Genomic DNA, 144,179 nt, shown 5'->3' on the forward strand with positions numbered 1-144,179 from the left:
TCTGGGGAAGTCTGAGGCAAGAGAAGCCAGTCTGCCCACTGTAGTCTTAGGGTGCCACCTCCCCATGGAGCGGTGCTACTGGGATCTTTCCTTTCCCCAGGAAAGTACCTGGAATTGGATCTTCTCACAAATAGGAGAATCTGAAGCAAGAAGAAATCCTGTTCAATGAAGAGAATTGGAAACAAAGGTCAGGATTTCATGTTCAACAAGGAGAAGCCAATTGGACCAGGAGACAAAAGGTTATCAGGAAGCAAAGGTATTTGAAATTCCTTAAATGTCATTGGAGTAGCTTTCAGTGAATCACTCACTGGGAGAGGATTCCGTCCTTGGAGGGAATTTTGAGAAAGAAGGCTATCTATCTCAGTAAGGAATCACTGGTTGAAGAGGAGTCAGCTAGAAACTCCTAAGAGTTACTACCTTTCAACTGAGTAAATTACACCCTTGGACTTGCTGAGTACAATATTTGCTGACAATGTTCTTCCGCATCCACAGGTGATTGCTATTGCTACCCTCATACCCCATTTCATAAAAGATGCATTTGTTTTAAAATAGAATTACAAATACTTGTTATTTATCAGGGCACACAAACTTTGCATCTTTGCAAACTATGAGGGTCATTTATCAAATCACATTAGGGCATTATTGCAGGCATTAGGGCCCTAATGCCCATGATAATTCAATAACGCCCATGATAAATAACACATCGAGAGATGTGTATGCAAATTTTTACATTTTTTCCAACTGGAGTAAATTAAAATGAGGGGTGCTTAGTGTTATGCATACTATTGTGGGTTTTAACATTGGAAATAAGTACACATTGTTCCTTGTATTGTGCCAGCAATAGCTAGGTGTTACTGCTAACATTTAATTTGTCATATTTACGAGAGATAGACATAATAATCTACTTTTAATACCACTGTAAAAGGGGCATTCAGAACTCGGTGTGAGTTTTGGGTAGTGTGCTAGGTTTTGGAGGGGCAATTTTACATGTTCAGTCATAGGTGCGAACAGAACTGTTACCATCAGTAAAGATTTATGTGATTTGGAGAGATGGAATGTATAAAAGATGAGATTTGTACAATGTACTCTCAACCTAGCTTGATGCACTCTCTACCAACCTGCTATCAAACTAGATTGAGAGTACAATTTACAAATTTCATCTTTGTATACCTTTTATCACTCCAAATCACATAAACTCTTCACAGATTGTAACACTTCTGCTCGTACCTCTGACTGTGCATTTAAAATTGCACCCCAGGTCCTAACACACCACCAAAACCTCACCCTGAGTTATTAGTTGTCTCTCTTACAGTGGTATATATAGTTAACTTATATGTGAGTCTTCTAAAGTCTCTCTCTCTCTTTCTCTCTCTCAGCCCCAAAGGCTGCATTTAATATGTGTTGCACATCCCGTCCGTGCTCAGCCCATGCACAGGCCTGCTCACCTTCCCAACTCCTCTGCAGGTCCCGGGTTGGCCTCTCCTGCTGCTGCAGCTAGCTCCTCGAGGCATTGGCGTCCCACAGTGGTGGTCTCCAGGCCTTCCTCAGTGCACCAGGCCTCACGACGGGGCTCGATGTCCTCCGTGGCATCGGCCCCGCCACTAGGCATGTACGTGTGGACCACCTGGCCCCTTAAAGGGCCAGGGCTGGGTCCAGGCTGCGCAGCATGCCCTGATTGAGCACAGTATATCAGGAGTTCCTGCCTGCACTTCCTTGCCTTGCAATCGGGTTAACACCATGTGTGTATTAGTTTGCCTCAGTGTTTCATCACTTGTTCCAGTCTTTTTCCAGCATCCTTCCATTCCAGTGTCTGTCTGTTCCTGCGCTCCCTCAAGTAGTACCTCTTGGACTGAATCTCTGGTACTGACCTCTGCCTGTTCTTGACTACGCTGATCGCTGCCCGGATACTGACTTCTGCCTGCTCTTGACAACGTTGATCGCTGCCCGGATTCAGACCTTTGCCTGCCTCCTTGACCATGTTTGATCCCTGGAACCTGACCCCTGCTTTGGCTTACTCTCGGACTGACCTTTGGAACTTGACCCCTGCTTTGGCTGACTACTCTCGGACTGACCTTTGGAACTTGACCCCTGCTATCACTGACCACACCTCCTTGAGCCTGGCCCTGCTCCTAGCCTTGTCATCACAGACACTGTTCTTGCCTCCCTTGACTCCCCAAGCCTCCAGTCTTGACATTGAACATGCACCCTTGATCCTGGTGGGCACACCTCTATACTTCCTTTCCGGGAGACCCTGCGAGGCCCACCTAAGTCCAAGTGGGCCGGGTTCCCAAGGGCTCCACCCAGGGGGACCTCAGGCTTCCAGTGGTGAAGCTCAAACTAGCCTCTTTCTCCTCCTGTGCTCCACCTCCTGGTGGCAGGTGCTTCCTGGGCCCGACCAGGGAGCCGCTCCTCACTGCGTCAGGACAAGGGTCCACCTTCAGGTGCAACAGGTTGCCAAGGCCATGGATTCGGCGGAGTTCCCCGCTTCCCGGGCCCTACCAGGTTTGGATGCAACTGTCCAAGAACATCGATGAGCCTTGGAATCATTAGTCTGTTTGGTTGAAGAGCTTCGCTCCCAGCTGTGAGATATAGCTTTGGCCAACCCTGTGGGCCTGTCTGCTTCTGTGCTACCCAGAGCATCATTGACTCTCCCAGGACCTTCTCGGTTTAACAGGGACCCATGCTTCTGTCAAGGCTTTCTCAATCAGTGCTTCATGCAATTTGCACTGCAACCCTCTTTGTTCCTGAAAGAAACCACGAAAGTAACCTTCATCCTTTCCCGCTTGGAGGGGAAAATTCTAGCATGGGCTTCTCCGTTGTAGGAATGCTCCAATCCCATACTCTCCCAGCTATCAGAGTTCATCACTGTCTTCAAGCAGACCTTCGGAGACCCGGGCCGTCAAGCCGTAGCCAGTCATAAACTCCTCCACCTCAGTCAAGGGTTGAAAACCCTCTGTACATGGTGGAATTCAGGACCTTGGCTACTGAGCTCGGAGGGCAAGAGGATTGTCTTCAAGCCATCTTACTAGATGGTCTCTCCAGTGCTCTCAAAGAGGAACTCGCCATCCATGAGACTCCCACATCTCTAGAGGACCTGATCTCTCTCACCGGGAGGATTGACCATCGACTCTGGAAAAAGTGCCTAGAAGTAAAGGCCTCTCGCTCTCCTACTCCATGCCCAGTGCATGCCGAAAGTCCTCCCTCTAAGGCTTCATTGGCACCACCACCTCCTGCTGAGGAATCTATGCAGGTTAACTGTGGGCGACTGTATCTGACTGAGCATCTTCGTCGGAGGAAGGAGGGTCTCTGCCTTTACTGTGATGCTCCTGGACATCTTCGGCAGTCTTTCCTGGTTCGACTGGGAAACTGCAACATCTGAGCCCGATGGGGTTCCTGAGCTTGGGTGCTACTGTCACCGGCCCCCAACTTCTACTTCCAGTCTCGCTTAACATTGAGTCTCATTCCTTCACCACCACTGCCCTTGTCAATACAGGGGCAAGTGGCAGCTTCATTATGGACAACATCATCAATCTCCTGAACATTCCTCTATAACCCCTAGAGGTAGCCCTTTTCATTTCATCCATCCAAGGGAAACACCTTCCCGGACTCATCACCCACTGAACGGTGGCAGTCCGCCTCACCGTGGGCACTCTCCACGAGGAGGAGATGTCCTTCTATATACTAATCATGTGCAAGAAACCTCTGTCTAATATGTAAATTGTACCTCTGGTGCTTCTACGTACTAAAGCATTCTACACATCCAGTCATCCTGGGGCTGCCCTGGCTCCAGATCCATGGACCTCAATTCGAATGGCATTCATTGCAGTTGGTGCAATGGGGTCCTAAATGCCAGAAGACCTACCTATGACAAGTATCTCCAGTGGTAACTGTCCTAAAGACCACCACCCTTACCGGGCTGCCGGCTCACTACTCCGAGTTTGAGGATGCCTTCTCAAAGCAAAAGGCCGACAATTACCTCCACTTCGCAAACTGAATTGCCCTATAGAGCTTCTGCCGGGCACAATGCCTCCCAAGGGCAGAACTTACTAGGGGTGTGCATTCAGATTGACCGCATTAGTAAAACGCAACTCATATTTTTTTTTTACTTAAAAAATTGATTCGACATAAACGATCGGATTTCCCACATATCGAACATAGATATGTTCGATATGTGGGAAATCGCGATTTTTGAGCCAAAATAAAAATATAAACCCCCTCACCCTCCTTAATCCCCCCCCCCCCCGACTTACCACAACTCCCTGGTGATGGAGCGAGGAGTGAGGACGCCATTTCTGCAATCCTTGGCGAGAAGCATGTGACGTCGGCGGCACGTCGAGTGACGCCGGCGTCACGTGATTCCCGGCTCGTTCGCGCCGGACGGCTCGTTCGGCCCAAAAAGAACTTATGGCCAGCTTGGGGGGGCCTCCTGACCCCCCCAAGCTGGCCAAAAGTTCTTTTTGGGCCGAACGAGCCGTCCGGCGCGAACGAGCCGGGAATCACGTGGCGCCGCGTCACTCAGACGCGACGTCACGTGATTCCCGGCAAGAACGAGCCGTCCGGCGCGAACTTGCCGGGAATCACGTGACGCCGACGTCACGTGATTCCCGGCAAGTTCGCGCCGGACGGCTCGTTCGGCCCAAAAAGAACTTTTGGCCAGCTTGAGGGGGTCAGGAGGCCCCCCCAAGCTGGCCAAAAGTTCTTTTTGGGCCGAACGAGCTGTCCGGCGCGAACTTGCCGGGAATCACGTGACGTCGCGTCTGAGTGACGCGGCGCCACGTGATTCCCGGCTCGTTCGCGCCGGACGGCTCGTTCGGCCCAAAAAGAACTTTTGGCCAGCTTGGGGGGGTCAGGAGGCCCCCCCAAGCTGGCCAAAAGTTCTTTTTGGGCCGAACGAGCCGTCCGGCGCGAACGAGCCGGGAATCACGTGACGCCGCGTCACTCGACGTGCCACCGACGTCACATGCTTCTCGCCAAGGATTGCAGAAATGACGTCCTCACTCCTCGCTCGATCACCAGGGAGTTGTGGTAAGTCTGGGGGGGGATTAAGGAGGGTGAGGGGGTTTAATTTTTTTTTTTGCACATATGTACATATACCCAACTCATTGGATTTTTTTTATGTCCATATTGGCCGCAAGTGGGACCCCCTTTTGGACATAAAAAATATGAACATAAAATTTTGCTCTGCACATCCCTAGAACTTACCCATTGTCTCGTCCAGGAACCCTAGCCATGTCCAAGTATATTAAAGAAAACCTAGAAAAAGGGTTCATTAGACCCTCTGACTCTCCCACCGGAGTGGGGTTTTTCTTTGTCAAGAAAAAGGATGGAGGGTTACGCCCTTGTATTGACTATAGAGGGCTTAACGCCATAACCCGCAAAGACCAATACCCGTTGCCCCTCATCAGCAAAGTGTTTGACTACCTCCAAGGGGCTCGAATATTTACCAAGTTGGATATGTGGGGTGCGTACAATCTTGTATGTATCCAACCGGAAGATATTTGGAAGACCGCATTCAACGCTAGGGTTGGTCACTACTAGTATATTGTGATGCCCTTCGGCCTATGTAACGCCCCCGCTGTCTTTCAACATCTCATGAATGAGATTCTCTGAGATCTCCTATACTTCTTTGTTGTCATATACCTGGAAGACATATTGATATTCTCTAAAGATCTGGAATCCAATCATGATCACGTCAAGACTGTACTTCAATGCCTGAGAGAGAACCATCTCTACGCCAAATTGGAGAACTGCATCTTCAAGCAAAACCGCTTACCCTTCCTAGGGTATATCATCTCCGATCGAGGATTTTCTATGGATCCAGAAAAACTTCAAGGCATTTGAGACTGGCCTCAGCCAGTTGTCCTCCATACATTGCAATGCTTCCTTGATTTCACGAATTATTATAGAAGCATTATTGCAAATTACCCTACCCTAGCCCCTCTGTTCACCGCCATGACAAAGAAAGGAACTAAGACCCGTTTTTGGATTCCCAAAGCCCAGGCTGCCTTTCAAACACTAAAAGAAACCTTCTGTTCTGGCCCATGCCTGCAACACCCAGACCCAAGATGCCAATTCATCATAGAAGTCGATGCATCCGCTATCAGAGCTGGGGTGGTCTTAAGCCAATTTTCTCCCAAGGGTACATTGGTACCATGTTCATTCTATTCACACAAGTTCTTGCCTACTGAACAGAACTATACAGACTGGGAACTCCTAGTGGTCAAGTTGGCTCTCCAAGACTGGTGCCCCTGGTTGGAAGGACCACAACACATTTACTATCTTCACTGACCACAAATATTTTCAGCATCTAAAAGAAGCACAACTCCTGAACCCGAGGCAAGCCCGATTGGCGCTGTTCTTCGAGAGATTCAATTTTGAATTGCGCTACCATCCGGCCTCAAAGAATCTTCCGCAGATGGGCTCTCCAGATCATTCAAACCAGAAGACATTCCTGATGTCCCAAGACATATCATTGGCTCTGCCTGTGTAGCTCTTGCAGTGACCACCATGATCCCTGCCGTAAAAAACATCATTCCACGGAGGTTACGTGAGCGGGTTCTTAAGTGGGCCCATGATTCTAAGTTGGCAGGTCATCCAGGCCGCACAAGAAACCTCGAGATGTTGTGGAGACATTATTGGTGGCCTAATATGGTACAAGATTCCCACAACTATGTTGATTCATGTCCCATCTGTGCCCAACAAAAAACCCCAACAGGGTGACCATGGTGTCTCCTCCATCTACTTCCATCTCCCACTGAACCTTGGTCAAGCATACCGATGGATTTCATCATGGATCTGCCATCATCACAGAATAATACAGTGATCTGGGTCATCATTGACCATTTTTCCAAAATGGGTCACTTCATTCCCCTGCATGGCCTTCCATAAGCTCCAGAGTTGACAAATTGCTCCTCAAGCACGTCTTTCGTCTCCATGGCCTTCCCAAAGAGATCAATTTGGACAGAGGACCACAATTCGCTGCAAGGTATTGGCCTTCCTTTTGTGAAAAGTTCAACATAACTTTGAATTTCATGTCGGCCTATCACCCTCAGGCCAACAACCAAGTGGAAAGAACCAATCGGACCCTGAAGACTTTCCTTCGCTCATATGTGAACGATCAGCATGACAACTGGTCCGAGCTACTACATTGGGCAGAGCTGTCACATAATACCCAAGTCGCTGCTAACACCGATGTATCACCATTTTCCATGGTGTTTGGTCAACAACCTCGTTTACCAGTACCAGTACCTCTCTCTGTCCCATCGCCAGCTGCTCAGTTTATGGCTCACACCATTCAACAGGTGTGGAACCAAGTCAAGGAACGCTTCAACCAAGCCACTGAACGTTCCAAACGTACTTCCAATGCCCACAGACGTCCCACTTCACTCTTCCATCCTGGCCAGAAGGTGTGGCTAAGCACTCGACATGTAAGATTGCAACTTCCCTCACATCACTTGGCTCCAAAATATATTGGTCCATTTCTGGTCCTCTGAAGAGTGGGAGCTGTTTCATACCAGCTACAATTACCTCATGCGATGGGTATCCGTCGAAAGGGGGTCCCATTTGCGGTCAATATGGACATATGGAGAATTCCATAAGTTGAGTCTATGTCCATATGTGCAAATAAAAATTTAAACCCCTCACCCTCCTTAAACCCCCCCCCCCCCCAAGACTTACCAAATCTCCCTGGTGGTCCAGCGGGGTCAGGATGCCATTTCTGAACTCCTTTGCAAGGAGCACGTGACGTCGGCGTCACGTCGGAGTGACGTGGCGTCACGTGATTCCCCACGGACGCCAACGTCACGTGCTCCTTGCAAAGGAGTTCAGAAATGGCGTCCTGACTCCTCGCTGGATCAACAGGGAGTTGTGGTAAGTCTTTGGGGGGGGGGAGATTAAGGAAGGTGAGGGGGTTTAAATTTTTATTTTGGATCAACAATCGCGATTTCCAACGTATTCAACATAGCTATGTTGAATAAGTTGGAAATCCGATCGTTTTCGCCTCATCACTTTTTTAAGTTAAAAAAAAAAAAGTTGCATTTTACCTATAAGTTCAAAACGAATGCACACCCCTAGGGGCTGAAGAAAAATCCTGGGAACCCTCGCACCACATCCTAGACAAGGAGCTCCTCAGGGCCTTCCATGTGGCTCACCCAGAGAAATTTTGCCCATGTAGAGGGAGACCAGAAGGGGGGTACTGTTGCATGCCCCATCCATGCTCAGCCCACACACGGGCCTGCTTACCTTCCCAATTACTCTGCAGCTAGCTCCTCGAGGCCTTGGCGTCCCACGGCAGCGGTCGCCGGGCCTTCCTCAGTGCACCAGGCTTCACGATGGGTTCAGCATCCTCTGTGGCATCAGCCCCGCCTCTAGGCGTGCATGCATGTGGACCGCCTGGCCACTTAAAGGGCCAGGGGTGGGTCCAGGCTCCATGGCACACCCTGATTGAGCACAGATTATCAGGAAGTTCCTGCCTGCACTTCCTTGCCTTGGCAATTGGATCAACACTGTGTGTGTACTAGTTTGCCTCAGTGTCTCTTTGCTTGTTCCAGTCTTGTTCCAGCATCCTTCTGTTCCAGCGACCTTCCTTTCCAGCGTCTTCCTGTTCTAGTGTCCTTCTGTTCCAGCATCTGACTGTTCCTGCATCTGTCTGTTCCTGCGTTCCCTCAGGTAGTACCTCTTGAACAGACACTCCGGTACTGACCTCTGCCTATTCTTGACTATGCTGATCGCTGCCCAGATACTGACCTCTTGACTACATTGATCGCAGCCTGGATTCAGACATAAGAACATAAGAAAATGCCATACTGGGTCAGACCAAGGGTCCCATCAAGCCCAGCATCCTGTTTCCAACAGTGGCCAATTCAGGCCATAAGAACCTGGCAAGTACCCAAAAACTAAGTCTATTCCATGTTACCATTACTAATGGCAGTGATTATTCTCTAAGTGAACTTAATAGCAGGTAATGGACTTCTCCTCCAAGAACTTATCCAATCCTTTTTTAAACACAGCTATACTAACTGCACTAACCACATCCTCTGGCAACAAATTCCAGAGTATAATTGTGCGTTGAGTAAAAAAGAACTTTCTCCGATTAGTTTTATATGTGCCCCATGCTAACTTCATGGAGTGCCCCCTAGTCTTTCTACTATCCGAAAGAGTAAATAACCGATTCACATCTACCCGTTCTAGACCTCTCATAATTTTAAACATCTCTATCATATCCCCCTTCAGCCGTCTCTTCTCCAAGCTGAAAAGTCCTAACCTCTTTAGTCTTTCCTCATAGGAGAGCTGTTCCATTCCCTTTATCATTTTGGTAGCCCTTCTCTGTACCTTATCCATCGCAATTATATCTTTTTTGAGATACGGCGACCAGAATTGTACACAGTATTCAAGGTGTGGTCTCACTGTGGAGCAATACAGAGGCATTATGACATTTTCCGTTTTATGCACCATTCCCTTTCTAATAATTCCCAACCTTCTGTTTGCTTTTTTGACTGCCGCAGCACACTGAACCGACGATTTCAATGTGTTATCCACTATGACGCCTAGATCTCTTTCTTGGGTTGTAGCACCTAATATGGAAACCAACATTGTGTAATTATAGCATGGGTTATTTTTCCCTATATGCATCACCTTGCACTTATCCACATTAAATTTCATCTGCCTTTTGGATGCCCAATTTTCCAGTCTCACAAGGTCTTCCTGCAATTTATCACAATCTGCTTGTGATTTAATTACTCTGAACAATTTTGTGTCATCTGCAAAGTTGATTATCTCACTCATCGTATTTCTTTCCAGATCATTTATAAATATATTGAAAAGTAAGGGTCCCAATACAGATCCCTGAAGCACTCCACTGTAGAGATGTGCAGACAAAACGTTTACGTTGAGTCGTTGATACGTTGTAGGTGAGGGTCGATTCCGTTCAATATGGACGTATGGAGAAATCCATAAGTTGTGGATCTGTCCATACGTTGCCCAGTTCCCTAAATAAAAATTTAAACCCCCCACCCTCCTTAATCCCCCCCCAAGACTTACCAAAACTCCCTGGTGGTCCAGCGGGGAGTCAGGAAGCCATCCCTGCACTCGTCTGCGATTTCCTCATGGCGCCGATAGCCTGTGTCACAGGGGCTGCTGTGCCATTGGGCAGCCCCTGTCACATGGTCACCGGCGCCATCTTGTGCTCCTACCACGTGACAGGTAGGCCATGTGGCAGGAGGTCGCTCCAGGACCCCCGTTGGACCCAACCGGAACTTTTGGCCAGCTTGGGGGGGCCTCCTGACCCCCACAAGACTTGCCAAAAGTCCAACGGGTGTCCGGGAGCGGAGGCGCAGAGGAGCATGTGACGCCGGCGTCACTCCGCTCCGGCGTCACGTGCTCCTCCGCTCCGGCGTCACGTGCTCCTCCGCTCCGGGACCCCCGTTGGACCCAACCGGAACTTTTGGCCAGCTTGGGGGTGTCAGGAGGCCCCCCCCAAGCTGGCCAAAAGTTCCGGTTGGGTCCAACGGGGGTCCCGGAGCGACCTCCTGCCACATGACCTACCTGTCACGTGGTAGGAGCACAAGATGGCGCCGTTGACCATGTGACAGGGGCTGACCAATGGCACGGCAGCCCCTGTGACACAGGGTATCGGCGCCATGAGGAAATCACAAAGGAGTGCAGGGATGGCTTCCTAACTCCCCGCTGGACCACCAGGGAGTTTTGGTAAGTCTTGGGGGGGTCAGGAGGGTTGGGGAGTTTAAGTGTTTATTTAGGTTTAACGTATTCAACAGAAATATTTTGAATACGTTGGAACTCGCGATGCGTTTCTGCTCAAACCTTTTTTTTCTCTTTTAAAAATATAAGTTGCGTTTTACATATGCGTTCAAAACGAATGCACACCCCTACTCCACTGTCCACTCCCTTCCACTGAGAAAATTGTCCATTTAATCCTACGCTCTGTTTCCTGTCTTTTAGCCAGTTTGCAATCCACAAAAGGACATCGCCACCTATCCCATGACTTTTACTTTTCCTAGAAGCCTCTCATGAGGAACTTTATCAAACGCCTTCTGAAAATCCAAGTATACTACATCTACCGGTTCACCTTTATCCACATGTTTATTAACTCCTTCAAAAAAGTGAAGCAGATTTGTGAGGCAAGACTTGCCCCGGGTAAAGCCATGCTGACTTTGTTCCATTAAACAATGTCTTTCTATATGTTCTGTGATTTTGATGTTTAGAACACTTTCCACTATTTTTCCTGGCACTGAAGTCAGGCTAACCGGTCTGTAGTTTACCGGATCGCCCCTGGAGCCCTTTTTAAATATTGGGGATACATTTGCTTTCCTCCAGTCTTCAGGTACAATGGATAATTTTAATGATAGGTTACAAATTTTTACTAATAGGTCTGAAATTTCATTTTTTAGTTCCTTCAGAGCTCTGGGGTGTATACCATCCGGTCCAGGTGATTTACTACTCTTCAATTTGTCAATCAGGCCTACCACATCTTCTAGGATCACCGTGATTTGATTCAGTCCATCTGAATCATTACCTATGAAAACCTTTGCCTGCTTCCTTGACCACATCTGATCTCTGGAACCTGACCCCTGCTTTGACTGACTACTCTCAGATTGACCTTTGGAACTTGACCCCTGCTATCACTGACCATGACTCCTTGAACCTGGCCCTGCTCCTAGCCTTGTCATTGCAGACACTATTCTGGCATCCCGTGATTCCCCAAACCTCCAGTCTTGACATCGACCGTGCACCCTTGATCCTGGTGGGCACACCTCTATACTTCCTTTCCAGGAGACCCTGTGAGGCCCACCTAAGTCCAAGCAGCCCGGGTCCCCAAGGGCTCCACCCAGGGGGACCTCGGGCTTCCAGTGGTGAAGCTCCAGCTAGCCTCTGTCTCTTCCTGTGCTCCGCCTCCTGGTGGCAGGTGCTTCCTGGGCCCGACCAGGGAGCGACTCCTCACTGCCTCAGGACAAGGGTCCACCTCCAGGTGCAACAATATGTGTGATAATAATATAGATATGCAGCATAAGGAAAATTGCCCTAACCATGCTCCTTTTTTTCATCACAGGCATTAGTCTTGCAAAATGTAAAACAAAATAATGAATCTAGGTCTATGCCAATTAAAAATATTCTTCAGTCTGGGTTTTATTTTTATAATTTTTTATTTATAGAAAATTGAACATGTATTCAAATATATGACATCTTGTGAAGCTACTAGCATTTTACAATGCTAAAATATTTTTGCTATATATAATAAAATCTGTACTTAAACTTGTTATTTTGACAATTTCTCTGCATTCTTTTTATAATTTTATTCTGAATTGCTTACACCATCTTAGGGAATTATTGATGAGAAGACTTTCTCACAGCTGTATTTGTAACTCTTGTGCTTAATGATAGACTACATCTGTGAATAGCATAAATCATACAAAATCATTATGCAATTATATAACATAGTGGAAAAACTTAAGTTCCCAATTTTTTCAAAAATTGAACTTGTTAAAAGATGCTGCATCTAAAACAAACATATGAAAAAAATAACTGCTATTCCACAGACATTTATTGGCTCTTTCACAAAAAATGTTTTAAAAGTACTTGAAGAATAGAACTGTCTCCAGACAGACCATTTTTATGTGTGAATCACTCAATAAAATAGAAAGAGTTGCAGTAATTCAATGTTTAGTGAAGCCATGTTAGAATAAACCAGTTCTGCTAATTAAAGCTATTTTGCCCCATTTTTCTTTTTATTCTTTGAGCCAGCAATCACATTCTACAGTACATAGTAGATGTTTGATAAAAACCAAATTTAGGCCAAGTAAGTTAAGATTTTGCTGCTTGGGATTTTGCTGCTTGGGAAATTCCCACATGTAGACAAACACCAGTTTCTTGTCTTTTACCTGATATCTCAGCCATTGACAATGGCTATCTATGTATCTATACACAGATTGATGTATTCCATATCTATATATCTAATCTATATATAGATATTTAGATAGATTGATAGATATAGATCTATGCATCTATATATTTATTTGGTTCAGTTTATTCTTGTCAAAGTTTTCCTTTTTTTTTTTTTCATTTGTTATACTGAAATGAAAAAAAGAAACATTAAATATCCTCCAAAAAAATCCTGCCCACTGCCCACCACTGTCCTCATCCTCAACATCTTCCTTTAGGTTAAGCTCAGAATTCTCTCCTGCCCCCTTCCCTCAGGTCAAAGCTCATAACTCTCCTCCTACTTTTCCTCCCTAGGTCCAAGCCCATCTCCCTCCTCCTGCTCCCTATCCACCCCAGGTCTGAGCCCATCTTGTGAAGATTTGATGTCCTTCGGAGTTAGGAAACTCACATAACGATGAGATTTGTACAACGTTCTCTCACCCTAGCTTGATGTTGCCCATGTAGAGAGTCCATCAAGTTAGGGTGAGAGAACGTTGTACAAATCTCATCGTTATATGAGTTTCCTCACTCCAAAAACATCGAATCTTCACAAGAGTGTACTGTTCTGTTCATACGTCTCACTCTGCATGTAAATGTGGCTCCTAACCCCTACACTAGGGATGTGCATTCATTTTGAAAGAATGCACAATCCGCAATGTATAGGTCCCTATTCATTGCATTCGTGGGTCCACGAAATGTATGGCGAACTCCCATGAATGCAACATATCATTAAAGAATAAAACCCCCACCCTCCTGACCCCCCCCCCCCCCCAAGACTTGCCAAAAGTCCCTGGTGGTCCAGCGGAGGTCCTGGAGCGATCTCCTGCACTTGGGCCATCAGCTGCTGGTATTCAAAATGGTGCCGATAGCCTTTGCCCTTACTATGTCACAGGGGCTACCGGTGCCATTGGTCGGCCCCTGTCACATGGTAGGAGCAATGGACGGCCGGCCCTAACCCCTATACTATACATGATGAAAAAGCTGACTGGCTAAACACAGCACTACGGGTACACATCCCACACAGAAACCTTCGATCAGCAAACAAAGCACTCTTAACTAGGGATGTGCAGACCAAAAGTTTAAGTTCATAAGTCCATAAGTCGAAAGGGGGTCCCATTTGCGGTCAATATGGACATATGGAGAATTCCATAAGTTGAGTCTATGTCCATATGTGCAAATAAAAATTTAAACCCCTCACCCGCCTTAATCCCGCCCCCCCCCCCCCAAGACTTACCAAAACTCCCTGGTGGTCCAGCGGGGTCAGGATGCCATTCCTGAACTCCTTTGCAAGGAGCACGTGACGTCGGCGTCACATCGGAGTGACGCGGCGTCACGTGATTCCCCTCGGATTCACTCCGGGACCCCTCGTTGGGCTCAAAAGGAACTTTTGGCCAGCTTGGAGGGGCCTCCTGACCCCCCCAAGCTGGCCAAAAGTGCCTTTTGGGCCCAACGAGGGTTCCGGGAGCAAACCCGAGGGGAATCACGTGACGTCGGAGTGACGCGGCGTCACGTGATTCCCCTTGGGTTCGCTCCGGGACCCCTCATTGGGCTCAAAAGGCCCTTTTGGCCAGCTTGGGGGAGCCTCCTGACCCCCCCAAGCTGGCCAAAAGTGCCTTTTGGGCCCAACGAGGGGTCCGGGAGCGAACCCGAGGGGAATCACGTGACGTCGGCGTGACGTCGGAGTGACGCGGAGTCAGGTGATTCCCCTCGGGTTCGCTCCCGGACCCCTCGTTGGGTCCAAAAGGCACTTTTGGCCAGCTTGGGGGGGTCAGGAGGCCCCCCCAAGCTGGCCAAAAGTGCCGTTTGGGTCCAACGAGGGGTCCGGGAGTGGAACCGCGATGGACCACGTGACGTCGGAGTGATGCGGACGTCACGTGATTCCCCATGCGTCCGCTCCCGGACCCTCATGGAACTTTTGGCCAGCTTGGGGAGTTTTGGTAAGTCTTGGGGAGGGGGATTAAGGAGGGTGAGGGGTTTAAATTTTTATTTAGATCAACAATCGCGATTTCCAACGTATTCAACATAGCTATGTTGAATAAGTTGGAAATCCGATCGTTCACGCCTCATCATTTTTTTAAGTTAAAAAAAAAAAAAAAAGTTGTGTTTTCCATTTAAGTTCAAAACGAATGCACACCCCTACTCTTAACCATTCCATTAGTTAAAACAGCAAGACTAACCCATGTGAGTGAAAGGGTCTTATCTTTGGCAGGACCTACTCTATGGAACACAATGCCTCTTGAGATCAGATTACAAAGGGATCTCAAAACCTTTAAGAAAAGTTTAAAAACATGGCTTTTTAAACAAGCCTTTTACAAAGAGACTGGAGAATAGAAAATATACAGGAATAGGCAGAAGAGCACCAGCAAACAGTACTATTCTCAAAATGTGCTGTAAAATATTTTAATAACTTTATTTCACAACTAACGTAGTAGTTAAACTTAAAGGATGTGAATTTTACCTGTGAATAGTACCTTACAGGTACACATGGTCAGGACCTACATCACTAAACAACTGAAGCCTTTTTTTATGATAAAATGTAACTGAACCTTTTTGGCACCTGTTAGAATGTACGATAGTATGCATTCACCCATCTTAATCTTTGTGCCCACATGTAAACCGTTGCGATGGTATATAACTTAGCGATGGTATAGAAAACATTTTAAATAAATAAGTAAATAAATAGATAAATAAATACATAAATATATGTGAGCATATAGGTATTACTGAAAAATATGAAAAATTAACATACTTTGCAGTAATACCTATGTATAGTGCACATTGTGATAATTCAGCTATTACCATAAAATATACCTCTTTTCCTATCACATTCAATATTTACAGCAGATTGATAAATCTAGGCCTTAGCTAACTCAGCTCCTCCCATTTATGTCATCAGAAAGCCTCTAACTAATCCAGCTAAATTCTAGCCACTTAACTTATTAACCAACTAAAATGTATCCCAATATATGCCCAAATATTCATTTAGTTGGCTAACTTTTGAGTTAGCCGGCTAAATGATTTTGAATATGGACCTTCTCATGTCTAAGAAAATTAATTTTCAAATGTCAGATGCCATGATGTATGATATTTAAACACGTTGATAAATGAAGTGAGAACAGCCAAGAAGAATATTCTACCACCCTACTTTTTTTCCTTTGTTTTTTTGCATAACTGATTTCTGTGTTAATTTGCTGATGCCCTATTGTTTTGGCTTTAAAAATCGGTTGGCTGTGACTCATGTTTTTTATTTGGCACCATTGCTTATTATAGCACAACAGCCAGGTAAAGCTTATGTGTAAGTATTTGTGAGCATTTGTAAGTATTTGAAATCCCCTTGTTATATCTTGGCTACTGTGTGTTTAATCCTTCCACCTGCCAACATAATCACTCAGAATACTCTGTTGAGCCAAATGAGAATGGGGAGAGCAATCAGATGTACTTCAGTAGCTAGAACAGAGCCTGAAAGCAAGGTTTAAAAGCAAGTCACAATGCAATGAAACAGTGGCATAGCCAGAACAGCTATTTTGACAGGACTCAGGGTTAACAGCAGTAGGCTCTAGGCATACAGATGTAAGCATGCTAGTTATACTTTAATGACAAACTCATCTCCCCCACAGTAGTCTCTCTCTCTCTCTCTTTCTCTCATCATGGGAAGAGAGGAGCTTTGAGAGACTAATGCTGTGGGTAAGATGAAACTCTCATCCCCTTTGCCCTACTGTCCTCAGTCTCTATCTCTCAAATCCCCCTCGTCCAAGGAGCAGCCTCTCAAGACTACTTCCCATAGCAATGTCTCCTCCATCTCATCTCCCTCTCCCAGTCCCTAAAGACCCACCCTATCCCAGGCAATCTCTTTAACAAATCATGTCCCTTTCTGCTTCCCTCTTAATTGAGCATACAACTGAGTCCTCCCAGAAGTGCTACTTGCTATTAATAGGCTCAGGACTTGGACAAATAAGGGCCCCTGTCCAAAATGTATTAGCAAAGAAACCAATAGTGATCCTCTCCAAACTCCCTCCCCACAAGATTGATCCTGTAAAAACACATAGTTATATATCATTCTTTTGAATATAGAACTTTAAATGAATATTCATATTCTGGTGTCACTTCAGTAACAGTACACTGCCGGGAACATTGTGAAGTAATACAAAACCCTACAAAAACTTTACTCAGAACTTATAGAAATCTACTTTACTATAAAGACCAGTCTTAGAACTCATGCAGCAAGGACCCAGGGCCAGTGAATCTCTTTTGCTTCCCTGTGACTACTTTTCATATGCTGTTCCTTCCCCTCTCCTCTCCTGTGATTTTAACTTTAAGTTCTGAACATTGCTTACAGTGGGGTCATAATAAATGGACCAGATTTATGATGGACAAATCTGGAAAATTTGTCTCCTGTATTGGCAGCAGTAAGAATTGGGGTTGGAAGGTTGTCTAGTGGACTTTTGCCATGGAAAATTGAAGTAATTAAGTTTCTAAAGATAATTAAAGGTGCATTCTTTAAATTTTGCTACCACAAGATAGTTCAAACCCAATACAAAAGCCTCAATACTGGCAGGTATGATCTATAAACTAGAGAAATAATTAACAGAAAAAGTAAATTCTACAAAACAATTCAGTTGTTATCAACATGACTTTGAACTGTACTCCAAGATATTTTACACTGATGCCTTATTAATATTCTCCATTCAAGCTCCAGGTGCCTCTCACTTCACTGGCAGGTTTAGTTGTGTGCTGCAGCCCCACAGAAATGCACAATTTTCATAGTGCAATGTGCAGGCCCTGAAAGGACTCTATTATACATTTTATTTATTTAAATTTTTATACTCCTTTCAAGCCCAAAGACTAATCAAATAAAATATATAAAAACACATATATGAATAATTACAAATAACACAGAAATAAAAAAATAAAAACAGAAATTGAAACAATAAAACAAAAACATTATCTGCCCCTAGTCCAAGCAGTATAGCCTGAACATTAAATTTCCTTATAGAAAAAGCCACATCCTATGTTTCTTGCAACACGTTAGCCAGCTTCCTGACAAATCTCTAAAGGCTGCTTATTCTACAAAATGGTAGAAATGTAGTCTTGTGTGACACCCTTGTATCACTTTAAAATAAAGGCACCACAAGAAGTGCCTCTTGACTTGATTGTACATTTCTAACAGGCTGATACCATTTCAAATTCTCTCACAAATAATCTGGTGCTAGACCTCTCAGCACCTCAAAAGTCATAGTGTTATGGTCCCGGGCCGTGCCCTGGTCCCTCCACCTACCTCGGGGCCGGCCCGGGCAGCTGGAACTGCTGTTCGGCCATCTAGGCCCAACCTGGCTCCTGCCGTGGCATTCCCTCCTCGAGGGAGATGCCACCGATCCTCCGTGGCTGACCCCGCCCCCTAGGCATGCGCGCGTGCAGGGGCTCCGGGTTTAAAGGGGCCAGCACGAGAAAACTAAGCACAGCCCTGGGAGTGACGTCAGATGCTGCAGGGTTATTTAAAACCTGCAGCCGGCTCTAGCCTTGCCTTGCAACAAGGTTCACTCGGCTTAAGAGGTTCTAGTTGCTGTTCCGGATCGCTGATCTTGTCTTCGGCTTCTGACTTCTGGTTCCTGACTCTGGCTTCTGTCCCTGGACTACGTCTCTGCTTCCTCCCTTGGATTTGTCTTCAGTTTCTGACTCCTGGCTTCCGACCTTGGCACAAACTTTCGGCTTCAGCTTTTGTTCCTGGATTCATCTTCGGCTTCTGACTCCTGGCTTCTGACCTTGGCTCGTCCACTGACTTCTGGCTTCTCGTCATCCACAGGTATATGGCTTTTCACCCTCCAGGGGGCCTCGCCTACATCCCAGGGGCTTGGGTCCTCATGGGCTCCTCCCGGGGGACCACGGGCTTCCAAGGGTGAAGTCTTCATCAAACCCCTGGTGCTGGCTGCTCTCCTCTGGTGCTCGGTCGCAGAGGACCTTGCCTAAGTCCCAACGGCTCGGGTCCTCAAGGGGCTCATCCGGGGGGATACCGTGGGCTTCCAAGGGTGAAGCCTTCGAAGGTTCCTCTTCAGCGCCGCCTCCCGGCGGTGATGTCCACTGTGGGCTCCCACAGTGCATCACCATCCGTCCCAGACGACTCAAGGGTCCATATCCCTAACAGATTGCAAGGCCATGGACCCGGCGGATGCCACGGGCCTGAAAGCCATTCCCAGTATTGCACAATGGTTGCAACAACAACAAATATGCATTGACTCCCTGATGACGTCTGTGCAGAGATTAGCCAATTGGATAGATGGAGCCGCCGTAGTCAGCCCCCCGGTACCTGTATCTGTGGCCGATATCAGACCGGTCACGCCCACACAACTGCCAGCGCCCTCACGGTACTCTGGGGATGCCAAGTTATGCCGAGGATTTCTTAATCAATGTTGCATCTGGTTCAACCTACTGTCAGCCCAGTTTCCCACGGATCGGATTAAAATCAACTACATTATTACCTTGTTGGACGGGAAACCTCTGGCATGGGCCTCCTCACTATGGGAGTGTCAGGACTCCCGTCTGGCTAGCCTGGAGCAATTTGTCACAGCCTTCCGGCAGATCTTCGATGAGCCCTCCCACAGGCCTATTGCCGCCTCATTGTTACTTCAGCTATGCCAGGGCAACCGGCCCCTGTCCGAGTATGCAGTGGAATTCCAGACACTAGCAGCCGAGCTGAACTGGGGAAATGACAGCCTTCACGGCGTATTCATGGAGGGTCTCTCCCCAAGACTCCAAGATGAGCTGGCGGCCAGGGACCTCCTGGACAACCTGAACAGCCTCATTGACTTGGCGAGTCGTGTGGACCTTCTTGTCCAATGTAGGTTCCAGGAGGGGAGGCCTGCTTGGAGACTTGGGAACTCTGGAACCCAATTTTCCTGACCTGTACCCTCTCCTTCTGCATCTCCAGGAAATCAGGACACAGAACCCATGCAGATGGGCCAGGGCCCAATCTCTCAGGAAGAGAGAAGAAGATGTCGTGTCCAGGTCCTGTGCCTATTTTGTGGTGGCAAGGGCTACTTCCTGACTCAGTGTGGTATGCGGCCAGGAAACGCCAGGACCTAGGCATAGTCAGGGAGCTAACCCTAGGTAACACCACTTCTGCTTCCCCGTGTACTGTTCCAGGGATTATCCTCCTCCCCGGAGGGAACTTCGATACACTAGCCCTGATTGACTCCGGAGCCGGAGGGAACTTTATCCTCTGGGATTTAGTCCAGCAACTACAGATCGGGGTCCAACCTCAAAAGCCTCCCATCGGAGTGTCTTCCATTCAAGGGACCACACTTCCAGGGACTATTTCTACTTGTACCAAGCCCCTAACACTTCGCACGGGTCTCCTGCATGTGGAGGAGATCTCATTCCTCATATTGGAAAAGTCCATGCACCCGGTCATCTTGGGTCTACCCTGGCTTCGGAAGCACTTTCCAGTTATCCGTTGGGATACTCTCCAGATTGCATCCTGGGGCTTGTCTTGCTTTGATACCTGCCTGACCGCTGTCCCTTGACCCTCAATACCTCTCCAGACCACCTCCCTGGTGCTGCCACTACAATATCAAGACTACATGGATGTCTTTTCGAAAGAAAAGGCCGAGCTCCTTCCGGAGCACCGACCCTTTGATTGTACTATCAACCTGATCCTGGGTACCATGCCCCCATTAGGATGGGTATATCCCTTGTCACTCCCAGAGACTCGGGCCATGTCCATGTATATCCAGGCAAAATTGGACGGAGGGTTCATTCAACCATCTAACTCCCTGGCCGGAGCCGGGTTCTTCTTTGTGGCAAAGAAGGATGGGTCTCTCCGGCCCTGTATAGATTATCGTGGTCTGAATAATATTACCCGACGTGACCGATACCCACTACCATTGATTCCAGAGCAACTAGATCGACTACAAGGAGCCAAGGTGTTCACAAATTTGGACCTCCATGGGGAGTACAACCTGGTCAGGATACAACCAGGTGACGAGTGGAAGACCGCATTCAATATGAGGGACCATCACTACGAATACCTGGTCATGCCCTTCGGCCTCTGCAACGCTCCCGCGGTTTTCCAGAATCTCAGGAATGAGGTATTGAGGGATTTGTTGCATACCTCGGTCATCGTTTACCTGGACGACATGCTGATATACTCGAAGGACCTGGACACGCACTGCAGAGATGTCCGCAAGGTGCTGCAGAAGCTTCGGGATAACCGGCTTTTTGCCAAAATGGAGAAGTGTCAATTTGAGCAAAAGTCCCTACCCTTTCTCGGGTACATTGTGTCCTCCACGGGTTTCCACATGGACCCTGAGAAGGTAATGGCCATCAAGGATTGGCCTCAACCTGTGGGAGTCAATGCACTTCAACACTTCCTTGGCTTTGCCAATTTCTACCGACAATTTATACCCCACTATTCCAAGATGGTGGCCCCGCTCACGGTCCTCACCAAAAAGGGGGCCAACGCTAGAAATTGGTCTGCAGCTGTGCTACGAGCGTTGCAAGAACTGAAGACAGCCTTCCTTCAGGACACTTGTCTCCATCATCCAGATCCCCAACGTCAGTTCATTGTGAAAGCTGATGCCTCCGACATGGCGGTCGGAGCCGTCCTGAGTCAAATATCCGGGAACGGTAGATCCCTGCCTTGTTCTTACTTTTCCCGGAAGTTCTCACCTGCAGAAAAAAACTATGGCATAGGAGACAAGGAACTTCTGGTCATCAAATTGGCCTTCGAGGAATGGCGCCTGTGGTTGGAGGGAGCCCAGCACCCAGTGATCATCTATACGGATCACAAGAATCTGGAATGCTTATGTCGTGCCCAGCGTCTCAACCCACGACAGGCTCGGTGGTCCCTCTTTTTTAGCCGTTTCAACTTTTTTCTCCGCTATAGGCCTGCGTCCAAGAACATCCGGGTAGATGCCCTCTCCCGTACGGCAGAGACAGAAGATACCCCTAATCTGCCTCAATACTAGGTGTGTGCATTCGTTTCCTACGTATTGGTAATCCACCACGTATAGGGCCATATTCGTTGTATTCGTGGGGAAGGGAAACATAGCGTGATTCCCCACGAATACAACAAATCTTCGCCAAATTATTTGGCCGTCTAAAGGAGCAAATTTAAACAAACCCCCCACCCTCCTGAACCCCCAAGACTTACCAAAACTCCCTGGTGGTCCAGGGGGAGTCCGGGAGCCATCTCTTGCACTCACCCCTTGGCTGCCGGTATTCAAAATGGCGCCGATAGCCTTTGACCTTACTATGTCACAGGGGCTACCGGTGCCATTGGTCAGCCCCTGTCACATTGTAGGAGCAATGGATAGCAGGAGCTATCTTGTGCTTCTACCATGTGACAGGGGCTGACCAATGGCACAGGTAGCCCATGTGACATGGTAAGGGAAAAGGCTATCGGCGCCATTTTGATTACTAGCAGCCGATGGCCTGAGTGCAGGAGGTCGCTCCCGGACCCCTGCTGGACAACCAGGGACTTTTGGAAAGTCTTGTTGGAGTCAGTAGGGTCCCCCAAGACTTGCCAAAATTCCCTGGTGATCCAGCAGGGGTCCAGGAGCGACCTCCTGCACTCGGGCCATCAGCTGCCAGTAATCAAAATGGCGCCGATAGCCTTTGCCCTTGCTACTGGTGCCATTGGTAAGCTCCTGTCACGTGGTAGGAGCAAAAGATGGCGCCGGCCATCCATTGCTCCTACCATGTGACAGGGGCCGACCAATGGCACTGGTAGCCCCTCTGACATAGTAAGATAAAAGGCTATTGGCGCCATTTTGAATACCAGCAGCCGAGGGTGTGAGTGTATGAGATGGCTCCCGGACCCCCGCTGGACCACCAGGGAGTTTTGGTAAGTCTTGGGGGTTTTGATTACTGGTAGCTGATGGCCCGAGTGCAGGAGATCGCTCCCAGACCCCCGCTGGACCACCAGGGGCTTTTGGCAAGTCTTGGGGGACCCTCCTGACCCCCACAAGACTTGCCAAAAGTCCAGCGGGGGTCCGGGAACGACCTCCTGCACTCGGACCGTCGGCTGCCAGTACTCAAAATGGCGCCAATAGCCTTTGCCCTTACTATGTCACAGGGGCTACAGGTGCCATTGGTCAGCCCCTGTCACATGGTAGGAGCACAAGATGGCGCCGGCCATCCAGTGCTCCTACTATGTGACAGGGTCCTGCCAATGTCAGAAAATATCTTAATATTTTGTGCTTTATTGATAATTACTTATATTTAGTGAAGTCAGTAATCAATTAGCCATAAAGAAACATGTTAGCATTTAATACCCATAAGCCTTTACTTTTAAAAGCCATGACATCAGTCATGGCCGTGCTGAAAAAAGCTCCAGCACATAGCATTCACCTTTACCCTACTTAAGACCTCAAGCATTCACCTTTACCCCACTTTCAGACCTTGAGAGAAAGTTGTTTACCACTTTCTCTTATCTCAAGTAAGAAAACACCTGCATTTTATGACATTGAGCATCCTAAAAACAGGTGGCATGATTGAGCATCCTAAAAACAGATGGACGGTCAATCTTGTGACAGAAGGGAGTGAAAAAGATTTTCTCTTAGAACTACAAAAGAAATCCAATTAAAAATCAAATATGGGCGAAGCTATAAACAGAATGAGAATAAATCCTAAATTTTAATGTTCTGATATGAAAAATTGATTGAACCCTATTCAAGGTCTCTAGAAAAGAAGTTCTTCAAAGACTAAAAGATAGATGTGTTGATAGAAAAGTAACAGCTACCCTGGATCAAAGGGTCTTAAGTGTATAAAACAGTGGCAGTCTGAGGGAAAGTAGGAGTGCTACTTTGACTTTCTTTGCACGTGATTGAGAGAGACATAGAGCGGGGTGCTTCAGATAATTGGTAAATATAATCTTTTATTCAAGTATATGAGAACCTTTAAATTGCTATTGTTTCTAGATTGGCAGATGTATTAGAAATGTATTAATTTCTAAAAAGATGACATTGATAGACATTTATCTGATATTAATAATTTCAATTACTTTTTTTAATGGCTCTTACATTGATTGTAGGATATACTCTGGTAAAGTTAAGATTTGAACATAAAAGTGTTTCTTAGTCATTTAGAGATATTTATTCATGCCTTTCTTTATCTGAAATAAAGAAAATATTTTTACAATAAACTGACTGGTTTATTTTGCAAGAAGTGCTGCATGAATTAATGGTTAATAAATTTCTGTGGTAGATTCGAACACACCTCTGAAAGTAAACTTTTTGTCTCAAGGCAGAAAGGGTAGGGAAATAGAAGTGGAAGTGGGATATTTTATCAAGGCAGGATTCCCTGGTTTTAAATTCTGCTAAGGGTAGAAGCCTCAATACTTCCATTCAAAATTTACCACACCAATGGCACGGATACCCTGTCACATGGTAAGGGCAAAGGGCCATCGGCGCCATTTTGATTAGTGACAGCCGACGGCCCGGGAGCGGGAGATCACTCCAGGGACCCCCACTGGACCACCAGGTACCTGTAAAAAGTTTTTGGGAGGGTGGGGAGGGTGGGGGAAGCTAAGGGATTAGTTTTAAAGGGTCGGGGTGGGTTTAGGGGTTATTTTTGTGTGCTGTTTTTCCCGCCCTCCCCCAAAACGATAAGAGAACCCCCACAATCAATATCATGGGGTTTTACTATCATTTTGGGGGAGCCCCCGATTTCTGACGATTTTGAAAATATCGTTCAATATTTTCAATCGTCCGAAGCCCGATTCACATCCCTACTAAGAAGATCCCATGCTAATGATGCAAGTGATAGCGGTGGCTATTCTCTAAAACAACTTGATTAATAGCAGTTAATGGACTTCTCCTCCAAGAATGTATCCAAACCTTTTTTTAAACCCAACTACACTAACTGCACTAACCACATTATCTGGCCAAAAATTCCAGAGCTTAATTGTGCATTGAGTAAAAAATAATTTTCTTTGATTAGTTTTAAATCTGCTTCTTGCTGACTTCATGGAATGCCTCTTAGTCCTTCTATTATCCAAAAGAGTAAATAGCTAATTCACATCTATCCATTCTGGATATTTCTTGATTTTAAAGACCACTACCGTATCCCCCCTTATATCCCCCCTCAGCCATCTCTGCTCCAAGCTGAACAGCCCTAATCTATTTTGCCTTTCCTCATAGGGAAGCTGTTCCATCTCCTTTATCATTTGGTCGCCCTTCTCTGTACCTTCTGCAGTGCAACTATATTATTTTTGAAATGCGGTGACCTGAATTGTATACATTACTCAAAGTATGATCTCACCATGGAGCGATACAGAGGCATTATGACATTTTCTGTTTTATTCACCATTCCCTTTCTAATAATTCCCAACATTCTGTTTGCTTTTTTGACTGCCGCAGCACACTGTACCGACAATTTCAATGTGTTATCCACTATGACACCTAGATCTCTTTCTTGGGTTGTAGCACCTAATATGGAACCCAACATTGTGTAATTATAGCATGGGTTATTTTTCCCTATCAGCTGCATTATGTTTTGCTAATCATAATGCCTAAGGGGACAAGCAAAATCTATCTCACCTACCAGAGCCAACTTCAGAGCCAAGAAAAATTGTGGAAACTATTCTAAGGAACAAAATCACAGAACATATAAACAGACAAGGGTTAATGGGACAATGTCAACATGGGTTTACTAAAGGAAGTCTTGCCTCACAAATCGGCTACATTTTTCAAAAGGGTTAATAAACATGTAGATAAAGGTATGCTGATAGATTCAAGCAAGGAGCAAGATTGCATGTCTTTCATCTCATTAGTTGGATCTGATTGCATGTCTTTCATGCAATGAACAGCAAGGAGTACATTTTTCTTATTTCATTGTTTGGTAGGGATGTGAATCGTGTCCTCGATCGTCTTAACGATCGATTTCGGCTGGGAGGGGGAGGGAATCGTATTGTTGCCGTTTGGGGGGGTAAAATATCGTGAAAAATCGTGAAAAATCGAAAAAACGTAAAATCGCAAAACCGGCACATTAAAACCCCCTAAAACCCACCCCCGACCCTTTAAATTAAATCCCCCACCCTCCCGAACCCCCCCCCCCAAATGACTTAAATAACCTGCGGGTCCAGCGGCGGTCCGGAACGGCAGCGGTCCGGAACGGGCTCCTGCTACTGAATCTTGTTGTCTTCAGCCGGCGCCATTTTCCAAAATGGCGCCGAAAAATGGCGGCGGCCATAGACGAACACGATTGGACGGAAGGAGGTCCTTCCGGACCCCCGCTGGACTTTTGGCAAGTCTTGTGGGGGTCAGGAGGCCCCCCCCAAGCTGGCCAAAAGTTCCTGGAGGTCCAGCGGGGGTCAGGGAGCGATTTCCCGCCGCGAATCGTTTTCGTACGGAAAATGGCGCCGGCAGGAGATCGACTGCAGGAGGTCGTTCAGCGAGGCGCCGGAACCCTCGCTGAACGACCTCCTGCAGTCGATCTCCTGCCGGCGCCATTTTCCGTACGGAAACGATTCGCGGCGGGAAATCGCTCCCTGACCCCCGCTGGACCTCCAGGAACTTTTGGCCAGCTTGGGGGGGGCCTCCTGACCCCCACAAGACTTGCCAAAAGTCCAGCGGGGGTCCGGAAGGACCTCCTGCCGTCCAATCGTGTTCGTCTATGGCCGCCGCCATTTTTCGGCGCCATTTTGGAAAATGGCGCTGGCTGAAGACAACAAGATTCAGTAGCAGGAGCCCGTTCCGGACCGCTGCCGTTCCGGACCGCCGCTGGACCCGCAGGTTATTTAAGTCATTGGGGGGGGGTTCGGGAGGGTGGGGGATTTAATTTAAAGGGTCGGGGGTGGGTTTTAGGGGGTTTTAGTGTGCCGGCTCACGATTCTAACGATTTATAACGATAAATTGTTAGAATCTCTATTGTATTGTGTTCCATAACGGTTTAAGACGATATTAAAATTATCGGACGATAATTTTAATCATCCTAAAACGATTCACATCCCTATTGTTTGGAGCCTGAAAACAAACTTACACCCCCCTGGATTATTTGGGTCAAAAGAGACCAAAATGGCTCATCACAACATCACATGCTGTTTACCTATTCTCCAATATAGTCAGGGGTGGAAGAAGCTTCTGAATATGTGGCCTTTCCTCATTGGTTGTTTCTTCTCTCAAAATACATATGATACTTATATGTTACTTCTAATTCTCATCAATCGACAAATATCTGGCAAGCTCAGCCATTCACGCTTACCTTCAATCATATCCTTATTCTCTTAATATACAGCTGTCACGCTGAATATAAAGTTATCCCTTCTCTGTATATAAAGTTATTTTCTTCTTCGTTCCTTGACTGCCCAGTTCACCGCACCCTTGTTCTTTATAATTTCTGTTAAGTTCAATGTAAACCAATATGTTGTACCCACAAATACCAAAATAAAAAAAACTGTAAAATAATATAAAATAAATTCTCATCAATGTTTACTAGAGATGTGCATTCGTTTTTGCTGAATTGGAAAATTGCAACGAAATTGTCCAATTCGGCATGTTTCAGGGAGCCCGAAAAAAATCAGGATTTTCCTGTTTTTTCGCAAAAATTTGTTTTTCCGATTAGTGCGCACTAACGGGAGTTAGTGCGCGCTAACTCCCCGTTAGTGCGCGCTAAGTCCTGTTAGTGCGCACTAACAAAAACTAACAAAAACTAACAAAAACTAACAAAAAGTAACAAAAACTAACAAAATCTAACGGTTTTTGTTAGTGCACACTAACAGGATTTAGCGCGCACTAACGGGGAGTTAGCACGCACTAACTGGGAGTTAGCGCGCACTAACTAAAAATCGATTTTTCGCGAAAAAAAAAGACCCGAACCGAAAAAAACCGACATTTTCCATGGCGGCCGAAAAACGAAGAACGACACGAACACAAAAAACTATGCACATCTCTAATGTTTACCAAGTTCCAAAAGGCTTCTATTTGCCTTGCTAGTGCAGGGTCCACTTGCTCTGCAACTGACTGTTAGTTACAGTTCTTTTAAATGTTTCAAAATATTTGTTTCAGCAAAAGCTCAAATGCTGGAAAAGGTCTCTAGGCCCAGTTTGTCTGGTTATTGTATGTATTTAAATATCCATAATTTTAAAATGTCCATATTATCCATAGTATGCCCATGTAGAAACATAAACTGTTTGAGTTTAAATGTCCATTTTTCCATGTATTCTAAGAGGCTTATATGGTAGGCCAAAAATAAAAATGTTCAAATGAGAGGCTTTTTGGAGTAAAAAATGGCATTCATCGGGATCTTATCCTAACTTCTTAATAGTAATCTTATATGTAATTCTCCACCCTAGTTCTAATCATAACAGAATAAGAGGCAATGTTCTTTTGTGGATTGCAAACTGGCTAAAAGATTGGAAACAGAGTAGGATTAAATGGTTTGTTTTCTCAGTGGAGAAAAGTAAACAGTGGAGTGCCTCAGAGATCTGTAATTGGACTGGGGCTTATTAATATATTCACTGTATAAATGATCTGGAAGGGGGAACAACAAGTGAGGTGATCAGATTTGCATATGACACAAAATGATTTAGAGTTCATAAATCACAAGTGGATTGTGATAAATTGCAGGAGGACCTTGTGAGACAGGAAGACTGGCATCTAAGTGTCAAATGAAGTTTAATGTGAACAAATAGAAAAGCAATGCACATAGGGAAAAAAAAACCCAACACTAGTTACACAATGTGAGGCTCCATATTAGGAGTTATCACCAAGAAAAAAGATCTGGGCATCATAGTGGACAACAATACATTGAAATTGTTGTCACTTACTGTGCTGTATTAGTCAAAAAAGCAATTAGAGTGTTAAGAATTATTAGGAAAGGAATGGTGAATAAAGCAGAGAATGTCAAAGTATCTCTGCATCAATCCAAGGTATGCTATTCTGGTTGCTGCATCTCAAAAAAGATATAGTTGCACTGGAAAAAGTTCAGAGAAGAGTGACTAAAATGATAAAGGGGATAGAATGGCTCCCCTATGAGGGAAGGCTAAAGAGGTTAGGGCTCTTCATCTTGGAGAAAAGACAGCTGAGGGGGGATATGATAGAGGTCTATAAAATTGTGAGAGGACTAGAATGGGTAAATATGAATTGGTTATTTATTCTTTCAAATAATGCAAAGACTAAGAATCACTCCATGAAGTTAGCAAGTAGGCACATTTAAAACTAACTGGAGAAAATTATTTTTCACTCAATGCACAATTAAGCTCTGGAATTAATTGCCAGTTAATGTAGCTGGGTTTAGAAAAGGTTTGGACAAGTTCCTGGAGGAGAAATCCATAAATTGCTATTAATTAAATTGACTTAGGGAATAGCCACTGCTTATTACTGGCATTATTAGCATGGGTGTTATTTACTGTTTGTGTAATTGCCAGGTACTTTTATCCTGGATTGGCCACTGTTGGAAACAAGATGCTGGGCTTGATGTAACCTTGGTCTGACCCAGTATGGCAACTTCTTATATTCTCATAAATCATAAAGACTGCCGATTGCTCAAATAGCCACTACAGAATTAGATAGATGTAATTCCACCTGGTGCCTACATCCTGAATAAGCTGGTGCACTAGGACCTCTGCTGCTTGTGCTTCCAACATAGCTACTGTCCACCCTTCATACTCCAATGAAAATGCCTTACCATTTTCCTGCAACTACTGCTTTTTGGCTCCCAGGGCATCCTTTACTGACAGTGGAGTGCCTCATGGATCTATAAGATGGGTTACTTGGTAGTAAGCGAAAAAAAGGGGAAGCTAGATTGATATAAAGATATTTTGCTCACTTGAAAGACCTAATTTTTGATTTTTAATTTTTGTAAAAGTTTTTGTAAAAATTTTTGTAAAAAATTAAAAATCAAAAATTAGGTCTTTCAAGTGAGCAAAATATCTTTATATCAATCTAGCTTCCCCTTTTTTTCGCTGATTGTTCCTTGGGTTTGCTTAGCTCTTTTGTTTATTCTATTACTTGGTAGTAACCAATCTTACACGGCCTTTATACTATTTGCATCATTGCTTTACACAAAAAAAACAGAAACAACAATCCTGTGGCTCCAATTTTGCTGTCATCCCTCAATCATTCCTGCTAAGATATTCACTGAGTTATGGCTATAGTCCATCACTTGGTGTGCAGCACAGTCACCCACCCTGCTGCTATACGTCTGCTATATCTTCTGTGTGTCCCAGTCTCAGACAGCTGCTGCAAGTGTACCATCAGGGAAAATAGGCATTTGTAGCATTCTGACTGTCCAGATATTTACAGTGCATTCAGAAAGCATTCAGGCTCCTTCACTTTTTCCACATTTTGTTACATTACAGCATTATTCTGAAATACATAATATGCATTTTCCCTCTTCAATCTAAACACAATACCCCATAATGACAAAGTGAAATCAGGTTTGTAGAAATTAGTGCTAAATAATTTTAAAAAAAGTCTTCTGTGGTATGATGCTATAATCTTGGCACACCTGGATTTTAGGATTTCCCCCCATTCTTCTGTGCAGATCCTCTCAAGCTCTGTCAGGTTGGGTGAGGGGGGTCATTGATGCACAGCTATTTTCAGATCTCTAGGGATGTTTGATCAGGTTCAAGTCCAGGCTTGACTGAGCCACTCAAGGATGTTCACAGACTTGGATGTGTGCTTAGGGTCATTTTCCTGTTGGAAGATAAATGATCACCCCAGTCTGAGTTCCAGAGACCCTGGAGTAGGTTTTTATCAAGGATCTCTCTGTACTTTGCTCTGTTCATCTTTCCCTTAATGCTGACTTGTCTCCCAGTTCCTGTAGCTGAAAACATCCCCAGAGCATGATACTGCCACCACCAAGCTTCACAATAGGGATGGTATTGGCGGGGTGATGAGCGCTACCTGGTTTCCTCCAGACATGATGCTTGACATTCAGGCCAAAAAGTTTAATCTTGGTTTCATCAGACCAGAGAATCTTGTTTCTCATGCTCTGAGAGTTCTTTAAATGCCTTTTGTCAAACTCCCAGCAGACTATGTGACTTTTATTGAGGAGTGGCTTCTGTCTGGACCTCTACAATAAAGGCCTGATCATTAGAGTGCTGCAGAGATGGTTGTCATTCTGGAAGATTCTCCCATTTCCACAGCTAAACTCTGGAGCTCTGCCAGAGTGACCATCAGGTTCTTGGACACCTCCCTGATCAAGGCCCTTCCTCCCTTGATTGTTCAGTTTGGGTGGGTGGCTAACTCTAGAAAGAGTCCTGCCGGTTCTGATCTTCTTCCTTTTATGAATGATGGAGGCCACTGTTTTCTTTGGGATCTTCATTGCTGCAGCAATTTATTTGTACCCTTCTCCAGATCTGTGACTCAATTCAATCCTGTCCCGGAGGTCTACAGACAATTCCTTTTAACTTTATGGCTTTGATTTTGCTCTGACATATAGACAGGTGGGTGTGCCTTTCCAAATCATGTCCAATCAATTGAATTTACCACAGGTGGACTCCAACCAAGTTGGAAAGCATCTCAAGGATGATCAATTGAAACCATCTGCTTTCAGAACTGCTTATAGAGCCTTCAATGTGGAACAAGAAAGATCAACATATAATATATTGGAATAATCCAATGCAATGATAATTAAATATTGATTAATCATTCTAAAATGGGACTCACTTAAAATGTTTTCACATAATGATGCATAGGGACAGTAACATTTTTACAAGTACATGGGCACACATGTACGTGCTAGGGATGTGAATCATATTTCTGATGATTGAAAATATTGTACGGTATTTTCAAAGTCATCAGAAATCGGGGGCTCCCCGAAACCAATAAGAAAACCCAACAAAATTGTTCATGGGGTTCTCTTATCATTTTGGGGGAGGGCGGGAAAAATGGCACACGAAAACAACCCCTAAACCCACCCCGATCCTTTAAAACAGATACCTTAGCTTCCCCCACCCTCTCCCCAAAAGCGTTTTAAAATTTCCTAGGGGTCTCGGGAGCGATCTCCCGCTCTCAGGCAGTCGGCTGCAACTAATAAAAATGGCGCCGATGGCCCTTTGCCCTTACCATGTGACAGGGTATCCATGCCATTGGCCAGCCCCTGTCACATGGTAGGAGTAATGGACGGCAGGCACCATCTTTAAAAATGGCACGGGCCATCCAGTGCTCCTACCATGTGACAGGGGCCAGCCAATGGCACGGATACCGTGCGGGTAAATACTCATGCATATATTTCATGTTAAAGTCCAGAAATGCCCATGTCCCGCCCTTGCCTTGCCCAGACCATGCCCACAACCCACCCACTTTTTGGGCTTTTGTACTTGTGTGCGTACTGGGAGATATGCACGTACATGGTTGGCTTTTAAAATACTCTCAGTGTGCACCAGCTGGACATACTCATGTATCTCCAAATGTTGGCATATAACAGGCTTTTAAAATTAATCTAACAGAGTCTAAAAAAAAATGTACCTCTTCAATATAACCTTAACATGAGGTTATAGTGACAGTATTGAATCTATCTGAAAGGCAAGGTTACATGCCTGCACAGAAATAGAAATACTTTTCCCATCAAAATTTAAACACAACTAAATGACTAAAATAGGAATCTTGCTAATAAAATTAGCCCTGTTCAGGGCCAAGCATTTGGAGCACATCCAGCTCTTAAAAGCATTAAGACAGTGACTGATATTTCAAATTGAATATCATTAGCATAAGGCCTATAGCTTACCCTCAAATTGGCAAGTGACTGACATAATGGATATCAATGTAGAACACTGGGGAAGCCCATCTTAAAAGTGAAGAGAGAGGATGTTGACTTCCCAAGGGTAACATGCTGCAAACAGTCATGAAGAAAAGATGAATACCACAACAAGACCACAGCAGACATATCAAAATTATATAACCTTGTAAGCAAAATAGAATGATTTAAAGAATCATATATAAAGGAAAAACATGTCTGCCCACTATCAAATCCCTGCCTGAGCACATTCAAATTGAAAAAAATCAATGGTTCATTGTTATGTGGTGGGGAAAAAACAAATTGAACATTTTCAAGAATTTCATGTTTGATTCAAAATGATGACTGCCAGAGCGCAACATGCTGAGCTTCATGTGTTGTGGTTCCCGGCCGCGCTTACCCCCGGCCAGGGCCCCCTACCTTCCTCATGCTACCGGCACAGGGTCCCGATCAGGGCAGCCAGCAGCACACGGGCGGCGGCACGACGGCCTCTGGACGTCGGGGAGCAGCGTCGGGGAAGACGCGGTAAACCCCGCCTCTTAAAGGGGCAGCAGCTCGAAAACCAGGCCGGCCCCGGAAGATGACATCATCAGCCAGGGAGATTTAAACCTCTCCCTGAAGACAGGAAGACGCCTTTGCAACAAGGTTCCAGTGGTTACTTGCTTGTTTGCTTCGGGATTCCCTGTCTTCTGGCTTGGCTCGGATTGGATTTGGAATTTGCTGCTCGCCGCCTGCCTTGGACCTTTGCCTGGATATTGGACTTTGCTGTTTCGCTGCCTGCCCCGACCTGTGGCTTGGATTCTCTGTCGTCTGGCTTGACTCGGATTGTATTTGGATTTTGCTGTTTGTCGCCTGCCACTGACCCCTCGCCAGAACTCGGACTTTGTTGCTTGCCGCCTGCCTCGGACCCCTCGCCTGGAACTTGGTCTTTGTTGCTTACCGCCTGACTCAGACACCTTGCCTGAAACATTTCATCACTGTGCTGAGGTACATTTCCACCTTCCGGAGACGAGCACACCTTGGCACTGCTGGTGGGTATCATCCCTCGTCTCAGACCAAGGATCCACTACCCTAACTTAACTTAAAAGAAAAGAGAAACAGAGTTAACACCGACTGAACAAATGGAAATTCATAAGAAATACATGCAGGCTGATACAATATCATTGTGTAAAAAATGTGTGCAAATTAGGCACACATTTTTTTTAATGCATTCACATCTACTTCTCCTGGGCACTTGAAGCAATAGGCAAATGAGCTGCCATGCTAAAAGGGACATAGAATAGATAATTTATGCATCACTAGCACTCTGTATCAGGAACCCAGGAGAGTGGCTGTGCATCCACAATAACCTGGCTAGAGCCAGTCCCACCAGAGAAACTGACAGGGCTGTTCCCAAATGGTCCTTTTCACTGACACTTGTCAGTGAAAGGATCAATCCCCTTTCAGGACAAAATTCTGAAAGGGGATTGGTCCTTTCATTGACATGTGACATGTGAAACAGTCCAAGATCCAGGCCTGGGCACCCATTCTTCAGGCTGGCTCCATTATCAAGCCAGGGCCAGGGCTCTGACCTAAACTGAGGTCTAAATATCAGGAACTAGCCTTTGAACCAGGCCACAGTGTCAGACCTGTGCCCAGGCTCTGTCTAGGTCAAGGCTGAGGAGTCAGGCCCAATTCTCCAGACCAGGCCTCTGCATTGGGCCTGGGCCCAGGCTTTGGTCTACACCAAGGCCCTGGTAATGGACCTAGACTGAGGTGTTATAACCAGGTTTCCAAGCCTTGGGCTTGCATAGAGCCTAGGTTGAGGTCGCAGTGACCTATGGTGGCCTAGGTCTATGCAAGGCTTGGGCTTCGGCCTGGGCCTAAGACTCACAAGTGGATCCCCACCAGACTGGTTAAGTGAGGGCTGGTATGGATGCTGGCCTCAGCATTTTTCTGGGTAGAAGGAATAGGTGATGCAGTGTGGATGCCATGGAAAGACCTGTTTCCTTTTTTTTTTTAATGTTTGATTATTTTTGAATGAAGGAATAAATAAAATATTAAACATATCAAATTCATAAAATTTATTTAGTTCTCAATGGAGATAGCTTAAAAAATAAAGGCAAAAAGAACAGCCTTCAAGAAGTATAAAGAATACGAAAAAGAGAAACACAGGGGAGAATACATAGTGAAACTGAGGGAGACAGAAATCAGGAAAGCAAATGTTCAAGCAGAAGAAAAGATTGCCAAAGACGTAAAGGCATATGATATGCTCAGTAATCTATTTCTAACAGTAGCCAACCCATGTCACAAGTACCTGGCAGGATCCCAAGGGGTAAATAGATTCCAAGCTGCTTATCCCAGATATACAAATATCAGAGACTGAAGAAAGGCCCTAAGTGGTATAGGGAAATTGAAAGGTGACAAGGAGCAATGTGTAAAGAGAGACAAAGATATGGCAGAAATATTAAGCAAATACTTCAATTCAGTGTTCAGTAATGAAGACCTTGGAGAAGGACCATTGCTGATTGGCAATACTATAAATGGGGATGGGGTAGACAAAACTCCATTTAGAGAAGAGAATGTATGGGAAGAGCTAGGAAAATTGAAAGAGGACAAGGCCATGGGGACAGATGAGGTATATCCCTGGATACTAAGGGAGGTCAAAGATGTGCAGGAGGGTTAGCTGAAAGACTTGTTCAATAGATCCCTGTAAACTGGAGTAGTGCCACAAGATTGGAGAAGAGTAGTTGTGGTCCCATTTCACAAAAGTGCTAGCAGATAGGAGACTAGAAACTACAGGCTAGTTAGCATTACCTTGGTGGTGGGAAAATTAATGGACACTCTGTTAAGGAAAGGATAGTGAACTATATAAAAACTGGTGGGATGCTGGACCCGAGGCATAATGGAATCACGAAAGGAAGATCTTGTCAGACAATGATTGATTTTATTGATTGATGGTTAGAGAACTGGATCAAGGAAGAGTTCTCAATATGATTTATTTAGATTTCAGCAAAGATTCTGATAAAGTGCCACATAGGAGGCTCATGAATAAAATGAAAAGCTTGGGAGTGGGTGCTAATGTGGTGGAATGGATTACAAACTGGATGACTGACAGGTGACCATATGTACATAAGAACATAAGAAAATGCCATACTGGGTCAGACCAAGGGTCCATCAAGCCCAGCATCCTGTTTCCAACAGTGGCCAATCCAGGCCATAAGAACCTGGCAATTACCCAAAAACTAAGTCTATTCCATGTAACCATTACTAATGGCAGTGGCTATTCTCTAAGTGAACTTAATAGCAGGTAATGGACTTCTCCTCCAAGAACGAATCCAATCCTTTTTTAAACACAGCTATATTAACTGCACTAACCACATCCTCTGGCAACAAATTCCAGAGTCTAATTGTGCGTTGAGTAAAAAAGAACTTTCTCCGATTAGTTTTAAATGTGCCCCATGCTAACTTCATGGAGTGCCCCCTAGTCTTTCTACTATCCGAAAGAGTAAATAACCGATTCACATCTACCCGTTCTAGACCTCTCATGATTTTAAACACCTCTATCATATCCCCCCTCAGTCGTCTCTTCTCCAAGCTGAAAAGTCCTAACCTCTTTAGTCTTTCCTCATAGGAGAGTTGTTCCATTCCCCTTATCATTTTGGTAGCCCTTCTCTGTACCTTCTCCATCGCAATTATATATTTTTTGAGATGCGGCGACCAGAATTGTACACAGTATTCAAGGTGCGGTCTCACCATGGAGCGATACAGAGGCATTATGACATTTTCCGTTTTATTCACCATTCCCTTTCTAATAATTCCCAATAATAAATAATAAATGGAACCTATTCTAAAGAGAGAACAGTGTTAAGTGGAGTGCCACAAGGATCAGTTTTGGGATCGGTTCTGTGCAATATCTTTGTGAGTGACATTGCAGAAAAAAAATAATGTAAAGACTGTCTATTTGCAGATGATACTAAGATCTGTAACAGAGTGGAATAGAGAGAATGAAGGTGTAGATAGAATGAAAAGTGATTTAATAAAAGTTGAAGAGTGGTTGTTAATTTCGTAGTTGGGATTCAATGCCAAGAAGTGCAGAGTCATGCATCTGAGGTGCAGTAATCCAAAAGAGCTGTATGTAAAAAGAATGAGACTAATGTGAATGGACTGAGAAATAGACCTTGGGGGAATAATGTTTGGCAAGATGAAGGCAGAGAAGCAATGCGACAAGGCAATAGCTAAACCCAGAAAAATATAGGCTGCATAAGAAAGGAATAACCAGTATCACAATGAAGGTGATAATGCCCTTGTACAGGTCCTTGGTGAGGATTCATCTGGAATACTGTGTTCCCTTCTGGAGACTGTATTTCAAAAAGGATAGAGACAGAATGGAGGCAGCCCAGAGTAGGGCAACCAAAATGGTGTGGGGTCTGTATCAGAAGACTTATAAGGAGAGGCTGAATGATCTAAATATGTATACCCTTGAAGAGAGGAGGTACAATGGAGATATGATGCAGATCTTCAGATACCTGAAAGGTTTTATTGATACATGAAGTTTGAACCTTTTTCATTAACAAACAAACAGAATTAGGGATCATGAATTGAAAACCTAGAACTGAGAACCAACAATCAGGAAATATTTCTTCATGGAGAGGATGTCAGATGCCTGGAATGCCCTTACGGAGGAGGTGGGTACGGACAAAAACAGTAAACAAATTCAAAAAGTATTGGGATAAACAATGTGGATCTCTAAAGGCTAAAGGTTGGGAATAAACAAAAGAGTGCATGAAGGTAACCTGCATGAAGGAACAGTTACTACCTTTAACAGAAGGCAAGAGGATTACTACCCTTAACCAATTAGCATTCATGCTTTTGATACAACTGCAACATCACTCTCTGCTTTGGTTGGGGGGGAGGGGAATTAGATTCAGATGACAGCCAATGCTAGGTCCCAACTTTTATGGTCTGGGTTACTGATGTGCTGACATTAGGAATAAAGTGCAGTACTGCTTCTATGGTCATCAAGTCCAAAAGCAAAGCACACATTGAAGCACTATTGTCTGAATTATCAAGATGGCTACTCATCCCGTAAAAATCTTGCTGGCAGTAATTTTGATATGAGTTTGACAGTTATTTGGTTTTGATTATCAATATTACTATCCTTAACATAAGGCTTGTGGGTAACCTGCACAGAGCGGCAGTTACTACCATAAGAAACTTGCTGAGCAGGCTGGATGAACCATTTGGTCTTTTTCTGCATCATTCCTATGTTATGTTACTATGAAGTTAGAATTATAATGAAAAGTATTAGAAAATAAATACCTGTAAACAAGTTTGAAGAAACCCCTGTTAAAAAAGAGAGACTATTAATAAATTATTTTCTAGAATTAAAATCATCCAGTATCTTTAATATATGTAAACTTTAATGGGTGAATTTTCAAATGTTGCATGTGTAAAAATGAGCAATTGCATTCATAAGATAGCATATAACTGAATACATGCTTTTATCAAATCTGCATCTTATAACGTAAATCTGGGTACTGAGTAATTTTGCAAGTGTTAAAAAAAGGGAATGCAAGGGTCTTTCTGGGGCATGGCCAACATTTATGCAAATAAGTTGCTATTTAAAACCTGCCACAGTGACGCATGGACATCTTACTTGCATATTTTTACTTTTGCTCAATATCTGAGGTGAGTGACTGTAAACTTTGTTAAAGTGAGAAAATGACTCTAAAAGGATAATTTTCAAAACCAATCACATCTGCCCATTGACAACGATGTACGTGTAGATTTTTATTGCATAAATTTGACACTTTTACCCTTGTAAGTTGGCTTTTACATGTTTTATTACATTTACGTGGCAATGAAATAACCAGTTTTATCATTTAGTCTATCAGTTTGCCCAGGCTATCTGGAGCTCATGAAGACTCTCCTAGCTCTTCAGCCTAAAGACCTCCATTACACCCAGACCCTCTAAGAGGATAACATTTAAAACTGCTCAAGACCACCCACTTTCATGTGTATATGGGTGCATGCAAAGTTGCTACTGAATTTTATAACCAGTATGGAAATGTTATATGTGTATAAAATATGTGTACATATGAGCGCACAAATGCATATATATCGATTTATCCAATTAAGTAGCGGCACATGGCCAGATAAGTCCAAAAAGCACAACTTAGATGGACAAGTAGCACTTTTCACACTTATCTGGCCATATAGGCCTGCTGCTATTTAGCTGGATAAATTGGAATATAGCCAGATAAGGGCTTCTACTTATCCAAATCAGTTCAAATGTTTGTTTTAGTACTGGAAAATGTGCTACTTAACTGAATAACTTGAAAATTAGCTGGATAAGTGTATGCAACTCATATACCTACATATTTGTACTTTCAATTTTACAAGGATATGCATGTAGATCTTTATATTCTTAACTTGATGCTTTCTACCTCCACCTCCATAAGTCAGCTTTCCTATGTGTAAATCAGGGAATTTTATGACATGCGCGCTGGCATTGGAATGAAAGTTATACCATATAGTTTACCAGTTTGCCCAGTCCATCCACAGCTCATGAAGACCCTCCTGGTTATTGTGCCTGATGTCCCCCAATGCACCCAGATCCTCTATCCAGTCATTTTTTCACTTTAACAATGTTTACAATCACTTAAACATATAGGGGTAGATGTTTTAAAAATGTGCGTGCAAGGCGGGGTTGAATTTGGCAACTTTCACGCAGCGACACATCGAGGCCTTCCCTAGTTCCCTCCCAGACCACCCCATTTAAGGAGCAGACTAGGAGAGAACTTTCCTACCCCCTACCCTAACCTCCCTTTCTCTTCCCCTCTCCTCCCCACCCCCCCTAAACCTAATCTCCTGTACCTTTTCTTTTTTGTTCTGTATGTTGCTGCTCCTCTGGAGCAGAAGCAACTTGCGCACGCTGGCCAACTGCCAGTGCGCGCTCCACCCGGTACAGCAGCAAACGGCCACTGTACTGGCATCTCCAGCCCTGCCCCTCTCCATCCCCTAGACCACCCCTCTCTGCCCCCCAGACTATCCCCTTTTCAGGCTCTGGCACTTACTCAGATCCCGGAGATTACACGCATGGCCAGGCCCATTTGAAAATTGGCCTGGCATGCATAAGACCCAGCCACACATGTAAACCCAGGGATTTACGTGTGCTGGGGTTTTAAAATCTGGCCAGTATTGAGCAGAAGTAAATATACACAAGTAAAAGACATATCGGTAAATGTGTCACTTCAGTAGGTTTTAAAATAGCAACTTATTTCCAGTTTTGAAAATAGCATGTACTCGCCTATGTGCTATTTTATGCATGCAAGTCCTAATTTTTATGTAGACAACATTTGAAAATTCACCTGTAAATGTACAAAAGATATACTTTAAAAAATAAGTTGTTAAATCTATAATTATTACCAACTGATAATTTCCCTTTAGTTTAAATTTCCTTTTAAGGTTTTGGTTTACATTAATTTTATTACACTAGCCTCTCCTCTTCCTCCATGAAAACCTTTTATGATTGCCAATTATTACATCATAGAGAGTTGATTTATTTTTTCTGTATCTCTCCATCTCTGGGATAGATATTTTAATTTTGATAGTTAAACAAAGACATGGGCACAATTCAAAGGAAATCCAGCAATACCTATTTTGTTCCAGAGAAAGGGTTGGTTTACATAAACACTAACTAATGGACATTTGGATTGCAGATTTATTGACATGGAATGTAGTTTTACAGCAAGACAAAGGTTAAGGCAAAGTACATTCATTAAACATCAATTGGCTCATATAGTTCTAATCAAGCATCCTGTATAAGCCATAATCTCTCTTATAAACTTCAATATATTTATATCTACTATCTGAACTACGCACCTTTTTCTGAACATGACTATCTAACCAGTTAGTAATGATCTTGCAATAAAGTGACTAAACCCTGCAGATCACCTGCATTATGTGTTATGTTGCATAGGCATCCAAACCCCTTCTGAGCAGTGCTAAACTCCAGAAAGTCCCAATACTCCATAGTGGTAATGCTCAAAAATCCTTGATGCTCCTGGAGCTCACTCTGGAATTATATGGGACTTGTCTTTATATCTATAACTCGGGATGCTGAATGCCATAAATTCTAACAAAACATATGCTGAACAAGCAAAACACCCAATACGTCCCTCACTTAATGCTCCACCCCAGTAATTTCACTTCCAATTCCTGTAACCAGCATGGCAGAGGTGGAATACAAGTAAGGATGCCCAATTTCAATTCACTCTAGAGTGTGATTGAACACTCGGAGCCAAGCAATATCTAGAATGTCCTGTGGAGATCACTGATTGGCCAAGGAAAGCTTCAGCCAACCCCACAGATGCTCTGCCACTAGCACGAGCATCATTCACTCAGCAGGAAGAGATACCTGTGTTCATGAGAGAAGTCTGACCAGAATGGAAGGGGCTTGGACATTTTATCATGCTCTTATGCATCCTGTAGCTCCCTATACCTAAAAAACATATAAAGTGTACATAAACTTCAATCCTAATTTTAAAAAATAGCATTATCCCTACCCAAGGAATTTAATAAACCCCATTCCTTCAACCTAAAACCACAAATGGTTGCAACATGTTTATCAATTGAAAACAACCACATTTTAACTTTCCTTTGAAAGAGCAAAATACAATGAAGAAAACAAAACAAAATCAAAAACAAAAGAAATAGTACTGTTATTCATGTACAACAGAAAATCATTTATTCAGTTGAGATGAAAAGACAAGACAAGAGGAAAGCACAGATCATGAAAAAATAATAACTCCACAGGTAGAGGACACTAACAGACTGGAGAGATGACTCATGCAGGGAGCAGGGGAAATGTATTCAAAGAATTCACATTTCAGTACCTGACTATTATATAAAGCCCTCATGTACTGTCAGTGTAATATAAGAAAATTGTACATTAAAATACATTATCTGAAACAGAAGCATTCTCTCTTATCTTTACTTGTGATAATAACTTCCCTTCCTCATCTTCTTTTGTTCAGCAACACTGCACGATCTGGTGTTAAAGCAATTCATTTGCTGAACAAAGTTGATGGTATCTTCAAAATTTAGCCATAAATGGAGACAAATGACAGCTTCATTCCCGACACTAGTGGATGCGGGTAATTACAGCTGTTGTCACAACCTTGGCATAGATCACTGCCTGTAGAATAGTCCCATCTCTATTGAAAAAATAGGGCTGTCAGCAGCAAATTATTGTTTTTCACCCTTTCTGTTGCTGTCCAAATTGATTAAAAGGTTTCATGTTTACAGTCTTTTTTTTTTATAAAGCTATTAATATGCGGACCATTAATGATCCAATACTAGGTCATATTTTCCATATGTGAATCTTGTTAATAGGATAATAAACTAATAGATCTTTTAAGTAGTTGTCAATAGCATAGTTTAGCTTTCACAGTGTGAAAAATGTGTTGATTCTAGGTTATTAATTACAACCAAAAGTAATTAAGCTGAAAAAAAATCAAATTTGTACTTCTTTGTTATATCTAAATACTTCTTTTATTCCTTTAAAGGTGAATTTTAAAAGCCAGCATGTGCCAAAATCAGGAGATACATGCACAATTTGGACTCACACGCACCCACTGAATTTTAAAAGCAGCCCAGATGCACATCTCAAAAGTTTTCAAAAGGGGCCGGATATGCCATGATTTGGGCAGGGCATGGGCATTTCAGACTGTGGCCAAGAAATGTGTGCTAAATACTTACACGCTTGGGTAAGCACCCAGATCCTCTGCTGTGTATGTTTACTTCTGCTATTGAGAAGGTGTAAGTCAAAAAATAAAAAAAAAGAACCATTTTTGATGGGTTTAAAGGTTCTGGGGTAACTGGGATTGGGTGGGGGATGCAGACTATCAGACCAGGGTTGATTTGGAGGACCTAGCTATTAACTGGGTGAACCGAAGGATGAACTGTTGAAACTGGCAATGGCATGGATGCAATTCCTCTTCTAAAATTCCCTGACTTAAGCGGTAGAATCAGGATTTTTGTGGCTAGGCATGTGTCTACTTAAAATTAGGTGTACAAGTGCGCATTCCCAGTGCATTTTAATATATGCATGCATTAGAGATGTGCAGAGGGACCACATACGTTACATTCAGTATTCGTATTTGTGGGGGGGGGGCAGATACGTTGCATTTGGCAAAGGGGGGCCCCAATCCGTTCATGCGTTCCATTCTTATTCATTTCCCAGCTAAAATTTAATTAACTACAACCTCCCACCCTGCTGATCCCCTCAAGACTTGCCAAAACTCCCTGGCGGTTCAGCGGGGGTCCGGGAGCAATCTACTGCACTCACGCCATCGGCTGCTGGTATTCAAAATGGCACCAATAGCCTTTGACCTTACTATGCAATGGACAGCTGGCGCCATCTTGTACTCCTACCATGTAACAGGGACCCACCAATGGCACCGGTAGCCCCTGTGACATAGTAAGGGCAAAGGTTATTGGCGCCATATTGAATCGCGGCAGCTGACGGTCCGAGTGCAGGAGATGGCTTCTGGACCCCCGCTGGATCACCAGGGACTTTTGGCAAGTCTTGGGGGACCCTCCTGACCCAGCCGTCCAGCCGCACTGAAAAACACATTTAGCTACTCGGTCGACCATGTCACCAATGTTTTACAAGAGCAGTCTTTATTGGGAGAAGATTTGACATATATAGCATCTGATTTAGATTCACAATATCTTGATTTACATAAAAAACTTATTAGGTTGGAACTTCATTCAGCTACGATGATACAATATTTGAGACAGCAAATTATTCCCAGGGGTTTACGTATGACTAAAGCACCATTCTTCTTTCAAGAGGACAAAGCATTTATGGCCAAATGGGTCTCGATATTGAATAAATGCTCTATGGATCTTATGGTGCTGATAGTTGAACGAACCAAGACATTGGTCCAGGAGACCACAGAAAGTTTAGAGGTTTTACAAGATACCATCAAGGAAGATTTTTCATTTGATCATTTGGATAAAATTATCAAGAAACATGCCACAGCTTTAGAAGATTTTCGTTCCACTCTTAAACAAGCCAAGATTAAGAAATTAAAATGAGATGAAAATGATTATGCCACCAACAATGTATATAAATGGCTAAATAAAGATGAACAATCAAAACCTTGTCAAGTTATATTTGAGGACTCTGGCAGTGATAATCTGGATGGTTCAGATAGTGATGGCACCTATAAAACCTATAGAAAATGTCAAAATACAGCTAGTGATCAATCTTTTTTAGGTCGGGGATGAAGAGGATGCTGGCAGTAGAGGAATCCCCGCTTTCCAAGGAGAGACCCAATTTCACAAGCTTGCCAGGATTGGGATAGTCCTCAAACCAGATCCAAAATGAAACTGGATCCAATATAGTGAACCTGTCGAGTACATCACTTACTGAAGATGAGAAGCAATTTCTTGACTTGGGTTTAAAATATGTGCCATATAAAAACCATGATCCGTTTAACTGTAGGATTTCTTTATATCGCTTTATTAGGAAACTTCAGATTAAGCTGTTTTGCATAGATTTGCACTTGTTGTTTTTGGATTGCATAGAGAATAACATCTCTTCAGATACTATTGTTCATCCGAAATCGAAATGGACCCCTTCCGGTCCCTTTGGACCATCATATAGCTACATTTTGGGATCTCATGTTGCATGATTTTGAAACATTGGAAGTTTCTACTACTAATAACTTCGTTAATTTCTCTTCCCGAATTAAATCAGCATTGAAATCCCTGTCGGTAAATTGTGAAATAATAATAAAGCCAGCAGACAAGGGTGGGAACAGTTATTCAGGACAAAACAGAATACATACAGAGTCTCCAGAATCAACTGGATGACGCTAAATACTATCGTTTGTTGGAGGAAGAACCTCCCGTAATATTGCAACATCAGATTCAAGCTATTTTGGTTGAAGCCAAAACACCATTCCTTACTAGAAAGGAACGGAAATTTCTTACTGTACTCCACCCATGAATACCATTGCTGTATGGAGTTCCAAAAGTCCATAAAACACTCAGAAATCTATCCTTGAGACCTATTATTTCTAGCAATGGTTCGCTTCTCGAACCTTTAGCTATTTTTTTGGACAAGTTTCTCCAGCCATATGTTAAAGCCACTCGTTCTTTTGTTCAGGATACTACACATGTCCTGAGAAGACTTTCTGAGGTAAAATTACTATCAGATCAAGTTCAGCTAGTCTCCATGGATGTCATTTCACTTTATACAAATGTGTCTCATGCGGTAGCATCGATATGGTGCAGGAAACTATCTACTTTGGTTCATCATATACCGACCTCTTTCTTGTTAAAACTAACTGTGTTAGTTTTAAAACACAATTATTTTTCCTTTGGTGATAAGTTTTTTCTTCAAATATACTAGAGATGTGAATCGTGTCCTCGATCATCCTAACGATCGATTTCGGCTGGGAGGGGGAGGGAATCGTATTGTTGCCGTTTGGGGGGGGTAAAATATTGTGATAAATCGTTAAAATCGTTTAAAACCCGCTAAAATCGTTAAAACCCGCTAAAACCCACCCCGACCCTTTAAATTAAATCCCCCACCCTCCCGAACCCCCCCCCAAATAACTTAAATTACCTGGTGGTCCAGCGGCGGTCCGGAACGGCAGCAGTCCGGAACGGGCTCCTGCTATTGAATCTTGTTGTCTTCAGCCGACGCCATTTTCCAAAATGGCGCCGAAAAATGGCGGCGGCCATAGACCAACAGGATTCGATGGCAGGAGGTCCTTCCGGACCCCCGCTGGACTTTTGGCAAGTCTTGTGGGGGTCAGGAGGCCCCCCCCCAAGCTGGCCAAAAGTTCCTGGAGGTCCAGCGGGGGTCAGGGAGCGATTTCCCACCACGAATCGTTTTCCGTACGGAAAATGGCGCCGGCAGGAGATCGACTGCAGGAGGTCATTCAGCGAGGCGCCGGAACCCTCGCTGAATGACCTCCTGCAGTCGATCTCCTGCCGGCGCCATTTTCCGTACGGAAAACGATTCGCGGCGGGAAATCGCTCCCTGACCCCTGCTGGACCTCCAGGAACTTTTGGCCAGCTTGGGGGGGCCTCCTGACCCCCACAAGACTTGCCAAAAGTCCAGCGGGGGTCCGGAAGGACCTCCTGCCGTTGAATCCTGTTGGTCTATGGCCGCCGCCATTTTTCGGCGCCATTTTGGAAAATGGCGCCGGCTGAAGACAACAAGATTCAATAGCAGGAGCCCGTTCTGGACCGCTGCCGTTCCGGACCGCCGCTGGACCACCAGGTAATTTAAGTTATTTGGGGGGGGGGGGTTTGGGAGGGTGGGGGATTTAATTTAAAGGGTCGGGGTGGGTTTTAGTGGGTTTTAGTGTGCCGGCTCACGATTCTAACGATTTATAACGATAAATCGTTAGAATCTCTATTGTATTGTGTTTCATAACGGTTTAAGACAATATTAAAATTATCGGACGATAATTTTAATCGTTGTAAAATGATTCACATCCCTAAAATATACGGCAGGGCGATGGGGTCTTCAGTTGCTCCTGCAGTCACCAACCTGGTTATGAACCGGCTAGAGACACGGATGATTTACAAATCCCATTTTTTTCAAGAAGTGTGTCTGTGGATATGCTATATCGATGATCTTTTATTTTTTTGGAAATCAGATAAATTTCATCTGCAGCGATTCCTTACATGGTTGAATATGATAGACAGTAACTTGAAATTTACATCTAAAGTCGATGACCAACAACTTGATTTTTTGGATATTATGATAACTAAAAAGGGCATTAAAATCCAGACTACTTTGTATCGAAAGGATATTGACAAGAACAACATTTTGAGATACCAAAGTTTCACCCCAGGGCCTTTAAAAATGGCCTCCCGGTGGGTCAGTTCTTTCGTCTACAGCGCCTTTGCTCTTCGTTGAAAGATTTCAAATATCAAGCCTATGATTTAGCCAAGCGGTTTTTTGAAAGATGATATCCTTTTCAAATTATTAGATCACCCTACAAAAGAGCTTTATATTCTCCTAGAGAATCTCTTCTAATGTATCAAAACAGGAAAACAGTCTCCCAGGATGTTTTTATATTACAATTTACAAATCGTGCATCAGATATTGCCAAAAGTATACATAAACACTGGCATGTACTCCAACTTTATCCAACATTTATTGAACCACCTTCTCATCTCATTCCAGAGAGAATCGAACATTAAGAATCACCTGAGGGCAGCATTACCGACCCATCCGCATTCACGTACAATCGGTCTTAATACAACTTGCCGTAATTGTGACATGTGTCACAATGCTATGACTGGAGAAATTTGGAAAGATCCGATCACCAATATTGAATATGAGAGGAAATTAGTAACTGATTTTAACTCTCATCATGTCATGTATTTAATACAATGTGACTGTCCCTTGCTTTACATTGGCCGGACATCCAGGCCAATCAAAATTTGACTAAGAGAACACAGAAGTAGACTTAATACAGGCAATATTGAAGCACCAATTGTTAAGCATTGCTTATCAGAAAATCACAGCTGTTCTGATTTACAAGGTGAACACCAGAGGAGGAGATATTCACTCTCTCCTAAATTACAGAGAGCAAAGATGGATTTTTAAACTCTCTACTGAATCTCCCCGGGGCATGAATGATGCTATAAAATGGTCTTCAATAATTTAAAGGGCTTAATTTTAACCCTTTAACAGCACACTTTGAATTCCCTTGCTCTTGTTTTGATTGGTAGTTTTTGAATCTACACGTAGGCTTTAAATACGTCAGTTTAAAGATGGCAGGTCCTCTATTATACTGCATAGACGATCTGTTCTCCAACTCTAGCTATGTAGGGTTACATTAATAGAACTGTTTGATTTGAATTTTGGCGTTTTTGTGCTAAATACATTCTTTATTTCTTTTTTAATTCGTTTATTCATTTTTAATACATAAACAAAAATCAAATTTGCTTATAAAGAAATACTGTGGGTACATTAATTATCACAAGCAGGTTTTTCCATTTGCTACCATTTCCAGCAAACATCTTAAACAACAACTATAAACAATCCACTTGAAATTTATAAACCTGGCAAGCAAATTTTTTTAATCACTTTTTAAACATTAATCAGTTATTAAGACCCACTCCCAGCAGGATACTTAATAGGGGGAGAGTTGGAAATCTTTTAAGGAAGAGAGAAAAAAAAAGGAAAATAGAACCATACTTTTATCATAGTGCACGTAACAACAGTTCCATATTTAATTTTACTGGGTTAGTATGTTTACTTTCCTGGCCTCTATAAACTCTTTTAGTTGATCAGCAGTAAAAAAAATATAAAACACTCATTTCCCTTTATGAGGAAACATTTACAAGGAAACAAAATCTTTAGAGCATAGCCCAGCCTAACAGCCTCTTGTCTGAGGTTTAAAACCCCCCGACGCCAGGCCTGAATGGCTGGAGCTAAATCAGGGAAAATGTTTACTGCGGCCTCATGAAAATTAACCGGATATTTCTTAAAATATGATTTCATCACTAAGCCAATATCTTTAACTGTTATAAATGATACCAAAAGTGTTCCTCTGCTTATTACATCCAAGGTAGAATCTTCTAAGAACCCTGTCAAATTCCCTGCAAAAGGAGCACTGGCAGAGTTTCCTGAGCGTGTCGACATAGGAAGAAAAAAGCAAGAGTTAATGGATGGAAGATTTGCTTCAATTATTTCCAGCTTTTCAAGGAAAAATTTCTTCAGGGTAGTGTAGGGAATTTCCCCCACTACGTTGGGAAAATTATTAAAACGTAAATTCAAATGTCTGGATTTATTTTCAATAAATTCCATACGTCTAGATAGTGCTTAGCTATCTTTAATTGCATCAATTTTATACTGTTGAAACTGTTTACCTTTCTCTTCCAAACCATTTACTTTCTCTTTTAATCCATCAATTTGAATGGCAGCAGATTTTTGAGCGCTTTGTAAATTTGATAATTCCATTTTTTCATTCAAAGAGTTTATAGCCGAAGCCATCCCAGCCATAAAGTCCCAGAGGGAGTGTAAAGTCACCTGTGCAGGCTGCGTGGAATGGCGATTAACTCCCTCCTTATGGTATTCTCTGGAAAATTACCTCCTTCCAGCGTTGCGCTGGTTTCGGTTAGTCCCACAGCTCTCTGTTCTTCCACCGGACTTGATGTATGGGGTCCCGGTACTATACCATCAGGAGTCAGTGAGGAATCCTCTGGATTCGGGCTGGCTTGAATCACTGCCAGACCTCCACTCCTCGTCTCCTCAACTAATCTCTGCACAGGCGGCTCCCTCTGTTCCGGGCTTAGAGACACCTCCCCTGCCGGCGAAGACGGCTCTTCCACGCCGTCACGCACATCAGTTTCTTTGGTTCTCTGCTGTTGAACTGTTGGATACATAAAGCCGGTGATCTTTCTCTGAAAGCTTGTGGAGGGGGTCGACTCGGATGGGTAAGTCTGGACTTTCCCCTTCCTCTTGGCAGGCATTTTTCGTCAAAATAGACAGACAGGCAGAGCGCTCCTGCTTAGAACTCACTACATGCGGCCATCTTGGCTCCCCCCTCCTACATTCTTTATTTCAATCTCCAGTATTTAAAGCCTCTGAAGAAAAAGCCTTCGAAACACCAGCGGTGTCGGGCGTTCGATGGAGCAGAGCTGATGAGCTCTGGGCTCTAGTCTGTTTTTTTTGGAAAAGATAAGTTTTCTATTCCATTAATGTTTTTTTTACCAGGTTGGAGCTAATGTTGCAAACCTTTATTGAAAAAAAAAAGTTTTTCTGCTTAAAAGAGCAGCATGTCTCAACATAAATTGAAAAGGGTTACCCCATGATTAATTTAAATGAGCAGGCACATTTGTAATAAGTGCATAACAGTTAAAACGCTGTTTCAGCGGATGTGTACAATAGCTCATATATGAGGGTGTACCTTATTCAATCACCCACATTGAATATATGTGATTTTTTTGGCTTGTTGATATTTTCATCACATATCTCACCAGTTTTCTTATATTGGTTGTAATACCCAGTAGCATCATTGCATGTCCCCTTGTCTTTGTACTTTTTGAAAAAGTAAACAATCAATTTGTGTTTACCCCTTCCACACCACTCATTTTATAGACCTCAATAATATCTCCTCCTCTCAGCCACTTCTTCTCCAAGCTGAAGAACCCTAAGCTTTAGCCTATCCTCATAGGAGAATCATTCAGTTTCCTTTAGTATTTTATTTGTCCTTCTCTGTACCTTTTCTAATTCTTCTATACCTTTTTTTTTAGATGCTTTGACCAGAATTGCATACAATATGCAGGGGTGCAGTTGCATCATGGAGAGATACAGAGGCTTTATGATATTCTATGTTGTTTGGTTTTTTTTAGTTGTAATCTTTTTATTAGCAACGTTTACGACAATATAACAAGTAATGTTCAAATCCTGACAGGTCCAAAAAAACCATCAAACAGCACAACAGTATAATATATGTTATGTCGTGAATACAGACAATGTATTAGTAACAGTGTTTCAAATCAGATTAGATAGTGTAGTTGTCAAGGGGTTTCCTCATTAAGTGCCATTTGGCTAAACGATTATGTTTAATGGCCATTGCCCGTTCATACTTACTAAATAGGCAGACCGTGTTCCACCATAAGGGCTCTGAGATTAAATCACTTCTCTTCCAACTGGAGGTGATATTATGCAAGGCTACGAGTAGTAAGAAATCAACAAGTCGTCTGTGAGATAATGATAGGTCAAGCGCAGGATGAGCTCCTTTTAATATTATCAAAGCGTATGAGATTGGTATGTGAAGCGAAAGTAAGGATGAGATCTTGGTCCATACTTGCGTCCAAAAAGTAGATAGTATCGGGCAGGAGAAAAGCATGTGTTCTAGGGTAGCCTTGTCCCTATTGCAGGACCAGCATTGGTGAGAGGGAAGGAGATTAGCCCTATGCAATTTCCAGGGGGTCCAGAGAGCTCTGTGCATTATGAAATAGGAGGTTTGGGATAAACTAGTGGATAGGGAGACACGGATTGAGGAGGACCAAATGTATTTCCATGCTCTAGCAGAGGGTTCAGTTTGGAGATCAAGGGACCATACGTGTTCCAAGGCTGAATTGAGAGAAGGCACAGTAAAACTTTTAAGTAATCTATAAATTTTAGAGGCAAGATGTCCTTTGGGTCTCATTTCCTCAAAGAAAGAAACAATGTAGGGTGGCTGATCTAGATTCAAATCTGAGAGATTTAAAGCTTTAAGCGCTTCTCGTAATTGCAGCCAGGCGAAAAACTGAGTAGAAGGGAGGTGGTATGATGATTTGAGGGAGGAGAATGGAATTATGGCACCTTCCGAAACAATGGATGAAAGGAACCAAATAGGGATGTGAATCGTTTTAGGACGATTAAAATTATCGTCCGATAATTTTAATATCGTCTTAAACAGTTATGGAACACAATACAATACAGATTCTAACGATTTATCGTTATAAATCGTTAGAATCGTGAGCCGGCACACTAAAACCCCCTAAAACCCACCCCCGACCCTTTAAATTAAATCCCCCACCCTCCCGAACCCCCCCCAAATAACTTAAATAACCTGCGGGTCCAGCGGCGGTCCGGAACGGCAGCGGTCCGGAACGGGCTCCTGCTCTGAATCTTGTCGTCTTCAGCCGGCGCCATTTTCCAAAATGGCGCCGAAAATGGCGGCGGCCATAGACGAAAAAGATTGGACGGCAGGAGGTCCTTCCGGACCCCCGCTGGACTTTTGGCAAGTCTCGTGGGGGTCAGGAGGCCCCCCACAAGCTGGCCAAAAGTTCCTGGAGGTCCAGCGGGGGTCAGGGAGCGATTTCCCGCCGCGAATCGTTTTCGTACGGAAAATGGCGCCGGCAGGAGATCGACTGCAGGAGGTCGTTCAGCGAGGGTTCCGGCGCCTCGCCGAACGACCTCCTGCAGTCGATCTCCTGCCGGCGCCATTTTCCATACGGAAAATGGCGCCGGCCATACGCGTATGGCCGGCGCCATTTTCCGTACGAAAACGATTCGCGGCGGGAAATCGCTCCCTGACCCCCGCTGGACCTCCAGGAACTTTTGGCCAGCTTGTGGGGGGCCTCCTGACCCCCACGAGACTTGCCAAAAGTCCAGCGGGGGTCCGGAAGGACCTCCTGCCGTCCAATCTTTTTCGTCTATGGCCGCCGCCATTTTTCGGCGCCATTTTGGAAAATGGCGCCGGCTGAAGACGACAAGATTCAGAGCAGGAGCCCGTTCCGGACCGCTGCCGTTCCGGACCGCCGCTGGACCCGCAGGTTATTTAAGTTATTTGGTGGGGGATTTAATTTAAAGGGTCGGGGGTGGGTTTTAGGGGGTTTTAATGTGCCGGTTTTTCGATTTTTCGATTTTTAACAATTTTTAACGATTTTTCACGATATTTTACCCCCCCAAACGGCAACAATACGATTCCCTCCCCCTCCCAGCCGAAATCGATCGTTAAGACGATCGAGGACACGATTCACATCCCTAGAACCAAATTCCTCGAGTTTGCCAAATTGGCCAGTGGACGGGACGACCATCTATTTTAATACTATGAGTATTCCAAATGGGAGATAAACAAGAATTAGACCAAGTAGATTTGTCCCGAGGACATAAATTGTCAAATTCCCTTAGAGCTCTATGTAAGGTTGTCAATATCATGCTCCGTATATGGCGAGGGGAGAGGGTCATACCAGGAAAAGAGGAAGGAGGGAATGGATAAATATGGGAATGTTCAATGGGAAGACAGCTAGGTGTATCAATCGAAGGCATCTTCGGGCCTAGTAAATGGAAGCCTTATTGGAGAACAAAGGCAAGGTGATAAGTGCGAAAGTCAGGAAAATTAACTCCTCCATAGATTTTCTCAGCTTCCAACTTGCGTAATGCAATTCTAGGAGCCTTGTTATTCCAGAGGAACCTAACTAGAATGCGGTCGGTGTGTCGGTAGAAATCATTAGAAAAAAAGACTGGGAGCATGGATAATATAAAGGTAATTTTTGGAGCTAGAACCATCTTAATGGTGGACCAGTCTACCCCACCATGTGAGATGCAATGGAGACCATTTAAGAACAATATCTTTCCCCTGTTGAAGTGTAGTTTTTTCACACATATGAAGAGTAACTTGGGGATCAGAGAAAAACTTTATACCTAGATATTTTAAGCCCTGCTTAGCTTTTTGGATTCAAAAAGAGGAGAGATCTAGTGTGTGAGAATAGGTATTTAAAGGAAGGAATTTGGTTTTGCTCCAGTTTACCTTATATCCAGATATTGCAGAATAAACATCAATAAGAGCAAATAGTTGAGTTAAGGAGCTTTCAGGGTTTGTGAGAAAAAGCAAGACATCGTCTGCGTATGCAGATAATTTGTACTCTGCAGAGCCAATGGTTACACCTGTTACAGATTGTGACTGACGGATAGCAATAAGTAAGGGTTCCAAAGCCAGGTCGAATAATGGAGAAATTGGGCAACCTTGATGGGTACCTCTGTGTAAGGAAAAAGGTGGAGAAATCTGAGAGTTAACATATAAAGAAGCCATGGGCGTCCTGTAGATTAGTCTAACCCAATCAATAAATTTAGAACCAAAGCCAAATTGAACCATGGTTTCAAAGAGGAAGGGCCATTCTATGCGATCAAAAGCTTTTTCAGCATCTAATGAGACAGCAATAGCTGGTTCAGAAGTGGAGAAAATAAATTCCTGAATATGAAAAAACATCCGAGTATTATTAGCAATTAAACAATTTTTAATAAATCCAGATTGGTCCGTATGAATGAGAGAGCCTAAGATTTTGGATAATCGGGTAGCTAGAAGTTTGGTAAAGACTTTATAATCCACATTTAGGAGTGAAATGGGTCGATAATTAGCAGGCAGAGTGGGATCTCGACTTGGCTTTGGAATCACCACAATCCGGGCATCGGTGAAATTGGTTGAGACTGAGTTTAGCGAGGTAAAAGAAGTAAAAAGGTCCAGCAAATGTGGAGATATAAGCTTCTTAAACGCATGATAAAAGTTAGTGCTGAATCCATCAGGGCCTGGAGCTTTGTTCAGAGGAAGAGACATTATAGCAGATGATATTTCTTCAATTGTAAAGGGAGAGTCCAGGATTTGGCGCTGAGCATCGGTTAGGAGCGGGATCGACAAATTTGCAAAGAAAGAGTCAAAGTCTTCTGGAGATGGATGTACTTCAGATTGATATAATTGTGCGTAGAAGTCGCTGAAGGATTGAAGTATGTCCCTGTTGAGTGTGGATGTAATGCCAGGTGCAGTAGCTATCTCAACAATGCGTGAGCGTTCAGACTTTTTCTGAAGGTATGAAGCTAGCAAGCTGCCACATTTGTTGCTCTCCGCATAATAGTGCACCTTAGAATGAAAGAGATGTAGTTGAACTTGCGAGCTCAACTGCCGATTATAGTCGTATCTCGCTTTTTGAAGTTGAGCCAGAGTGTGAGCCATAGGAGAAGCTAGGTGAAGGAACTCCAGCTCTGCTGTACAACGTTGGATTTGCTAGAGAGATTGCCGTTGGAGGCGTCGTCTATGTGCAGAATAGCTTATGATTTCTCCTCTGATGGTGGCTTTATACACTTCCCATAGTAATTCCTGGGAGGAGACTGAGCCTAGGTTGTCTGAGAAATAATAATTGGAGGTTTTCTCTTGATTAAGCTTGAGAAAGTCTGGCTCCGATAACAGGGAGAGACAAGTTGGAGGTGAAAGAGCACTGCTGCGTGATCAGAAACCAAGATGGGACATATTTTAGATGCTTGAATATATGGAAGCAACGTGTTAGAGACCAAGAAAAAGTCAATCCTGGAATAGGACGCGTGTGGTGTTGAGTAGAAAGTGAAGTCTTTATCCGTAGGATGTTGTAATCTCCAGGGGTCCAGCAGACCTAATTGAGACATGAGGTGATTTAAAGTTTGAGTCACTTTTGAAACGGTGTAGCGTACCTCAGTTTTTTTTGTCAAGAAGGGGGTCCAGTGGTTGATTAAAGTCTCCACCGATGATATACAGAGAAGGCTCCAGAGTGAGTAGTCTTGCAAATACGTCTTGAAAGAAGGTAGGATCGTCAGCGTTTGGTGCGTACATATTAAGAATAGTGCATGATCCCTCTTGCAGGTTAAACTGGAGTAGATTCCAACGGCCTTCAGTGTCCATAGCTTGCTGCAATATTGATATATCCAGTCGCTTGTGAATTAATATAGCAGTACCACATTTCTTTTTATACGCTGGGCTAAAATAGACATGACCTACCCGTTGCTGTTTTAGCTTGAGGGACTCAGTGGCTGTTAAATGAGTCTCTTGTAAGAGAGCAATATCAGCGTGAAGCGTGTGGAGGTATGCTAAAAAAAATTTCCGTTTAATTGGATGTGTAAACCCATTGACATTAAGCGATACCATCATGATGGAATTTATGGAGGATGCCATCGAAAAGGTCATGATGAAAAATCTGATAGCTGGATAATACATTGTCATATGGAGGCAGTTCTTATGAGAGGCAGATAGAATTCCATGGATGCTTAGTAGAGAAGTAAAAAAAAAATAAAGACATAAGAAAAAGGAGAAAAAATAAGTGTGTCCTGGCGCTAGCAATCACATCGCTAGATTGAGGGAGAAACAAGCGAAGGTGGCTGGCGAACACTAGTATCAAATGTTCGCCGCCCATATTACAATTATGGGCCTCAGGTGGAGCCAGAGACCGCCAGAGGGCTCACAGGAGGCCGAAAAATGATAACATCTACGGGAATTAGTATATAAATTGAAGGGCTAAGTTCCAGAGAACTCAAGTGATCATTCCTGAGGGATGGTCAAATGTTTGAAGATTTTCTTCTAAGTCCGATGGACTGTGAAACAGTTTTGTGTGATTTTGATGGGTGACGCGCATCATAGCTGGATATAAAAGGCCAAATTTAGCGCCCATAGAATGAAGATGAGGTCGCAGAGCCAAAAAGGCCTTTCGTTTGGCCGCAGTTGTTTTCGCCAAATCAGGAACAAACAAAATATTGGCGCCTTGAAACTGAAGAGGTGACTTCGATTTTGCAGCCGCGAAAATTTGAAGCTCCTGTGGGTAGCGCAATAGCTTGAAGATAATGGGCCTGGGGGGAGCTGGAGCCCGAAGCGGTCTTGAAGGTACCCGATGGGCCCGTTCTATCTCTAATGGTGGAGAAAAAGTCAGATGCAATATGTCCGGGATCAGACAGGTAAGAAAAGCAAACACATCATTACCTTCCGCTCCTTCCAGAATACCTAGCAGACGGACATTATTCCTTCTATTGCGATTAGAAAGGTCCTCTATGTCTCGGCGCAAATATTCCACTTCTTTTCCAATGTTGGGAAGTGACGCAGTGGTCACTAATAAAGATGAAATTTGTGTTTCAGCGTCGTCCAGGCGATGCGAAAGCTGATCAAATCGAGCGGATAGTGAATGCAAATCTGACCTAATAGCGATAGTGTTATCCACATTGGTTTGCAGCATGTCCTTTAGTGATTTTAGTTCAGCGAGAACTAAGTCTGCAGACGCCATAGTTTTTGCAGGCGCAGCCTTGTCGGGCGAAGGCGGGTCTGGTTTAGATCTTTTTGTACCCGAAGCCGCTGCGAACGCCGCTTCAATTTTTCCTGATTTGGACGTGGACATCTTAAAGTGTTGATAGTCCAAGCTATTTCTGGCGAAGTCACAAATAGTACACAAATTCCCTTCAAAAACTAGCGGAGTCTCCCGGAGCGAAGCAATCAGTTGAGGGAATAGAATCTCTTGCTGTTGTCAAGACAGAAGGAGGTGTGCAATTTGGTAGAAAACAGTCATTATTTGTTGCTGGTGTTTATTTTGAGGGGAAGATAAATACTGATGAGTTTTCCAGATAAATGAAGCCAGGAACTGATCAATATACATGGAGGTGGCAGATTGGCTTATTCAAGTCATGACTTCTAGAGGTGTCTGGAAAATCCTGGTAGTCAAAAAGGCCAAAGCAGTAGCGATATTGAGGTGTACTGGTAAGGTATGCCCCTGAGGGGGGAAGGGCACAGATACTGCTCTAACTGCTGGCCTGGATTGAGTATGGTTTCCTTTTTGAACCTGAACAAAAGTTGACATTCTGACAGATCTAAAAACTGTGCCCTAGTCTTGTATATGTTCTGTAAGAGATTCCACCTCCTCCTTTCTCCTCAACCATTGTGCCCTGAGTATCCATAGACTATTAGGGACATTCTGAAATTTGATTCTCCCACTCACTTCCTACCCCTCTGAATGGCCTAGTCTGTTCCTATTATTATTATTATTATTATTATTTATTAGACTTGATGTAACACCTGTAAAATGGGTTATCCACTGGTGATACAATAAAATATAACATACATCATAATCATTAAACAATATCACATCAAACCACAATATAATCAAATAATACACCAATACTTTTCATGCAAAATATAAAAATACAATGACTGCACATAGTGTATGGTTCATTACTCAAAGGACTGACTAAGGAGCCATATCTTCATCTTTACTGCCTTCTGGAATTTCAGGTAGTTTAGTTCAACTTATACATCTAAAGGGAGGGAATTCCACAGTGATGGGGCTTAATAGCTGAAAGAAGATTCACGGGTATCCTCAAGCAGTATGACTGAGAGAAGTGGGAGACAGAAAAGACTCTTTTGCAAAGAGCATTAAGAGCATGATTCAGAATAAGGAAGTAGCAGTTTAGAGTGATATAACAGAACCACATAATGTAAGGAACAGAACATTATGCACATAACTTTAAACCTGATGTGACCATGAACCGGAAGCCAATGTAAAATTTGAAGAATTGGAGTGGCATGATCACATTTTTTAAGCCTTAGATCTTTTTAGTGGCTGTATTCTGGAGTAATTGTAGTCACTTTATCTGGGACTTTAATCCTGTAACAATCTCTCCCCACTCCCAAGTTTGGCCGAATCCTTCCCAGTAACACTCACCTGCTCCCTCCCCAGAATGGCTTAGTCTGCCCCAATCACACTCATATACATCCTATCAGAACTGCTGTACCATTCAGTGAAAGGTTCTCACAAAGCTTTGCATGAAACTCCACACCAAATCCTTTATAACATATACCATACTGGTCAAGAGCAAGGGGTTGCTAGTTAGTCTGCCACCCCATCCCTTTCTATCTTTCCTCCTAGTCAGATACCATGACCAAAAACTGATACTTCACGCATATCCAGCATAGTTCTCTGCTTCAACGGCAGGAGAGAAGAAAAACAACCAATAAGGGCTGAATAACATAGTCTAGGTAAAACAAATAAGCATGGGTGTAGCTTGCTTATTGCGGCGGTTACTACCCCTACTACCCCTAACTAATCAAGCTTGATATTTCACTTGGATGCAGCTCCATCACTGCTCTCTACATCAATGGTGGGGGTGGGGGTGGAAGGGAAATAGAACCAAAGAGCCAAGAGAAACAGATAAGTATGCAAAAAAAAAAATGTGTGAAGCTTGCTGGGCAGACTGGATGGGCCGTTTGGTCTTCTTCTGCCGTCATTTCTATGTTTCTATGTTTCAATCACTAGGAGAAACCAGCTGCCAAACACCTAGCTGCTGTAAAGAAACTATACAAGTTTGAACTTGACATGTAAAATAGCTGCTTACATCTATTCACATATTGTTGATGACATTTGCACATAAGTGGTTTATAAAATAGCATCCTATCTGCATATGTGCAAACCACACCCTGTAATGCCCCCAAACATATCTTCTTTTTTCAGGCATACATTTGCTTGTAAAGGCATATATGTTGCATATGTGACCCATTTAAAATATATGGCTCATGCACAAATGTATCTCATGTGAATTTATTTAACATATTTATAGTTCTCCTTTAAAACTGTTAGACAATGTGCATACATGCCATTTTTGCATGTGTAACTCTTTTGAAATTTCACCCCCAAATGTGCATAAAAGCACCCATGCTGTCCAACAGCACACAAACATTTGCCTGCAGAAAAATGTGGGAGGGGTTAGATAGCAGGAGGGAAAGTGTAGGCAGAGATTTCATTTTTTAAATCCCCATGAGTGCTTTAATGCTCATCCTTTACTCCTGCATCAAAGTGGGTGCAAAGCATGCAGGTACCAACGTGCCTCACTTCCTCTTCCAATCTTTCTTTCCAAAGAGAATATCCATGGGTAGTTTCCCTTTGAAAATGAGTTTGCAAACATGTGGGCGTGGCTAGATCCAAGAGTACTTTGAAAATTGTTTCCAAAATGGGTTCATCAATGCTTTATTTAAATTGTATTAATATAGTAAGGTATTTTCTAGAATCACACATAATCAGCTTGCTTTCAAACAACCTACCTAATGAAACAGTAAAATATTGGCCCAGTGGATATTTGGCATGTAGTCACAATTTTACAAAAACTACTTTTGCAAAAATTAAGATGATAGAGTTAAAGCTTATAATCTACTCAGAAAGGTATTCATTGAAGTACAGTTTGGCTTAATGTTAATATTTGCAAGAAAATAAATTTAATTTAAAATTCTAAAATGAGGAGAATGGAAGTTATGCACATTACTTATGCAGTTCTTCTGAACACAGAATGCTAGAATATTAAACACCCAATCCTCCCCTCACAGAGGAGGAGAGAGAACATTAATACTTCTTTTTGTTCAAATCCCAAATTGAGCTGACTGAAAATCCATCTCCTTTCACCTTTCTTCACATTTATAGACATTCTCATGCACTTAAAAAGAGACTGTCAAACTTAGTGCACTTCAAAGCATTTCTAAGCTCATTAACAATTAGGCTAGGTGGACTATGATTTTTTTTCCCCATAGACAAGAATAAATGAAAAGCCTTATTGAATCAGACTCAAAATGGAAGGAAATCATCTCCTGCAAGAATTTCCAACCTGTCAGGGAACTCAGACACCTTCAGCTTGAAAAACTTTCATGCCCCCCCCCCCCCCTCCACACACACACACACACACAATTCTCCTTAATGTTTGTATGCCATAACAACAGAAATAATGATATGCACTCCAGAATGATTCATAATGTATAAAACGTTGATCTCAATCGAATGCATAGGGAGGGCAATATTCAAGGCTATTTAAAAATTGCCCTCATAATTGAAGGTTGAGGGCATGCCATCTTCCAATGCAGCTGCAGGAGGGGAAAAGGAAGCGCATTCAAGGAAGTTCCAGGATGGAAAAAGGGGATAGTCTGCAGAAAATCTGCCTTGGTACCTGCAGGCCTGAAATCTAATTTACAAAGGGAAACTGCCCAGCTTGGGCTGGCAGAGGAAAGCCAATGCTTTTGTTCCTGCATACTTTTCATCTACATTGAAGCAGGTGAAAAGTACATGCATGCAAGCATGCACACGTATTTCACAGTTTAATCTCATCATGCACTTTCTCTCCCCCATCCTAGCCCTGCTCTTTTTCCCCCCGTGCAAGTAAAAGTATGCTTGCTGTTCACAGCACAGATACTTTTACAGTCCGTGACAGGGAATAACAATTTCCAAAGGGCCTTTTTACATGGATAAGCAGGTCTTTATCCACATAAATAATTTGAAACTTACCTTCTCTGTAAAACCGACCCATTATAGCCTGCTTTTCTTTTATACTTTATTTTCTTTTATAATTCTTACAAACACATACAGAAAATGAGAGTCACAAAATAATTTATATTTTAGAAAAAGCAGTCTACTTTTCAAAGGAAAGAAGGTTCCATGTCTGCTGTGTCCCCCTAAATAACTTTTGAGTTTAATGTCATATTCAAACCTGGCTATTGTTTCATCCTACCTCCTCCATGATCCTTGGTGGTCATCTTTCCTTTCCCCCCTCCTCGACCATGGTGGCCCTCTGTCCCTGCCCTCTCTCTCTCTGAGCAGCATGATTCCTGGGGGCCCTCTCCTTCTCTCCCCTGATAGGTTACCATCCACTCTCACTCCTCTTAACTAGGTTCATCATGGACTCCTGCCCCCTCTTTATCCTACATTCCAGTTTCATTCCTTCTCCCCTCTGTCTTTCCTCTCATACTGTCAACCCAAGTAACATTTCCTTCTCTCTTCCTTTGAGCCATTTTACTCTCTATTTTGGTACAGCTCTCTTATCTCTCTGTCAGTCCAGTGACAAAGCATTTGGCAGTAGTGGGAAATGTTTCTCACCAATGGGATAACTAGGAGTGTACAGTAGTCCCTCTTTTCTCCATATCCTCATGAAGTGCAGCAGTGAGGTTTATAGTCGGTGCCTCTATTCTTCACCTCTGCTGAACATGCAACAGTGCAGTTTGAGGCTTTTAATAGTGTGAACGACCCCTTTCTGTCCCTTCACCTCATCTGTAGTAATGTGGGGTGAAGTTTTCAGGGCTATAATAGACCCTACTATTATTCTCCTAGCCTGTGGCAGCAGCTCAGCTAATCATAGGTAGCTGCAGCTCACTCATTTTCTCGCTAGCTAAAAAACTTTCTTGTATCCCTTCTGGAGGACCCCATGGGATGGTCTCACAGACCTCAAGTTGTGAACCCCTGGTCTACTACAACTGATCCTAAAATAAGTAACAAGTGTTTACAACTTGTATTGAAGACAGGCAGCACAGTGGGATCTGATGTTACTGGGAGAGAGAAATAGAGGCTGAGAAGCCCAAAGGTTTTGCTAAACCATTTCAGATAGGATTTTAATTCCCTTCTGTGTTCCCTCTCACCTTCTTTTGTCAGATTCCTGTTCTTCTTAAACAGACTTTCTCACTTTAAGCCCACGCACCTCATTTCAGATTTTCTTTGCTTTGTATTTATTTAAACACAATTTTGATACCTTAACATGGAGGAACAACAATTTATAAATCCACAGACAATTACAATCAACTATAGCAGGCCATAAAGCTATCACTTCTGAAAGCATGTCATAGGATTATCACAGACAAGTAGCATCTTTTTCTTTTTCTAATTCCTATTGGTCCAAAAGTCTTCCTTTTCAGGAACTTACCCTCCTCAATATGATTACCCACTGCAAACCATCCAAAGCATTATGTCAACTATATACTATTTCCACCTCTCCAGCAGTTTTGTCTTCTCTCTTGTCTAATGATCTTGAGCTACAAAACATTCTAACTCTTATCCAGCCTTCATCTATCTCTCTGAAAGAATTTCATGGTCATCACAGCTCTGCTTCTCTTTGCACTCTTCTACTCCTTCCTCTGCTGCAATCATTAGATATGTGCAGAGTTTAAAAAATTCAATGAGAGTTCATCATTCATTTTTCATATCACAGTAATTTGTTAGGTTTGTTTCAAATGGAAATAAAGATTTTTCATGTTATTAATTTATTAGTTTATCATTAGGGGTACACAGGAGTAAACATTTTGTTTCATTTTTTTGTGGGGGTTTCCCCAGAAATTAGTTTTGTTTAATGCTTTTCCTTTATTTAGTTTCAGAAATGGAAATAAACATTAAAAAAAAGAAACCCCAAAACAGAAAAGAAAAAGAAACTGGCTCCCCATCCTCACCACCCATTCCTCTCACCTGAAAAATTACCGGGGCTATGATCCTCCCTGGCCCCCACTTATTTGGTCCAGGGGAATCCACCAATGAGGCCCAGGACAGGCCAAAGTCTCAGCCTTGCATAGGCCTAGGACACAGTACGACATCACAACTGCAGCCTTAGCACTATCCTAGGCCCAGGCTTGAAGGTCTAGTCCTGAGGCCAGAGTCAAGGCCTGGGCCCAGGCCTGATGCAGGGGCCTGGTCCAGAAATCAAGTCCCAATGCCTGGGCCTCAGCCCAAGCCTAGGCCTGATGACAGGGCTCAGCCTGGAAGCCTGTTACTATAGGCTCAGGTCTAACACCAGAGCTTGGTGTAGAGACTGGACCCCACTGCCTAGGCCTTCGCCCAGTGTCAGGCACAGGCACAGGCCCAGGCCTTATAAATCTTCTTCATTTCCTTCTTCAGTCTTCTTCCTGGAAATGATGGAGTTCACTGGAGATACACCAGAGTAAATTAACTTCGGCACATCCTCCATAGTGGAGGGTGCCATTTTGTTGTATGGCGATACAGAATATAGCTGTAGCCTTACTTCTGGCTGTAGGATAGGGGCATGACACTGGGCTGAGGCCCAGGCATCAGGACCTGGCCTCCGGGCCTGTCCCCAGCATCAGGCCTGTACCTGGGCTGTGACCCTGGCATTGTACCTGGCTTTCAGATCAGGCCCTGCCATCAGGCCTTGGCCAGGGCCCTAGCTTTGACTGAAGACCAAGCATCAGCACCCAGCCTCCAAGCCAGGGCTCAGCATTAGGACTGGGCTTAGGTTGAGGATGAGTCAATGAAACTAGACCCCAGGCTGGGTCTCAGTGTCGGGCCTAGACCCAAGCCCTGGCCAGGGCCAAGGCCTAAGCTTCTGGACATGGACTCCAGACTGAGCCCATGCTTTAAGTCTGGGCTTGGGCTGAGGCCTAGGTGTAAGATCCTAGCTTCTGGACTGGGCCCCAGTGTTTGGGGCCCAGTCCAGTTTGGGTTTGGGCCTGGGCCCTAGCCAAATCCAAGGTCCAGGAACTGGGTCCTAGAATCCATGCTGGGTGTGTCATCAGGCCTGGGCTTGGGAAGAGGCCAAGGCATTTGTACCAAGCCACTTGGCCTGGGTCCCAGCATTGGGTCAGCACCTGGGCCATAAACTAGGCCCAGGCATCAGGACTCGATCTGCAGGCTGGGACCTAGCATTAAACCTCAGTTTGGGCCAAGGCTCAGATGTTGGTCCTGGCCTTCAGTATTGGTACTAGACCCTGGCCCTGGCTTAGTCCAGGCTTCAAGCCTAGGTCTAAATGCAGTGTCAAATCCCGATGTATAAGTAAGTGGGGGTTGGGAAATATCCAATCCAGAGCCTTTATGTGGGTCTTAACCAAGGCCACAGTATTAGGCAGGGCCTAGGTCAAAACTCCGGCATTATGTTTGGGCATATTCTGCCTCCCCTATGTTGGGCAATGGTTTAAGCCCAGGTGAGAATTCAGCCTTGTGCCAGTGCCTGTGCTGAAGCACTAATATCGTGCTTGGGCTTTAGTTGGGTGCCCTGCTTTGGGTCTCGGCCTATTCCCTATATGACACCGAAGCTTCAGGCCTAGGCCCAATAGGTGAGTTTTGTTTACCAATTTTCAAAATGGATCAAAATTCCAAACAAATTTTATCAGAATTTAAATACTTTCTTTTTGAAAACAACTCAAAACAAAATAGGAAATTGTCTCATTTCCTATTTCATTTCCCCTGAATGCACATCCCTAGTAGATATCATCAGAAGTGTAGAGGAATGCCAATATATAAGACTATGTCAACGTGGCAGCAAAAAAACCATGACGAGGTCCATACTCAATGTCAATTAGCTGTATCCCTTCAGACATATCCAAATAAGTGGATTGATTTACATATTCAACCATGGTCATTGGTTGCCACTCAGCCAGATATATTCTTAGCCAGCAAAGCGGTGGGAGGGGAATCTGTATTATGAGGAGGGGTTGAGTTAGCTAGATAAATTGTCCAGTTTACTCCGGTTACCCCACAGACTTAAGAACATAATAATATGCCATACTGGGTCAGACCAAGGGTCCATCAAGCCCAGCATCCTGTTTCCAACAGTGGCCAATCCAGGCCATAAAAACGTGGCAAGTACCCAAAAACTAAGTCCATCCCATGCTGCTGATACTAGTAATAGCAGTGGCTATTTTCTAAGTCAACTTAATTAATAGCAGATAATGGACTTCTCCTCCAAGAACTTATCTAATCCTTTTTTAAACAAAGCTATACTAACTGAACTAACCAAGTCCTCTGGCAACAAATTCCAGAGTTTAATTGTGCGTTGAGTGAAGAAGAACTTTCTCAGATTATTTATTTATTTATTTATTTATTTATTTATTTATTTATTTATTTAAAATTTTTATATACCGGCATTCATGATACAATCACATCATGCCGGTTTACATAGAACAGGGGTGTACAAAGAACAAATGAGTAACCTATTAGTGAGGAGGAAGCAGTTACAAATAACAAGGTACTAGAACTGGGAGTAGAGAAGAAAGGGAGAGGATAACATTAGATAAAGATATTTACATTAAATTAACATTTTTACAATGGGAGGTAGTTCAACAGGCTGCAAGGGTTAATCAGTGTCCGGGAATGCTTTTTTGAACAGCCAGGTCTTAAGTCTTTTCCTGAAGATTGGGAGGCTGGGTTCTTGTCTGAGGTCTGGTGGGATGGAGTTCCATAAAAGGGGGCCGGCTGTTGAGAAGGCCCGATCTCTTAGAGTGATGTGTTTAGTAGTTTTGGCTGGGGTACTTGGAGGGATCCTCTGAGTGCGTCTCTGGTTGGTCTGGAGGAGTTATACTTTTGGAAAGGGATTTGTAAGTCGAGTGGGGAGTGTTGATGAATGGTTTTATGTATTATGGAAAGAGATTTGTAGAGGATTCTAAAATGAATCGGCAACCAATGGAGATCTTTTAGGATTGGAGTAATATGGTCCTTCCTCCTGGAATTTGTCAGTAATCTTGCCGTAGCGTTTTGTAACATCTGTAGGGGTTTAGTGTAGGAGGAGGGTAGGCCCAGAAGGATAGAGTTACAGTAGTCGATCTTAGAGAAAATGACAGCTTGAAGGATGGTTCTGAAATCTTGAGTGTGGAAGAGTGGTCTAATTCTTTTCAGAACTTGAAGTTTATAGAAACAATCTTTGGTGGTTCTGTTGATGGAAGCTTTAAGGTTCATCCGGTTGTCTAGTTTTAAATGTGATTAGTTTTAAATGTGCCACATGCTAACTTCATGGAGTGCCCCCTAGTCTATTATCTGAAAGACTAAATAACCGATTCACATCTACCCGTTATAGACCTCTCATGATTTTAAACACCTCTGTCAAATACCACCTCAACCGTCTCTTCTCCAAGCTGAAAAGTCCTAACCTCTTTAGTCTTTCCTCATAGGGGAGCTGTTCCATTCTCCTTATCATTTTGGTAGCCCTTCTCTGTACCTTCTCCATTGCAATTATATCTTTTTTGAGATGTGGCGACCAGAATTGTACACAGTATTCAAGGTGGGGTCTCACCATGGAGCGATACAGAGGCATTATGACATTTTCTGTTTTAGTCACCATTTCCTTCCTAATAATGCCCAACATTCTGTTTGCTTTTTTGACTGCTGCAGCACACTGAACCGACGATTTCAATGTGTTATCAACTATGATGCCTAGATCTCTTTCTTGGGTGGTAGCACCTAATATGGAACCTAACATTGTGTAACTATAGCATCGGTTATTTTTCCCTATATGTATCACCTTGCACTTATCCACATTAAATTTCATCTGCCATTTTGATGCCCAATTTTCCAGTCTCACAAGGTCTTACTGCAATTTATCACAATCTGCTTGTGATTTAACTACTCGAAACAAGTTTGTATCATCTCCAAATTTGATTACCTCGCTCGTCGTATTTCTTTCCAGATCATTTATAAATATATTGAAAAGTAAGGGTCCCAATACAGATCCCTGAGGCACTCCACTGCCTACTCCCTTCTCTGAGAAAATTGTCAATTTAATCCTACTCTCTGTTTCTTCTTTTAGCCAGTTTGTAGGCCACGAAAGGACATCGCCACCTATACCATGACTTTTTACTTTTCCTAGAAGCCTCTCATGCGGAACTTTATCAAACGCCTTCTGAAAATCCAAGTACACTACATCTACTGGTTCTCCTTTATCAACATGTTTATTAACTCCTTCAAAAATGTGAAGCAGATTTGTGAGCCAAGTCTTGCCTTGGGTAAAGCCATGCTGACTTTGTTCCATTAAACCATGTCTTTCTCTATGTTCTGTGATTTTGATGCTTAGAACACTTTCCACTATTTTTCCTGGCACTGAAGTCAGGCTAACCGGTCTGTAGTTTCCCAGATCACCCCGGAGCCCTTTTTAAATATTGGAGTTACATTAGCTATCCTCTAGTCTTCAGGTACAATGGATGATTTTAATGATAGGTTACACATTTTTACTAATAGGTCTGAAATTTCATTTTTTAGTTCCTTTAGAACCTTGTGGTGTATTCCATCCTGTCCAGGTGATTTACTACTCTTAAGTTTGTCAATCAGGTCTACCACATATTCTAGGTTCACCATGATTTGGTTCAGACCATCTGAATCATTACCCATGAAAACCTTCTCCAGTACGGGTACCTCCCCAACATCCTCTTCAGTAAACACTGAAGAAAAGAAATAATTTATAGGGATGTGCAGAGGGATGCCATACGTTGCATTCGGGATTCGGATTAGTCGGGGGGCAGATACGTTGCATTCAGCCGTATGGTACCCCGATACGTTAATACATTGATTTCTATTCGTTTCCGCTCTAAAATTAAATTAACTACAACCCCGCACCCTCCTGACCCTCCCAAGACTTACCAAAACTCTCAGGTAGTCCAGCAGGGGGTCCGGGAGCCATCCCCTGCACTCACACTCTTGAAGCTGGTTTCAAAATGGCGCCGATAGCCTTTGACCTACTATGTCACGGGGGCTACCGGTGCCATTGGTCAGCCCCTGTCACATGGCCTTTGGCACCATCTTTTGCTCCTACCATGTGACAGGGCTGACCAATGGCACCGGTAGCCCCTGTGACAAAGTATGGGCAAAGGCTATCGGCACCATTTTGATTACTGGCAGCCAACGTTCCGAGTGCAGGAGGTCGCTCCCGGACCCCCCACTGGACCACAAGGGAGTTTTTGTAAGTCTTGGGGGGGTCAGGAGGGTGGTTGGTTGTAGTTAATTTAATCTACCTCTTAGAGATTATCATGGATTTTTAGCACCTGTTTGATTTGCATACCATCAGTTTATAGCATTGAGTGGAGCCACAAGTTTTTAATGCATGTGTTATTAAAAATAAATTCTAAAATATGGTGCAATGTTTGGCATGGATTTTATTATATTTACCTTCTAAAAGAGGCAGTAAATAACCCATGGCTATGATAGAGGGTTAATGAAAGTGAGAGTGAGATAAATAAACCAAAGCATCATGAGAGGTGCAAAGCAGCTACCTAGAGTGGCAAGAACAACCCAAGGCTCCAAATGAGGGTCAAAGGGCACCAATTAAATAGATGAAAAGCCCTAGGTAGGGAGAAGCCAGAGGAAATCCCTGGAGGAAGCTTGATGACATTTCCACATGGCATAATTTCCACATGGCTTTTTGGGCTTGGGTCTGGGTTTCCTTAGAGGCTAAGAGGCTGCTGACTATAGGCACCAAGTACATTTTAGCCACTAAATATGTAATATCCTGTGATTCAGGGAATCCAGGACAAAATTATTGTGAAGCCTGTATAAGCCTGACTTGCTCCATTCATTTGCACTGTGGCCTGACACTTCCAGGTGGAGCACCCCATGCTCCAACATATCTACTCAGATGTGATGTATCCTGCAGAATCCTGTCTTGCTCCAACCATAACCACTGTGGCCTGACACTTCCAGCTGAGCATCCCAATCTACTCCATATCTACTAAGGCTTAACATATCCTGCATAAGCCTGTCTTGCTTCGTCCATGAGCACTGTGGCTTGATGCTTTCAGCTACAGCATCCCACATTCCACTAAATCCACTCAGGCTTGATGCATCCTGCATAAGTCTGCCTTGCTAAAACCATGACCACTGTGGCCTGACAATTCCAGCTTCAGCATCCCATGCTCCACCATATCCACTGAAACCTAATGTATACTGCATAAGCCTGTCTTGCTCCATCCATGAGCAATTTGGCCTGACACTTCCAGCTGCAGCATCTCATGCTCCACCATATCCACTCAGGCCTAATATTTCCTACATAAGCCTGGCTTACTCCAACAATGAGCACCTTGGCCTGACACTTCCAGCTGCATCACACCATGCTCTACCATATCCACTCAGGCTTTATGCATCCTGCATAAGCATGTTTTGCTCCAACCACTACCTGTGAGACTTCACACTTCCAGCTTCAGCATGCCATGCTCTGACCATATCAAAACAGTCTTAGCAAGGCTCAGGATCCTTAATTATTTCCAATGAACTTTTCAGTCCCCAAGAGTGCTACATTTTTTTTTTACCTACAAAGGTATTTTTAAAATGCTACATGGACCTGACACTGACAACACCACAGTTTTGGGGGTGTTATAGCTACACTTCTCATTGAGTTGCTCTGCTCTTACCATTCTAATTTTTAAAAAATGATTAACCACCACCAATACCACTTCTGCTGCCACTGCTCCATCCTATTATTGCCACATTACGGTGTTTGCTCACTCTGCTGCCCTTTGTATGTGCAAGAACTGGAAAACACCTTTGTGGGTGTTACATATACCCTTCTCGTTGCATTGTTCTGCACCTACCATTCCAGTTCTTAAGATATACAAGTACCATTGCTGCAGCCACTGCCATTCTAAGCTGGTCTTGGTAATTGAGAGTGCTTCCTCTTACTCCAGCTGTGTTCAAGGTTCTTTCTTATGTTACGTGCTGACTTTTCATCATTCCCTATCCATAATAACTGAAACACTCCTACTGATTTTAATACCATTCTTCATGAATAATACCTTCTTGTCATCTCTTGCTCTTGCCACGGCTATCAATTCTTTTGCACACTTGCTGCACTGCTCCATGAACCATAACTGATTTCATGGTCCACTCGCAGTTACACTATACAGTGTACTGCACAATTGGGTACCTCCTTACTTATGACATGCATGGCATACTCTGTGACACAACTATATCCTATTTGACTGGTGGGTCATCCAGGTACAGCCATATTTCAACAGGGAAAGTTATCCCAATGAAATTACTGGTATCGTCCATGCCACTCTGCCTTAATTCTATGCCCCTTATCCTATACCTTCCGATCCTTGTGCCACTCAGCCTTGCTGCCATGTGCAGATTTTATACCTTGGAGTTCTTAACGTCTTTCTGCCACTGTAACTTCCTGGCATATGCCAGCATTTAAACTTTGAGATCTTCTTGCCAATCTGGAGTGCTGCTGTGCACCTCTCCTGAAATCTTGATACCACTCTTTCTGATTTTTGGTCCCTTTATATATAACTTGCGATTTTTCCTGCCATTATTTCTGCTTTGTTCCCCCTTCATGGTGCCTTAGGGTCCTCTCACGATGCCATCAAGTGTTCATGACACTATTTCCAGATGGCATCCTCTTTTTGCCACTTGGGGTATTCTTCATCCTCTTCCTCCTTCTTTGCTCCACTCACTTTGATTTAGAGAACTCCTACCAATCCTCAAAGCCTGGAACTCCTTTGTCCCTTTGTGGAGTCTTAGGCTACTAGTTATGAGACATTTGATGCTACTTTGCCACACTAAAATACCTTGCAGTTCTTTCCCCTTTCTAATGATTTCTTCTTCTCACAAGTTTCATTATAATTATTAAAAAAAAAATAATTCACTATTCTGGAGCCAAGAATAGTCTGTATTGCTTCCCCCCATAGGCTTTAATAAAACTAATGAAACAAATACATTTTTTATATTGAAACTAATGAAACAAATATAGGTCCCAATGAACCAAATTATTGAACCAAAACATTTTTTTTCTTCTGCATATCCCTAATATCTAATACTTTGGCCTTAAGAAATTGGCTGGTTGTTCACTACTAGCCAGACAAGTCAGATTTACTTGAGAAAAAAATGTAAAGCCTCATTAACAATTAAACATAATTCTCTTGTGGCATTAACTTCAAGAATTTGCCTAGTACAACAAATTTTCTTAGCTGCCAAAGATGTCTGCTTATAAAACTTAAATTCTATCATCCACAGCATCTGCTGTTCTAAGATCCTATGTTTTCCCCTGGGCCTCTTTAGCTGTTGACATTCTCTCTTCCTTTCTCTTGTTTCCTTTGAGAACCATTTCAACATTTTTTTTCCTGACAACAGTTTTTCCCTTATAAGATGCCAGTTGGTTTTAATGTGAACTTTAAAACTGTTTTCCAAGTGTTTATGCCTTCCTCAATTGAATCAACAGTATTTTCACTACTTGAAAGCCCACGACTAACTGTTCATAGTAATATTCAACATAAAATTTTACTTCTTCAATAATTCCTCTCCATTTATAAAAAACTAAGGATTCAAGGGTTCCTAAAAAGTTTGTTGCCACCTTATTTGAAGAGTCTTCAAAATACTAGTTGAAATCACCAGAACACTAATAACTCATGACTGTCTAAAACCAATTAGTAGACTACTTTCTATAAAGTCCTGATTCACATTTTCTTGAAACAAAGATAGTTGGTAGATGACTTTTATACCCAGGTCATAATCGACCATACTTTAATACATAAACCATTGATACCTTTGTAAAAGATAAATCATTTTTTTTAAATCAATATAGTATCTCTAAATATGTCACCCAAACGTCCTCCTCATTTATACACTTGGAGCTGCTGGGTGACTGAATAACACTGGTAAACAAATTTCTGGTAACATTTTGTTTCCTCCACAACCTTCGGTGAAACAAGTACATTTTAACAAGCTGAACACAAACATGCATTTATTATGTCTGTATCGCGTACCGTTTGCCAGAAAAGTGTGATATACATTAAGCATTATGTGTCTATAGTGACATAAGCTATAATGGCAATGTTGGCACCAGAAAACAAAACAAAAAATGTTTTGCAGCAGATTTTCATTTGTAATCACAGTTCAACTCTTCGCAGATGAGAGTCCAACAGTAGTCACCCAGCATGGAGGGGTTCTACTTGCTTGATATCGTTTCTCCATTTTGACAATGTCTTGATAATGCCTTTTACCATGTTCTTCACTCACAGCACCAAGGTTGTTTGGGAGGAAGTCCAAGTGGGAATGAAAAAAAGTATCTTCAATGACATGTTGCAATTCATCAATTTGTATGCCTGAAGCAGATTTTCAACCTGCTCGACATAGACTGCTGCCTTATAGTTGTCTAGAAAGTTACAAATGACATTTTTGAAGGCTATCCATATAACACGTTCTGTACCTTGCCGAAGACCATCAAAGTGGCTGTCCTTCATCACAGCTCGGGTTTTTGGGCCAAAGAAAATACCTTCTTTTATCTTGGCATCACATGCGGAGCTGCAAGGAAGATGGGGCAATGAAGAAGCACTATGGGCCAACCTAAAAAAAGATGGGACATCCATTTTTATTGGAGTGGTTTACAGGCCTCCAAACCAAAAAGATGAGCTGGACAGAGATCTGGTTAATGACATCCACAGGATAGGAAAGAAGGGAGAAGTGGTGATCGTTGGAGACTTTAATATGCCAGATGTAGACTGGAGAATCCCATCTGCAGAATCTAATAATAGTAGAGAAATAGTGGATGCCCTGCAAGTAGCTTTGTTCAAACAAATGGTTATGGAACCCACAAGAGAAGGAGCAATACTTGACTTACTGCTCACTAATGGAGATAACATCTCTGATGTCCAGGTGGGTGCCCACCTCAGCACCAGTGATCACCAAACGGTATGGTTTAATATCACAAAAAAGATACGGAAAAGAAGCACAAAAACCCAAGTTCTGCAGTTCAAAAACACAAACTTTGATGAAATGGGGAAGTACCTGGAGGAAGAACTAAAAGGCTGAGAGAATGTGAGAGATGTGGATCAACAGTGGACCAATCTAAAAGGAGCAATTACCAAGGCAACTAATCTATATGTTAGAAAAGTAAAGAAAAACAAAAGAAAAATGAAACCTATCTGGTTCTCAAAGGAGGTGGCTGACAAAATAAAGGCTAAAAGAACAGCATTCAAGAAATACAAAACATCCCAAAGAGAGGAGCACAAAGAAGAATATCTGGTAGAACTGAGGGAGACGAAGAAATTAATCAAGAGAGCAAAAAGTCAAGCAGAAGAGAGGATTGCCAAGGAAGTAAAGAGAGGTGACAAAACATTTTTCAGATACATCAGTGAAAAGAGAAAAGTTCAAAGTAGTTTAGTGAAATTGAAAGATGGAAAGGATCAATGTGTGGAGAGAAACGAAGAAATGGCAGAAATATTAAATGAATACTTCTGTTCTGTGTTCACTAAGGATGACCCTGGAGAAGGACCATCCCTAGTTAACAAGATACTGGAGGGGAGTGGAGTAGATGTAACACCATTTACAGTAGAAAATGTATGGGAAGAACTGGGGAAACTGAACGTAGACAAAGCCATGGGACCTGATGAGGTTCATCCCAGGATACTGAAGGAGCTCAGAGATGTGCTGGCGGGTCCGCTGTGTGACCTGTTCAATAGATCCCTAGAAATGGGAGTGGTGCCGAGTGATTGGTGAAGAGCTGTGGTGGTGGTGGTTCTGCTTCACAAGAGTGGGAACAGAGAGGAGGCTGGTAACTACAGACCGGTTAGCCTCACTTCGGTGGTGGGAAAAGTAATGGAGTCACTGTTGAAAGAGAGAATAGTGAACTATCTACAGTCGGGAGAATTGCTGGACCAGAGGCAGCATGGATTCACCAGGGGAAGATCCTGTCAGACAAATCTGATTGACTTTTTTGACTGGGTAACCAAGGAATTGGATCAAGGAAGAACACTCGATGTCATCTACTTGGATTTCAGCAAAGCTTTTGATACGGTCCCGCACAGGAGACTGGTGAATAAAATGAAAAGCTTAGGAGTGAGTGCCAAGGTGGTGACCTGGATTGCAAACTGGTTGACGGACAGAAGACAATGTGTAATGGTAAATGGAGCTCTCTCTGAAGAGAGGGAGGTTTTAAGTGGTGTACCACAAGGATCGGTGTTGGGACCAGTCCTGTTCAATATATTTGTGAGCGACATTGCGGACGGGATAGAAAGTAAGGTTTGTCTTTTTGCGGATGACACTAAGATCTGCAACACAGTGGACACGCCAGAAGGAGTGGAGAGAATGAGACGGGATTTAAGGAAGCTGGAAGAGTGGTCGAAGATATGGCAGCTGAGATTCAATGCCAAGAAGTGCAGAGTCATGATTATGGGAAGTGGAAATTCAAATGAACTGTATTCGATGGGGGGAGAAGGGCTGATGTGCACTGAGCAGGAGAGAGACCTTGGGGTGATAGTGTCTAACGATATGAAGTCTGCGAAACAATGCGACAAGGCGATAGCAAAAGCCAGAAGAATGCTGGGCTGCATAGAGGAATATCAAGTAAGAAAAGGGAAGTGATTATCCCCTTGTACAGGTCCTTGGTGTGGCCTCACCTGGAGTACTGTGTTCAGTTCTGGAGACCGTATCTACAAAGAGACAAGGACAAGATGGAAGCGGTACAGAGAAGGGCGACAAGGAAGGTGGAGGGTCTTCATCGGATGACATACGAGGAGAGATTGAACAATCTAAATATGTACTCCCTGGAGGAAAGGAGGAGCAGGGGTGATATGATTCAGACTTTCAGATACTTGAAAAACTTTAACGATCCAAAGACAACGACAAACCTTTTCCGTCAGAAAAAAATCAGCAGAACCAAAGGTCACGAGTTGAGGCTCCAGGGAGGAAGTCTAAGAACCAATGTCAGGAAGTATTTCTTCACAGAAAGGGTGGTGGATGCCTGGAATGTCCTTCCGGAGGAAGTGGTGAAGTCTAAAACTGTGAACGACTTCAAAAGGGCATGGGATAAACACTGTGGATCCATCAAGTCTAGAGGGCGTGAATAAAGAGGAGGCAGCAAAACACTGCATGGAGCGGAAGTAGCCACAGAGGCATTCAAACACTGCACGGAGCGGCAGTAGCCACAGAGGCATTCACGTAGCGGGATGCCAGTGGCCAGTAGTTGGTGTTCCACCTTCACGGAGCGGAAGGATGGAGGGCTGCTATCTCCAAAAAGAAAACAAAAAACAAAAAACAAAAAAACAAACAAAAAAATAAAAACAGGGGTGGGTAAGAGTATGGGGTAAGGGTGTGGCCTGCTTGTTACAGCAGTTGCTATCCCTAATTGAGCTGGACGTTCACTTGGATGCAGATACGGCGCTGCTCTCTAAATTGGTGGTGGGGTGGAGGGGAATTAGGGCTGGAGGGTACTGGAAGCCAATAGTAACAGGTGGGAGAGAAAAAAGGGGAAAAATGGATAAAGTGCGTAGCTTGCTGGGCAGACTGGATGGGCCGTTTGGTCTTCTTCTGCCGTCATTTCTATGTTTCTATGTTCTATGAAACATTTGCCGCAAATAATCAAAGGCTTTACTTTGCTTGTTCATTGCCTTAATTAAGTTTTTCATCAGCCCAAGTTTGATGTGCAAAGGTGGAAGAAATATCTTACTTGGATCCACCAATGAGTCGTGCACAACATTCTTCTGCCCTGGAACCAACTTCTTGCGGAGAGGCCAGACTTTTCTTATCTAATGCAAATCTCTTGATTGACTGTCCCACTCACAAAGGAAGCAACAATACTTGGTGTAACCAAGCTGCAGACCCAGTAGAATTGAAACTATCTTGAGATCACCACAAAAATTCCAGTTGTACCTTGAATACTCAATGTAGTTCAGCAGTAGTTGCATGTTCTCATAAGTTTCTTTCATATGAACAGCTTGCCCGACAGGTATTGATGGGTAGATATTGCCTTTGTGCAACAAAGCAGCCTTCAAACTTGAGATTAATGAATCAATAAACAGTCACCATTCTGTTGGGCCATGGTCACATCTGAGAGCACAAAACAATCAATTGATGTCACAGCAAAAAGTCAGACTGTCTTCTTGGTTGAAATATTTTGTCATATCTTCATGACGGCTGCAAAATACTGAAATGTTCATATCAGATGACAAAAGATTCCATCCTTGCAGCCTTGACCCAAGCAGCTCTGCCTGACTCTTCGATAAGGCCAAATCTCTGACCAGATCATTCAGCTCTGACTGAGATATTAAATGAGGAGTGATGCATGTTGATGGCACAAGGTCAGGATCAGCCACAGCTTCCATCTGTGACGGCTCACCAATATTGCCTACCTACTCTTCCTTGTCATCAAGTGTCCACACCTCTGGTGGTTTTGGAACAGGAAGACTGTCGTCATACGTCACTGGTCTCATTGCCAATGCAAGGTTAGGGTACTCAATACATTTCCTGTTCTTTGATGAGTGTCCTGACACATTCGTCATGCAGATGTAACAGTCATTTATATGATCTTTCTGTTCCCTCCATATCATTAGGATGGCAAACAGCATGGATGGTCGCATACCTTTCAACCAAGCTCGCAGACTACTGGCACAAGATGTGCAATGTATATGAGGAGCCCATGCTCTGTCCTGGTCACCAATTTTGCACCCGAAGTTTAACTCATATGCCTTCTTAATGAGTGCAGTCATACTCCTTTTCTGTGCTTTCAGAGTAAACTCATGATAGATGTAACAAAACGTGTCACGACTTTTACGACATTGGTGCAACATTTCATAAAGCGTATGAAATTAAATCCATAAGCTTTAAACTCAGTTTTAGCGATATGATTCACTCATTCACACTGATGTCGCAAAGGAGACTACTCATTGCTACTGCTTATGTAAGGCTGCGTCATCATGGAAACAAGTTGGAATCTTGCAGCTGAGCTGGGGCTTACCCGAGCAAGTCCTGGCATGATCAGGCAGAGTTTCTTAGTGTATTTAAAAAAAGTCTCTATTACGTTATGTTGCTTATGGCAGTCAAAAATACGACATGAATTTTAAAAATCATAAAACTACTGTCCAGCAAGAAAATATATGTACGTGAGATTATGTTTTAAAATTTCACAATTATTGTAACACAATATTGGCTGTTTCTCAAAAACCTTACATGATGTACAAATTTTGAAGTAATATCTGTGATCAGCATCAAAAAATCTATTTGGAACATCAAAAAGCCTGAAGGAAACAAAAACTTTGTTTACTAGTATAATCAATCCTACAGCAATAGTTCCTGCAGTACAAGCCCCTCTATACCTGTTAGCCAAGTTTCAGTTACACAAACAAAATCTGCAGACTGTTCTGTTAACAAATCCTGAATTTTAATAATAGGTGAGGTCTATGAGTGGCAGACCTAGAAGGAGGCCTTATATAAATTAAATAAGATTCATTTTCTTTTTTATATTGAGATTAGGCAATACAATTATTTGCTTAATATACATTTCAGGTAATTAATATGATTCAAATTGAACACATTCAAGGAAAAGTATTATAAGCTATCGAACACGATCCAACACTCTAAAATATAGTTTTCCTCAAAAAATCCAATTAATATTACACTCCATTAGTGAGATCTAAAGACCTAAACCTGAAAAGATCCTCATACTTAAATTTCAAGAATAAAGGATGACATCTTAAAACAGAAACTCAATCACCCACCTCTTCAATATGTTGTGTCAGAGGTGGACCCTTGGGCGAGGTTGGGTTGACGCAACCCATAGGTAAGGACCTACGGGTCCCCACCGTCAGCAGGTGGAGTGAGCTGAAGCTAGAGGCTGCTGGAGCTTCACCTATACCAGCCCTCATTCCCCTTGGGATGAAACTTTGCCTGCTGGGGCTGGCAGGACTTAGCTGTGCCTTGAGGTTAGTTAGTAATGAGAAGTGGTTCAGCGCAGAGACAGCAGCCGGTAGATGGTGTAGTCCTACCCTGGACTGGATTTGGTACAGGAATGCAGGTGCCAAAGGAACAACAAGTAACTGGAGGTGATCAAGCAGAGGAAGGCCTAAGTCTTATAAGGGATGGTCCAAGAAAACAAAGAGGTAGGCGATCTATGATACCGTCAGGTGAACACAAAGGAATAGATGCCTGGATCTTTTTTCAACGCTTTATTGGTGCAGAGACGTGTTAAATAAAAATCGCCCGACTCAGGCCGAGTTTCGCAGCTTTACAGCCGCTGCCTCAGGGGCTCAACTATTCCAATCAATGATGTATCTCATCCCATCAATTGTACTAGTATGCCAGCAGTGCAAGAACAACTTATGTATGAAGGTTCAAAACGCATTCCAGCATAAAAAACTGCATCACTACTTCTTTTAAAGGGCCCGTGGTGGGAACCTGGCTGCGGCCCCGGATGCTGACGTCAGTTTTTTATGCTGGAATGCGTTTTGAACCTTCATACATAAGTTGTTCTTGCACTGCTGGCATACTAGTACAATTGATGGGAGGAGATACATCATTGATTGGAATAGTTGAGCCCCTGAGGTAGCAGCTGTAAAGCTGCGAAACTCGGCCTGAGTTGGGCGATTTTTATTTGACACGTCTTTGCACCAATAAAGCGTTGAAAAAAGATCCAGGCATCTATTCCTTTGTGTTCACCTAAGCCTTATAAGTCCATGTCCAGAGGATAGGCAAGAGGAGGCGTCACTGACAGGCTAGGATCAGAGTCAACAGCAAGTGGAAGTCGTAGCAAGCAGCTTAGACTCTGGAAACAGAAAGATCTATAGCGTAGTCAATCAAGACAGTGGTCAGGGCACGGAGACGACAGGCATAGTCAGTCAAGTCAATGGTCAGGGCATGAAGAAGGCAAGCATAGTCAAGAGTAGCTGAGGTCCGGGGTTTGAGGTAGGCGGAAGAGTAGTTAGGCATAGCAGAAGTCCGGGGTTGGAGACGAGCTGAAGCGTAGTCAAACTTAGCAGAGGTCCGGGGTTGGAAATAGGCTGGAGTAGTCAGGCGTAGCAGAGGTCTGGGACTAGAGACAAGCTGAAGAGTAGTCAAACAAAGCAGAGTCGAAATCCAAAGAATCAGTCCAACACATAGATGAGACAGGAATGAGGAAGATAGGAACTGGGAACCACAAGAATCAGGAACACGAAGTAGAGAGGATTCTCTATCAACAACGAATACGAGGAGACCTGTTGCAAAGGCAATGCTATGGAGCGAGGCCTGATCTTTTCTACGCTGAAGAGTCTGACGTCAGCATCTGGGGCCGCAGCCAGGTTCCCACCACGGGCCCTTTAAAAGAAGTAGTGATGCGCGCACGCCTAGGGAGGGGTGTGGCGCCGATGGTGGCATCTCTCCAAGGGCCACGCGGAGAGGCCCGATGAGCAAGGACAGCTTGGCTGGCAACACTGGGGACTATGGCAGAGCCGGAGGCACCGGAGGGAACCCGAGGTCGGAGCTGGCGGCCCACCGCCACCAGCGAAGAAGAACCAGGAGCTGGAGTCCGCATGAGAAGGTGAGAGGGCCGTGCCACAGGTCTGCCGCGGGCAGCATGCATAACAGTACCCCCACTTTATGCCCACCTCTTGAAGGTCGGGGTTTGCCCGGACGGGCATGATGGTAATTTGAGAGGAGGGTCTTATCTATAATGTTTCGAGCTGGTTCCCACAAATTCTCTTTGGGTCCATATCCCTCCCAGAAGAGGACTTACTCCCACCAGTGGCCCCTATGGTGGACATCTAGGACTTCATGGACCTTGTACATTGTATTGGTTTCTGCCACCAAAGGAGGTTGCTCAGGGGCATTCTGGGCAGGCCAGGATAAGATAATGGGCTTTAAGAGTGATACATGGAATGTATTATGTATTCCCAGCGAAGGAGGCACCTGAAGCTGGTATGTACCAGGTCCGATATGTCGGGTAACAGCAAAAGGACCAATGTATCTAGGAGCAAATCTCTGAGATGGAATTCGAAGTCGGATGTATCTAGTACTTAAGCAGACTTTCTGGCCAGGGAGGAATTCAGGAGCCGAGCAACATAGACTGTCAGCAGTTCTCTTGGCCCGGGAGGCAGCCTGATGCAAGCGGAGATTTGTCTGTTCCCATAGCATTTTAAGGGCATCCACAGTAGCCTGTGCCACAGGGGATGGCACTGATAGATGTATGGGTAATGGTGGTCATGGTTGTTTCCCATAGATGACTGAAAATGGAGACATTCCATTACAGGAGCATCTACAGCAGTTTGCTACCAGATTACTAACTCTGCCTTCCGGGCAGGGTAAGCACTACAGAAAGCTAACTCCTCCCTTCTGGAGGAGCAGATCATGACAGATTGCAAACTCCTCCTCCTTTCAAGAGGAAAGCAGAACAAGATTGCTAACTCCGCCCTCTTGGTGGGGTGAGCGATAACAGATTGCTAAATCCCTAGCAAGAACCGTAACAGATTGCTAACTCCTCCCTTCTGGAGGAGGAGAGCATAATATCGTGCTCCTCCTGGGTGACCAGCAAATTTAGAATTGTGTGCCCAGCAGAGAATTCCCTCTCGGAGCCATGAGGGCACATCCGTCTTTCAAGCAGGAACTTAATGAGTGGCAGACAAACAAATACAAACCAAATCGATTATATGAGTTGGCTCCTCTGAGGTATCTTCGGGCTCAAAGGATCATGATAGGGCATCTGCCCAGAGGTTCTTGTCGGCTGAGCGATAGCGAAGTTCGAAATTGAATCTGGAGAAGAACAAGTCCCATTGAGCTTGAAGGGCATTGAGGTGTTGTGCTTGACTCAAATGTTCCAGATTCTTATGATCGGTGAACACAGTAAATTTGTTTTGTGTGCCCTCCAGCCACAGACGCCACTTTTCGAGAGCCAATTTTATAGTGAGCAGCTCACGATCCCCAGTGCTGTGATTTTGCTCTACAGATGAAAATTTATGGGAATAAAAGGAACAAGGAACTATGGTGCGAGAGGCAGTATGTTGACTCAGGACAGCCCCAGCCCCAATGGCGGAGGTGTCAACTTCAACTAAGAATTGGCGAGTCGGGTCAGGATGGTGCAGACAGGACCCTTTCTGGAAAGCTTCCTTCAAATGATGAAAAGCGGCAACGGCCTCAGGAGGCCAATTTCGTGTACCTTGGCCTTTATGGGTCAAGGCGGTCAATGGAGTATCCAGGGTAGAATAGTGTGGAATGAAGTGACAATAGTAGTTGAGGAATCCTAAGAAGCACTGGAGCACTTTGAGACCCACTGACTGTGGCCAATCCCGGATTCCCTTTAATTTGGTTGGATCCATAGAGAAGCCTTGCCGAGAGATTATATAACCAAGGAAAGGAAAACTGGATCTCTTGAATAGGCATTTGTCCAACTTCGCAAACAGATGGTTTTCACGAAGACATTGGAGAACAGTTTGGACGTCGGCACCATGAGTATCGAGGTCTTTCGAAAAGATGAGGATATCGTCCAGATAGGCCTCAAATTTGGTGTACAGTAGATCTCTGAAGGTTTTGTTCATCACTCGTTGGAATAATGCGGGTGCGTTATAGAGGCCAAAGGGTTTGTGGTTATATTAGCTGCCTGGTTTCTTGAAACCTCCTTTTATTTGCTCTTGGCCGCTTTGTGGCTCGTGGTTTTTTGGGCAGCAGCAACGCCTTGATGTTGGGCAGAACCCCTCCCTGGGCAATGGTGACTGCCCAGTAGCTTGTTGAGCTCTTCATCATTGCGGATGGTGAGCTGCAGGTGGCGGGAGATGATGCAGGTCTTATTATCTCTGGCGGCATTGCCAGCCAGCTCCAGGATCTCAGGTGTCAGATACTCCAGCACCACTGCCAGATAGACCGGGGTTCTGGCCCCTACTCGCTTGGCATAGTTCCCTTTGCGGAGAAGGTGATACACATGGCCGATGGGAAACTGCAGACCTGCCTGGGAACAGTGGGTTTTGGCCTTAGTGTGAGCTTTTCCTCCTTACCTGCCGCATCTGGACCTCTCGAGAATCATTTCTTTTTTTTCCCCCTTTGATCTCCCCTTACTAGCAACAGTAACATGGAACAGACTGTTTTTGGGTACTTGCCAGGTTCTTATGGCCTGGATTGGCCACTGTTGGAAACAGGATGCTGGACTTGATGGACCCTTGGTCTGACCCAGTATGGCATGTTCTTATGTTATGTTAAAGGGTATAACCAAGTATTTGTAGTGCCCATCTCGGGTGCTAAAGGCAGTTTCCCAAATGTTGTCAGGACGTATTCTCACCAAGTTATATGTTCCGCATAAATCCAGCTTCATGAATGTGGATGCACCTTGGAAGCGGTCAAATAATTTGTAAATCAATGGCAAGAGGTATTTATCCTTAAAGTTGATGGCATTTAGGCCGCGGTAGTCAATACACAGCCTAAGTGACCTGTCCTTCTTGGTCACAAAAAAGAATCCCGCTCCCACAGAAGATGTTGTTATGGATAAGTGTGTTTTGGTGGATCCTTGGGTGCTGTGGAGATGACCATGCCCACGGGGAGGAGCTTGAAAAGGCATCTTTTAGTTTCTGGAAAGCAATAATAGCCTCTGGAGACCAATTAGCAAGATTGGCACCTTTCATCATCATAGCTGTAAGCGGCACTGTAAGTGAAGAGTAGTTCTTAATGAATGTCCTGTAATAGTTGGTGAAACCTAAGAAGCGTCTGAGAGCTTTTAACCCAGTTGGTTGTACCCATTTCTTAATACTCTCCAGCTTCTGTGGATCCATTTGAAAGCCTTGATTGGAAACGATGTAGCCTAAGAAAGACACTGATTCCATGTGAAATTCACATTTGGATAGCTTGGCGTAGAGTTGGTTCTCACAGAGCCTCTGCAGTACTCTCTTCACATCCTCCATATGAGTGGTCATGTCTTGAGAGAATATCAAGATGTCATCCAAGTAAATAATGACACACTTATAGAGGAGATCCCGGAAATGTTGTTCATTAAATTTTGAAAGACAGCCGGGGCATTGCACAGGCCGAGGGGCATCACTAGATATTCAAAGTGAATGCCCCGAGTGTTGAAGGCCGTCTTCCACTCATTGCCAGCTCGAATGCGAAGTAAGTTGTAGGCTCCTTTCAGATCCAATTTGGAGAAGATTTTTGCTCCTTGAAGTCTGTCGAATAGCTCTGAAATCAGAGGCAGGGGGTAACGATCCTTTATTGTTATTTTGTTGAGGCCCCTGTAATCTATACATGGACGTAATGTTCCGTCCTTTTTCCCACATAGAAAAAGCCTGCGCCAGCAGGGGACTTGGATGGTCATATGAAGCCTTTTTGGAGATTTTCCTGAATATACTCAGACATGGTTTTATTCTCTGCCATGGACAGGGGGTACACCCTACCCTTGGGTGGCTCCATATTAGACTTCAGATTAATAGTGCAGTCATAAGGTCTGTGAGGCGGTAGTACATCTGCAGCTTCTTTTGAAAAGACATCTTGAAAAGATGCATATTGAGGTGGCAACCCCAGCATTACTGGGGTGGTAGGCATGCAGGGTAATGGAGTGACCTCCATCAGGCATTTATCATGGCAGTCTGGACCCCATCTTGACAGTTCCAGTGCAGCCCAATTGAATTGAGGCATATGCTGCTGCAGCCACGGTAATCCCAGTACTATAGGGTGCATGATCTTCTCTAAAACAAAGAAGGAGATGGTCTCAGAATGGAGGGTACTGGTCCATAGACATACTGGTTTGGTGAGTAGGGTTACTTCACCCGGTAAGGGCTCTCCATGAATGGATGACAGGAGTAGTGGAGACTTCATAGTGGAAGTGGGGATCCGTAGATGCTCCACTAATTATTGCAGAATGAAATTGCCTCCTGCCCCGGAGCCCACTAGGGCAAGAGTCTGGTACTCTAAGGGTCCTCAGATCAAGGATACAGGAAGAGAGAGCAGAGGATAAGGAGTGGTGAGACCTAAAAAGAGTCCTCCCACAGGACTTAGGTCTGCCATTTTCCCGGACATATAGGGCAAGTTTGGACAGCATGGCCAGCTTTCCACAGTACATACACATCCCTAATTTCTTCCACGTTCTTCTCTCTTTGGATGTCAGATGGCTGTGGTCTAATTGCATAGATTCTTCTTCACCAGCTGCTGGGACCGAAGCAACAGGCCTGGGTGTAGACTAAACCTGAACTTCATCCTAAAAGGGTTTTCTGGGAGTCTTGATCTCTTGAACCTTGTCGCGAATTCGGCGATCAATTCTTGTTGCCAATTTCACTAGTTCAGCCAAGGTCTCAGGCATCTCTTGAGCGGCGAACTCATCTTTCAGACGAGAGTTCAGTCCTTCAAAGAAGAGGGTCTTCAGGTATCTCGGGTCCCAGGATAATTCAGAAGCCAGTGTCTTGAATTTGATAGGGAAGTCAGCTAGTGGTTTATTATCTTGCTTCTGGTGAACCAGGGAAGATCCTGCAATGGTATGTCGGGCAGGATCATCAAAAACTGACTTATACAGTTTGAGGAATCCTTCAAGGTCATGAAAAATCAGATCCTCGTGCTCCCACAGTGAAGAGGCCCAAGACAATGCTTGTCCGTCTAGATACGACAGAATGTAGGTGGTCTTGGCATATGCTGTGGGAAAGTGGCCAGGTTGCAATGAAAAGTGCATGCAGCACTGGTTAATGAAGCCTCTGCATCTCCAAACTTCTCCCGAGAAGCAGGTAGGAGCTGATAGAGGCACAGTAGTCTTGACCGTCACTTCAGATGGTTTAGCTTCTTTACCTGTGGTGGAAGGTGAGTTCATCTGTGTGTGCAGTAGGTTGAATGCAGCGGTCAGTTCCTCCAGCGCAGTCTGCTGTTCGTAGATCTGCTAGGCCAGGCCTGGAATGGCCTGTAATGCAGTGAGTTGAGCCAGATCCATGGAGTTAGCAATCTGTTATGGTTAAGTGTGTTTTGGTGGATGCTTGTGTGCTGTGGAGATGACCACGTCCACGGGGAGGAGCCCCGTGAGGAGCCACAGCACTGGGCTAGACTCATAATGTACAATACACATTTCAGTTCTTTTATTGAACAGCTTGAAGAGAGCCGCCAGAGGTGGCAGTAGTGAGGTAGTCTGGTAGTTGCAGTCTCATGGACCTCGGCTGAGAGAGCCCTTCTCTCCTTGATGATGAAACGAGGTTCCGCAGTTGGTTTCCCAGCTAGGAGATACTGTGGTTGAGATAGACTGAGAGTTAGAGTACTCACTAGTTTTCGCTGTTGGTATTCGATTACATGAGGTATACTGAAGAAGGTACAGGCACCGAGGCAGGGAGAGGAGGCTATCGAGGAGCGAGTACCTGTTCCCTGTAAGGCACCTGATTTATTTATTTAAAAACTCTTCTATACCATCGTTAAGTTAGATAACCATCACAATGGTTTACAGCAAGGCACGATAATGAAAATATGAGTGTTATAGATTACAAATTAAACATGTGCCATCATAGTACGGTAACAATTTAATACAAAAACCTGTGTGTGTAAGTTAGGCTTGTCTGTTGGGAACATATTAGGTGGTTTGAATTTAACATTAATATGCATTTGTAGGTTACAAGTAATAAGTTCTAGTTTGGTGCGTCCTTATCAATCAATTGGATTTCTCCTTCTCTTTATCTTTATAAAAAGCTTGTTTAAAGAGCCAGGTTTTCAGGTTGGTTTTGAATATTTTCAAATTTCTCTGCAGCCTTATTTCGCGTGGCATGGTGTTCCATAGCATGGGGCCAGTGACAGTTCTCTTTCCCTTACTTGTGTGAGGTGGGCTGTTTTGGCAGAGGGGACAGTTAGTAGAGCTTTATTAGCAGATCTCAGGTTTCTTTGCGGGACAAGTATGCGCAGTGCAGTGTTAAGCTAGTCAGCATTTTCATCGTGGATTAGTTTGTGATTTATGCATAAAGCCTTATATTGAATTCTTTGTTCAACTGGAAGCCAGTATAATTCAGCGAGTATTCCTGTAATGTGGTCATTCTTTTTTTGCCAGTCAACATTCTAGCAGCTGAGTTTTGTAGTATTTGCAGTGGCCGAATTGGAGATTGTGGTAGACCTAAAAGTAGGGAGTTACAGTAATCTGTGCTTATGAATATCATTACCTGCAGAACTGTAAGGAAATTGTTTAGTGTTAGGAGAGGTTTTAGTCTTCTCAGGATCATTAGTTTCGCGTATCCTTCTTTTATTTTCAATGAGATGTGTTGCTTCAAGTTTAGTTCAGGGTCAATTATTACTCCTAGATTCCAAACTTTTGTTGCTAGTTTAACAGTTTGGGTATTTTTGATTGTGAGTGTTGGTTGAATGTGATGTATGTTTTTACGTTCAAGGTGTAGGAATTCTGTTTTGTTGATGTTTATTAGCAGTTCCATTTGGTTTAAGAGTTGTTTGATAATTTCAAGATACATGTTGGCAAGTTTCATTTTCTCTTCAATGGTGTTCACAATGGGTAGCAGTAGCTGTATATCGTCTGCGTATAAGTAATGTATGATACCAAGTCCTGCTAGTAGGTGATATACCGGGAGGAGGTAAATGTTAAAGAGTGTTGCCGACAGGGCTGATCCCTGTGGGACACCGGTTAGCAGTGTGACTTTGTCTGAGAGTGTATTTTTGATTTGTGCTTGAAAACATCTATTGTTTAAGTATGACTCAAACCATTTTATTGTTTTATTAGTGAGACCTATTTCTTTCAGTCTATTGAGTAGTATTTTGTGATTTACCGTGTCGAAAGCTGTGGAGAGATCTAATAGAACTAGAATGTAGTGTGTTCCTGAATCAAAACCTCTTAATATATTATCTGATAAAGCTAGTAGCAGAGTTTCAGTACTGTAGTGTTTGCGAAACCCATGTTGCGTTGGGTATAATATGTCATTACTTTCAATGTGATCCGACAATTGTTTTTGTACTGTTTTTTCAATTAGTTTGGCTAATAGGGGTAGATTTGAGACTGGTCTATAGTTATTGAGATTTAGGGGGTCGAGGTTCTTTTTCTTAATTATTGGTTTGAAAATAGTAGGGATGTGCAGACAAAAAGTTTATGTTCATAAGTCCATAAGTCGAAGGTGAGGGTCAATTTCGGTCAATATGGACATATGTGGAATTCCATAAGTTGAGGCTATGTCCATACGTGCACCGGTTCCCTAAATAAAAATTTAAACCCCTCACCCTCCTTAATCCCCCCCCAAGACTTACCAAAACTCCCTGGTGGTCCAGCGGGGAGTCAGGAAGCCATTCCTGTATTCCTTTGCGAGGAGCACGTGACGTCCGCGTCACTCCGACGTGACGTGGACGTCACGTGGTCCACCGCGGTTCCACTCCTGGACCCCTCGTTGGACCCAACCGGAACTTTTGGCCAGCTTGGGGGGGCCTCCTGACCCCCCCAAGCTGGCCAAAAGTTCCGTTTGGGTCCAACGAGGGGTCCGGGAGCTGAACCGCGGTGGACCACGTGACGTCCACGTCACGTCAGAGTGACGCGGACTTCACGTGCTCCTCGCAAAGGAATACAGGAATGGCTTCCTGACTCCCCGCTGGACCACCAGGGAGTTTTGGTAAGTCTTGGGGGGGGATTAAGGAGGGTGAGGGGTTTAAATTTTTATTTAGGATCAACGATCGCGATTTCCAACTTATTCAACATAGCTATGTTGAATAAGTTGGAAATTGCGATCATTTTCGCCTCATCACTTTTTTAAGTTAAAAAAAAAAAAAAGTTGTGTTTTACATATGCGGTCAAAACGAATGCACACCCCTAGAAAATAGCTCCTTTCAGTATATCCAGCATTACTCCTTCATCTAGTGAGAGGTTGATGATATTGGTTAGAGTTGGGGTTATTGTATTGGCTAGTTTTTTTAGTTCAGTGATGGGAATAGTGTCAATTATGTGGGTAGCAGGGTTCATTTGATTTATCATTTTTTCGACTTCAACTTGTGATACTTCTTCAAATTCAGGCCATTTACCAACGTCTCTAGTGGGCATTTTAATCTCTTCTTTTGTAGTGTTAGGGATTTTTTTTTTCTCAGGTTCTCGATTTTTTCTTTAAAGAATTGAGCATCTCATTGCATTGGTTTTCTTGAAGTGTTGGGTGATTATTTGTATTGTCACTTGTTAGATTCTTTACTATGTTAAATAGGGTTCTGGTGTTATTTGAACATTTTTCTATTTTGGAGCTATAGTATTTTTTTTGGGTGTCTAAAATTGTTTTTTTTTTTTTAGTATGCTAATTGTTTTCTGTACTTTGTTAAATTCTCAGGAGTTCTGTTAGCTTTCCAATCTTTTTCTTTCTTTCTAAGGCTTCATTTTATTTCTTTGATTTGTTCACTATACCATGGATTATTTCGTTTTGGGTCTTTTATGCGGGCCATTTGCATAGGGTTTAATTCGTTAGCTAAGGTTGTGGTTCTGTTTAACCAGTCATTTGTTGCGATGTGGCTATTTGCGTAGTTGATGTGTGTTAATTCTTCAATTAGTCAGTCTTTAAGTGTATCGGTGTTGAAAGGGGGACGGTATGAAAATTCAGCTGGTTCTATGTTTTGCTTTATTATTGGTCTTGTGTGTTTGATCTAAGAGCTAATAAGGAAGTGGTTTGACCATGGGATTTGTGTGTATTTGGTTTTTATGTTTTAAAGGAAGCTACTGTTAATGAAAGTAAGATCTAATGAGTGGCCAGCTTTGTGTGTTGGTTTATCTGTGATTAGTTTGAAGCCTAGTGCCATCATTATGTCAATTAGTTTTTGACAGGTATTAGATAGGGGGAGAACGTGAAGATTAAAGTTGCCTTATATTATGATGGGTTTAGAGGTATTTAGATGAGTAGAGAAAAATTATATAAGAGGGGAGATGTTTAGTTCAAGGAGGCTGGGTGGGCAGTAGACCAGGCAGATTTTAAAATGGTTTGTGTCAAAAAGGGCAATTTCATGATTCATTGGCGCTGAGTGAGAGTAGTTTAGTTTTAAATATGTTTTCAATAATTAATAATAAACCACCACCTCTTATTTATTCTTGGGATCAAGAAGACTTCATAATTTTTGTTTGGTAACTGGTTCTTTAGAACTATATCTGATTTTTTTTAGCCATGATTCAGTTATTGCTATAAAATTTGGTTTTGTGTCATATATCATGATCATATATCATATACATGATGGGACATTTTTTTGTTACTGATTTCCATTCTTCTAGTCAATGCACAATCATTAGCAGTTTGTTTAAATTAATTAAATTGGTACTGTTGGTGCGTATTACTGGAATTAGGTTATTTGTAGTAGGGATGTGAATCGTGCTCCTGACGATTGAAAATATCGTACAATATTTTCAAAATTGTCAGAAATCGGGGGCTCCCCGAAACAGATAGGAAAACCCCACGAAATTGTTCATGGGGGTTCTCTTATCGTTTTGGGGGAGGGCAGGAAAAACAGCACACAAAAATAACCCCTAAACCCACCCAGCCCTTTAAAACTAATCCCTTAGCTTCCCCCACCCTCCCGACCCCCCAAAAAACTTTTTACAGGTACCTGGTGGTCCAGTGGGAGTCCCGGGAGCGATCTCCCGGTCCCGGGCCATCGGCTGCCACTAATCAAAATAGCGCCGATGGCCCTTTGCCCTTACCATGTGACAAGGTATCTGTGCCTTTGGCCAGCCCCTGTCACATGGAGGGAGCACTGGATGGCCTGCTCCATCTTTAAAAATGGCGCGGGCCATCCAGTGCTCCTACTATGTGACAGGGGCTGGCCAATGGCACAGATACCTTGTCACATGGTAAGGGCAAAGGCCATCGGCACCATTTTTATTAGTGGCAGCCGATGGCCCAGGAGCGGGAGATCGCTCCCAGGACCCCCACTGGACCACCAGGTACTTTTAAAAAGTTTTTTTTTGGGGGTGTCGGGAGGATGGGGGAAGCTAAGGGATTAGTTTTAAAGGGTCGGGGTGGGTTTTTTGTTTATCGGCAGCCAATAAAAAAAATCCTGATCAGGCCGGACAAAAAAAAAATCACGATGTGAATCGGAACCAGAATCAGAACCGATTCCAGTTCCGATTCACATCTCTAATTTGTAGTCAAATTGTTTTTTTTTATTTTACGGCTGTGTTTGTATTTATGTTGTTGTTTCATTGTGTTGTTTGTATACTTACCCTTTCCTGTGCTTACTTGGATGGTGAATGTCGAGTTTGTGGTGGTTGAGGTTGTTTTCCTGTTGATGGGTAGGTGGTGGTCTTTTTCCATTTGAATTCTTTCTGGGTGTACAAGCGGCACATTCCGGGTCCCTGTTCTTCTTTTATCCTCGAGGTCCCCTGATGACGATGGTCGTGTCACCGAGGGGGGCGGGGCCCAACCTGGAAGTCATGGAGGCAGAGAGAACCTGAAAGGGGAGAGAGAGAGAGAAACCTGGGAGAAAAAAAAACGGAAAAAAGTGAGAATTCCAGTGAGAAAAAGCCTCAGATGGGTGCGGAGGCAGGGTAGGCATGGCGCCATCCGGGTCCCTGTTCTTCTTTTATCCTCGAGGTCCCCCAATGACGCTGTCCACGTCACTGAGGGGGGCGGTTCCCAACCCGGAAGTCACGGAGGCAGAGAGAACCTGTAAGGGGAGAGAGAGAGAGAAACCTGGGGAAGAAAAAAACAGGAAAAAGTGAGAATTCCAGTGAGAAAAAGCCTCAGATGGGTGCAGAGGCAGGGTAGGCACTTGAAATAAAGCAGAGGGCCCCCGAGGAGCGGATACCCAGGTTAGCAGTTACCCCGAAAGGCAGGGAGAGAGCTTCCAGCGGCAGCACGGAAGCAGCAGAGTAGCGTAGACAAGAACAAATTTGAGTCCTTGCTAACTCAATGAGCTAGCAAACTAGTGAAGGTAGTATACCCGGATGGTGTGATGTCAGCATGAGGGAACACCCTCGAGGTTCACGCCAAGGGTTGTATAAAGATATGGGGTGCGCGCGCATGCACCCTAGTAGGTACCTGGGAGGAGCAATGGCGGGAGGCTGCATCATAGCCATTCTGGGGATGCCGGAGAGGTTGGCTTGCAGATGCTGCAGTAGCCATCTTTCCTAGGTAAGAGGGAGGAGCCGTGAATAAGGTGAGGCAAACGGGGCGAAACCGTCTAGGACCGATGGACACAACAGACGTAGATGGGCGAATGAATCCCTTAGCAATATTCTCCTGAATATATTCCATCATTGCCTTTGTCTCGGGCAATACAGAGGATAGATGCATCTACGAGGAGACGTGGTTCCTGGAAGGAGGTTGATTGGACAGTCAAACCTTCTGAGATGCGGAAGTATGTCAGCCTTTTTTTTTTAGAGAGCACATCCTCAAAGGCTGCATATGGAGCAGGTATGCCAGAGGACATAGTAGCCAGAGGGATCACAGGAGATGGTATCACTTTCTGGATGCAAGACTGGTGGCAGGCAGGACTCCACTGCACCAGTTGTAATGAAGCCCAGTTGAATTGAGGAGAGTGCTTCTGTAGCCATGGAAGTTCAAGCACTACAGGATGGATGGATTTATCCAACACTAGTAGTTCAAGTTCCTCGATGTGTAAGGCCCAGTGCATAACTGGACAGGTACCATAGTCAAGGAAATTTGGCCAGGTAATGGCTCTCCATAGATAGAAGCTATGCATAGTGGCATATCAAGTCAGCGGGTCTTTATGCCCAAAAGATGAACAAGGTCCTTAAGAATAAAATTATCTCCTGCTCCAGAATCTACCAGAGCAAGTACCGGGAAGGACAGGGAGTCCCAGATCAGAGTAACGGGAACAGATAACTGAGGGACCAGAGAAGTTGCACCCAAGTTCAGGGTAGGGATGTGAATCGTTTTTTGACGATTTAAAATATTGTCCGATATATTTTAAATCGTCAAAAATCGTTAGGGCCACGATACAATACCAATTCCCCCAATTTATCGTCAAAAAATCGTAAATCGGGGGAAGGGGGAGGGCAGGAAAACCGGCACACTAAAACACCCTAAAACCCACCCCCGACCCTTTAAATTAAATCCCCCACCCTCCCGAACCCCCCCCCAAATGCCAGCGGCACACTAAAACACGGCAACTAAAACCCCCCCCGACCCTTTAAATTAAATCCCCCCCCAAATGCCTTAAATTACCTGGGGGTCCGTAGCGGCGATCCATAGCTTAAATTACCTCCGTAGTGGCGGTCCATAGCTAAATCGGGGGAAGGGGGAGAGCAGGAAAACCGGCACACTAAGTGTAGTCTTCAGCCGGCGCCAATTTGCAAAATGGCCACCGCAAAATGGCGGCGGCCATAGACCAAAACGATTCGACTGCAGGAGGTCGTTCCGGACCCCCGCTGGACTTTTGGCAAGTCTTGTGGGGGTCAGGAGGCCCCCCCAAGCTGGCCAAAAGTTCCTGGGGGTCCAGCGGGGGTCAAGGAGCGATTTCCTGCCGCAAATCGTTTTCCATACGGAAAATGGTGCCGGCAGGAGATCGACTGCAGTAGGTCATTCAGCGGGGGTCAGGAACCCTCGCTGAACGACCTCCTGCAGTCGATCTCCTGCCGGCGCCATTTTCCGTACGGAAAACGATTTGCGGCAGGAAATCGCTCCTTGACCCCCGCTGGACCCCCAGGAACTTTTGGCCAGCTTGGGGGGGCCTCCTGACCCCCACAAGACTTGCCAAAAGTCCAGCGGGGGTCCGGAACGACCTCCTGCGTCGAATCGTTTTGGTCTATGGCCGCCGCCATTTTGCGGCGGCCATTTTGCAAAATGGCACCGGCTGAAGACTACACTTAGTGTGCCGGTTTTCCTGCTCTCCCCCTTCCCCCGATTTAGCTACGGACCGCCACTATGGAGGTAATTTAAGCTATGGATCGCCGCTACGGACCCCCAGGTAATTTAAGGCATTTGGTGGGGGATTTAATTTAAAGGGTCGGGGTGGGTTTTAGGGGGTTTTAGTTGCCGTGTTTTAGTGTGCCGCTGGACCCCCAGGTAATTTAAGGCATTTGGGGGGGGGGATTTAATTTAAAGGGTCGGGGGTGGGTTTTAGGGGGTTTTAGTGTGCCGGCTCACGATTTTAACGATTTTCACGATACTTTACACACCCAAACGGCAACAATACGATTCCCTCCCCCTCCCAGCCGAAATAGATCGTTAAGACGATCGAGGACACGATTCACATCTCTAGTTCAGGACACTACTGAACTTGGGCCAAGGAGTTTCCCGGATGCATAGGGCAAGTCTGTAGATGATGGCCAAGTACTTCGCAATACACGCACAGACAGGTATGTCTCCACCGGAGGCACTCTCCCGGTGTCAGCCACCCATGACCCAACTGCATGGGTTCTTCCATCGTAACCACTCTAACATCACTGCAGGAAGCAGGGCTGGTAGTAGGTGGTGAATGGGAACGAACCCATTAAGACTTCTTGGGCATCCTACTCTCCCAGTGACACTCTTGAAGATGATGGTCAATTCAGCCTGCCAAGTCTATAAGCTCCTCCAAAGAGGAAGGGAGCTCCCATGCAGCCAGCTCATCTTTCAGCTGCAGGGAGAGTCCATCCAGGTAGATAGCTCAGAGGTAGTCTTCCTGCCAAGTGAACTCAGTAGCCAAAGTCCAAAACTCAATGTTATAATCAAAAAGACTTCTTTGTCCTTGACGAAGGTGTAGTAAACTGGTGCTTGTCACGTTATGTCACCCTGGATCATCAAAGGTTCATCTGAACACAGCTACAAACTGAGCCAATTCCTTCAACAAGGAATCTGAGCGTTCCCACAAGGGAGAAGCCCAGGCCAGCGCCTTTCCTTCAAGGCAGCATGGGATAAACATGACTTTAGTGAACTCGTCCTGGAATACGGAAGGCTGCAGAGTGAATTGCATGTAGCATTGGTTAATGAACCCTCTGCAGAGTCTGGAGTCGCTGTTGGAGCGTGGGGGTGCTGGAAGTTCCAACAAGGCTCGAGGCATCAATGGAGGTGGCTGTGGATGAGGAGGAACCAGAAGAGGAACCAGATTATTGGTAAGGGCATCAAGCCAGGCAAGTAGACAATCCATGGAGGAGGCCAGTGCTTCAAGGAACTGCTGCTGTTCTTGTACCTTTGAGGCCAGGCCCTGGAATGGCCTGAAGGGCACGCAGCTCCACCGAGTCCATGTCCTTTGCAACCTGTTGCATCAGAGGTGGACCCTTGGGCCGAGGTGGGGTTGACCTACGGATCCCCACTATCAGCAGGTGGAGTGGGCTGAAGCTAGAGGCCACTGGAGCTTCACCTATACCATCCCTCGTTCCCCTCGGGTTGAGTCCCACATGAGAGGCTTCAAAGAAAACTAAAAAATCATGGGATAGGAAGTGATGCCCTTGTGTGGATTGCCAGCTGGTTAAAAGAAAGGAGGCCAAGAGTATGATTAAATGTTCTGTTTTCATAATGGAAAAGGTAAACTGTGGAGTGCCTCAGGGATCTCTACTTGGACCGGTGCTGTTTAATATATTTATAAATGATCTGGAAAGGGGTACAATGAGTAAGCTGATCAAATGTGGCAATGACACAAAATTATGCAGAGTAGTTAAATCTCAAGCAGATTGTGATAAATTGCAGGAGGACCTTACGAGACTGGAAGATTGGGCTTCCAAATGGCAGATACAATTTAACGTGGCAAGTGCAAAAGTGATGCATATAGGGAAAAATGACCCTTGCTGTATTTATTAGGGATGTGAATCGTTTTTTGACGAATTAAAATATCGTCCGATATATTTTAAATCGTCAAAAAATCGTTAGGGCCACGATACAATACCAATTCCCCCGATTTATCGTTAAAAAATCGTAAATCGGGGGAAGGGGGAGGGCAGGAAAACCGGCACACTAAAACCCCCTAAAACCCACCCCCGACCCTTTAAATTAAATCCCCCACCCCAATGCTTTAAATTACCTGGGGATCCGGCGGTGGTCCAGAACGGCGGCGGTCCAGAACGGCCCCCTCAATAGAATCGTGTTGTCTTCAGCCGGCGCCATTTTTCAAAATGGCCGCCGCAAAATGGCGGCGGCCATAGACAAAAATGATTCGACGGAGGAGGTCGTTCTGGACCCCCGCTGGACTTTTGGCAAGTCTTGTGGGGGTCAGGAGGCCCCCCCAAGCTGGCCAAAAGTTTCCTGGGAGTCCAGCGGGGTTCCGGGAGCAATTTCTTGCCGCGAATTGTTTTCGTACGGAAAATGGCGCCAGCAGATCGAGTGCAGGAGGTCGTTCAGCGGCAGGTCCGGAACCCCTGCTGAACGACCTCCTGCAGTCGATCTCCTGCCGGCGCCATTTTCCGTACGAAAACGATTTGCGGCAAGAAATCGCTCCCGGAACCCCGCTGGACTCCCAGGAAACTTTTGGCCAGCTTGGGGGGGCCTCCTGACCCCCACAAGACTTGCCAAAAGTCCAGCGGGGGTCCGGAACGACCTCCTCCGTCGAATCGTTTTTGTCTATGGCCGCCGCCATTTTGCGGCGGCCATTTTGAAAAATGGCGCCGACTGAAGACAACACGATTCTATTGAGGGGACCGTTCCGGACCACCATCGTTCTGGACCACCGCCGGATCCCCAGGTAATTTAAAGCATTTGGGGGGGGGGTTCGGGAGGGTGGGGGATTTAATTTAAAGGGTCAGGGGTGGGTTTTAGGGGGGTTTAGTGTGCCGGCTCACGATTTTAACGATTTTTCACGATAGTTTACACACCCAAACGGCAACAATACGATTCCCTCCCCCTCCCAGCCGAAATCGATCGTTAAGACGATCGAGGACACGATTCACATCTCTAGTATTTACACAATGTTAGGTAAGAGATATTGGTGTCATAGTGGATAATACATTGAAATTGTCAGCTCAGTGTGCTGTGGTGATCAAAAAAGCAAACAGAATGTTGGAATTATTAAAATGGGATTGGCAAATCAAATGATGGATGACATAATGCCCCTGTATTGCTCTGTGGTGAGACCACATCTCCAATACTGGGGCTAATTCTGGTCACCGCATCTCAAAAAATATAAGGTTGCACTGGAGAAAATGAAGAGAAGGGCAACCAAAATGATAAGTGGCATGGAATGGCTTCCCAATGAGGTAAGGGCAAGGAAGTTAGGACTGTTCAGTTTGAAGAAGAGATGACTGAGGGGGGATGTGATAGAGATCTACAAAATCTTGAAAGGACTTGAAAATGTTAATGTAAATCAGTTATTTGCTCTCTCAGATAATAGAAGGACTAGGGGGCACTCCATGAAGTTGGCAAGTAGCTCATTTAAAACAAATCAAATATTTTTTTTTCACTCAGCACATAGTTAAGCTTTGGAATTCATTGCCAGAGGATGTGTTTACAGCAGTTAGTGTAACTGGGTTTAAAAAAAGGTTTGGATAAGTTCCTAGAGGAAAAATCCATAAACTGCTATTAATTAATAAGCAATAGTAACTTGAGATTTATTTAATGTTTGGGTACTTGCTTTGTGACTTGGATTGGCCACTGTTGGAAATGTGATACTGGGCTTGATGGACCATTGGTCTGATCCAGTAGTGGCAATTCTTATGTTCTTATGTCCATGATGAAGTGCCTTAGCCTGTGCAGCCTCTCATTATAAGAAAGATGCTCCACTCCCTTTATTATATTTGTCACCCTCCTCTGTACCTTTTCTAGTTCGGATATGTCCTTCTTGAAATGGGAAAACCAGAACTACACTATGACTCGATTCAAAAGCAATATAATATTTTCTGTTTTATTCTCCATTACTTTTCTTATCATTTACAAACAAACATTATATTTGCTTTTTTAGCTGCTTCAGTTCAATGAGCCATTTTTCAATATATTGTTCAGAACTCCAATGTCCTTTTCTTGGATGGTGACTCCAATATAGAACTTTGCAACATGTACCTGAGTTAAGATTATTTTCCCTATTTGCATTACATTTCACTATTCCACATTAAATTTCATCTGCCATTCAGTTGCTTAGTTTTCTAGTCTCATAAGCTCCTTCTGCATTTCTTCACAATTTACTGCTCTTTTAACAAAAATGTGAATACATTGGAATACATTTCTGTCCTCTGCAAATTTGTGTCACCTCACTTGTCATTCCCTTTCCAGATGTAATTTATGAACATTAGAGATGTGCTTCGGGTTCCTTTATCGTGTCGGGCTTTGTTTTGGGGCCCCCCTGCGGGAATTTCATTTTTCCCACGGTTGGTGTTTTTTTTTTTCGAAGGACCCAGCTTTTGTTTTAGTGCACGCTAACTCCCCATTAGTATGCACTAACTCTGCCACGATAGTGTGCACTATCGGGAATTAGTGCATACTAATGGGAGTTAGAATGCATTAACTCCCTTTAGTGACTGTGCACTATCTCAAAAATTAATTTTTTACGAAATTTCTGAAAAAATTAAATCGTTTTTCAGTTCTCCCAAACCATTCCGGATTAGGCAATTTTGTTGAAATTGCCTAGTTTGAGAAAAACGATTGCACATCCCTAATGAACATATTAAGCAGCACAGGTCCCAGGACCAATCCTTGTGTTATTCCACCAATGACATTTATCCATCTGGAAAACTATTTTGTCCCACCTTCTGTTTCCAGCCTTTAACCAGTTAGCAATCCAAAATATAACACTACCTTCTATCCCATGACTTTGTAATTTCCTGAGGAGTCTCTCATGAGGGATTTTACCAATGGCTTCTGAAAATCCAAATACAATATATCAACTGGCTGACCGTTATGTATATGTTTAATTACACCTTCAAAAAATCTAAACATTTGGTAAGACAAGATTTTCACTTGCTAGTGACATGATACAGATTACTAGCAACAAGTTAGCTATTTCATGTTTTAACTCTGAACAAGCATCTTAAGTAAAAGATAATTGTAACAAATGAGTATTCAGCAATTTTTGTATGGTCTTAGAACAACTTGTTGAAGCCCTTAATTGATCTGTTAAAATGTTCCAATAAATTGGTGCTTAAATGAACTAGGCAATTTCACAGGTTTCATGAAGATGAACCACTTTAACAAATAGAATAGCCAAAAACTGAGAGTGTACAGAACAAAGAAAATGTGATGGAAAATAATTTTTCAATAAAGTGCTTATCCATGGGTTGATGTAATTTCAAGAAGTTTGAAACTCAAAGAAACAGTTTTGTATTTGATTCTGGCACCAAATGGGAGCCAATGCAAGTCAAACAGCACTGAAATATGTTGATTAATCTTAGTGTTGCATCCATCGGTCACAGATGGCTGCGACCGTTCTGCCTTACCTCTTTTCTTCCCTTTTCCTCCTCCTTAGGAAGGATGGCGGCCTCCGGTGCTGAGTGCCGAGGGCCTCAGTGTCTCCAGCTTAGCATGGGCATTGCAGTCTGCCATGCTCACTCTTGTAGCCTCCTAGAGCACGCGCACGCATATCTCCTATGCTCAAATATATGTCATTGCTGGATCCTCGGGGTCGTCCCCACGGCATGATATCAATACATCCAGGTATTTAAAGCCTCCACTTCGCTACCACCTTTGAGTTAGCAAGGACTTCGGTTTAAGCTACTCTGACCGCTCTAAGCTGCATGCTTAGATGCCGCTCTACACTCCAAGGGCCTCACTCCTTTAGAAGCTCAAGACACTCGCTGCTTGGGGGTCTCTCGCTTCCATCACCCTTTGGGGCCTCTACTAACTAAGACAACTGCTCCTCGAGGGTCTCTCTCTCTTATTCTTTTCAGGATCTCCAGACTATGAGGTGTGCGCTCCGAGGGCCTACCAGTCTATGTATCCTGTATCATGGTCCTTCGGTCCCACCAACTTACTACCAGGAAGACGCCTACACTCCTGTGAGTGCCTCTACGATTCAGTGCTCCAACTGCATCCATCAGGCTCGGCGTTGTCTTCACCATGAGTCCCCACCTCTCTTGAACATCTGGGTGAGATTCTACATCTGAGACTGTTGAATGTATTGGCACCTCGCAGACCTCAGTGCCTTACCTTCCTGCTTCATTACATCTATCTACAGCAGTACAATAAAGCTTTCCATTCATTCAGTGTCTGCTATCTAAGTTTAGCCTATCGCTGTGGTTCCCCACAGGGCCCCTCCCTGTGGGCGGAGTCATCTTCAAAGCGACCAAGGGTCCACAATGCCACAAATACACCTAGTGGCTGTCACAATAAAAGCCACAGATTTCTAAATAATCTGCAATGCAAGGAGAATATGTAAAGGCATTACAGTGGACCCTTGACTTACGAACTCAATTTGTTCCAGAGGGCTGATGTAACTCAAGTTGGTTGTAAGTCAAGACTATTTTTTCCATAAGAAATAAAGGAAATACCCATAATGTGTTCCGAATCTCCCAAAGCACCCCTTACCTAACATTTTCATAACAAATAAAGGGTTGTATAATGTGCGTAATTAGCAGAAACACCTATAATTTTCCTAGTGTGCTCACCAACAAGTTATAAAATGTGCCTAGCCAACCAGAAACAACAATTGCATATTGTACTCACCATTCAAGTTGACATCTTTGGCTTGCAGGAAGGGAGGAGAGCGAGGATTCCCCCCTCCCCTCCCCCTCAGAGCACAGGGAGAAGAAAAGATATCAATAGCATATGCTCTCTGACTTTCAATTTATTTTGCACTAAGCTGATTTCCTTTCCTGCCATTCTGGAACTTAAATGTTCCTCTTCAATTTAGGGGCTTGAATGCATTTTTTAGTGCTGCTATTTCCAAAACTACCAACCCTGTCAACATTTTTCTCTCTCTCTTTTCCTGGAATGATAGCATTTGTTGAAGTGCACTGCCTTTTGGGGGTCTGGATATTACAAATTAATTTTTTGATACTGTAACTGTACCCCCTCAAATTACCATTCACTGTATGGAGAACTGATTCATACATACACACAGACACATATATAGTGTATTTGTGCTGTACTGTGTGCAGTAGCGCTGACTGACTCTATAAAAACAAAACCTGATAAACACTAACAGACAAAAAAGATTGCCAGTCTGATAAGTCTCTTTTCCCTAAGTCTCTGAGCATGTTCTGCTTACCTCACTGGTGTCCAGACAAATATAAAAAATTAATGAACATTACAACAAATTCAATCTCTACCCTATCTCCAACCCTGACCCTCCTCCAGTGAAGAGAAAAATCCTAACCAGCAGTGCATTGCCTTTCTTTCTGGCATACTTAGAAATGTGAGCGCGCACTAATGGGGCAGCCAAAAAAAAATCAGCCCCGAACTGCGGGAAAACAAAATTTCCCACGGCGAGCCAATAACGAAGGCCAAACCAAAAGGTTCGGCTAAATCACATCTCTAGTAAAAACTCTGTGAGGGTTTCTAGTAGTTCATCTTTCTCCACTAACAGCTAGAGAGGAATAACAGAATTTGTTGAGCATGCTCAGACTTTAGAGTGAGAATGGATTAGCATCACTTGATCCAGATAGCCTCTAAAGAGTAGTTAAAAAGATGTTGCACTGTGATTGGTACTATGACTAGTCTCCTTGCAATCTTGTGCTGCCTTGCCTCTGAAATGGTAGAGAGGACATGCAGGAAAGAGTTGGTTGCTATAGTTACCAGCTTTTTTTTTCTCAATAGTACACAGCATAGACATAATGGGCAATAGAAATGAATGGGGAACAGAAACAAATGGGGCCAAAAATGTGTGTTTAATTTGTGGGATCCTTCCATTCTCTTCAGGGGCCCAGAAATGAAATAAATATGAGCACATTCATTCTGTTTTACCCATTTTTTCAAACAAATGCACATCCTTGGATCAAGAGGAAGGGAACATTTTTGGTTGGAGAATTAAATGTTTGCCTGTCAACTTCTGGCATGGAACTCCAAATAAGGGAGACTTGCAATGTTTGAGGGTAATTACAGGTCAAGCTTAACAATGGAGCAATAGATAAGCAGTTTCTATGAAGGTGTTTGCACAGTCAAGGATATTGAGCTAAATCCTTGCTCCCTTTGAACATCTGTTGTTTGCATCTATTATTCATGCATCCATCACATCCAAAATTGATTATTGTAATGATTTTTTTGTTGGACTCCAAGATAAGAGTATTCACATATTTCAACTTGCACATAATATAGCTACCTATTCTTAGGAAATTGAATTTGCCACCACTGAAGTTTAGAGCAGAATTTAAGCTTCTGATTCTGGTTTATAAAGTCATATATGCCCAGCTGTACACTTAAATTGATGTATGATGCCCTTCTTTAAGAGTCTGCTACAAAGCAAGTGAAATTCATAGTAAAGGGGAAAAGCTCCTTTTCATATGCCACTCCTTACTTGTAGATGTTGCTTCTGAAAAGGTTATGATTAATTATGTATTTGGAGACCAATGTACTGAACTGTGTTGCATTAATATGCAGAAAAAAGTGAAATAATACATTCAATTTTATTTATGAAATTGTATGAGCACTATCTGGTAGTTTTTTTATGTTTAAATAGATTTTACTTTTTATTACTTTACATAATACTACTTCAAGATAAACTTGAGAATAAAAAATATGCATATTTAATGTAACAAAAGAAACACAAATAAAATATGCTATTTATGTTCTGCTTTGTCAGGCATGTCATACCAGATCTCATTCAGGTACACATGGTCAGTGGTTCTCAACCAGTGTGCCAGGACACATTGGTGTGTCACCAAAAATTTTACATAGCAAGCCTACTCTTTCTATAACAGCCACATGTGCTTGCTGCTTGAGGACAGTTCAGAGTAAGGAGCTGGTACTTAACATTCCTCATCACCGCTCCCTGTTACTGCTTTTTCCTCAACCCTGGCAGTCACTGCCACCACCACTCCAAGCCAGAAGTGTTGCATGCATGCTGTATCCTGCCCCACTATCCCTCCCTCCCACACACACACAAACATACATATACAGTTCTTGGACTTTCAATTTTTCTCTGTATGCTTGTTTATAATTTATGATCTTTTATTCTGTATTAGATAAGAGTCAGTCTGCATTCTGCATGTCTGACAGAGGTGAGGGATTCTGCTAACTCGGATGTAGATTTGGTGTAGGAATCTAGAGCAGTCTGGCTTTCCTTGTGTTCTATATTTGCAGTCTTGCTTTTTCATAGGTAAAGTTGTTGCTGTTCAAGTCCTTGGTATTAGTGCTTTTATGGTATGGTATGGTATGGTATGGTATGGTATGGTATGGTTGGTATGCTAAGTAATGCTAAAAGTCTTTTAAGCAGATTTTCATATTCTTTCACAAAATGGCTTTCAGGGAAGGGATTTTGAAGTACTATTACTGAGTGGATATCAGAATTTGAATATATAGTTTGTATGCTGAGTTGAAAGGGGACATTTCCTAACTGTTCTGTAAAACCTCTAGAGGAGGTCAGAACTTTCTGAGGTAGACAGTGAAATGCATGAGAGTTTGTCTGTACCGAAAAATTGTGTGCTGCATATGCATTACAGTCCCAGATTTCTCACTGACGCAGTAAGCAAAAATTAAAATTTTATAATGATATTTTATAAGCTGTTATTTAAATTAATTAAATAATATGCTCTCTTTCTCCTGCATCATTTTCAACAATAAAATACCTATGATTTTCTTTTTTTAGTATAGCTGTTAAATGTAGCGTGCAATGTGTTACATACTTGAGCATCATCTGTCAAACGTGTCATGACGGAAAAAAGGTTAAGAACCATTGCTCTAGGTATTTCCCTGTTCCCAGTGGGCTTGCATTCTCAGTTTGAACCAGATGTAATGGAGGGTGAAGTTATTTCCCCAAGGTTACAAGGCATGGCAGTTGGATTATGAACACTGGCTGCTCTGGATTATAAGCCACTGATCTTACCATTAGGCTGCACCTCCACAGGTACTTATTGTATATGCATACAATAATTATTTGTTTGTTTATTTTTTATTTGCTTGCTTATTTATTTATTTATTGGTGTTTCTTGCCTGCTCCCTCCAAAGTTTAGGGTGGGCTACATAAAAACAAATAAAATAAAAATAGAACATAATATATGCATAAAATGTTGCGCAGGAGGTGGACCCTTGGGCAGAGGTGAGGTTGACACTACCAGTAGGAAGGATCCTATGGATCCCCATCGTCGGCAGGCAGAGTGAGCTGACTGAGGGAGGCCGGCTGGAGCTTCGCCAATACTAGCCCTTGTTCCCCGTGGGTTGAGCCTTTGGGTACCGGGGCCAGCTGGAGTTAGGTGGTCCTCCTTGTGTAGTTGTTGATGGGTGGATAGAGGTCAGCTCAGAAGAAGCAACAGTGAAACTGAAGAATCTGTACTGGATGAGGTGGAGTCCCGGAGACCCAGGCGCCAGAAGGAACCAAAATCTGACAGGGGGTGACCGAGCAAGAACAGCCCAAAGCCTGAAAGGCCAAGTCCAGGAAGAAGACAGTGAAGCATCGTGGAACAAGCTGGAGTCAGGGCAGATGGCTATCAAGGAGTAGTGGCAAGGCAGGCAGAGGTCGAATCCAGGAGAGAAGCAATAGCGTAGTCAAGCGAGGCAGAGGTCTAGACTAGGAGATGATCAGTAGTGTGGTCAGGCAAAGCAGAAGTCTAGACTATGAGATTATCCATAGCGTGGTCAGGCGAAGCAGAGTTCTGGACTAGGAGATGATCAGTAGCGTGGTCAGGCGAAGCAGAGGTCTGGGACTAGGAGATGATCAGTAGCGTGGTCAGGCGAAGCAGAGGTCTGGACTAGGAGATGATCAGTAGCGTGGTCAGGCGAAGCAGAGGTCTGGACTAGGAGATGATCAGTAGCGTGGTCAGGCGAAGCAGAGGTCTGGACTAGGAGATGATCAGTAGCGTGGTCAGACGAAGCAGAGGTCTGGACTAGGAGATGATCCGTAGTGTAGTTAGACAAAGCAGTGGTCGGGTCCAGGAGAAGATCAGTAGTGTAGTCAGACAAAGCAGTGGTTGGGTCCAGGAGATCAATACGTAGGGAAGCTGGGAGCATGAACACAGGAACGAAGAAGACAAACCAGGAACTGGAACTCGAAGGAATCACCAGGAGGCAACAAGTACACATCCAGCGTGGAGACCTGTTGCAAAGGCGACTAACAGGAGCTGAGCCAGGCCTTATATACCGGAGCTTCAACGACGTCATCATCCGGGGCCACCGCCAAGTTCACGCTGTGGGCCCTTTAAAAGAAACAGAGATGCGCAAGTGCCTAGGGAGGGTCGCGGCACTGGACAGCAGTATCTCTCTGCAGGCCACGCGGAGAGACCCACCGTGGAGCACAGGAGTCTTTCGTAGAACCAGGAGCACCGGGGGCAGCCTAGGGATGGAGCCGGCAGCCTACTTCCACGAGGGAAGTGGAGCCTGCCGCGACCGGCACACGCACCACAAAAATAAAAACAGTTCTGCTTCAAGTAATTAACAAAATTGTATACCTCACAAGGTGAAGCTTGTTATAGTAAAACAGAAAGGTTGGGGGTTAAATTAGAGCTGTGTAAGCTTCCATAAATAAGAATGTTTTCAATGCTTTTCTAATCTCCTTAAGTTTTTTTTATGCTACATAGTGGGGCAAGCTATGAGTTTTTATTTTATTTATTTTTTTATTTTTATTTAAAAACTTTTCTATACCGTCGCTAAGTTATATACCATCGCAACGGTTTACAAATAAGCACTCAGCAATAGAAAAAGTCCTTTTGCAAGTGATCGATAATTGTGCAGTGTCAGTGAGAGAATATCCAAGAGATTTTGAATGGCTGACCAGAGAGATCTAGTAGGAATGTAAAGGAGAGGTGACATTATTAAGAAGGTTATGTATTAATACAATGAGTTTGCATTGTAATGTACATGAGACTGTATTGGTAATCGGTAGAGTGACTGTAGAACTAAGAAATTTGATCATTTATGTTAGAGTTAGAAAGAGAAAGAACAGCTGTGTTTTGAATGATTTGAAGAGTCTTATTGTATTCTGTAGAATATCTGTGAAAGTGAGTTACAGTAGTTAAGTCCTATAAGGATTAGTATCTGAAAAAGTATCCAGAAATCAGTGGGATCAAGAAGTGGTTTGAGGTGTCAAATCTTTGTCAACTTGACAAAAGAAGTCTGCATTAATGTTTTTATTTGTGGCTGCTTTGACAGTTCTGGGTAAAAAATAATGCCTAAATTACAAATTTTCTGGGATATTGGCAGTGCGTGGTTATCAAAAGAGAAAGCTGATGGAATTTAATATAATGAAGGATTTCCTAAAATTAATATTTCTGTTTTTATAAGATTCAAAGATATTTACTCCATCCTCAAAAGAGAGGGGAAACAAACCACAAACCAGGCAATATTCAGAACAGAACAAAAGAAATAAAGCCCTGCTGATAGCTGGTGAATGCACCTGGAAGTGGGACAGGCTGGAGCTTCACATATAACAGGTTGAGCCCTTGGGTTCTGGTGGCTGGCAGGGCTTAGGGCGGTTAGATAAGGAAGAGTCCACAGGCATGCCAGGGAGGCAACAGACTTTAAGAGTCAAAAACAGGCCAAGGTTGGGGAAGGCTGTGGATACATATGGTCAGGTGGAAGCAAGAGGTCAGGTCTAGGTGGCAGGCAATCATGGTCAAGTCCAGGCAAGAGGTTAGGTCCAGGCAGCAGGCAATTGTGGTCTCCAGACAAGAGATCAAGATCTGGAAGTTAGGCTAAGGGTTGATAAAGATACTCAGAGGATACTGGATGGAATGGACAGGGCAAGGCAAGGCAGGATGAGGTAAGACAGGAACCAGAAACCAGAAGCACAGACAGGAATCAGGAACTAAGATGCAGGAGGAGATGCACTGCAAATAAAGGAGACCTGTTACTAAGGTGACATAATGCTGCAAGGTCCTTGGTTAAATAGGCCAGTTGGACTGAAATCATTGGAGGGTGCCTCTCAGTATTTCCCACAGTGGGGCCTGTATAATGTACATGCCTAAGGGGAAGGCAGTGGTCTGAGAGCATCAGCGGTGTCTGGAGCGTGAGATCATGGCAATGTTATTCCATGATGTTCCTGGGCTTGTGGTGGTGTAGGGGTGAGTTTAGCAAGTTATTGTAGCCTGCATTGACCTACAAACATAACAGTTTTTTGAATTTATTAATTTTTTCATTATATATGCTGTTTCAATTAGTGTGAATTTGATAGAAATGTTTGATTCCTAAGTTTGATTTTAATTAATTTTAGATGGATTCTCTTATATTTTTGTGTTTTGTGGGCTGAGTTTATTTAATGATGCTAACTTGTATTACTATTATATTTGCTTTGTGTATCTATATTTGAGTATTATTTATTAGGGATTTCATTTGAGAGAATAAAATAGGAAATGAGACAGAACTTCCTATTTCATTTCAGTTCATTCTCAAAATGAAGTAATTGAAAATCCAAAGAAATTTTGTTGGTTTTCACATTTCATTTTGAAAACAGAAATACAAATTTAAAAAGATAAACGTGATTCATTGGGCCTAGACCTGGACCCGAGTCCAGGGCCTCACCTTGGGAATAGTCCGAGGTTCAAAGCAGGTGCCTTAGCCTAAACGTGAGTATGTCGCCAGGGCCTGGGCCTGGTCAGGGTCACCTAAGATTAGGATGTGACGTGAAGGAAAAGTGGTGACCTAGTCCTGAGCATGACAGTGGGGCTCGACCTGGAGGCTGGGTCCTGATGCCTGGGCCTTGGTATGGACCTAGGACTGATGTTGAAGGCTGGATCTTGATGCTTAGTCCTTGGCCTAGGCTAAGGCAAGGGACCAGGCTCTATGCAAGTGCCCAGTCCAGAGACTGGATCCTGACACCTGGGCCTCAGCCCAGGGTTAGGCCTAAGCCTGGAGCCTAGGCATCAGAGGTCTTCTTTAGCTTTCTTCTTCTTTTCTTCATAGTGGAAATGATGGCATCCGATGGGAATACGCTGAAGTGAATTAACTCTGGTTCCCATTTCTTCAGTGGAAGTCACCATTTTGGTGATCAGCAGTTTTAAATAAACAGCCATACACCAAAATGGTGAACTCTGCTGAAGAGTAAGGCTGAAGAGGACCTACCAGGCCTGAATTGCATCTGAGCCCAGGCCAAAGTCTTGGCATAGAATGAGGCCCAAGCATCAGGACCCCCAACTCTGGTCTGGGCCCTTGCCTTCATCCTGGGTCTGTTCCACAGCTCCTATAATAGGGACCTGGTCTCCTGACCAGGCCTTGGCATTGGGCTGAGTTTGAGACAAGGTCCTGGCATCAGGTCCCGACCTCTGAACTGGGCTCTGGTATCAGGCATGCATCTGAGCCTTAGCCTAGGCCAATTTCCTACCATTGGGACCTGGCCTGATCTCTGGCCTTGGTCTAGGCCTAGGCCCCTGCAACATGACTAGGCCTTTAAGTCTTGGCCTTATGTAAGGTCTAGGCTGAGGTTGCAGTTATCTACTGTGACCTAGGTCTACGCAAAGCTGAGACTTTGGCCTGGGCCTAGGTCTTGTTGGTTCCTTCCCAGATTGGGTAAGTGGGAACTGGTGAAGATACCCCAGCATTTTTTCAGTTGAGAGGGATGGGTGGTGAGGATGGAAAGCCTCAGGAGGTACAGTTTATTTTTTGTTTCTGTTTTTGGGGTGTTTTTTGTGTTTATTTCATTTATAGAACAAAATTCATGGGTTAAACCACCCCCCAAAAAGCAAAACAAAGAACGAAACACAATGTTTACTTCTTTCCACCCCTATATTTACTGAATTTTCTGTATATTGTTGTAACTATTGTAAGTAAGCAATAGAAAGACAGAAGACAAATTGCCTCACACCTGTCACTGTTAGAAATGGTGTTGATACTGAGACCAGCACCATCTTTTATGGCAAACATTTACAATGGTTCTAGCATTGGCTTATCCACAATGTTAGCAATACTAGCAGCTGCTGGTCAAGAGTGACTACAGATTGCTTCTAGCCTTTGGAGAAATTTTAAACAAGAGGGAAAGTAGGTCCAGGTTGGGTGGAGGCTAGGGAGGATTATGGGGAGAACTGTGCAGTTGATTTTTATGGGGTTTGGTGGTAGTGACTTTCTTTATTTAATTAAAGGGACAAACATGAATGATTTTTTTTTTTCATTTGCTTTGTTTTAAAACAAAATAAAATGAAAACATATGGTCCAATATATGTGCACATATTTTCCTGTGAAATATCCTGATAATGAGACCAATCTCGTTTGTCTAACTAAACATTAGGGATGTGCAGAGGGATGCCATATGTTGCATTCGGGATTCGGATTCATCGGGGGGGGGGGGGAGCGGATACGTTGCATTCGGCCGTATTTCATCCCGATTCGTTAATATGTCCATTTCAATTCGTTCCCCCGCTAAAACTAAACTAACTACAACCCCCCACCCTCCTGACCCCTCCAAAACTTACCAAAACTCCCTGGTGGTCCAGCCGGGGGTCCGGGAGCCATCCCCTGCACTCACACCCTCGGTGCTGGTTTCAAAATGGCGCCGATAGCCTTTGACCTACTATGTCACAGGGGCTACCGGTGCCATTGGTCAGCCTCTGTCACATGGCCATTGGCACCATCTTGTGCTTCTACCATGTGACAGGGGCTGACCAATGGCACCGGTAGCCCCGTGACATAGTATGGGCAAAGGCTATCGGCGCCATTTTGATTACTAGCAGTCGACGGTCCAAGTGCTGGAGGTCGCTCCCAGATCCCCTCTGGACCACCAGGGACTTTTGTCAAGTCTTGTGGGACCCTCCTGACCCCCACAAGACTTGCCAAAAGTCCAGTGGGGGTCTGAAAGTGACCTCCTGCATTCCGGCCATCAGATGCCAGTACTCAAAATGGCGCTGATCGCCTGCCAGTATCCAAAATGGCACCATTCTCCTTTGCCCTCACTATATCACAGTTCTAAATAATTTTTAAAATGTCATCTAAATAATAAACGTTTTTCTATATCCCATGAAATATGGTTTTGTAAGTGGTAGTATGTAAAGCACCACCAAATATTTCATGTTCAAAATGAATGCTTTATTCTTTAAAAAAACAGCTATCATTATATACAATGCATATGCATATTCACATTCTAGTCAGACAAAATGTCATTAATTCCTATTAATTAGGTCTATTTACTAAAGTAAGTTAGCATGTATTTAAATGCATGGATTTAACACACTTTAGTTATCCAGGTATTCACTAACCTGCATTGAGTACCAAAGTTTAGTAAATAATGCAGACAGGTTGTTGTCAACGGAGGTAATAGCAACCTATGTGTTACTGTCTATGAGAATATGTGACCACAGCCCCCTCTCCTTGTAAAGAACTAATGGGGAATAAAACCATGAGTAAAAATTCCCCTGATCCCCCTGTCACAAAAGTATCTCCTCCTTTCCTTGCATCCCTAAATCTGTCCTGGGGGACACCTAGTAAAGTTTACAGGATATCTGCAATTAATATGCATAAGAAAGATTTGAATGTAATGGAGGCAATGCATAAAATGTAACTCAAGTGTATTTGTTTAAGATATCCTGAAAATCTTACTGGCTTGAAGTTGTTGGGATAGGTTTGGGTCCCACTACCCTAAGTGCCAAAGCCCCAACCCACTCCTAAAAGGCAACAAAAAAATCCCCTTTGCTGGTGGCTCCCACATATACTTTCCTCTGCACTTCTTATCATTAGGAGCCCCTGAGTCAAAAATGGGCAAGTGTGATCCCCCTTCATTTCTATCCCACCAATGCTATCAATCAAAATGGTACCGTTTGACCTGAGGCTTCTCTTTTCCCAATAGGTAAGGTTAAACAAAGAATTCAGGGCAAAAATGAAATGAGGAAGGAATTTAATGATAAGAGATGCAAAACAGAGCTATAAATTTAGGCTTCTTAGCAAAACACTAAAGTCTCAGTGATGATTTATAAACTTATAAATAAATACATTTTTTCACAGTGACAAGATATAAACTTATTTTCATTTTGTGTAGATCATATTTATTATGCATATCAAAAATGGAATAAAATATGCATTTCAAAAAAGAAACAAGAAGGGACAAAGAAAGTAAACTTAAAAAGTATATCATCAAGTAATCCAGGAAGCTAAATTTAACAATGAAAGAAATAGTGCTAAAATAGCAAAATCAATTACAACCATTCTTCAAGTATATTAATAATAAAAATGATAACTCAGCTAGGTTTCATTAAAATAAAAACCAGTTGCATTTGTCAGTGGTTTCTGAAGAGTGGTCAAGACAAGATAACGTTTCACCTCTGTGGATGAACAAATAACAAAGTACTTTTATCAAATGTAAACCAACATACTGATATGCAAAGTTCCTAGACATCATCACTGACTGGTTTATGCAGTAACTGGTTATGAAACCAATGAGATGGGGATCTATATGAGATCTAGTTCTCAACAGAATGCAAGATCTGGTGCAAGAGATAACAGTGGTGGATCTGCTTGGCAATGGTAATGTAATTTGAAATAATCACTGGAGGGCAAACACTAAGAAAAACTACTGTAGTCACATTTAACTATAAAAAAGGAGAACTATGATAAAATGAAGACATTTGTTAGGAAAAAATCATTTAAAGGATCAATTCTTGTAGGATGTATGGACATTGTTTAAAACTAACATCCTTAGGGTGCAAACCACAATCCAGTGGGAGTACTGAGAAGAGAGGATCACCTTATTGGTGGCTGAAAATAATTGATAAGTACTCCTTGGGGAAATTTTAGAACTTAAATTTTTTGGGGAGATGTAAACTATTTGGGGTATATTCTTTACTGTGTTTGTGTGTAGTAAATAGCTAGTCAGAAGACTGTCAAATAACCAGGAGTTTTGTGTGTTTGTATTAAATTGCAAGTCAGAGGGCAGGCAAACTAAATAGGAATTTCATGTGTTTGTATTAAAAGGCTAGTCAGAGGACAGGCAAAAACCAGGAGTTTGTGAGTTTGTCTTTTCCTCCCACCCACTACTAGCTTAACCTTTTATAGGCAGATGACACTTTCACATGTAGTAATAATAATAATAATCAACCTTTTACTTAAATTCAGAAATTCCCCATGCTTTATCAATAGTTTAATAATCCCCTTGTAGGTCACTACCAAATAAATAGTCAATACAAAAATACATTTAAAGTGTTGCATCTGTCGGTCGCAGATGCCTGCGACCGCTCTGCCTTACCTTTTTATCTCCCTCTCTGGGCAAGACGGTCGTCTCCGGTGCTGAGAGCCATGAGCCTCAGCATTCTCAAACGAGCATGGGCGTCCCCATCTGCCATGCTCGCTCCCGTGGCCTCCTAGTGTGCGAGCATGCACATCTATGACGCTCAAGTACAAGTCATGGCGGAACCTCAGGGGCGGCCCCACCACATGACATCAATACCTCCGGGTATATCAAGCCTCTGCTTCCGCTATACCAGCGAATTAGCAAATTCTTCTCTTCGCTATTCTGCCTGCTCTAAGCTGCCAGCTTAGATGCTATCTCTTGCTAAGAGCCTCGCTCCTACTGAAGCTTTGGATACCCGCTCCATGGAGGTCCTTTGCTTCTACCACCCTTCAGGGCTTCACTACTGAGACAACTGCTCCTCGGGGGTCTTGTCTCTCTTCTCATTACAGGATCGGACTATCGGGTACTCACTTCGAGGGCCTATTCCTCTACTATCCTGTACCATGGGCTTTCGGTCCCACCATTCTACATTCAGGAAGACGTCTGCTCTCCGTGAGTACCTCTAAGAACCGGCACTCCAACTCCACCCACCAGCCTCAGCATTACCCACTCTGTGGACTCCTGCTACCCCGTGAACATGTGGGTGAGACTACACTACTGAGCTTGTTGAGTGTATTGGCACCTTGTGGATCGGGTCTTTTACCTTCCTACCTTACCATCTCTATGGCAGTATAATAAAAACGTATTCCATACTGTGTCTATTATCTGCTCAGCCTATCACAGTGGTTCCTCATGGGGCTCTACCCCGTGGGTAGAGTCATCTCCACTGTGACCAAGGGTCCACTATGCCTCAAACACAACAGATTGCTAACTCCATGGACTCGGCTCAACTTGCAGTACTGCAGGCCATTCCTGGCCTAGCCCAGTGGATTACAGAACAACAGAAGTCTTTGGAGAATCTTGCTACTGCTTTTAATCAGTTACATGCTCAACTGAACTCTTCAGCTCTTCCTGTAAAGGAGTTGCTGGCACCAGTGGTGACCCTTAAGACCACTGTACCTCTTTCTACACCTACCTGCTTCACGGGTGAATCCAAGATGTGTAGAGGTTTCATCAATCAATGCAGTATGCATTTTGCTTTACAGCCTACCCTCTTTCCCACTGAGCTTCAAAGACCACCTACATCCTGTCGTTCCTCGAAAGACGAGCCCTGGCCTGGGCTTCACCGCTGTGGGAACGTAAGGACCCTATCCTGAATGACCTATCAGGATTCTTACAATTATTTAAGTCTGTGTTTGATGACCTTGCTCACCAGACCATCGCTGTATCTGCTTTGCTTAACCTACAGCAAGGTAACAAGCCACTTACAGACTTTGCCATTGAATTTAAGACCATGGCATCTGAACTGCATTGGGACACTGGATGCTTACATAACATATTCATGAAGGGTCTCAACTTCTGCATAAAGGTCAAATTCGTGGCTTGAGACATTCCCGAATCCCTTGAGGTCCTGATGGAACTTGCAGGGAGAATTGACCGCGGTATCTGCGATCGTACTCAAAAGGCTAAGAGTCCACGAAAGTCTACAGCGGGGGCAAACCATCCAAAACCTGTGCCTACTGCTTCTAGCTTACCGTCTACACCCCTAGAGGAGGAAGAGCCTATGCAACTAGGCCAAAGCCACTTGACCTCTAAGGAAAGACGTTACCGCAAGCATATGGACCTGTGCATATACTGTGGCCACTTGGGTCACACAGTCCAAACCTGTCCCATTTCTCCGGGAAACTGATGAGCCTGGGATCTGCAGGAGGATTTCTCCTGGACCTTACCTCACCTACTCCTCCATTCTCCTTAGCTGTATCACTGCTCTGCAGAGGTTTTGAGTTCCATAATCTTGCGCTAATTGACTCTGATGCCGGAGGTAATTTCTTTCTGAAGCGCTTGGTAGAACATTTGAGGATTCCTACTACACCAAAAGAGAAACCTCTCTTATTGTCTTCTATCCATGGAGAACCACTTCCTGGATAAGTGTCACTGATCACCCAGGCCATTGGCCTGCGCACTGAAGCCCTTCACTCAGAATCTATTCCTTTTCTAGTGTTGGACAAAGCCATGCATCCGGTGGTGTTGGGTCTGCTGTGGCTTCAAGACCATATGCCACAATTTAACTGGGCTGCTTTGGACCTGTCTCGGTGGGAACCAGACTGTCATAGTCGGTGTCTTGCTGAAGTTTCACTGCTCATTTGCATGCCTACAACTCCATCATTACCTGGCTTACCTCCACAATACGCCTCCTTTCAGGATGTTTTCTCTAAGCAAGCAGAAGATTTGCTTCCTCCACAAAGAGAGTTTGATTGTGCCATAAATCTGAAGCCAAACTCAGAACCTCCCAAAGGAAAAGTCTATCCTCTTTCTGTAGCCGAGACCAAAGCTAGGTCTATCTATATACAGGAAAATCTACAAAAAGGTTTTATCAGGCCTTCCAAATCCCCTGCGGGCGTGGGGTTCTTTTTTGTAGGGAAAAAAAAGATGGCACCCTATGCCCCTGCATTGACTACAGGAGTCTGAACGAAATTACCATCAAGTTCAGGTACCTCCTGCCCTTAATATCAGAACTGTTTGATAGACTTCAAGGGGCCAAAGTGTTTTCCAAATTGGACCTAAAAGGGGCTTACAACTTGGTGCATATTAGAGAAGGAGACAAATGGAAGACTGCTTTTAACATCCGTGATGGTCACTTTGAATACCTCATCATGCCCTTCGGCTTAAGTAACACACCTGCAGTCTTTCAAAATATGATGAACGACATCTTACGGGACTTGCTGTACCAATGTGTAGTAGTATATCTTGATGATATACTGATCTTTTCTCAGGATCTACAAAGTCATCAGGAGGATGTAAAAAAGATCCTAAGATGATTGCATGAGTACCACCTTTAAGCTAAGCTTGAGAAATGTGAATTTCACAAAGAAGCTGTATCCTTCCTGGGATATATAGTCTTGAAGAACGGTTTTCAAATGTACCCTAATAAACTTGAGAGTATCCGAGACTGGCCTCAACCCACAGGCCTGAAGGCATTACGTTGCTTCTTAGGATTTACCAACTACTACCGATCCTTCATTAAAAACTAGAGATGTGAATTGGAACCGGAATCGGTTCGGATTCCGGTTCAGATTCACATGTGGGTTCTTTCCCATCGGGCCCGATCCCGCAAGAGTGGTCCTCGCAGCCACCTGCATGGGTACCTGCTGGGAAGATGGTAGTGGCCAGAAGTTTAAGAAGAAAACTGTTGGTGGGCACAGGATTCTCGCTTAGCAGGCCATCCTGGACAGAGTCGCATATTAGCCATGTTGCAAAGGTACTATTGGTGGCCAACCATGAAGAAGGATGCACAAGCATACGTTGGTTCCTTCGCTGTCTGTGCCAAGCAAAAGCCACTACCTGGGCAACCTAGGGGTTTATTACAACCTTTACCATCACCGGATGAACCATGGACCCATATTGCTACTGATTTTGTAGTGGACCTGCCAGCATCCAGCAGTAACAACACCATATGTGTTACAGTCGACTGGTTCTCTAAAATGGCACACTTTGTAGCATTACCAGGACTACCCTCTGCTACTGAATTAGCTAAACTCTTCAGACACATCTTCCATCTTAATGGGATGCCCAAACAAATCCTGTCTGACAGAGGAGTGCAATTTACTGCAAAGTTTTGGAGAGCATTATGTCAGAAGTTTGACATCACTTTAGACCTTACCTCTGCCTACCATCCTCAGTCAAATGGCCAGACTGAGAGGATGAATAGGACACTGAAACAATTCTTGCGATCCTATGTCAACTCTAGACAGAACGACTGGCCTGAACTATTGCCTTGGGCAGAATTTGACATCAATTTGGGGCCCCCAAACCATGACAAATTAGGCAATTTTGTTGAAATTTCCTAATTCATGATAAAATAATGCACATCTCTATTATAAAGAATAAAATCACAAAACATTTAGATAGACATGGTTTAATGGGACACAGGCAGCATGGATTTACCCATGGATTTACCATGGGAAGTCTTGCCTCACAAATCACCTACATTTTTTGAAGGGGTGAATAAAGATGTGGATAAAGGTCAAACAGTAAATGTGGTGTATTAGGATTTTCAGAAGGTGTTCAACAAGGACCCTCATGAGAAGCTTCTAAGAAAACTAAAAAGTCATGGGAGAGGAGGCGATGTCCTTTTGTGGATTGAGATTAAGACCTTTAACAAAAGATCACACATACCTGCTCGCCACAGTTTGAGATCCCCGTGTGAAAGAGAAACTCACCCTACAGTCTGATTGCCTCACATTTGTGAAGGCCCTGCTGTTAGTAAACGTCCGTGAACAGGAGTGCCATAGGCAGAGACAGATTAGGCTTGAAGCAGAGGAGGAAACAATGGGCACTTCAGAGATTAGTGCTAGCCCAAGAAGGAGCAGCACTCTGTCAGTGACAGCTAGTACTTAATGCTCCACTTCAGTACGCCAAAGCCATGTTGCCCATAAGCAAGCATATGTTCTGGAGCGGGCTAGAGCGAAAGCAGCAGGCAAGGACTCTCAGCCCACCCAAGCAAAGGAAACACCAGCACAAATGTCAGTGACATGGTATCTCACAGAGCCCACAGAGGACATGCAGACAGATCCATTGGAATATTGGGCACACAAGTCCATTGTCTGGCCACACCTAGCCAAAGTGGCTCAGCGATATGTCATATCCACCAACCAGTATGCACAGTGAACATGTATTTTCAAGGACAGGGGATATAATGAGCCCTTGCCACTCAAAGCTGGCACCAGAGTTGATGGAAATACTTGTGTTTTTGAAAATAAACATTGAACAAGGATAAGGGAACCAGCTAGCATCCAATTAATTTCTACTAAATAACTAACTGCAAAGGTTGCATAAGTTACGCTAGGTTGAACAATCTGTTAAAAGACAAACTTTATTAAACTGTTATATTTCCAGTATCTTTCAGCATACGGGCTTCAAAAAATATTTTAAAGCCTGTATGCTGAAAGATAAAGACAGCCCAAATCCGCCCTGAGGAAGCGTTAAGCGAAAAGTTAACGTTGGCGGTGGTATACAGCACAGACTTGTTCAACGCAAAAGAAAGTCGTAACAAGTTTTAAGATAAGTGCTTCATTACGGTTTGGGACAAAGAATTACCACAACAATCTTGTCCTAGAAGAAAAGATATGTTATTTATAGGCTTCTAACAGATATAAGTTATCGTGGTCAAAACGATCAGCAACAGTGTGGCAATCAGTGGCAAAAAAAGAGCCGCCAAAAATAGTCAGCATTAAAACTTTAGAATTGCTGAGATAGCTCACACATTTTGTTTCAGAACATTTTGCAACTTTGATACAGTTTGTTGCAATTGGCTATTACAACACAAAGAACATCAATTGTTTTGGGGATTACAAAGCTACTCATTCTAAAGAGTTGAATATGTTTTTTAAAAAAAGCAAAAAAGAGAGACATATTATAGACCTGTGACTGAACTTACTGGTTATAAAATCTTTGGTCAACAGACCTTTTTTTTTGCCAGTTCCGAGGTCTTTGTCTCTTTTCCCAAAAAGTAGAAAAAATTCAAAATTCAAAAATTCAAAATCAATATTGGAAATATAATAGTTTAATAAAGTTTGTCTTTTAACAGATTGTTCAACCTAGCATAACTTATGCAACCTTTGCAGTTAGTTATTTCGTAGAAATTAATTTGAAAATAAACATGCCTTTGCTTGGGTTTCCAATTTTTCCCTGTGAATGGCAAGATTAATAAAAGCAATTGAAAGCCTTGCAGTGGGGGGTTATGTGGGGCAATGTGCTAGGGCAGACGTGTGCTCCCTTAGCTCTGGGTGCCATGAACCCATATCTACTGGCATCATTCATCTGTGACTACGAAACTGAGAATTAACCCTCAGGAATTCTTCAGCTAATGTTGATTGTTCATTTTATGAGCAAAACTCCGCCAACAATGGCTTCTCGTGGAGGAAAAAAAGATAAGGAGAAAGACAAGGGGAAGGCCGCAGATCCCAAAATGGCGGCATGCACAGGAGACCCGGGGCCAAGTGTGGGATTGCCAATCACGGTGGCTATCCTTAAAGAAACGCTGGATGCCACACTAGATGCAAAACTAGCAGGGCTCTCTCAGCAATTAACAGAGGTAAAATCAGCGCTGCTAGAAATAAGGCCGAGGATCGACCAGTTGGAAGGAAGGGTATTGGCGCTAGAAGAGCAAGCGGCTGCGCATGGTGAGATGGTTGGTACTCATACCGCAACCCTAAAAGAATGTCAGGCTAAGTTAGAGGACATTGAAAACCGACTTCGGAGGGATAACTTACGCTTTCTAGGGTTACCAAAAACCCTTGATGAAAAAGGCTTAGGAGCATTTTTGGAGGAGTGGCTCCCGGATGCGGTAGGGCTTCCAGACTTATGAGGGGCAGTGCAGGTAGAGCGAGAGCACAGACTGGGGATTTGCCGCCCATCTGACCCGCGGCCCAGATGCGCAATCGTGAAAATTCTTAATTCAGCGATCAAACAACGTATGTGGCTGGCGTACAGAAAGTGCCCAGAGGTCTTATACCAGGGTCGCAAGATTATAATTACACAAGATTATTCTGTTCTTGTGTTGCAACAGCGTCGAAAATTTTCTCCTGTGTGGTCTACGCTATTTGATAAGAAAATAAAATTTGCCCTTCAATTCCCGGCTATCTTAAAAATTGGGCTGGATGGCAATATGCACAATTTTACCAACCTGGAAAAAGCTCAAAAGTTTTTACAAACCCCTGCAGTCTGATTCAATGAAGTTCTCTATCAGGGTTTCGCCTTATCATGGCGGATCCTGGAACCTCGACCATGATGTTCTTGGAGGGCAAGGACGTCTTTTCCGTTATTTTCTTGTTGGACTGAGCCTTACCAACTTGGGGGAGGTTATGACCCTAGCTTTTTCTTCTTGCTATATCCTTTTTTCTTATAACCAATGTGCTTCTGCAGACGCAGCTGGCCTAACTGCACTGGGCTCCAGCTCTCATGGAAGATGAGGTGCAAGCTTGGCTTCCATGGGGTATTGAGGAACAGTTCGCAGCATCCCTCTGGGCCAGCTCGGACGCTGATGTGGTTTCTACTGTGACCAGATGAGCTCCTGGAGTGAAGTGTCTTGAATAATTGACATTTGGAAGCTGTGCTTGGTGTTCACAGTAGCCGATACAGTAGTGTATTTCAATTGTTGATTTTTCTAAATCTACTAAGTATTTTTTGGGGGGTGCAGGGGCATGGCGCCCAAACGCTCTATAAGCGAGGCCCCATATCTTGTTCCTTCTTCGATAAAGGGGGAATGGATATCATTTGGTAGAAGATGCTACTTGGGGTACTGGGGACAAGGGGGAAAGTAGGGGGGAAGGGAGGGAAGGTATAGGAAGGGACTGGGTGGGGTTAGGGGGAAGGGTCAACAACTGTGAGGTGTGGTTGTGTACTGTATGGTGTGTGAGTATGATTGTGATATTGTGTGCATGTGGACACTGGGTCCATAGAGCTCTAGCTCCAGAGATCACCCTGCTACACAGCAGACCACAGAGACCTGAGGGGAGGAAGCAGCTGGGACCTTCCTTCCCTTGGTGTTTATTCTGGTCCATGGGCTGTGTGAGCCTTTTTTCTTCCCTTGAATGACAAAACTTGTGTACTGGAATGTCCGTGGGCTAGGCTCACCCATTAAAAGAAAGAAAGTTCTCCCTCACTTAAGAAGATTACATAGTAGGGATGTGAATTGTGTGATCAATCGTCTTAACGATCAATTTTGGCTGGGGGGGGGGAGGGAAATCTGATCGTCATGTTTGGTTTGGTTTTTTTTTTTTTTTAATCGTAAAAAATCATAAATCGGGGGAGGGCGGGAAAACCGGCACACAAAAACAACCCTAAAACCCACCCGACCCTTTAAAACAAATCCCCCACCCTCCCGAACCCCCCAAAATGTTTTAAATTACCTGGGGTCCAGTGGGGGGGTCCCGGCGCGATCTCCCGCTCTCGGGCCACGGCTGTGTTAATAGAAATGGCACTGGTGGCCCTTTGCCCTTACCATATGACAGGGCAAAGGTAGCGCCGGCACCATTTTGGTTCCTGTCACCCAACATCTCGCGTGCAGGAGATCGCTCCCGGACACCTGCTGGACCCCCAGGGACTTTTGGCCAGCTTGGGGGGGCCTCCTGACCCCCACAAGACTTGCCAAAAGTCCAGCGGGGGTCCGGGAGCGACCTCCTGCACTCGGGTCATATGACATAGTGAGGGCAAAGGTAGCGCCGGCGCCATTTTGAATATTGGCAATACAGCGCGAGTGCAGGAGGTCGCTCCCGGACCCCTGCTGGACTTTTGGCAAGTCTTGTGGGGGTCAGGAGGCCCCCCCAAAATTCCCTGGGGGTCCAGCGGGGGTCCGGGAGCGATCTCCTGCACTCGTGACGTCGGGTGACAGGAACCAAAATGGCGCCGGCGCTACCTTTGCCCTGTCATATGGTAAGGGCAAAGGGCCACCGGCGCCATTTCTATTAACGCAGCCGTGGCCCGAGAGTGGGAGATCGCGGGAGATCGTGCCGGGACCCCCCCTACTGGATTCCAGGTAATTTAAAACATTTTGGGGGGTTCGGGAGGGTGGGGGATTTGTTTTAAAGGGTCGGGGTGGGTTTTAGGGTTGTTTTGGTGTGCCGGTTTTCCAGCCCTCCCCCGATTTACGATTTTTTGACTATAAATCATGGGAATTGTTATTGTATCGTGGCTCTAATGATTTTTGACGATTTAAAATTTATCTGACGATTGTTTTAAATCGTCAAAAAACGATTCACATCCCTATTACATAGTGATATTGTATGCCTTCAGGAAACTCACTTAAATGTCACAGAAAGTCTTAAGTTAAAGTGTGACTGGGTAGGATACTATGTTTTTGCTGCGGCCCAGCAGTGCAAGGCCGGGGTGGCGATTCTCATCAGTAAAAGTACTGATTTTGTTGTAGAGAACTCGGTGATAGATCCAGAGGGCAGATATGTGCAAGTAATGGGATGATGGCATGGAATCCTAGTTACTATCTGCAATGTGTACACTCCCACTACGCACCCTCAGCAGTTCTTGAGGTTTAGTAACGTACTGCTGACCCACAGAATGGGGCTCCTCCTGGTCGCTGGTGACCTTAACTGTGTGGCAGATGGGACAGTGGACCACTCTACAACTGGAAGTCTCCGCCAGGGAAAACAGGGGGAAGGGGTGGACATTCTTACGGCACAGTTGAGGCTTCTAGATACATGGCATATCTTACACCCTACTGAAAGGGATTATACCTTTTACTCCCATCCCCATAACTCTTTTTTGAGAATCAATTATATTCTAATAGTGGAGGAGGTTTCCCCAAAATCTGCAGGGCAGACATTGAAACCCCAGTTATTTCAGATCACTCCCCAGTTTCTATAACTTTTAATCTAAGCCCATATAAATCAGGGACAACTCTCTGGGAATTCCCTCATGCCCTTAAAGGGGATAAAGACTTTCAACACTTCTTACGGGATAAATGGCTAGATTATGTCAAGAATAATGCCCAGAATGTGACAGATCCTCATTTGTATTGTTGGATGCAGCTCCATCACTGCTCTCTACATTAAAGGTGGGGATGGAAGGGAAATAGAACCAAGAGCTAAGAGAAACAGATAAGTATGAGAGAAAATATGTGTGAAGCTTGCTGGGCAGACTAGATGGGCCATTTGGTCTTCTTCTGCCGTCATTTCTATGTTTCTATGTTTCTATGTATTGGGAAACGGGTAAGGCTGTACTTAGAGGGGAGATTATAGGTTATATTAGCGCTCGCAACATGCACATTAACAAAGAAATATTGAGATTAGACTCCCTGGCTAAACAGGCACGGTGTACACTGTTGCATAATCCCTCTAAAGAGAATAGTGTTATGACTCGGGCAGTGGACCCTTGGTCCGACGTAGTACTTCAAGACACTTACGTCGGAAGGCGAGGCTAACTCAGAAGATCCTGTGCGGTTTGCAGAGGGAAATCTGGATGCAGGTGCCTCCTGCCAGTCGTGTGGTCCAGATAGAGCAATTACGACCTGCTGGAGGTGCCAGCTGACTCAGGCACACAGGTAGTCGGGAAAAGTCCAGGGTGAAGAACCAAAAGGGTATTCCGCAGCCAGTCCGGGGATCAAGAAACCAAACAATACTCCGCAGCCAGTCCAAGGATCAGAAACCAAACGATACCCCGCAGCCAGTCCATGGTTCAGGAACAAAACGAGGTCAGCAGCCAGTCCAGGAATCAAGCACGGAAGACAATCAGTGGATCAGGAATGGAACACAAGAACAAACGAACCACAGGAGCCAAGAAGCCAAGGCAAGGTCTGAGGTGCAGGCCTTGCCTTAAATACTCTCTCAAAGGTGGAGCTTGCAGGAAGGAGCCAATCCTATTTCCTGTAGTGGCTCCTTTAAGGATTAGCTTCTGCCATGCGCGCAGCTCTAGGGGAATCCAGTGGGAGGCGGAGCCAGACACGAGCAGGAGGACGGCCGACACCGCAGCCATGTTGGTGGAGCAGCAGGAACCACTGCGGGACGAACCCGCCGAAGCCAAGTGCAGTCACCGCGAGCGGAGCGGTCTGCCGCACTGGTGAGTGGCTGGCCACGGTCGCGGCTTGCCACTGCCGGTGGCCATAACAGTACCCCCTCCTTTAGGCCTCCCCCTAGAAGGCTTGGGTTTTTCTGAGTGACTGGTGTGGTAGTTCTTGAGAAGATCTTTATCTAGGATGTTTGTAGCTGGCTCCCAAGAATTCTCTTCTGGCCCAAATCCTTCCCAAGCTAGAAGATACTCTGATCTACGACCTCGTCTCCGAACATCGAGAACCTCCCGAACTTGATAAGTAGTGTCTTCCTCCACCCTCAGTTGTGTAGAAACAGGAACCTTCCAAGAGGGCCAAATGAGGAGCAAGGGCTTTAAGAGAGACACATGAAAGGAATTGTGGATACGGAGAGTGGCAGGGAGGTGTAGTTGATAGGTCATGGGACCAATTTGTTTAGTCACTGGAAAAGGACAGATGTAACGAGGTGCCAATCGCATCGAGGGAACCCGTAAATGGATATATCTGGTGCTGAGCCACACCTTTTCTCCTGGACAAAATCGTAGTGCTGGTCTCCGATGTTGATCAGCAAATTTATTTGCAGTATGTGCCGCTTTCTGTAGCATCCGTCGAGTACGAATCCAAAGTTGCTTTAATTGAGTGGCAGTAAGCTGGGCCGCCGAAGAAGAGACAGGCAGAGGTAGCAGTAACAGTGGTGCATGTTGCTGACCAAAAACAATTTGAAATGTAGAGGCCCCAGTAGAGGTACAGGTATGAAAATTATGGGAAAATTCTGCCCAGGGCAGCAATGCCACCCAATCATCCTGTCGAGCATTAACATAAGAGTGCAAGAATTGTTTCAAAGCCCGATTAGTTCTCTCTGCCTGTCCGTTGGCCTGAGGGTAAAAGGCAGTGGTGAAGTCCAGCGTAATGTGAAACTTGGAGCAGAGGCTCTGCCAGTATCGAGCTGTGAACTGCGACCCTCTTTCCGTCGTGATGTGCTGGGGTATTCCATGGAGACGAAAGACATGTAACAAATAATTGAGCCAGACGGGGAGCAGAGGGGAGGGCAGGTAGTGGTGTAAAGTGGGCCATCTTAGAGAATCGATCAACCACTACCCATATTACCGTTTGTCCTTCAGAAGCTGGAAGATCGACAATAAAATCGGTGGAGATGTGTGTCCAAGGTCTTGTTGGCACCGGAAGTGGTTGTAGCTGCTCGCAGGATTCTTATGCTGCACACAAACAGGACAGGGGTCTACATAAGCACGGATGTCCTTGCGCATCCCAAGCCACCAGTAGTGTTGTTGAAGAAGATCCTGCATTCATCTGCGTCCTGGGTACCCAGCCAACTGGGAATCATGTCCCCATTTCAATACCTTATTGCGGAGTCTCCTGGGTACCACTGTCTTACCGACTGGGACTGTGAAAGTTGCTGAGATAATGATGCGGGCTAGGTCGATAATATTCTGTATAGGTTCTTCCACGTCTTCACAGACAAAAGATCGAGACAATGCATCGGCTTTAATATTTTTACTTGCTGGTCGATATCTTAGCTCAAAATCGAAACGTGTAAAGAATAATGCCCAACGGGCCTGACATGGGTTCAGGCGTTGAGCTTGTTTAAGTATATTAGGTTTTTATGGTCCGTAAAAACTGTAATACAATGTTGAGCCCCCTCTAACCACTGCCGCCATTCCTCAAAGGCAAGTTTGATGGCTAATAATTCTTTGTCGCCGATGGAATAGTTGCGCTCTGCAGGTGAAAATTTCTTCGAAAAATAGGAGCATGGATGAGACGTTCTTGCTGCATCGTTCTGGCAATGAGTTGGACAACGTTTAAACCCTCATCTGTGAGCACTTGCACACTTATGCTGTGAAAGCGTTTTAACATTCAAAACACTTATTGTTTGTAGTGCTTGCTCAATATGCTTAATCATGGGGTGATTCACGTTTATCAATTGCCACAGTCTTTAAAGTAACAAGTATTGTATGAATTTTTTTTTTAATTTTTTAACTTTTCTTTATAGAGGAGAATATTATCCCTCCAGCATCATTTTAAATGAAAAAAGATGTTATGAAACTTATCCTTCCAGGTGAATGCTTGAAGCGAGACACTCGCCAACTTTACTCAGCGAATGCTCAACGAATCGCCTGACACCGCTGGTGTTTCATAAACTTTGTCAGGGGCTTATATTTCTAAAAGAAAAACATGAAGTACATACTATAAGTGTCCAGTACATTCCAAATTGAAAATCTGTATGATCAAGGATCCACCATTTTTAAAGGGACGTATTTAAGCTTACGATCGGCTCATGTTGCAACCAATCAAAGGAGAGGATAATTTTTTTACCAATGAAACAACAGCTTTTTAAACTATCGAAGACCATTCAATAGTGTCATTCATGCCGTGAGGGAATTCCGTTGACAATTCAAAGATCCATCATTGTTCTTTATAATTCAGTATAGAATGACTATCTCCTCCACTAGGGTTCTGCTGGACCATTTCTAAGATGGTCCATTGCAGCTCTGAAATCTTTTTTCATTTAAAATGATGCTGGAGGGATAATATTCTCCTCTATAAAGAAAAGTTAAAAAATTAAAAAAAAATCATACAATACTTGTTACTTTAAAGACTGTGGCAATTGAGAAACAACGTGAATCACCCCATGATTAAGCATATTGAGCAAGCACTACAAACGACGAGTATTTTGAACGTTAAAACACTATCGCAGCGTAAGTGTGCAAGTGCTCACGGATGAGGGTTTAACACGTTGTCCAACTCATTTCTGTGTGTGATTATTTTCTATTTTTTGTTGCAGTCTTCCAAGGTCCTCTTTCAATTACAACATAAGCCTGTGATTTAACTACTCTGAATAATATTTTGTCAAACTGCAAATCTGATCACCTCACTTGTCATTCCTCTTTCTAAATCATTTATAAATGTATTAACAATAACCAATCCAAGAACAAATCCCCGAGGCACACCACCGTTTACCTCTCTCCACTGAGAATACTGACAATTTAATCCTCCTTTCTATTTCCTGTCTTTTAACCAGTGTATAATCCACAAAATTACATTGCCTCTTATCCCACAACCTTAACATTTTTTTTAGGTGCCTCTCATGGGAGACTTTGTCAAACACCTTCTTAAAATACAAATACACTACATCTACTAGCTCACTTTTATCCACATGTTTATTAACCTCTTCAAAAAAATGTAGTAGATTTCTGAGATAAGACTTCCCATGCTGGCTGTGTGCTATAAACCATGTCTATCTATATATTCTATGATTTTGTTCTTTAGAATAGTTTCCAAAAAGTTTACCGGCACTGATGCCAGGCTTACTGGTTTACAGTTTCTGGGATCATCCTCGGGGAGACCTTTTTATATATTGGGGTTACATTGGCCACTTTCTAATCTTCTGGTACAATGGATGATTTCATTTTAATAATAGGTTATAAATTACTAGTAATAGATCTGAAATTTAATCTTCCTTCAAGCATTCCCAGAGAGCTAAGAACTAGAAGAAAAACAACCCTGTCCTATGGCTTTAATGTATTGTTCTCTGCCTTATTTATTATTATTATTTACCTTATTTATGTGTTTAAAGTTGAGCTTAATTTGTTTTCTTCTTTATTATAGATCAATTGTTTGATATGTTCCATGATTTGTTCCATGTAAACTGCCACCCGGCGGTAGTTATCTCTGTTACCTGTGAACCGGAGTGATATGTATTGTATACAGGAACTCCCGGTATATAAAAACCAAAAATAAATAAATAAATAAATAGTGATCATTTAATTTTTCCAATTGCTGAATCCTTGCCAAATTAAGACAATATTCTTGTAAAAAATGTCTCAGGCCTATCTATATGGGCTAATGACTAGAAAATGCATTTTAAAAGCACACTTATTGAATGGAGATTTAAGGCAGGTCACTAACACATTTTTCACAAGGATGTTCATGAAGAGAGAATACCTTTCATCTCTACATTTTGTTATATTATATAAGCATGCAATATTTGGTTCCTTTCTAACAAACGCCAATGCTTCCAGGAGGTTAGTGGTTACTGGAAAAAATATCAGCTCTCACTTCTATAGCAGAGATCGATAAACCTACTGCCAACTGCTGCTCAAGCTTCAATCTCAAAATGCCCTATATCCATGGAAGCCATCTTTAAAATTTGATTTGGTGTGCACAACTCAAAACAATTTACCCTTCCATGGATACAGTGAAGGAGTTTGCTTTATTTTTTCTGGTGCCTGAGCACTCATTACACCCACAGAATTGGCAATTATACTCATGCAACAACTAACAGTCCCCTGTTTCCATTCTATAACCTGCTGAAAGAGGGAACAGCCTACATGATGCAGCCCAGCTGAAAATCCAGGGCCCACTTAGCTAGTATGATTTTCCGATGTGTCCAGAGCTTGAAACAACCTTTCTCTGTCTGCTCACTGCCTTACCTCAGATTCATACTACTTTGGCCCCTCAACAATTATGGCCACTGAAAAACACACAGTGTGAAAACCTCCATCCATATGGAGTCAGTTCCTATGGGTTCCAGAAATGCAACACTGACCCCTCAACATCAACATGGCCTGTCTCTATGAGGTCCCAGTCAGCTCTCCCAGGATTCACTAAGGTGGCTCAATCCACATGAACTTTGACTTGCCTTTCCCAATGCTATTATCCTCTCTGGCTCAAGTATCTTCCCCTTCTGGTGGACTGTTTGCATCTTTCATCTTTGCACAAAAGCAAGGAGTGCATGCAAGAATACTGGTTGGAAGAACAGAAAGTAAGAAAAACAGTGAGAAAGTAGCAAGTGAAAAGAGCAGTAATTCTCACAACAAAAAGGCAGAAAAGGTGATTGCCTTTACTTGCCTGCTCCTTCTATATCAAGGCTGATGTCTCTCCCCTCTCTCATGCACCATCTGTCCCCAAAAGGCATCAGGGGTAACAAAGAGGTCTGAGAGAAGGGGACGTGTAGTGCTCTCTGGGCATGGCACCATGTTAGTGCCAGATCTCTTACACCGGGGTTCAGAGACTCTTATTAAATTAAGTAAAAAAAGGTTTCAAATTTGATTTTATTCATGGCTTAAAAATATAGCTAGAAAAATTATCTGATTGGATGCTGTGTGTACAAGTTTCACATTTTTATGGGGACCATTAGGTGCCAATACTGTACTGAAGCTGGATACCAGTTGAATTGGAGTTCCTGAAAAATATTAATTGACCTTTTATCAAAGTTTCTTCTGTTTGTCCCTATTTTGCAGTTTGCCTATCCCTCAAAGTAGGCAGCTAAACAAAACTGTTTCTGACTAAACATTAAAAGAAAATATTTTAAACGCTTGGGAATCATTTTCTTATATTTCCTTGACTGCTTACAGTAACTGCAATGCTTTTTTTTTTTTCTGTTTATTAGACATTGACTTAATCCTTTATATGGACTTCTTGCTGCATACTCTGCCCTGCTCACACAATTTAATTTTCTCTGTCAATGTGACAGGCTGCTGCTCCTTTTCCAGTTAGTTGAAAATTCAGTAGCTGAGAGTACTGGAGCTCCAAATCACAGATACCCCTAGAGTTTTGATTGCATAGTTTAAATAAAATTTTATGCACACAAGACCTCTGGGAAAATCCGAGCTGAAGTCTGCATGTATTGTCCAGAAGTGGGCAGTTATAATATTACCCTGTAAAGGAGTTTGAGCTACTTCTTCAATTCATGTATTCTACAAACTTTACTCAAATGAAATAATCATTAGAGATGGACCATAAGAATGCCTTTATCTTCGGCTTGGAACTTTTAACACTAATCAACAATTTTTAAGTTAAATTAGTAAGCATTTAAATAATCCATGCCTTTAGTTTATTTGTTCATTTAGTTTTATAGGGTACAGATAAACAGGAGTCCTGAGAGGACCAGAATACCCTTTTGAAATATAAGAAAAGTAATTGATGGAAATCCATGAAAAATAATTTTAAAAAGTATTCCCATTAAGAGGGTCAAACAACTTGACAGGATCTATAGTGCCTAAATTGCTGAAAGTTTTATAAATGTATTACTTGATGTCTCCTCAGAATGTGACTGCAGCTGCTGTGATATCTCTCTGCCAGCATGAAGCACATCAGTGCTGTAACCCTTTCAATGTGTCTACTTAATACGTTTTTCCTTTGCAGTGCGCCTAGTGCTGTCCCCTTATTTACTACAGGTTAGTTGGGGTCTCGTCCCCCAGGAGCTCTCATGTAGGCTGTCTTTTGCCTTTCATTTATTTATCCACCCAGGTCCATCCCTGCAGCCTCTGCAGCTTAGTCTGCTGCTTATTGTCACACTCAGGGTTTCTTTCCACCAAATGCTATATTTTATATACTCGTAGTTTTGAATGACTTCATGAACTTGTATGTTTGTAATTTATTGGAAGCCTTTTTGGGCAGTGTATAAGTGCAATAAATATATTATTAGTATCATTCAGTTGATTGCAAAGGTCACAAAATGATATTCTATGTTGAATTTGTTATGGGGAAATTATATTACCTTTGCAATTTTATATCCATGGAAAAGCAGGGTCTAACACTGACAGCATTCTCTGTAAATCCTGTGCTCCACTCAGCATGATGCATCCCATTTTGCTGGTCTTAGTATGATTTTATTGTGTCAATAGTTTTTAAGCTTGAATAAGAGCTAATGCCTAATTAATGTCTGATGTTTCCTGTATATAGTATGTAGTAGTATCCCATTTGCAATTTTACAGACCTCCAGATAGAACAGTCAGTTTGTGTTCAACTTGACTTAAAGGATTTGTGCTCAGACATAAGGTAGAAATATATATTTACAGATTAGTCCTGTATCTCTTCTGAACCAAGAATAGTAGTTTTGGCTCATCCTAGTGATATAGGGGCTAGTCTGGTGGCTTAGAGGGAGTTTTGTACATTTCTGTGCAGAAGAGCTGAGTTTGATTACTAAGTCCCAGGCTGGCCAGAGCAGGGGATGCTTTGGAGGCACCAGTCACAGGCCCTGGAGAGAGGGAGTGAGTATTCAGCTATTACACAATGGTGACTCCTACTGGCCGGAGTCAGGGTGAGATTGTGAGCCCTCTGGGGATAGGCAAATACCTACAGCACCTGAATGTAACCTGCTTTGAAGTTTCAAAAAATGGAATATAAATCAAATGAATAAACATCTAATATATATATATATGTTCTGCATTAGGCAGGAAAAAGTGATCTTTGACTTGTGCAAAGGATGGTGATTGCAATGTCTGGGCTATGGAAGGTTATAAAAATTGGGTAAATACTTCAGGAAGTTGAAAATAAAGGCAGTTGGTGCCATATTGACTGAAAATTGCTGATTCTGTTTGAGCTGTAAGCCCAAAGGAGCAGGAGGAAACAGCTGAGCAGAAAATATACTTTGGTGATATATCTCTGGCAGATTTGTAATACTGAATGATGACTATTAATTTCATATAAGACCTCTTCCGAAGCTTCATTGCAATACTTATTCCATAAGTACACCTAATTTTATTGAGGATTAAGAGTTAGATTTTTTTTTAAATTCTTTATTTATCAATTTTTCTAGAATACAATGCGAAAAATAAAGTTTACATCATTATATCAGCAAACTTAAGTTCCACAAAACAGTTATAAAGAAACAGAAGGTTCTGGGACATATATTATGGAACAATTCTGTCAAACAGTTACAATATTAGGAGAGATGTAGCAGCAATTTATTCAATTATTCACCTGGTTGGTTAGGTAGTACTGGCAACTTCTTTATACTCTCTATATAATTTCTCATTTGTTCAGGTTCATAATAGATACCTTTTCCCTTGATGTTGCATTAGGCATTTACATGGATATCTAATATTAACCTGTGCCCCTATCTTTCTAGCTTCTTGACAGTTCAACAAAAATGTTTCTACGAATCTGTGTATCCTTTACAATATCAGGATATAATCTGTATTTTTTGACCAAGAAACATTTTATTTCGATTTTTCAAAAACGTTCTTAAGATCAAATCTCTTTCTGATGGAAAATTGAAAGAAACTAATAAAGTACCTCTCTGTTCAATTTGTTCTTCTGAAGGGGTCTCTAGATATGCTGTCAGATCTAAATCAAGATTAATATTAGGATGCTCCCTTTCTTTCACTTCCATTTCTTACCAATGGAATGAAATAGATTTTTGAAATTTGTGGTAGCTTATCAGGAGATATTAGCAATACATCCTTTAGATATTTTTTAAATTGTTCTTTAAGAGAAATCAATTTAACATTGGGAAAATTGAGAATTCTCAAATTCAGATCTCATTTTATTCTCCATATTTTCTAATCTTCTTCTTAATCCTAACTCTGATTGAATCATTGTTGTTTGTACCTTCTGAACAGAAGTTATCTTTTTTGTAATCTCAACAATTTGCTCTGCATTTTTATTAACCCTTGGTTCAATCGAAGCTAACATTTCTTGAGAATTGTTCATTGAGGTAGCTAATAAAGATATTGACTTTTCCATTGTTATTGCTTGCCAAATTGTTTCTAATGTAATTACCTTAGGTTTATCTATTTTAGGTATAGTTATACCAGCGCTAACCATCCCTACTCGGCAGGTTTCAGAAATCACTTGGGTTTCCCCTGTCGAATCACCTCCCTCCTCCATTAATTTTCCTGTAATTCCCACAGTGACTCCCTCTGCCTCCAGTATTCCTTTGGTACCTTCCCCAGGGATCTGGAGCAGTCCCTTTGGGTTTCCAAGAAAAGGGGGTGGGGGGATAACCAGTAGAGATGTGCAGTCATTTATCACAAATTAGGCAATTACAACAAAATTGCCTAATTCGTAGTTGTTCGGGGGCCCTGAAACCCGAAAAGGATTTTCCCCGAACTTCGGGGAAATTTCTTTTTTCGGGTTTGCATGGGGAGATGGGCACATTTTTTTTAAAAATTAAAAACCACCCCAAACATTTAGATTAACTATAATACAACCCCCCCCCCCCCATCCCGATCCCTCCCCAAGACTTACGAACATCCCTGGTGGTCCAGCGGGGTCCCGGGTGCCATTTGTCCCTCCGTGCCCGGTGTGCTACTGCAAGCCGTGCTCCTCAAAATGGTGCCGAATAACCTCTGAACTACTATGTCACAGGGGCTACCGGCGCCATTGGTCAGCCCCTGTCACATGGTAGGAGAACCGACCAATGGCGCCGAAAGCCCCTGTGACATAGTATGGGCAAAGGCTATCGGCGCCATTTTGATTACTGGCAGCCGACAACAAAATCGCTCCCGGACCCCCGCTGGACCCCCAGGGATTATTGGCAAGCCTTTGGGGTGGGGGGGTCAGGAGGGGGCTCATTACCCTTCTAACCCATATATCTACCACATAATTCCACTTTATGTAATAAAAAATTGCTCACCTCCAAACGTGTTTTCAACTTCACTCCATTTTCTCCACAAAGAACGCCGCTGCTGCGCATTGTAACTTTCCCAAACCCTTTTTAAGTATCCCTCCTACCAATCTCATTGCTTACTGCCGAATCATATGACTTACATCATGGCTGAATATCCACCATACCCACCATATCCATCTTAGGATACCTTCCATGAGGCTTGCACTCTGCTACATCAGGCCTTTTCCAGTTTCCCATCAGGCAGGGCCCAAGAACTATCAACTGCACCTACCCACCTCCTTGGGAGGCAATAATGTCTTCCATGTCTCTCTCCTCCAGCCCATAGTCTACATGTTGCCATCCTGGAAGGCACCAAGACCCCAAGAGGTTTCCACTGAAGAGAATAAGGTTTACCAAGTGCATGATATCCTGGACGTTCAATGTCAAAACAGGAGATGGGAATACCTGATCTCCTGGTAGAGGTACGGCCCACAGGAAAATATATGGGAGATGCCTAAACATCTTGTACAAGAGCCTCCTAAGGATGTTCTACACTTCATACCCTAAGAAACCCAAGCCCCTTGGGGTTTAGAGGAAAAGGTACTTTTGCGTTTGGCCAGTCGTGGGTCTAACCCGTGACTGGCTGCTCTTACCACCTGCCCTGACTGTGGAGGGTGGCCGCCAATGCCATGGCAGGCCCCCTAACAGAATGTGGCAGGCCACTGCACAGGCATGACATATCATGCTAGAAACGCTTCTTATCCAAGTGAGGCAACCCTAGGCATTTGCGCACCTGACTCAACCCCATTTAAAGGGCCCATGGCAGGAAAATAACCACAGCACCCGCAGATGGCATCACAGCCTCTCCACTATTTACGGCTTGCTCATACCAGCCATAAGACATCTTGACAATAGGTCAAACTCTTCTGAGTAGCTGATTGCCTTGCTGTTCCTTGTTACTGATCCTGCTTCTGTTCCAGTGCCTTGTCTTCATGTTCCTGGTACCTTCCTGTGTCTTCGGAGTTCCTACATTTCTGTCTTGTGGTTCCTCGTCCATCCTCAGTGTCTTCCTACTGTTCTGCCTCGCCTCCTTCCCCTGGATTGGCTTAAGAACATAAGAACATAAGAATATGCCATACTGGGTCAGACCAAGGGTCCATCAAGCCCAGCATCCTGTTTTCAATAGTGGCCAATCCAGGCTATAAGTACCTGGCAAGTACCCAAAAACTAAGTGTATCCCATGCTACTGATGCTAGTAATAGCAGTGGCTATTTTCTAGGTCAACTTGATTATAAGAACATAAGAACATGCCATACTGTGTCAGAACAAGGGTCCATCTGACTTCTCAGTTTGACCTCGGTTTGGATGCCCTGTTTGTCTTCATTTGGATTCCTGGCTTGACCTCGGACTGCTTCTCGACTATGTTGCCTTCTACCTGCCTTGTGACCTCTGCTTGCTCCTTGCTTGCCGTACTCCACCTGCCTTTAACTTCAGTCCATTCTCATCTCTGCTATTTGCTGCCTACCCTGACCTCTGCTTGGACTGACTTCATTTTCTTCCTGCTGGCCACAACCTTTTCTGCGATGGATTCTTCTCTTCACAGTGACCCTTTGCCTAAGTCCAGCCAGCCCTGTCAACCGAGGGCTTAAACTAAGGGGAATGAGGGCTGGTATTAGTGAAGATCCTGTTGGACCTCGACTTCAGTCAGCTCCACCTACCAGTGGGGAAGATCTGCAGGGCTCCTTCCTGTGGGTAGCGTCAACCTCATCTCAGTCCAAGGGTCCACTTCCAGCTCCCCTATGAGGAAAGGCTGAAGAGGTTAAGGCTGTGGGGGGATATGATAGAGGTCTTTAAGATCATGAGAGGTCTTGAACGAGTAGATGTGAATTGGTTATTTACACTTTCAAATAATAGAAGGACTAGAGGGCAATGAAGTTAGCAAGTAGCACATTTAAGACTAATCAGAGAAAATTATTTTTCACTCAACGCACAATAAAGCTCTGGAATTTGTTGACAGAGGATGTGGTTAGTGCAGTTAGTGTAGCTGTGTTCAAAAAAGGTTTGGATAAGTTCTTGGAGGAGAAGTCCATCAACTGCTATTAATCAAGTTTACTTAGGGAATAGCCACTGCTATAATTACATCAGTAGCATGGGATCTTCTTAGTGTTTGGGTAATTTCCAGGTTCTTGTGGCCTGGTTTGGCCTCTTTTGGAAACAGGATGCTGGGCTTGATGGACCATTGGTCTGACCCAGCATGGCAATTTCTTATGTTCTTATGTTCTAACAACTAGGATAAATCTCCACACATCCATTTATTGCATAAATGCTCTACCATAATTAATTTTGAAAGTTATCCTCTTAGTTTTTCTGTATGGCCATGACTTTCCTAGACTGCCCTCAGTGATCTAGTGGTATGCAGAGATGGTTATGCTTTCTCTGTCACCTCTGACAGACACTTCACCTCTCACCCATTCCTTTATTGAGCTGGAATGGCATATGTAGCAAACTTCATACCTAGTTGATTGTATTTTTTAGCCCAGTATAACTGTATTGTTTCTTCACTTACTCCACTTACTCGACAAAAAAAGTACATCTCTCACAAGGAAGTCACAAATGTATTTATTTATTTAGTTATAAAAATTAATACCCTGCCTTTTGTTGACATCAAAGCAGCTTATGTAAAAACAGGTTACTCCAATAAATATGCATTATCTACAACTTATTTGTTGACTCTTATCTGACTATTTTAAAGTCAAAATCAATGTTATCTTAGTTTGTGATCTTATTCTTAATTTGGAGACATATTTACCTAAATGAGGTTTTACATTTTCGCTATGCAACAAAATTCATAAAATAATTGCAACTTATAAATAGAATAACACTTGTTAATGTCCTTATGCTTTTACTCTGGTTTTTCTTGTAGAAATAAATACCTTATTGATATTTCCTAGCTTCTTTATCTCATCTCCCATGTTTACTGCCTTAGTTCTCTTTGCAAAACAGCAGATAGATTCACTAGCAGAGTACAAACTGCCCACTCATCTGTCATTGTTGCTTTTTCCAGGGGTACACTTCTTGTCACTTTGCTTATACTTTTTTCCTTCCTTCATGTTTAAAACTTTTGTAGTGCCATTTATTTCCATCAGTTCAGAAAGTGTGGAAATAACTGAACGTAAACATTTATAAATCTGTAGAACAGGAGGTGTGATCTAATGATCAGAATACAGAGATGAATCTCATAACAACCAAGGGCTTTCTAATATTCATCATGATTTTCTTGAATTATTCTTTGTGCAATTCTTATGATTATTAAAACTCTGTCTTGCAAAGAGAATGGGTTTGAAAAAATGCCTCTAAAATAAATAAAGGACATGGGGAACATTTATAAATTTTCTTAAAGGTCGATTTTCAGGCCTATATGTGCCAAAGCTGACAAATATGCGTGTGTCTTGGGTCAGTGTGCACATGCAGATTTTAAGAAGCGTGTGAGTGAGCATATATCTCCTGGCATGCACACGGGGCGTTTCAACAGAGCAGGGCCGATGAGCTTTTGGACTCTAGCTTTTGTGTCCTTCGGAAAAAGATAAGTCATCTACTTAAAAGAATAGTATTCGAAGTTGGAGTTTATTGATACCTTAAAAGGTTTTTTGAAAAAATGTAACAAAAAAAATATATTTAAAAAAATCTTCTGCTTTAAAAGGGAGATGGCAGTGTAAAGTTCTGCCTTAAAAAGAAGCGGCAGTGTTTGTCATGCAATTGAAAAAGGTTAACCTGTGATTGATATTGAATGAGCAGCCACACTGATATCAGTGTATAAAAGTTAAAACGCTGTCAAGCGGAGGTGTACATTGGCCCACTTATGAGGGTATACCTTATTCAATGAATTGCGTTTTACATATGTGACCTCTTTTTGAGCCATTGAACTTGCATGAGCTGGCATATGCACATACAGGTATGCCTGCATGGCTGTTTGAAAATTATACTCACTGGGAGCAATTTTCAGGGAGCTTTTTCACAAGTTAATGCATGTTTACCTGCATGGAAAAACAAAAAAAACTTTTGAAAATTTCCAAACCCTCATCCTCTTGTGAGAAAAAATATGCATGCTGTCCTTACTGGGAAAAAAGAGTAGAAAAGGTACTTGGATAGGGTGTATAAAGTGAAGTACATGTGAGGATTTCATTTTGAATACCCCATGCCTGATTTATCCTGCATACTTTGCACCTGCACTGTATGTAGGGTAAAAAATTCTTGTGGCATCAGCTTGCCACCAAATTTTCTAAGGGAAACTGTGATGAGTTCTATTTGAAAATCAGTTTACATAAGAATTGCTTTGCTGAGTCAGTCCAATTTCTAACAAGCCAGCGTCCTGTCTCTGATAGTGGCCTATCCAGGTAACAAGTACATGGTAGATCACACAATATAGTTCTAATTCCTATTATTTACTCCCATGGATAGCAATTGCTTTCTTTAGTCTACATGGCTTATAATGTGTTATGGACTTTTCTTCCAGGAATTTGTGCAAACCTCGTTTAACCCCCACAATGCTAATCTCCTTGATCACGTCCTCTAGCAACAGATTTCACAGCTTGGTAGTGTGCCCAGGGAAAAAGTACTTTCTACAGTTTGTTTTGTAAGCACCACAGAAAGTTTGAAAACTGGCATCACCATGTAATCAGACAAGCAAAAGTTAACAATGAAGGATAACAAAAGAAAAATGTTCCTTAACTGGATTAATAGTTAAAGGATAATAAAGGATGCTTCAGATCCTTTTGTGGATATAGTAAGAAAGAAAATTTCTGGGGATCTGGCCAAAGCAGAAACACTAAATAGCTTTGTGGCTTTCACATATATAGTGTAAAGGTAACAAGGAAGATATCTGAGCAAGGGTACTAGAACATTTGGTACGGTGAAGTTTGTATAACCCAAAGCTGCATAAAAAGGACAGCATGTGTAAACATTAATAAGGTGCCAGACTGGATTAAATTCATAAGAGTATTATGGGAAATGAGTGGATCGCTTATCACTCATTTCCATCTGTTCAGCATAGAAGCTCAGACACACACACACACACACATAGCTGCACTTTCAACAATATAAAATTGTACATAATTTGGACTCTCATTCCTTTTTTTTTTGTTTCTTATGACAAGCACAAATGCAGAAAATATTAAATAACATTCTTATTGAGAAAGTGCATATTATCCTGCTACCTCTTCTGTCACTGTCAGAAAAAAGTTTTTGGAGAGGGCAATTTTCAAAAATCTGTTGAGTGACTAAGATATCTGGCAATTTTTAGCTGGCTAGTTTTCTAACTGGCTAGGTTGTGGCTGAAAACTGGTTAGCTGGTTAAAATTTAAACCACTATCTAGCAACTGAATGACTTTGAAAAAAAAATGAAACCCTCTCTCCCTCCCAATCTTAACAAAACAAGATGTCCATAAATAACAGTTTCCCATCATTCTCCCTCCCAACTGCCTCTTTTGTCTTTTTCCAACTTGGGCTCTGCTTGAGACCAAGACATAAATAGTCCCGACCCCTTCAGTAGAAGATTAAAGCAAGGAACCCATCCTCTAAAAATCTCTGATCCCTCCCATACTGAGTCCAGCTAGAATTATTCCATTCCATCCCCCAAAAGACCACTCTAGAATCTGCACTTTGATTCTGGAGGGTCCCATCATCACTGGCAGGAGTGACATAAAAACATAAGTATTTGCCATTCTGGGTCAGACTACGGCCTAGATTTTCTAAGGTCACAGACAGAGAATCCAGAAGTAATGGGGGCGGGGGGGGGGGGGGGGGTGGCTCTGCGAAAGCTGGAAGCGATCGCACCACTGCAGTGTTATCGCTGCCGGCTTTCGCACTCAATAGGGCCACCGTGAAAGGTGGTGCTATTGGGCGTGCTACTGGCGGTGATAAGGAGTCTTACCTTTTTCCATCAGCTAAGTCGTCGCAGAGTCCTCCCCGATTCCACCCCGATTCCTTCCCTTCCGGTGTGGACTCCAACCCGACTCTGCCCCAATCTAGGTATTGCATGCGAAAAATCCCTTTTCGCGTGCGATCCCTTTAGAAAATGACCCCCTAAGGGTCCATCAAGCCGTATCCTGTTTCCAACAGTGGCCACTTCAAATCAGTGAAAAGTAGTAGCTATTCCTTAATGAATACATTTTCAAAGGCCTGCACATGCAAATACCAGGGTTTATGTGCGTGGCTGCGCCTTGCGGGTTCTGCATGCATTTTATAAAGAGCCAAGCCACGCCGTAAACCCAGTATGCGCACAAGTACCAGGCCTTTCCAAAGGGGCTGGCCAGGGGACGGGGTCTGGGTGGGGAGGGGCGGGGCAGGGACCGGGACAGACAGCACCATTCGATGCTGTCCCGAGGAAGTGCACGCCGGCAGCAGGCCAGCACATGGAGATTACTACTGCTCCAGAGGAAAAGTAAGTAATAAAATAAAAAAGTTTGGGTAAGTTAGGATAGGTTTAGGGGGTGGGGAGGAGAGGGGAAGAGGAAGGAAGTTTAGGTAGGGGGATAGGGAAGTTCCCTCCTAGTCTGCTCCTTAATTGGAGCAAACTGGGATGGAACTGGGGGAGGCCCAATTGTGTTGCCGCGTGTAATTAGTGAAAATTTGTCACCCTGCATGTGGCATCCACACGGATTTTAGAATCCAGTGCATGTACACGCAGCCATCAGATTGTATAACATGCACACACCAGCGTGCATGTTATAAAATCAGCGTGACCATGTGTGTGCCAGGAACCGTGCACACATGGACGGGCTCGCACTACTTTAAAAATCGAACCTTATGTCTACTTGGTTACTAACAGTGACTTCACCTCAAGGAACTTATCCAAAGATTATTTTTAAACCCAGCTATACTAACCACCTTAACCACATCATCAGGCAATGAATTCTAGAGCTTACTTGTGCTTTTTTGAGTGAAAACAATTTCTCTGTTTTGTTTTTGAATGTACTACTTACTAACGTCATGGTGTGTCCCCTAGACTTTGGATTTTTTGAAAAAGTAAATAACCAATTTACATTTAACAGTTCAATGCCATTCATGATTTTATAGATCTCTATCATATCCCCCCTCAGCAGAACAACCCTAACTGCTTTAAATTTTCTCAATGGGAATCTATTCCATCCCATTCATTATTCTGATCACTCTTCTATGTACCTTTTCAAATGCAACTATATATTTTTTGAGATGCAGCAACTTGAACTGCACATGGTACTCAAGATACAGCCTCCCATGGAGCAATACAGAAGCATTATGACATTGTCCATTTATCCTCCATTCCTTTGCTAATAATTCCTAACATTCTGTTTGCTTTTTTTTGACTGCTGCTGCACACTTGGCTGAGGATTTCAAAGTATTGTCCATAATGATGCATAGGTCCTTTTCCTGCATGTTAAATCTCAATAGGGAACCTAACTGTGTAACTACAGTGTGTTTTTTTTTGTCCCATGTTTATCACTTTGTACTTCTCCACATTAAATTTCATTTACCATTTAAATGCCCAGTCTTCCAGTCTTGCAATGTCTGCCTACAATTTTTCACAATCCATTTGTGATTTAACAAGTTAACTTCCATTCTTCTTTATTTAGTATATTTCCATGAGGCAACAAAGGAAATGGGAACATCAATCAAGATTCTATTATGATGCTGTTTGATGTTGTAACATCCAGAAACTACAGAGAGAATCCATAACATTTCAGTTTATAACAACTCAAACTCTTGTAAATTTGATGAGCTGTCTTCAAGATGAGCAGGCAGAAGCCAAGCATAATGTAGAGATGCATGTAATATGGGCAATATGATGCTCATATGCCAATCTTTGAGACCATGGATTACAAAAATATAAGTAAATTTAACTGTTTATGGACATTTGTGCAAGGTTTTTACAAATCACTTTTTTCTTCTTTGACTTGCTGATTGGCTGAGTGGTCTTTGATGCTATGTGTATTACTAAAATTTTTATTTTATTTATTGTGTATTTAGCTCATCTATTCAGGAAGAACTAGGTAGTAAGGAAAGGAGAGGGTGTGGAATTATATACTGTATAACGAACAGTATCAAAGCAATAGGGGAGGTGCTGCTGCTAGGGGATTTTAATTTTCCAGATGTTGATTGGGACATCCCAACTGCAGTATATTCTAGAAGCAGGGAGATCCTGGATTCTCTGCAAGGAGAACTGTCAAATGGTAATAGTACCCAAATGGGAGGGAGCAATACTGGATCAATGGGAACAGTATTATTTCTGATGTTGTAGTGCATAGTCATCTGGGAACTAGTGACCGCTTGATGGTGTGGTTTAGTATTAGGACACAAGAGATGAAGGTTTATTCTAAAGCGCGGGTCCTAGACTTCAGGAAAACTAACTTTCTCAAAATGGGGGAGTACCTCAAGGAGTTATTAGCTGGATGGGAAAATCTAGGGGAAGTTGAAAGAGATTGGGGAAAACCAGAAGGAGATATCATAAGGGCAACTAATCTTTGTAGGAATTTAAATAAAAGAAGAGAAAAGAGAGACTGGTATGGTTTTCCAAAGAAGTAGCTGAAAAGGTAAGGGTGAAAAGGTTAGCACTCATAAACTACAAGAGATTGCAGAAAAAGGAAGGCAGGCAACAATATCTGGAAAAATTAAGAGAATCTAGGAAAGTAGTCAGGAATGCAAAAATTCAAAATAGAAGAAAAAATAGCAAATATGGTAAAACAGGGGGACAAGGTTTTATTTTAGATATATTAGTGATAGAAGGAATTGCAAAAGTGGCATTGTGAGACCCAAAGGTTAAGGGGAGGAAGATATAGAGGCTGATTAGGAGAAAGCAAAATTGCTTAACAAATATTTCTGTTCAGTGTTCACTGTGGAAGGATCTGGAACAGGACCACATAAAACAAACACAAATAAGATTGAAAGTGAGGTAAACTTCAATCAATGTTCAGAACAGTGTGTTCTTATGGAGCTAATGCGATGGGGCCAGATGGGATTCATCGGAGGTTACTAAGGATCTTAGAGAAGTTCTTGCAGTTCCTCTGACTGACCTTTTCAATGCTTCCTTAGAGTCTGGAATAGTTCTGGAGGACTGGAAAATGGTGAATATGGTTCTAATTCATGAAAATGAAAGTAAGGAGGATTCTGGGAACTACAGGCCAGATACTCTGATCTCTGTGTTGATTGAGCAAACTAATGGAAACATTGCTGAAACAGAGGATAGTGCAATTTTTGGAATTGAATGGATTGCAAGATCCAAAGCAGCATGGTTTTGCCAGAGGTGAATCTTGTCAGATGAATCTATCAATTTTATTTATTGGCTAACAAGAGAATTGAATCCAGGGTGAGCACTATGGGGCAGATTTTAAAAGCCCTACATGCATAAATCCAGCTGGATTTACGGGTGTAGGGGGGTTATGTACGCTGAGCCTATTTTGCATAGGCCCAGCGACACACGCAAGCCCCAGGATGCACGTATGTCCCAGGGCTTTGTGAAAGGGGTGTGGTGGGAGTGGGACCAAGGCCTCCAGCACAATGGCTGTGCCGGGGGATCACGTGCCTGCCTGTAGGCAGGTGCAACTTATGAAACAAAGGTTAGGAGGGTTAGGTAGGGCTTGGAGGTGGGTTAGGTAGGGGAAGGGAGGGGAATGTGGGGGGGGGGGGGCGCGAAGGAAAGTTCCCTCTGAGGCCGCTCTGAAAGGGAACAGGAAAAGCCATCGGGGCTCCCCTAGGGCTCAGCGTGTGCAAGGTGCACAAGTGTGCACCCCTTGCGCACGCTGACCCCGGATTTTATAACATGCGCATGGCTGTGTGCGCATGTTATAAAATTGGGCGTAGATTTGTGTGCGCTGGGTTGCACGCATAAATCTACGCCCGTGCTTAGGTATGAAAATCCAGCCCTATATGTATCCTTGGTATGGATCCTAGAGTGACTGATTGGGTTAGAAACTGGCTCAATGGGAAGCAACAAAGGAAAGTGGTAAATGGAGTTTTCTCTGAGGAGGGGTTGTTGCTAGTGGTGTTCCTCAGGGATTGGTTCTTGCAATGGTTCTTTTCAACATTTTGGTAAGCAACCTAAAGGAATGTTTGTCAGGAAAGGTTTGTCTTTTTGCCAATGATATCAAAATTTGCAAAAGGTGGACAGCCAGGAAAGAGTGGGAACATGAGGAGAGATCTAGAAAAGCTGGAGGAATGGTCTAAGGTTGGGCAGCTAATATTTATTGTCAAACACATCAGTCTCTCACTTTCTTACTCCCTCACAAATCACCTCTACTCCATTATCTCTTTCTTTCTCACACAAGTCATTGCCCCACCAATCTCTCTCTTAACAGTGACCCCCACAACCAATCCCTCTCTCACCTGTCATCCTACACACCAGTATCTCTCAGTATCACCAGTCACTCTCTGTTCCTCTCTCTCTCACCAGTCACCAATTCAAACAGTTTCTCTCTCACCAGTCACTTCCTCTTAGCATTAACCAACCCAACCAATTTCTCTCTTACCCCTACAACCAGACTCTTTCTCACCTCTCACCTCAGACACCTACCTCTCTCTTACCAGTCACCCTCCCATCCAGTCTCTCTAACTCTCTCTCTCAGAAGGCACCACCCCAACAAACTCTCTTTTAAGAGTCACTCCTTCATCCAATCTCTCTCTCAACTGTCACACCCCAACCAGTTCTCTTACACCTGTCACCTAACATGCCTCTCTCTCTCTCACACCTGTCACTAACACACCAGTCTCTCTCTCACACCAGTCATCCACACTCCTTTCTCTCTCTCTCTCTCTTTCAGCAGTCTTCAACCAATCTCTCTTTTATGTCAAAACCCAAACCAATCTCTCTTTTACCAGTCACCCCCAAATAGTTTCTCTATCTTACATGTCACCCAGCACAATGGTCTCTCTCTCTTCAGTCACCCTTACTCCATTCACTTTGTCTCTCTCACCAGTCATCACTCCAACCAATTTCTCTCTTATCAGTCACCCTCCCACAATCAATCTCTTACTCACCTGACACCTCACACATCAGACTCTTTACCAGTCACTCCATTCAAGTCGTTTTCTCTCATCAGTTAACCCTGCTCCTTTCTCTCTGTCTCTATCAAGTCATTCCAACCAGTTTCTTTCTCACTACCCAACACTCCAATCTCTCTCACTTTTTTATAAATACCACCCACTATATTATTTTTTTCTTTCTCTCTCCCTCTATCAACAGCCACCACTCTAAACAATCCCTCTCTTACCATTCAATCACAATCAATCTCTCACTCACTCTCTCTCTCTCTCACCTGTCACCCCATATACTACCTCTATCACAAGTCACTCTCCCATCCAATCTCTCTCATACTCTCATCAGTCACTCTCATACCAACCCATCTTTTAATAGTCACTCTCTGCTCCTTTCTCTCCTTGACTCCTACATCTGTAGAAGACAAATCTGGATTGAAGAGTGCTCAGTTCAGGAAGACCTGCTTTATCAGGGATGATGCGAGGAAACTTCCTCACTTACCTAAAACTTCTGGTTGAAGGAAGTCCTCTTCATTTCTCCAGACTCCTGGCCAGTTCTGTATGTATACAAAAGAGCCTAGAAATCCCTCCTGGAAGAGTTTCAGTTGTGGCATCTCATTCCCTATATAGCTGGAGGATTGAAAAAAAAAAAAAAAGCCATCTGAAGCTCCATCTGAAGGAGAATGGAATGATGAGATCCACCCAAAGCTGCATCTTCCTTATGTAGTAGGTTTGATGTTTTGAGTTTTTTACTCTAGAGATTGTCTTTATCTACCATCTTGTTTATATGAAATTGATTTGGGTAGTTTGTTAAGGTATTACATTGTAATAACAAAATGTACATTGCTCCTTTGTATCTTCTGCATCTGAAAGTTTTAAATGGTATTTACTCTTTGCTTCTGTTTTATCATGACATGTTTTTATTTTCTTGACCACTAAACCTCTTTAATGTTGCAGTTATTTTTCTCATGTTATGCTTTACAAGATCATGATGTACTATATGGAATGAAATGCTTGTGGTGCCCAGCCTTTGCTCAATTCCCACTGTATTACCTGCTAGGCTGAGATTGCTGCTGTATTCTTTTTTTTTTTACAATTTCTTATAAAATCTTAAGAAATACATTTGACAACTTTCAGGAAGATGATGTTGACTTTAATGAAATACTACAGTAAATGGCTGACATTGTTCCTGGCTTACATGTTATGTTAGTTAATACTTTGCTTTTCCAACAAAAGTACTAAATTATCTCTATTCCTTATCTTTTATAGCAAGTAACACTGAAGTGGGGCAACCTGGGTCAGGCAGCTGCTGCAGTCAGGAGCAGTAGTAAATATTAAGTATAAGTAAAGTAATATTTATGTTTTAATTGTTACGCTTGGGCTGAGTTCAGGGGTAGTGAACACCACCCAAAAGGGTGGCTCCAGGTGGAGAGAGACAGGGATGGATGGAAACCGTGTCTGGGTCCCGGCTGGGTCAGGGCAGACAGCAAGTAGCAGTGTCTGGGTCTAGGCTGGGTCAGGGCAGGCGGCAGTTAGCAGGGTCTGGGTCCAGGCTGGGTCAGGGCAGGAGGCAGATAGCAGTGTCTAGGTTCAGGCTGGGTCAGGGCAGGAGGCAGAGCAAGGCAGGTCAGAAGGCCCGTAGGCCACACACACACAGAAGGCCCGTAGGCCAGACACCGTAAGCGGGGCAAGGCAGGTCAGAAGGCCCGTAGGCCACACACCGTAAGCGGGGCAAGGCAGGTCAGAAGGCCCGTAGGCCACACACACACAGAAGGCCCGTAGGCCACGCACCGTAAGCGGGGCAAGGCAGGTCAGAAGGCCCGTAGGCCACACACACACAGAAGGCCCGTAGGCCACGCACCGTAAGCGGGGCAAGGCAGGTCAGAAGGCCCGTAGGCCACACACACACAGAAGGCCCGTAGGCCACACACAGTAAGCAGGGCAGAGAGCCCGTAGGCCAAACACACACAGACAGTAGAGCAGAGGGCCCGTAGGACTGCACGCACAGTAAGCAAGGCAGGGCAGGGCAGAAGGTCCGAAGACCATACACAGCACAAGGTAGAAGGCCCGAAGGCCGCGCAAGGCAAGGCAAGGCAAGACAAGACAAGGTAGAAGGCCCGAAGGCTGCGCAAGGCAAGGCAAGGCAAGACAGAAGGCCCGAAGGCCGCGCAAGGCAAGGCAAGACAGAAGGCCCGAAGGCCACGCAAGGCAAGGCAAGGCAAGACAAGGTAGAAGGCCCGAAGGCCACGCAAGGCAAGGCAAGACAAGGTAGAAGGCCCGAAGGCCACGCAAGGCAAGGCAAGGCAAGACAAGGTAGAAGGCCCGAAGGCCACGCAAGGCAAGGCAAGACAAGGTAGAAGGCCCAAAGGCCACGCAAGGCAAGACAAGGTAGAAGGCCCGAAGGCCACGCAAGGCAAGGCAAGACAAGGTAGAAGGCCCAAAGGCCACGCAAGGCAAGGCAAGACAAGGTAGAAGGCCCGAAGGCCACGCAAGGCAAGGCAAGGCAAGACAAGGTAGAAGGCCCGAAGGCCACGCAAGGCAAGGCAAGGCAGAAGGCCCGAAGGCCACGCAAGGCAAGGCTAGGCAAAGCAAGGTCAAAGGACCACACGCACAGCAAGCAAGGAAGGCTAGAGCAGGGAGCCCAGGCGAGCTCGATGCCGAAGCCCTGAGGGGACTATCAGGCAGGGTTATAAGGGAAAGCCCAGAACATAGAGAGGAGAAGGGAGATAGACTGGGCCTGTCAGGAGAGCCAGCTCTAGAGGGACCCCTGGTGGTGAGGCGGTTGCACAGCAGCCATAGCCGTAACATTAATTATATATTAAAACATTTATTATCTACCCACCTATACATCAACACAGTTGTGCAAAGCAGATTACAGTATATGATAAAAATACAAAATTATATATAATTGAATACATAATACAGGAATAAAACAGTAATAGTAGACTACCACCAGAAAGGGTATGTGGTTTTATGGATGTTAATGAGGATATTACTATTTGTCATGACATGTAATATTTATATATAAAGTTTCATGAAATGCAGTTTGTTTGTTTTTTTAATATTCTTGCAATTGTACTTCGTGGATAAATGGATATAAGGTGCTCGCTATATGAA

Source organism: Rhinatrema bivittatum, chromosome 5 (genome assembly GCF_901001135.1).
Source record: "Rhinatrema bivittatum chromosome 5, aRhiBiv1.1, whole genome shotgun sequence".
Taxonomy (NCBI): domain Eukaryota; kingdom Metazoa; phylum Chordata; class Amphibia; order Gymnophiona; family Rhinatrematidae; genus Rhinatrema; species Rhinatrema bivittatum.